We start from the raw sequence: 144,179 nt of genomic DNA, 5'->3' as shown, positions 1-144,179 counted from the left end.
TGCGCGGCGACGTGCACATTCAGGACATTGCGCGACCCGGCCGGGAGAAAATCTTCAGTCTTCTGCGCAAGCGCGCCCCGGACGGGAGAGGAATCCAGGAAGTGAACGTCGCGCTCAAGGAAGGTAAGTATGAAAAGGGAAGATGAGAATACCCCTTTAAGTTATTTTCTCTGGAGCTCTGGCGTGTGCTTCCTCTCCTCTCTCCGTCTCAACAGGAACAACCCAGCCTGGCAGGAAGCAGGACCAGCCCACTCCTACCAAGAGCAGAGGAACAGGTTGGTTAGCCAACCATAGCCATCCACATCCTTAACTAGTGGTAGATACAGCCAAACATACAAAAATACAATACATAGCAATACAATTGTCAGTGCTTCACATGAAAAGCCGAGATGGGACAACCTTTTTAATGGGAAATTCTAAATAAGTATTCACTAAAACAGACATGTGAATAGATGTGGCAGGTCCTCTTTAAGGTAAGTGATGGACTATGACAGGCACATCACGCTAAGGAAATGAGTTGTATGGCGTTATTACACAGGGGCCCTCCACTAGGCGCCCTTTTCCCCACCAATGTGACATGCCCTATTGACATCTAATTCATGTCTGTCATCCCTCCTACATAATTCTTTCCCTATCAATCTCAGTCTCTCCCTGACAGAATGACAGAACACATCCTTATGGTTTAATTAAAGCAGATGCAAGAGTCTATTAAGATGCTGCTCATCGATACTTGAAGAATAGGAATTTTTATCTTTCAATACGTGGTTATATCCAGTGCTTCCAAATGCTGAGCCGCAGAGTTGATTCATGGGCTTTGATTCCAGTAAATAAGCACTTATTGACTATGTGTGGGCTCCCTCTACTGGATGTCCACTGATACTGCACTCAGGCGGTTGCACATTTTCTGTTCCCTTGGACAGAGATGATTTAAAGTCGGCAGCATTTTACCATTGTTCTTTATTGACTTTGTAGGAATCTATGGTTGGCTCTGTATTCTACAAATCTTGAGCACCCCCTGGCTTCCAGAAGAAGTCCTGACAGCCATGCATATGCTTGTCCCTGACATATTAACCTTTCAGCATAATGTCTTTGATCCAAACATTTCCTCCCATAGGCTAATAGGAGGGTTTTATGTTATTGAAGCGTAAAAGAGTAAATTACAGCTGGATGATTTAGGAGGGCCGATCAACGTATTAAGCAAACCACACAAAAAAAAAAATTGGAGTTGAAGGGAAAAATTGGGATTTTAAATGTTGTTATCTGATGTAGAATGGGTTTAGGCACGCACTGAATATTGCAGGAACTGAAAAAAGCAGTAAAGCCTATTGTATTATTTCAGCATAATGCAGAAAATCTATTTATTCACTTTATTTTTGGATAAGAAAAGAAAACTTGACACGTAAATCAGATAATGCGTGTGTTCATTTCAGCAATCCAAGAATAATGTATGCTACTGAACTGTTATGGCAGTGGGCATGGAACCATTGTGTCAACCAAAAGATTTAGCTTTGGGCTACTGCTAAGGTCATTATTCTGGTAGTCCCCTGGTTTTCACCCTTTATCCCCTGTACAGAGATCTGGACTTCACTTCAGGGGAACCACCAGGCCACTACCTCCTGGCATAGTCTTTGTGTAACTGACAGCTGACCCACAGGGAGTACGAGCAATCTGGTCAACAGTCCAAGGTCAGGGCAGGCAGTGAAAGGTCAATACGGATAACAGGCACAGGTCATGTCAGGAAGCAGAGGGTTAGAATCCAGTAAATGGGCAGAAAATCAGTACACAGGCAGCCAACAGAAACAGCACACCTTCGTAGGACACTAGCAAGCTAGGCAGCGTATTGCTGAGGCAGCATCAAATGGAGGAAGGTGCCTTAAAGGGGTTATCCACCTCTTTAGACTTATGATCTATCCTTTTGATAGGTCATAAGCATCTGATCAGCCAGTGACATCATTACTATAGGTCATGTGGCCTAGGCGCAGCTCAAGTCAATTGAAGTGAATGGGGCTAAGCTGCACCCAGGCCACATAACCTATAGTCATGACGTCACTGGCCTACGGAAAGTAACAAGAAGGCCGCAGCATTACTGCGAGCTCCACTACCTTCTCAAACAGCTGATTGGCAGTAGCCGGACCCTCACCGCTCAGATGCTAATGACCTATCCAAAGGATAAATCATCAGTCTGAAAAAAAAAAAAAAAGAGTATAATCACTTTAAGTACCCAAAGGTGACCAGCCACTGGCTGGTGTGAATTAGGGTGCACACTGGTTCTTCAAGAGCCGGAAGCTGGACTTGTGCGCGAGAAGCTAGCTGTGGCCTCCTAGGAAGCACAAACATGTGACTCTAGTGGCAAGGTCTGCCGCAACAGAGAAAGGCCGATGGATCTGGGTCGCCGGAGCAGGAGAAGAAGGCTGAGTGGATCAGAACAGGCCATCGATATAACAGCGTATGTTTTTGGGACACACTTGGATATTTTTCAGACACTGCAAGACAATCAATGCGGGTATAAGAAGCAAGAAACAAAACCCAAGGTACAAGGTCTATAGTGCAAAGAATGAAAATGTGTAATGTTCATAAATATAGAAGGAGCTGAAATACATAATAGCAGAGCATAAAGTAGAAAAAAATCAAGTCTATATAATGTTTCAAAGAAGGGAGCTATAAATAGTAAGTATAGAGTCTGAACAGAAACAAACCTTGATAGGTATATTAACAGGACCATGCCGCCTAAGGCTAGTTTCACACATGCAGCAGAGCAATCCAGCTAAGAAAAAGCTTGCTGGAGTTCTCTGGATCCGGCCTAGACGATACTGCTGTTCACCGCCAGAGCCTACTTACTATTCTGCGAATCGGCAGGAATCAGGCCGCTTCGCAGCATTTATGCTTGGATTCTGCTGGACAAAAACTGTTGTGCGGAGAGATATCTGTCCAGCCAATTTCATGGGTTTCTAGAAGTATGTCTTCCTCCTAGCACAGATAGTGGAAGCAGCTTGTATCAAGATGTTTTGTTTTTCTCTTCATTACCCTTTCTTTACTAGTGTGTGGGAGGTAGTGCCTATAGTTTCAACCTGGCACTTAAAACCATAATTCCCTGGTAAAACATACCAGAAGCATGCTTCAAGGCAAAGCCCTCCTCTAACTTCAGTCTAATAGGCCTGCAGCTTCATATAGATGCAATAAGCCCACTGCACTGTACAGTGTCTTCTGCGCATGTGCAGGGTCATGGGCAAACATACTCATGGTGGCCACTAGCTTTCAAAGTCCCCTGTTCAGGCCTGATGTTAATGGAATGCACAAAACTACATTTGACTGCTTTTGTTTTGCATGGTTAGCATGGTTATCCTCTTTAGGCAAGTCCCAGAATAAAGGGAATGTCTCATGTAAGTAATGTTATCCTCAGTAACTAGATTTCAGTTATTATTGTTGTCATTATTTTTTATATCTTCCCTAGATGCTGCCGTATTGAAGACACACCACCGTCCTGTATTGTCTGTATTTACAGTACAGAAGGATATGTGTACTTTATTGCAACCGAAATGAATAGGAGTTAATTAACAGATAAATATACATTATTACAGTCTTCAGGAAGAAATAAAGTACAGCTCCTCCTAATAGAGACCAGAGAGACTGACAGGTCAGCTGCTTACAGAGCCCTATCTGTATGTATACCGTATAGCTGTTACAGCAGTGAATGTGGAACCACTGTGTCAACCAAAAGATTTGGTTTTGGGCAACTTCTAGGGGCGATATCCTGACAATTCCATTTTTTCACCCATTAATCCCTGGACAGGGATCTGGACTGGCAAAACCATAGTCAGGGAAAGGCTGAGGTCAGGGCAGGCAGGGAACAAGCAATCTGATAAACAATCTGAGGTCAGGCCAGGCAGATAATGGTCAATACAGAGGTCAGGCACAGGTCAGGCCAGGAAGCATAGGGTCAGAATCCAGTAAACATTCAAAAAGTCAGTACATGGGCAGACAACAGACACAGCACACCTTCACAGGACACTAGAAAGTTAGGAAACCTATTGCCACAAGCATGCTCTCATAGGGGAAAGCTGGAAGGAGCACAAGCTCCCCATGGGCAGAAGTGTGAGGCCTGATAGGGAGAACAAATCAATGACTCTGGCAGCTGGTCCCGTTGCAGGAGAGCAGAGGAAACAAGCAGGTTCAGACCACTGGAGCAGGAGCGGGAAGGTGAATGGATAAGCACCCATGCCTGTACAGGAGAGTGGGACAGCTGCAGGCAGAAGCCGTCCATATAACAATATTACTATCCTGCCTTATCTAGGCTTCCAGCAGAACAATAGAGCTGTCACCCAACCTCAAATTATATTATGACTGTGCTCATTCTTTCTCAATCGACACTGCAAAGCTGACAAGTGATCTACAGAAAACAGTATCAACCGACTGTCTTACCTCTAGTGGTCAGTGCGAATAATGCAATATTTGATTTTGTACGTGGGTATTGTTAGTTATTAGGTATCTTTTCATATATTTCATATATTTGTGTGATATGATGGCTTCTCCTTGTTATGTCACAGTCATCTACAACCTTGAGAGCAAGGATCACTTGTCAATGCCTTACTATCTCCCTCTAACACGTGATATGAGACAAACTCTGGATCAAGAGATTGGCTTTGGTGGTATGGTAGCACTGTAGGACTTGGTTTCCTTGGGTCCACCTGAGGAATTAATTTATCCTAGTTTATTCTAATCTTTGTTATCACAGGATGACATATCATCTATAGGTTTCAATGGGCTATTTATTAAATCAACTGGTTCCAAAATCAGCTCCTAATGAGATCCTCTTCTGCAGGCTTTTGGGATCCATTATTATACGTAAGCCTGAGCCTACCAGAGGATTCTCTGAAGTATGTACCCTGGCCATTTCAACCCTATTTTTGGATTAGATAAAGTTATATAGAATCATATAATGGTGATTGAATTGTACAAGTTTACTCAAGGTAAAGTTCCTCATGTAAAATATGTAATTGAGTTTGCTGAAGGCATATTGTCAGTATATGAAGATCATACAGATCAGTGGTATCAATCTAGCCTTCATTGGGAAGCATATTGTCTGCTTCTGACCCTGGCTCAGTGGGTGAGAAAAAAGTTTAGCTTTGACAGATAGCAAAGGTTCTTGAAGCACCTTTTCCAAGCTTACAGGCTGTCAGCAATTTCGTTTAACAAGAAGAGACAAGAACACATTTTAAGATTTTCTCATATTTTTCTTCTAAAAATGGGCAGTAAAACTGTCTGGAATGTATCACTGATATGAGTAGAAGAATGAAAAGTTCAGATCTATTCATTCCGTCTGCGTTTAAAAACGTGCACCTCATTAGGGATTTGATTTTGTGTAAAACTAGGAAGAATAACCTGTTCAATTTGAAAATATTTTTGTGCTTACAATTTGAATTAACAAAAAGACTCATTTGTGTCAGGGCTGGGTCAAGCGGAAGTGGAACAGCACTTGATTGAGGATCTTATGCACATAAGCCTATGTAAAATTCACTTGTCTTGGTCCATGTGCTACCATTTTGGGATCATATTTCTGACCAGTCTTTCATATGATGTTCTACATGATGGATACTTTATTTCCTGCTTTTTAGTGATGATATCCACCAGTAAGTCCAATAGTGGCTAGCATGGACAATGTTCTGTGATGGGGATCTACAGGTAGTATATTGAAGCGATTATCACATGACTATTGTAAAAAATGAAAATCAGACGTCATGACAATTTAATACATGACAATTTATTTCCAACAAAGCTAGAACCAGCCTTGTATCTCACATGGATCCAAAGATCTGCCCATTTATTGCTCTTCTAGATTTATATATCAAGCTTGCAGCTCAAGGGGGGGTATCTATTCTGATGCAGCTCAGGGGGATTGTCTTTTCTGCTGGAGCTCTACCCCTATCACAGCTCAGGAGGCAGTTGAAGGATGAAACTGAGCATGTGTGGCCATCTCTGTGAGCAGGACTAACAAAAAAGAAAAAGCAAAGAGCAGGTGGTGCTATACAGATACATTTTTTTGAACTCACTGACTAACTGACAACCCCTTTAGTTACAAATTAAGCCTTCCCATGCTAAAAATGAAATAAGATTTCTTATTTAATTGCTTGATGGTGTTGTGAGGAAGAATTACTTCCTGCAGAATTTGGGGAACCGCGATGGGGATCAACATCTTCCCTACATATGCAAATGTGTGATTTGGCTTGAACATTGTCATATTTATTCCAGTTGGTGTTCACCAAACACTGCTTAGTTTGGTGGCACTATATCAATGACATACTAGATTTGTAATATGGAGTGACAGTAATCCATTGCAATGTATTGGAGAAGCAATCTAATGATTGCTTTTTATAGCCACCTAGGGTGAGTCTGGCCAGTTTTCTGTCATGTATGTTATCTGCCTGGCCTTTGCTTGTCTTACTATGACATCTGTCTCCCAACTTTGCACTGCATCCTGGTATCTAATGCCAACATCACATCAGCTGTTTGTACTGGAGACCACTCCTGTGGGTGTAACCTGGGGCATCCCTTGCAGGGAAGTCCAGATCCTTGTATAGGGGTTAGAGTTTAAATACCAGGGAATTCTGTTGCTACACAGTGGGGGTCATTTATCAAATATTGGTCTTTGATACCCCTTGTGCTGGTGGAAGATGTGCTTAATTTAAGACAAGGCATAGAGCCATATGCTTTTCTTTGTTCTTCTATTGAGAAAAGTTGTATAAAAGAGTCAAGTTCTGAGTATGAACCAATTGACAGCAGTGACACATTAACTGCAAGCTCTTGTGACTCCGATTGTGACACTCACATACCACAAATAATCTAGAGAGGGCAGTAAAGTTTAGCCGACAGTATTAAGGAATGCATGGCAAGTACCAGCAGTGATGTGCCAAGGCCATCTACAAGCCACATGGCACAAAGCTTTAGTTGCAGTACGGGTGAACAGAGCAGTGAATCTGTGTATAGAACTTCCAGTGCTGAGGTCCAAAGTCAGCATGAAGCACAATCTGTCCCATCTGCTATAAATCCAGTACAGTTTCCCTCTTATAACATGCCAAACATTTCACCATTTACAGTACATGCTGGCATTAATCTGCAAACTAAAAAATTTTCCTCACTTGCTTTTAAAAAAAATTTTTATTGCTCAGGAACTTTTAGAGCAAATTGTACATTATTTGATATGGCAAACAATCCAAAAAATAATTTTATGTAAAACCCAAATTTCGGAAGCCAGCGAATGTGCCAGGAATAAAAAAATATATATTTGCCCTAATGTTCAACATGGGAATCACCAAAAAAGCTGAGCTGACATCCTACTACAATCCATCTACACATCCCATACATCATATGTCAATTTTTACATCTAAGATGGCCAGGTCATGTTACTAAATTCTGATTAGATTTCAGCATTTTAACAATAACTCCCTTTGTTGCAGAGACAATCATTTTAGTCTACCTTCTTTCAACATCTTGGACTGTCCCTCAGGTACTAGCTATTATGCTCCCTTGCTAGCTTGAATATTAGTTTAGGCAATTTGTTGTGGCGTGTATGCAATTATGCCCTTAACCTGGTCTCTCCACAGCAATAGGAGGGAGGGGGTCAGCATAAACGGCAGCTTTGGGTATTTGATGCCAGGCTACTAGGACGGACCACAAGCACAGCCCAAGGATGGCCTGACTTTCACCAAGGGGGTGTGTAGTACCCCTGACCTGGGGGTATTACAATTGTAAAGGGTTTGTAATGCAATGCAATTTAATGTCAAGCTATACACTAGCGAATGAGGTATGTTTGGCAGTGTTTGGCAATAGTAATGTGACTTACCATTTTATTCCTCCCCTCTTTGTACGAGTCGGCTTGTCTGACTTCCTGCCAAGGAAGGTGCAGAGATAGTTAGAGAGGAAGTGGGAAAGTAGAACATGAGAGAGGGAGCCTATGATCTAGCTCTCACTCATCCAGGCCATGAGGACCATAAAGGCAGCTCAAATAAGAGGAACATTGCTCCAGAGAGCCTGCAGGGTGCTGCTATTTGCACCCAGTAAAAAAAGTGTCACGCTTCGGTGTGGGAGGGATACACCACACCGAGCATAAGAGGGAAGGGGGAAACAGGGAATCAGGCCTGAGAACTAGGGAAGGAAGAAGGACACCTCCTAGTAAAACCCTAGCCAAGATCCTGACTGACTACCAGTATGAACAGACCCCAGAGGTAGGTGTGTTCATACCCAAGAATACCTAGAATACCTAGAGGTTTTACGTATCGTAGATTCGCTAACAGGGATGTTAGCATATGCCAGAGACTTTTGTAAGTCTTTAGCTGACACTCTAGGATTCTTCTTCACCTCATTGAGCAGTCTGCGCTGTGCTCTTGCAGTCATCTTTACAGGATGGCCACTCCTAGGGAGAGTAGCAGCAGTGCTGAACTTTCTCCATTTATAGACAATTTGTCTTACCGTGGACTGATGAACAGCAAGGCTTTTGGAGATACTTTTATAACCCTTTCCAGCTTTATGCAAGTCAATAATTCTTAATCGTAGGTCTTCTGAGAGCTCTTTTGTGCAAGGCATCATTCACATCAGGCAATGCTGGTGTGTGTTTTTAATAGGGCAGGGCAGCTGTAACCAACACCTCCAATCTCATCTCATTGATGGGACTCCAGTTGGCTGACACCTCACTCTAATTAGCTCTTGGAGATGTCATTAGTCTAGGGGTTCACATACTTTTTCCACCTGCACTGTGAATGTTTACATGCTGTGTTCAATAAAAACATGGTAACATTTAATTTATTTGTGTGTTATTAGTTCAAGCAGATGTGATTGTCTATTTTTGTGACTTAGATGAAGATCAGATCACATTTTATGACCAATTTGTGCAGAAATACATATCATTCCAAAGGGTTCACATACCTTTTCTTGCTACTGTATCTTCAAAGGAGCTAAGGAAGTACCAGGAACTCTGCCAAGAACCACACACCAGCAATCCACAACTGAATCTGAAGCTGAAGCTATAAACCGAACAGTAAATGGAGTAAGCAAGCACTAACACTATGGCATCAATTATATATGTTTATTATTATAGGTATAAAATATAAGATAAAAAAAGTATGATATAGGATAAAAAAGGAACTGCAATTGGTTGACCAATCCTAGAATAGTAGCAGCATGTATACAGGAAACCGCAGGGTAAATTAATAGCAACAATATAATAATTAGATATTACAATAGCAGCATACGGATATAATCAAGATAAAGTCAATAGTGATCAATAGGATGGTAAAAATGAGTGACGTAAAAATAATGTGTAGAAAAACTATGAAATAAAAAAAAAAATCCAAAAATTATTTTTGGTGAGAAGTGTCCAACAAAAATGCGTAAAGTTTATGACTCTCTTGGTCATTAAAGGGATTCTGTCACCAGGTTTTGGCCTATAGAGATACGGACATGCACGGCTAGATCGCCGCTAGCATGTTCGCAATATATCTGTCCTATAGGGCTGTGTGGTTTTAATTTCTTTAAAAAAGGATTTTATAGATATGTAAATGAGCCTTGAATGTGTCCAAGGGGCTGCACTAACCTTACTTGTGCCCAGCCGTGCCCAGCCACGCCCGCCTGTGAAGAAGCCCAGCACCGCCTATGTCCTCCGAATCTCCTCCTTTCATCAACGATAGATAGCCGTAATCTCGCGATGCGCAGTGCCAGTATAGTGTTCCTTCCCTGTGCTGGCATCAGCCTCAGGGAAAGAACTGGGCATGCGTGATCTCGCGCATCGCGAGATTACGGCTATCTATCGTTGATGAAAGGAGGAGATTCGGAGGACATAGGCGGTGCTGGGCTCCTTCACAGGTGGGCATGGCTGGGCACAAGTAAGGTTAGTGCAGCCCCTTGGACACATTCAAGACTCATTTACATATCTATAAAATCCTTTTTTAAAGAAATTAAAACCACACAGCCCTATAGGACAAATATATTGCGGACATGCTAGCAGCGATCTAGCCGTGCATGTCCGCAGCTCTATAGGCCAAAACCTGGTGACAGAATCCCTTTAATATCCAAAATCTTCTAATAGCGTGCAATAGGTGAGACACTCCAAAAATAGTAGGACAAAAATAGTGTGTCAAACTTAGGACTCTTGATAATTAGCTGTGCGCCAATAGATGCTGGGGTTTTGCTTCCTTCCGTATCTGTTAGATACAACCGCTTATAACAGATCGTCCCAATGAGTGTTGGATATATGAAACCTGTAACGCCTTGTTTCACAATATAAGTTCATTTAAATAATCGATGTCGCAATTCATCCAGTATATTCCAAATATAGCTAATGGTGGAGTGTCGCAGTGATAATGGATACAAACGATCTGTGCCGTCTCACTTGATAGTGCGCTTGTGTGAGAAATATATCATAGACACAGCAACTTCATCTAAATGTTCCAATTGTCTCAGATATTGAGAAAAATCACTCTTACCTCCTGTTAGTCATATCAGAAGGGACTGTTGGTGGGATATCCCGGGAGGTGAGCTGAAGACGCCGCAATGCCTCACTCCTCGTGTCCTCCGTCGACCGCACCAAGTATCGCGATACTGCAGGTGGAGCTTTCGCTTGGTAAGCACAATCGCCTTAGTAGTGAGTGAGTTCAATATTCGGATGTGTTCAATATTCGGATGATATGAACTTTAAGATTGCATGGCCATGCATGTAGAGTTCTTTATAACGGAGGTATTTATCGAAGTGTCCAATATACCAGACGCGTTTCGAGATGATTCCACATCCCTTCCTCAGTGGTCATACCTGGCACTTCAAACCTCCTTTTTAAATCCTTTAGGGTCCTCCATAAACTGTGGTATGTTGTGCATTTTCCTACGTATACAATATTATCTAATGACATTATAATCAAAATGAACGCTCATCTCATTGCCTTTAAGAATAACACCAGCCTGAACCAAAGTTATATTATGTGGCTGAGGAAGCCAAGATGAGTTCATGGCAAGTTCAGTCTATATAAAAAAAATAATAATTGTGAACATAGATGGACATTGTATTTAAAAGTTATTACTAAAGATATGAGACCATCTGGTAAGGAGTATGCCAACTCCCTAAAACATATCTGTCTGGAGAGAACATGGTTACTTGATAAGGACTCATGTCCTTGGAGCACACCTGCTGTATGAGGTTCAATTTATATATTCATAATTATATTACATATATCTTTGCATGGTATATTTAGTTTACAACATATGTTAATCAATAATTCATATAATGTGTTATCTATCGATTTATATATATGTTATACCATGTATTTACCATTTAGAAGGTATTGTAGAAGATACAAAAACAAGTAAGTTTAAGTTAATTGGATTCCAAACAATAGTTATTCATGGATGTAGATAAATGAAATATACAAGTTCCGATGCCAAGCGTCAAAGCCTCTCAACCTATATTTCAAAAAGATAGGAGAAGACAGTCAACTCCAACAAGTCCAGGATATAGGTAATTAAAAGTGTATGGAAAAGACCTTCCTCAGTGATTTATATGGAAAGGTCAAAGAGGTCCTGAGAACGTATTATTAGATATTTAATTTTAATGCTGAAAAGTTGTGATGTTCACCTACAGTACCGCAGTGCCATCTGGAGGCAGATGGGCAACATTATATTATTTCATTATTTGTCCTATACCATTTTAGGAGTTGAGATAACGTCATGAGGTTATTAGCATGCGAATACACCCACCCTACCTGATTGGGAATCCATAATCTAAAGGGGATGATTCTTAGATAAGGGGGGGAATAATTACTCGTGTGCGGAGTAGCATGAGGATGGATTAGCAAGAGAAAAAAAAAGAGCTAGAGAAAAGATCCATATATCCATTGATCCATCCATTCATTCAATCAAAAAGAAAACTTTACCAGAAGAAACTTGGATTATTCTTTTTGGATTACTAGGAAAGTTCCTCAGAACTGGTCACATCTGAACTCTGTCTACCTTGACCCGGTAACGTATATTCTGTTTACTACTCGTGATATTAATAGGATATTTCTCTCGGTATATAGCCAAGAGTTCCCATACTGTGGGAATATATAGTGTTAGGTGCCTCCATAATGCTGATTATTCTCTTAGCAAAGATGCATATTGTTAATGGAAGATCTGACATTATTTGAAAAGAGGACTAAAACCCTTGGAAAGTTATTTTCCTTAGTCTGATTACCGAGCTGAATATTTTATCATATTAATATCATATATTTTTGATTGGTCATAGGAAAACAGAGTCAAGGGATAACAGTTATTTTCCTGTAAATCCGTGTTTTATTGTTATAACCTGTTTGATAACAGAAGATCCTAAGTTTCTCTTGGTATATGAGTCCGTTTGTTAAAAGTATGACACTGGTTGTCATGAATCAATAAATCATACTGTGCTGATCAGATAGGGGTGTGTTCACACCACCGTGTGGTACATTTTGGATGTTACGTTGTAACTTCATCATTTGTTTTGCAGTTGTATTGTTTTTATATTCTTTGTTTTTATAATAAACTATTATATATTTTTGCATACAATTGTTCCTTTGTTTCACTGCTTGCACAAATCAAATTAAGATACTTGATAAAAAGAACTTAGAGGCGTTTTTTTATGTCCGCCTGAAGGATAATATATTTTTATATTTTTTTTATCCTCTCTTTTATATGAAGATTCTTTTTCATATAGAAGATATATGACAGGTAACTGGATTAAAAACCAAGATTGGATTGTGATTACCAACTTTTGCTTTGATGTGATTTTGTTGCGTTTTTTCTCCTTTAGATTCGTTTTTTTGTGTAATCAATAGATAACACTGCGGTATATAACTGTATGTAGTAAAAATTCGATATGATATTTAGAACCACACAGATACCATATAATCGGTATACAATTAAAATAGTATAGAATATTGTTAAGATGTAATTAAAAAAGAATAAACAATATAAAATAGACAATCGAAAATCAATATGGGTAATTTGACTAAATCTCTTGAAACAATGGACTGAATGGAAACCGAACAGCATAGTGGGAGAAGCAACTATAAATAAGGAAGGTTAAATGACCACATTAGCAACACCTGAGGCAAGTGGTGTGGCCATTACCAGAAACAACACAGACACCTATTGATCCACAGGGAAAACCTGTCAGATCAAACCACGGGTTGCCAGTCTCACCGATCTCCTGCCACCTGTCACAGGAATGTCCGTGACAGAAAGACGTTCTTAGTTCTATAATCTCTGCCTGGTTTCTTCCCATGATTTTTTCACTTCACTGAAATCCAGGGAGCAATGGCCTGAGGGAGTACACTGTGACACATGTCATCAGAACCACTACTACTTACATCTTCTTCACTGGATTCTCAGGGGCTTGCTGCATATACAGTTGTGTTCAAAATTATTCAACCCCCACTGAAATTGAGTGTTTTGGCCAGTTTGACAATGATTTTGATCATTTCAGTCATCTTGTTTACAATTAAATCAAAGAGGCACTTGTAAGTCAGACAAATATAACATAACATTTATAATGAAATAACCACAAATGTCTTTTCTGTGCTCACATCATTATCAGTTTTATTCAACCCCCAAGTGACATTCAATCTTAGTACTTAGTACAACATCCTTTTCCAGTTATAACAGCTTTTAAATGTGAAGCATAGCTTGACACAAGTGTCTTTTAGCGATCTACGGGTATCTTCGCCCATTCTTCATGGGCAAAAGCCTCCAGTTCAGTCACATTCTTAGGCTTGCGCGCTGCAACTGCTTTCTTTAAGTCCCACCAGAGGTTCTCAATCGGATTTAAGTCTGGTGACTGCGATGGCCACTTCAAAATGTTCCAGCCTTTAATCTGCAACCATGCTCTAGTGGACTTGGAGGTATGCTTGGGATCATTGTCCTGTTGAAAGGTCCAACGTCTCCCAAGCCTCAGGTTTGTGATGGACTGCATCACATTTTCATCCAATATCTCCTGGTACGGAAGAGAATTCATTGTACCTTGCACACGCTGAAGCTTCCCTGTACCTGTAGAAGCAAAACAGCCCCAAAGCATGATTAACCCCCGCCATGCTTCACAGTAGGCAAGGTGTTCTTTTATACATAGGCCTTGTTCTTCCTCCTCCAAACATAGCGTTGATCCATGGGCCCAAACAGTTCTAATTTTGTTTCATCAGTCCACAGAACACTATCCCAAAACTTTTGTGGTTTGTCCACATGACTTTTAGCATACTGCAGTCGACTCTTCTTATTCTTTGGAGACAGCAAGGGGGTGCGCCTGGGAGTTCTGGCATGGAGGCCTTCATTACGCAGTGTGCGCCTTATTGTCTGAGCTGAAACTTCAGTACCCACATCTGACAAATCTTTTTTCAGTTCCACAGCAGTCACACGGGGACTTTTCTCCACTTTGCGCTTCAGGTAGCACACAGCAGTCGAAGTCAGCATCTTCTTTCTGCCACGACCAGGTAGCGTTTCAACAGTGCCCTTTGCCTTGAATTTGCGAATGATGCTTCCTATGGTGTCTCTTGGTATGTTTAGCATCTTTGCAATCTTCTTATAGCCATTGCCCTTCCTGTGAAGAGAAATCACCTCTTCTCTTGTCTTCCTGGACCATTCTCTTGACTTCACCATGTTTGTAAACACACCAGTAAATGTCTAGAAGGAGCTGAGTATCACAGTCCTTTTAAATCTGCCTAATTGGTGCTTATTATGCTTGATTGCTGCTCCTTGACATCCACAGGTGTTTTCAATACCTGATCGAAACCACTTGAATGAACCTCTGTTCTTAAGAGTGGTAGTCTTTAAGGGGTTGAATAATTGTGTCAATGAAGAAATCACTAAAAAAAATTTAATACTGTATTACAAAAACAATTGGTGTCATTTTAGTTGCATTTGGTTCTTTAAAAAGTCCTTGTAAGATTTCATTCTGAACACAATTACAAATGTACACTAAATTCCCTAAAACCCTTTACAGCATTGGGGGTTGAATAATTTTGAACACAACTGTAAGTTTTGCGAAAGTGGTACCAGCTACACTTATATATTTAGGGTGTACAAACAATAAGTTAGATCCACCTGATTAGGACAAGGCTATCATCTGTATGTGGACAACTACTATACAAGTATTCCACTGTTCAGACACTTGGATGAGAGGGGTACTCTGTCCTGTAGGACAATTAGATAAAAACAAGAGGGGATTCCCAGAGCCACTTGTCAATAATAACCTAAAGAAAGAAGAGTCAGCATCTCTGTCCAGCTGAGAATTGCTGGCTGCAAAATAAAAATATAAATATTTTCTTAGCACAATTCATGACAATTTCATAATTCCAGTATGACTTAGTCAAAGGAATATACATGATGAAAATTTACTATGTTTCATTGAATATAATAAGTGCATGGGGGCAGTAGAATTCAATGACCAAATGATGAAACCATACCTGGCACTACGGAAATCCAAGAACAAGTGTCTCTGTATTTCCTGTAATTAGCAATATACAATTCCTATGTGGTATGCAAAAAATCTGGAAATCAGGGTGCTTTCTCCAGTTTTCAAGAGGAAATGGCATCACTGCCGTACCCAACAGATGATATCCCTGTGAGCTCTGGATTCGTGCCAGTCAGTAGACTGAGCGAAAGACATTTCCTTGACACCATTCCTCATACCCCAAGCAAAACTTAGCCATAGAAGAGGTGCAAGGTTTGTACAAAGCATGGAATTTGAAGAGACACCAGATATTTTTGTCCCCATTGTCCATCAAATCCTGGACTCTGTATAAAAAATTGCTTCAGAGAATATCACATGCCATTACATTATTAGCCTCAATGTCATATGTCTTCCCAAAATTTTAATCCATTACCATAAAATAAAACCTTTTCCTACATTACATTTCCTGCAATCATAATAAATACAGTCAGGTCCATAGATATTGGGACATCAACACAATTTTAACATTTTTGGCTCTATACACCACCACAATGGATTTGAAATGAAACAAACAAGATGTGCTTTAACTGCAGACTGTCAGCTTTAATTTGAGGGTATTTACATCCAAATCAGGTGAACGGTGTAGGAATTACAACAGTTTGCATATGTGCCTCCCACTTGTTAAGGGACCAAAAGTAATGGGACAGAATAATAATCATAACTCAAACTTTCACTTTTTAATACTTGGTTGCAAATCCTTTGCAGTCAATTACAGCCTGAAGTCTGGAACGCATAGACATCACCAGACGCTGGATTTCATCCCTGGTGATGCTCTGCCAGGCCTCTACTGCAACTGTCTTCAGTTCCTGCTTGTTCTTGGGGCATTTTCCCTTCAGTTTTGTCTTCAGCAAGTGAAATGCTCATTCGGATTCAGGTCAGGTGATTGACTTGGCCATTGCATAAAATTCCACTTATTTCCCTTAAAAAACGATTTTTGTTGCTTTTGCAGTATGCTTTGGGTCATTGTCCATCTGCACTGTGAAGTGCCGTCCAATGAGTTCTGAAGCATTTGGCTGAATATGAGCAGATAATATTGCCTGAAACACTTCAGAATTCATCCTGCTGATTTTGTCAGCAGTCACATCATCAATAAATACAAGAGAACCAGTTCCATTGGCAGTCATACATGCCCACGCCATTGCCACTACCACCACCATGCTTCACTGATGAGGTGGTATGCTTAGGATTATGAGCAGTTCCTTCTCCATACTCTTCTCTTCCCATCACTCTGGTACAAGTTGATCTTGGTCTCATCTGTCCATAGGATGTTGTTCCAGAATTGTGAAGGCTTTTTTAGATGTCGTTTGGCAAACTCTAATCTGGCCTTCCTGTTTTTGAGGCTCACCAATGGTTTACATCTTGTGGTGAACCCCCTGTATTCACTCTGGTGAAGTCTTCTCTTGATTGTTGACTTTGACACACATACACCTACCTCCTGGAGAGTGTTCTTGATCTGGCCAACTGTTGTGAAGGGTGTTTTCTTCACCAGGGAAATAATTCTTCGGTCATCCACCACAGTTGTTTTCCGTGGTCTTCCGGGTCTTTTGGTGTTGCTGAGCTCACCGGTGCGTTCCTTCTTTTTAAGAATGTTCCAAACAGTTGTTTTGGCCGCGCCTAATGTTTTTGCTATCTCTCTGATGGGTTTGTTTTGTTTTTTCAGCCTAATGATGGCTTGCTTCACTGATAGTGACAGCTCTTTGGATCTCATCTTGAGAGTTGACAGCAACAGATTCCAAATAAAAATAGCACACTTGAAATGAACTCTGGACCTTTTATCTGCTCATTGTAAGTGGGATAATGAGGGAATAACACACACCTGGCCATGGAACAGCTGAGAAGCCAATTGTCCCATTACTTTTGGTCCCTTAATAAGTGGGAGGCACATATGCAAATTGTAATTCCTGCACCGTTCACCTGATTTGGATGTAAATTCCATCAAATTAAAGCTGACAGTCTGCAGTTAAAGCACATCTTGTTTGTTTCATTTCAAATCCATTGTGGTGGTGTATAGAGCCAAAAATGTTAGAATTGTGTTGATGTCCCAATATTTATGGACCTGACTGTATATCTTTCTTCCACAAGGAAGGGTGGGTATGGTGTCTACTTATACCTTACGTATTTTGAGGTGCTTTAAATTTTTTGGCAGTTCACAACATCTATTCTGGCAGTACAGTGCCATAAACCCAACAATAGAAAAATAGGCTTTCAAATTCTAGAATTCAAATTCTAAAGTGCACTCCAGTCTTGCTGTGAGCCCAAATAGGATGCAAAAAGCACATATTGAGTATCACTGAAAATTGCAGAAGTATATGAACATGTGGTAAACTGTGTTTTTTCAAGGCAACATGTTGAATGTAAAAAATAGGCCATACCATTCCATTCATTTGGTAGGTGGTAGGTAAAGAGTGGAGGGAGGAGGTCACATCATAGACATAAACAGGTCTTGCGCAGCACTGCTTTCTTACGTCCCCTCTTGTGTGTGTCTCATTTGTGTATGTCCCCCATCAATCACTCCTCTTGTCTAGAGTCCGAGAGATTATTCTTGCAGAGTTTCCAGTGACAGAGCCCAATGGAGAATTCTCTGGTTGCAAAGTTCAAGCCCAGCGCTGATGTGATGGAGTGATACCTGCTGCCAGTTCTCATAATACATGAAGTGGGTGGGCTGCAGAGGGTGAGTACGTGACCATACTGCTATCACTGCAGAGGGTCTTGCATGTCAGTGTACCAAGTAACAACTTATAGGGGTTGTCCAGTTTCCTATATCGATGACCTATCCAGGCACCCCCCCCCCCCCATCGATTAGCTCTAAGAAGAGAACGTAGCACTCCTGAGAACATTGCCTTCTCTTCACCGTTTACCTGCTCGCTGTCGACATCACAGCAGCGAGCAGGTGTAATTATAGCTCCTCTGTTCCATTCACTTCAAGCAAACTATCACCGCTCCTTTAGCGCTGCTATGCTGATGATGAGCAAGTAAACAGCTGATCAGCAGGGGTGTTGGGAGTCGGACCTCCGCCGATCTGATATTGATGACCTGTCCTGAGGATAGGCCATCAATATAGGAAACTGGACAGCCCCTTTAAGAACACATATCAGGATATACACAAACCTCACAGGGCAGCACCTGAAATCCAGGACATTTGGGAGGTATGGTGTTATGGAGATCTCTTCCCCAACTGCTATAAGCCGCTAAGGTGATATCCAGGGATTTATGTATAGATGTGCCCAATTTTTTACAGCATGATGATACAGAGCCTCCACTGTACCCTTATTTATATCGATTAAGGGCTCATGCACACAACCGTATGTATTTTGCGGTCCGCAAAAAACGTATCCGCAAAAAATATGTATGACGTCCGTGTGCATTCCGTATTTTGCAGAACGGAACAGCTGGCCCCTAATAGAACAGTCCTATCCTTGTCTGTAACACGGACAATAATAGGACATGTTCTATTTTTTGGCGGAACGGAAATACGGACATACAGAAATGGAATGTACACGGAGTAACTTCTGTTTTTTTTTTGGGGACCCATTGAAATGAATGGTTCCGCATACGGTCCGCAAAAAAAAATGGATCGAACACGGAAAGAAAATGCGTTCGTGTGCATGAACCCTAATAGTAGTAGTTGGGTCTGACAGTGTTCATAGTGTTGGTTGTGATGCACCCTTGCTACGGTATGTGTTTTGTGATGCCCCATCAAAAATATCAAACTACAAAGCCTTGGTTATAGTCTGTAACTATAGAGACACATACGTGTGCACAGGAGCCGTAGACACAAATTGCAGGAAATGTTAAATCAATACCTTATTTATTCATTTATTTTATTTTAGATGCATTATACCAATTTAAAAATAAGTTCTGAACAGTATACAGTATATTCCCTTTAAGAGGCAATAAACAGATGTGTCAAGCGTTAACGTGACACGCATCCTGGTAAATACACAGTTCAAGCAAATTTAAAATGACACTTAGGCTTCATGCAGACGGCCGTTGTGTGTTTTGCGGTCCGCAAACCGCGGATCCACAAAACACGAATGGCGTCCATGTGCGTTCCGCAATTTGCGGAACGGCACGGACAGCCTTTAATATAACTGCCTATTCTTGTCCGCAAAGCGCGGACAAGAATAGGACAGGTTACATTTTTTTTTGCGAACCACGGAACGGAGCAACGGATGCGGACAGCACACTGAGTGCTGTCCGCATCTTTTGCGGCCCCATTGAAGTGAATGCTCGGATGCGGACCAAAACAACGGCCGAGTGTATGAGGCCTTAGTGCAAGAAAAGCTTTGAAAAAGTCCATGTTCCATGCACTGTGCATTTGACGTGTTAAGTTTCAAGTTAATATTTGCTACGTCTGTGAGACAGTCACACTGTACCTTGCGTCTTGCACTGTTCCCTCTAAATCAGAACATTGTGCCTGTCTGATATACTGAATAATACGAAATTTTATATGATTAAGACAGACTCTTAGTATAATTGACAATTTAATAGAAAAAAATAAATAATAATCTAGACGGTGCAATATTGGCTAAATAGATATAAAACAGATATAAATAAATATAGATACATCATTACTATACTGCATCCCAAAATACAGTTGTATGAAATTATAATATGGATAATACAGTACATAATATGGAAATATCAGTGGGGTACCTTCAATAAAGGCAGACCAGTGCAGAGGTGGGCCACACTGATCTCCTCTTGTTCTTCCGTTAAGAGGTAAAAACACTGTATTTTCATGCAGCTGCCACTAGGGGGAGCTAAGCGCAAAGGCATTATTATATCTTCCATTGCACTTAACTTTGTCTGAACTCCTATGCACTGAGCTCCCCCTAGTGGTAGCTGCAGACAGACAGCTTTGTGATATGTGAAGTGAAGCTGGAGAATTTATTAGTGTATTTATGCCAGTTGTCTGGTGTAAATACATTGAGTGCCATATTTTCGAAGCACCTGTTCCGTTTTTCTCTGACACAGAAGTTGGACAAAGTGGGTGAGGCCAACGGCAACTTTTTTTATTACAATTTTTTAATGAAAATTTCTTTAGCTTAATAACAAATTACATGTAAATTTGTCAGAAATCTGGGACATTGTGCTTTCCTCCTTTCCTATTTCATCTACTAAACTAAGTTTTCAGCAAATGAAGTTGGGGGATTGGTGTCCTCAATGCTGAGAAACAGAGGCAGATAGTTGTCCAATATGCAATACCATCAGTGAGGTGTCCTATTGGCTCCAAATATATTCTGCAACAGGACAATGACCCCAAACATACAGCCAGTGTGAAGAAGAACAAGGAGTCCTGGAAGTGATGATATGGCCCCCACAGAGCCCTGATCTCAACATCGAGTCTGTCTAGGATTACATTAAGAGACAGAAGGATCCAAGTAAGCCTACATCCACAGAAGATCTGTTGTTAATTCTCCTAGATGTACTGTACAGGACAACCTCCCTGCTTAATTCCTCATTTCCTATTTCATTTGCTATACTAATCTGGGATTACATAAAGAGACAGAAGGATCTGAGCAAGCCTACATCCTACATCCACTGAAGATTCTCCTAGATATACTGTACAGAACAACCTCCCTGCTGAGTTTCTTCAAAAACTGTGTGCAAGTGTACCTAGAAGAACTGATGCTGTTTTGAAGGCAAAGGCCGGTCATACCAAATATCAATTTGTCTTTTTTTGTCTTGTTTTCTTTATTCACTTTGCATTTGTTAATTAATAAAAAAATAAACTATTAACACTTCTATTTTTGAAAGGATTGTTACTTAGCAGTATTTTTTCCATTCATTGTTCCCTAATTTTTCTGTCCAGTCTAATTTAAAGGGATTGTCTGGTGTGTCGCTAGGATATGTCACCAACGTCTGATCGCAAACCTTCCCCCACCAATGACTATAATAAAGTGGCTGCAGGGCTAGGAAATCAGTGGGAATGACAATAGATGGACCCAGCTGTTCAGACATCTGTGCCAGATTCTATGCATAAGTACATGTTTATTTTCGGAGATGTAACACAGACGTGTCGATTCAGAGGTGGTCTGCTAGATGGACCCCCACCATTAATTTCATGGGAGCACATTCAGTGGTTATCATTACTTCTATTGATTTAAATGATGAGATATGAAAATATGAGGAGAATTTATCTATGACTTTGCTTCAGGAAGTTGGAGTAAAAAAAAGTAGCAAATGTTTGCACAAACCAAATTTTCACTAAAATTTGAAACTCCTTGCCTTTTAAGGGGGGTCAGGTGCCAATAAGTTTCCTTCAGACGTATCATTGTAAAAGTGTGCCTCTTAAAAGGGTTTTCAGACCCGATCAGCAGTTTGGTAAGGCACCCGCAGTACTGTGAGTGCCGCAGCCTTCCCGCAGCTTTCCCTAAGCCATGTGATGTCACATTCATCGGACACATGGCCTAGGTGGAACTCAGTCCCATCTACATATTGCTTTCTCATGGAACATTGATTCACAGTCTCCAGACACAGCTGATCTCCTTAAGGAGAGGCAATGCCTCCCCTAAGATGGCATCCAGAGATAAGCTAAGTTCTCTAAATTTGGATTCGGCTGCTTTGATGAATTTTCCCCAAAAATTTGCTTTGAGATGAATTACTTCGTCAAGAGGCGCATTTTTTGTAAGTAGCGGGTGCAATGACAGGGAGCATCATTGTACCCCTCAGATGCCACGTTCATCGCTGATCGCGGCATCTGAGATCCATATTAAAGAATTTTAGTGTTTGCTAATTATAAATAAATCATTCTTACCTCTTATCTATCTGATCACGAAGAGGCTGCCGCGGCCATCTTGCTTGAAGATCCAGCATGAAATCTAACAAGGCGCGTGATGACGTCATACATCACTGTGCACAAGATTTCTTGTGGGATCTTCGCGCTCAAATGGATAAGGTAAGTATAATTTTATTTTTACCACCATTTCAGGGAAAATCGATTCGTTACCATGAAGCACGAGGAAATTTGGCTTTGCGGTGAATCTAATGTTTCCTGAAATTCTTATCGAAGTCCACTTCGTGAACTTCGATTCGCTCAACACTACTGGCATCGTCTATGATTTCTTGTCAATGTAATGTTACCTTGAAAAAAATAAAAGTAATGATTATTTCAGTGCTTCACCTCTTGATCCCAAATCTTTTTAGCCCAACTCATTGACGGGATTGATGTAGTCTAGTAGTTTTGAGATCTTTCATACAGTAACTATAAAGATAAGCAGCAAGTGACTGTTATGTTACCTGCTATTTACCTCCGGAGCTTATACAAATATATACAGTATATATACATGTACAGTACAGACCAAAAGTTTGGACACACCTTCTTATTCAAAGAGTTTTCTTTATTTTCATGACTATGAAGGCATCAAAACTATGAATTAACACATGTTGAATTATATACATAACAAACAAGTGTGAAACAACTGAAAATATGTCATATTCTAGGTTCTTCAAAGTAGCCACCTTTTGCTTTGATTACTGCTTTGCACACTCTTGGCATTCTCTTGATGAGCTTCAAGAGGTAGTCCCCTGAAATGGTCTTCCAACAGTCTTGAAAGAGTTCCCAGAGATGCTTAGCACTTGTTGGCCCTTTTGCCTTCACTCTGCGGTCCAGCTCACCCCAAACCATCTCGATTGGGTTCAGGTCCGGTGACTGTGGAGGCCAGGTCATCTGGCGCAGCAACCCATCACTCTCCTTCATGGTCAAATAGCCCTTACTTTCAAAGTTTTCCCAATTTTTCGGCTGACTGACTGACCTTCATTTCTTAAAGTAATGATGGCCACTCGTTTTTCTTTACTTAGCTGCTTTTTTCTTGCCATAATACAAATTCTAACAGTCTATTCAGTAGGACTATCAGCTGTGTATCCACCTGACTTCTCCTCAACGCAACTGATGGTCCCAACCCCATTTATAAGGCAAGAAATCCCACTTATTAAACCTGACAGGGCACACCTGTGAAGTGAAAACCATTTCAGGGGACTACCTCTTGAAGCTCATCAAGAGAATGCCAAGAGTGTGCAAAGCAGTAATCAAAGCAAAAGGTGGCTACTTTGAAGAACCTAGAATATGACATATTTTCAGTTGTTTCACACTTGTTATGTATATAATTCCACATGTGTTAATTCATAGTTTTGATGCCTTCAGTGTGAATCTACAATTTTCATAGTCATGAAAATAAAGAAAACTCTTTGAATGAGAAGGTGTGTCCAAACTTTTGGTCTGTACTGTATGTATATGTTTGTAACATATTTTTTGCCTATTGTTTTTTTGTCCCCATTCACACACTTGTAGGAAGCAGAAATATATGGTTCTAACTTTTTACGTATTGAATGGCTTATTCCATTCTGCAGGCAGAGGCAGCCCATTAAAGAAGTCCCATCTCAGAAAGCGATGGCATATTGGTAGTATATACCCTCACTTTCTGATTGGTGTGGTTCCGGCTGCTGGACCCCCTGGTGGTCTGGAGAATAAAGGGCCCACAGTTCTGGTTTACAACTACAGTCGCTTCTCAGTTTTACATGGCATATTGTGCACATAAGCATCCACAAGTGAATTAGGCTGGAGCTTCCCTGTGCAAGGAGCGCTGCCTATCAGAAAGTGATGCCATAGCTTAGAAAAGTGTGATCATTTGAGATAGGAAAATCCCTTTGTTCATGTGTCACCAATATAAATATTATTGCACTTATTTGCAAAACATTTCCCTAATTAACAGCAATAATTATAATTTCTTGCATTTATTTTACAAAAGAATATTACTATTCGAGTGTGTGGTTTTTTTTGGCTTTTAGAGGTACTTTTGTATATTCTGTAGCATAATTGTTTCAAAAATACAAATAATACACCCAGTAAAAAACATTAACTACAATAAAGCACAACGGAAAAGAAAGTCTAGAGTAGTTATCGATGTGATGTGGATTCTTAATCTGGAAGCAATACAAAATACATTGGATTCTCTTCATGAGTGACAAGAGAATGCGACCACCCCGCCTCTTCTCATTTTTACTGGTGTCTGTTTTGGTTCGACTGTTTTCCCGACTGGAAACCGCATTAATGGTCCCATTCATGTCAATGTCTTCTTCTTCAAGATCCTGTAGGTAAAATGGATACATCAAACATTATTAGTATTGTTACTACTATTATTAGTATTATTATTACTAGCAGTAGGAATAGTTGTAGTACTACTAATTAGTGATAAGCGGCAAGGGTCATATTAGAATTTGTGATATTTCACAAATATTTTGTAGAATAATCATCGAATATTCGCGAATTCGAATATTTGTTATATTCTACATTCTTTTCTTTTTACTCGAAAATCGGCAAGGTAATGATCGCGTAATATGCGAATATTACGCAATCAATACAGGTGTGGGTCAAAAACAAGTATATAGCACTATAGAATATAGTGCTATATATTGGTTTTTCGAATATTTTTTCCATCTGAACACATGATTCCTCCCTGCTTCTTGCTTGTGGGCCAATAAGTCATTGGCCCACAAGCAACTTAAGCAGGGAGGAATCATGACGTCAGATGGAAAAAAGAACAAATATTCTAAAAAAACCGAATATATAGCACTATATTCTAAATATTTGTGAATTCTCAAAGTGGCGATATTTGAGATAAAAATAAACTTTTCGAATATTCGCTCTCAACACTACTACTAATGTATGGACACCAAATACACCCATGTTCAATTTCTTACATTTACATTTTTAGGAATCTCTTAGTTCAATGACCTCGACAGCTACAATGATTTGTAGATTTTCGACAACATTTACCATGTTAAACCTATTTCCCACTGCCAGCAGTAGTTCTGGTAGGTTGTGCCGGAAGTTACCGGAATGTCTGCCAGCCCCATTGACTATAATGGGGTCTGGTGGAGATCTCGCCGCTACCATGCAAACATGCCAGGATTCAGCAGGCCAAAAAAACACTGCCAGGTTTTTGAGTTGATCTCAAATCTTATAGATGCTCCTAGTTAATAATATCTATCTTGGTGACAGATTCCCTTAAAACAATAGAGTCGTCCTATGGGTCCCATGGCTGCAAGGTGATGAATGGATGGTGTTCTTAGTTTGAGGCTCTGTTCTGGGGCATTCGTAAAATAGGCACCCATACAACAGTTTCCTAAAAGATCTCCTTTAGGATGGGCCTCCAAGAGCAACATGAGCTCCACTAACAATACCAGCAGTCGGGTAGACTAGGGCTTGTACAAATGTGTGCTGTGTGTCTTTATTTTTGCTCTTGGCTCAACCTATTCAAGATGTGTGGTGTGAGATGAAAAAACAACATATTTTGTGATACTGTATCACGAGATGTCTATCCTACATGTCTATGTGTAGCCACCTAGTGTTTGTAATGAGAATTGCAGGATGTTAAAGGGAACCCGTCCCCATGAAAATGCAAAAATAGCCACAGGTACCATGTTATCGAGCTGGAGGAGCTGAGCAGATTGCTATATAGTTTTATGGGAAAAGATTAAGTAAAACTGGTAATTAATACAAATTCCTGCTCATTCTGGGCTTTGAAGTCCAGGAGACGGTCCTATCAGTGACTGACAGCCGTCCCTCTTTGACTGTGTATACACAGATAGCTGTCAATCACTGATAGGACCGCCTCCTGGACTTCAAAGCCTTGAATGGGCAGAGATTTAAAAGTATAAATTACAGGTTTTACTGAACCTTTGCTCCATAAAATGCCTTTAGCTCAAACACTATGTTCAACGTGATAGGTTCCCTTTGCTTGCATGTTACGATGTTATATTGAATTTATTTTGTAAGAAATTGGAAGTCCATAACCAAATCTGATAAAAGAAAAGGGTGGACACATCTACATGCTAGCATTATTTTGATACTGTATGGAGATATTATTTAGATATTGTATGGGGGAATTATTTTGGTACATAAATTGCAGCATTCTTTCAAATATTATTTGGTATTCTAAAACAGTACTGCTTTGGAAGTTGTCTTTTGATGGATGAATTTTCCATGGATTAACGGCCAAAAAGTCGTCAGTGTCCAGGCTGCATCTGTTACGCCTTGTTTTCAATGGGAGGCAGTGCTGCCATTCATGCAGTTTAAAGCCGCAACCACCCCGAGAAAAGTCATGTTCTTTTTTGCCTCGGTGTCTGGACGGACGCCACTGGCAAATGTCCATTCGCAGTTTCACTCCATTCAATGGGGCTAAACTGAGAATGGGTCCAGAGCATCCGTTGCTCATGTTGCCGATCACCCAATGAATGGGTGAAAAGTTAATTCATTGGCCCTAGCCTGTTGCTCATGTCAGGGTGCCTGCCTGGGTGAAAATGGGGATATGTCCCGGTTCAGCTCTGAACCCGGACAACCCTTTTAAGGCATTTGGCTGATCCCATTGACTTCTCATAGGTTTATCGGTCTATTCACACCATCAAAAACAGAAAACCAGCAGAATGGAATGCAGTAGTGTGAACAGAGCCTAACGAACGATGTCTCATTTATAAGGATTTCATGTGGGCATCTACTTACACAAATGGTATTATTCCAGTACATTCTACATACATCCATTAGTTTAATGATATTAGCAATAAATATGAGAACTTTTTAATTGTCTGGTTATCAGATAACTGCATTTTTTATTACTGATTTACTGTATTTTTTTTTAACAAAAGTAATAACTGTAAAAAAAATATGTCCTTGCAAGAAGTTTTTACATTCTAGAGAAAGGAAAGGTCTCGATAAGGCAAAGAGATTTCAGTATGAAATATAAATAAGGAACATCTAAGGAATTAGACAATAAAGAACATCACACAGTCCGACGAGGCTGAGTACGGTGCCTGTCGTGGTTCGCACTGTGCAGTTACTTATTCGAGAGGCAGCAAATGAGCAATTATATTTAAAAGACTCCCGGTAAGATGTTGATCTTTACCCTTGCTCCGGATATATTAATTAAGCTTATATAACGCCTATTGCAAAGGAATGAAGCATAAAAGTAACAGAATGGTCAGCAGGGAGGAAACTTAGGGTACTTTCACACTAGTGTTATTCTTTTCCGGTATTAAAATCCGGTAAAGGGTCTTAATACCGGAGAAAAACACATCAGTTTTGTCCTAATGCATTCTAAAAGGAAAGCAATCTGTTCAGTATGCATCATGGTGTCTTGCGTTCCGTCCCTTGGACGGTATTTGACCGCTGCGGTATTTTTTCCGGACAAAATCTCAGAACAATACTGCTCTTGCTGGATCCGGCATTAATTTCCATAGAGATGTATTAATGTAGGATACCAAGTGTTCCAGAAATTGCCACATCGCCGGATCCGGTTTTCCAGTCTGCGCATGCGCCGGGATATAGGAGGAGCGGGTTTTCTCTTTTGATCTTTGAAAAAAATTAAAATACCAGATCCGTTACTCCGGATTATACTGGATGAGACGGATCCGGTATTTCACCGCATCCGTCTAACGGTTTTGGAAAAAACAGCTTTCCGTTTGTATACGGATTGCCGGATCCGGTAGGCAGTTCCGTTGCCGGAACTGCCTGCCGGATTCTAACAACGCTAGTGTGAAAGTACCCTTAGTTCTGTGTCAAAAAAGACCGCTCGATAGCAGATCGATGGCAAAAAAATTCTGCCAGTTCCCGTTCCGGCAGCATTCCGTTTTGTGACCAGACACAAAAACTGAAAAAAACTGAAAACAATGTAAGTCAATGGTGACGGATCCCGATTTTTTTGGAGCCTAAAAAAAACGGATCCGTCACCCATTGACTTTCCGTTTTTTTGTTTTGTTTTGATTTCACACAACTGCATCCTAATAGAGCGGATGCATCCTGATGTGCAAAATCAAAATGGATCCGTTTAATTCCAGTAGTGAGATCCTCTGCCGGATCTCAATACCGGAATTAACAATGCAAGTGTGAAAGTAGCCTTATCTGCTCCCTACCGCTCCGTTCCGGATGCTTTGGTCCCTGCTTCTCAATTTCTGGAATGGACCGTAATCTCATGTGCTACTGTTGCCAGTGTCTGGCCGTGATGGTGACATGTTCCCCAAGACAGAACCGGAGGCAGAACTGAGCAGCGTGGAGAAGATAAGTATGCTTTTGTTCCCACATCCAGTGGGAGGGGAACGCCCAAAAGCTCTTTCAAAAAGATCCAGTCACCTTTCTCGACATGCCTGTAAATACTTGTATTCCCCATTATTTTATAGTTCTGGAGAATATTTTCTTAAAACTGTGCATTGTGTTGTTCCTTTTTTATTCATCCTAGAAATGTATGACTAAATTGACAACTGGGTGTTACCATTTGGAGTGGGTCCCCAAATAGTCTGCCACTGTCCAGTCATTATGGACCCACCTATCTAACGAAAGGTATCATTTATAAATTTTTATGAGTTTTAATGAATTATTTCCCATAAAACTATATATAAATTTGCTCAGCTCCTCCTGCTCTATAACCTGCTGCCTGCAGATTGCACTGCATTTTCATGGTGACAGGTTCCCTTTAAAGCCCTGACTTTTAAGTCATGAACAGTTCGCTTACTAATTGTAATAAAAGTGTACCGAGGTTCCAAAACACCCTTAATTGCACTTCACACTGATGAACAGATGGGATTTTATTCTGCCTATCAATCTATCCAGGGACTGTGCCTATAAGAAATTAGCGGGGCATGAGAGCTGCAAGAGCCAAAGCTTTAGTGGGGAGTGTGCTGGGTGTACTTGACGCTGGACTAAGATTTAGCTGAAATGTCACATGTCCTCAAGCTCTGCTATACTGCTTCTGTAGTTTCCAGGCAATGTAAAGAGCTACAGGTTGTGGACCACCACTCTAGAGTAAATTGAGGTGCAGAGTGGGGGGTCTCCAACCCAGTGGCATAACTAGAGTGTTATGGGCCCCAGGGCAAACTTTGGATAGGGAGTTCCCCTCCCCCACGTTATGACCGGTTGCACCCTCTGTGACCGCGATTGTTACACCCCTGGTCCCTCATCCTGCAATAATGCCCCCTGTAATGTCCCCCACTGCCCCCAGTAGTGTCCCCCACTGCCCCTAGTAGTGTCCCCCACTTCCCCGGTAATGTCCTCCCTTCCCCTAGTAATGTCCCCCACTGCCCCCAGTAGTGCCCCCCGTAGTGTCCCCCACTGCCCCCTAGAAGTGTCCCCCACAGCCTCTAGTAGTTCCCCCCACAGCCCCTAGTAGTTCCCCTCACAGCCCCTAGTAGTGTCCCCCACTGCCCCCATGAAGTGTCCCCCACAGCCCCTAGTAGTGTCTCCCACTGCCCCCAGTAGTGCCCCCCTCTGCCCCCAGTAATGCCCCCCACAGCCCCCAGTAGTGTCCCCCACTGCCCCCAGTAGTGTCCCCCACTGCCCCCAGTAGTGCCCCCCACTGCCCCCAGTAGTGCCCCCCACTGCCCTAGTAGTGGCCCCACAGCCCCTAGTAGTGTCCCCTACTTCCCCCAGTAGTGCCCCCCACTGTGCCCAGTAGTGCCCCCCACAGCCCTCAGTATTCACTCACATGTAACCCAGTGCCCAGTATTGTCACTGTACTTCATGCCGAGCCCCATCAGAGCACTCAGTTCACCTGCATCATGCACTCCATGCCTCAAGCATCAGGCCCCAGCGCTGCCATAATTAGTCACAAATTAAGCAGGTGGGCGTGACCCAACTAACATCAGTTAGGCTCCGCCCACCTGCTTAATTTGACACTAGTTTTAGTAGGGCAGCGCCAGGGCATGATGCTGGAGGCCTGGAGTACATGATGCAGTGAACTGAGTGCACTGACGGGGCCCGGCAGGAAATACAGTGCCAATGCCGGGCTCCGTTACATCCTCCCCCCGATCGTTACGCCCCTGCTCCAACCTGGAGCATGGGGGGACAGTCAATGGTTTCTAACCAGCTGGAGAACTACAGATTAGAGACTACAGGTGTAAAGTAAGTAGGTGTGAACAAGGCCCTACTGTCATACTGGTTTAAAGAGAGAAAAGACAGAAGCACAGGAATGGACGTATGTCTTAGAGTTTGTGTACTGAGTACTTACCTTTATGATGTTCTTTTGGTCCAGTCGATGAAGGGTGCAAAAGTGTGCGATTGCATATTCCAGAAGGGCTCCAAATATAAAACTGAAGCAAATGCCAAGGTAGACATCTATTGCCTTTATAAAGCAGTTTGCATTGGGCAGAGAGGTCCTGGCGCCCATCATAAGTGTTGTCATGGTAAGGACTGTTGTGACACCTGCAAAAATTCATCATAGCAGAGACATAACATTATGTATGGTTGCATTTGGGTATGAAAGGTGCAAAGTAGAAATGAGCAAAGTACAACACAATCTACAATCACAAGAAGTGCACAAACCATCCGTGTAAACCTTAATGGAGCTGTTGTGCACTCCTTAGCCTTGAAAAGTCGTGGAATTATAGAAATCACAGGATCAATAGACATGTTCATAATATGCAAATGTATAAAAATGGAAACAAAGGGGGTCATTTATTAAGATCGGCGTTTTAGACGCCGGTCTTAATAAAGCCCCAGCACTGGCGGAGGATTGCCGAAGTTATGAGGAGGCGCAGGCCTCTTCATAACTTTGGCACATCCAGCTCCAGTTCTAAATGTAACATAACTTCCTTGCATTTTCTACGCCTAAGGCCTCATGCACACGGCCGTTGTTTTGGTCCGCATCCGAGCTGCCGTTTTGGCGACTCGGATGCAGACCCATTCACTTCAATGGGGCCCCAAAAGATGCGGACAGCACATGGAGTGCCGTTGCTCCGTTCCTTGGGCCCGCAAAAAAAAAATGCAACATGTCCTATTCTTGTCCGCGCCTTGCGAACAAGAATAGGCAGTTATTTGTAAAGGCTGTCCGTGCTGTTCCGCAAATTGCGGAACGCGCACGGACGCCATCCGTGTTTTACAGATCCGTGATTTGCGGACCACAAAACACACCACGGTCGTGTGCATGCGGCCTAAAATAGGTGTAGAAAATTATGAATGAGACGAACCTGCCATGAGCGGGGAGAAGTAGCAGATATATATAGGAAGTATTTCATGTAACATAGGCGTATTTCAGGTTAATAAATGACCCCCAAAATATTTTAAACATCTTGATTTATTCATTATCGAGTACTTTCAGGATCACAGACTAAGGGTCCATTCACACGTCCGCAAAATGGGTCCGCATCCGTTCTGCAATTTTGCGGATTGGGTGCAGATCCATTCATTTTCAATGGGGCCGGAATGTGCTGTCTGCATCGGCATTTTCGGATCCGCACTTCCTTATCCGTGCTTCCGTTTCCGCCCAAAAAATAGAACATGTCCTATTCTTGTCCGCAATTGCGTACAAGATTAAGCATTTTCTATTATAGTGCCGGCGATGTGCTGTCCGCAAATTGCGGAATGCACATTGCCAGTGTCCGTGTTTTGCGGATCCGCAGAACACTTACGGACGTGTAAATGGACCCTTTGATTCAGGATGGGCGCCTGCAGGGTCACCCTGGACCTCCCTCTGTCAGCACTCCGTCATTCACTTCTTCTAAGGTCATGGAATCATTAGAAGACAAGAAGGCTCTTATTAAAGGGAAATGGACAATGCGTACAAACAATGGGGTTATGATAGAAAATATTACATAAAATACACAGACGTATAAATACAGTGCAAAATAACAGTATGGAAGATAAAAGGGATAGAAAGACGTTATGCAACGGTTAAGTCCAGTTGCCTGGGGAAGCAGAAATATCAATCTGTTCATCAAGCTAGTGATCCCCAAAGAAATTACTGTTCGCTATCCTCCATTTGGGCCTTTTAATTAGTATGAATTAAATGTTTTATCGAGATACCGATTTGTAAATTAGTCTGTGATCCCCTTGGTATAAGTCTTGTATAATTAGCATTGACCATAGACACCTGGTCGTGTGATATTTTTTTGGTCTTCAGATCTTAGGGGTTATTGGCAGGCTTTTTGACCACTGGTGTGGATAAAAATCAGTGGCTTTCCGATGCACTAGAAGTCTTCTCAGAAAAGACTTTGGTCCAAATGAGATATATTCCTTCATTCAAAGCAGCATTCAAATAACCCACCAAAATCTATAAAGAACAAATAACTTTGTGGTGGGAGGTCCAGTCTTTAGAAAATGATATAAAACATCAGTTAGTTCCCAGAGGCCTGAGGATAACTCTAACTCCGGCAAGGAGATGCAGAAACGCGGCATTGACGAGTAAATGGGAATGGGAAGACAAGGCAACTAAGAGCTCCTTGCACTTTATTCTTTTATTATTGGAGGAGAAAAATAATCTGGGCACTCTGGGAACTAAATTGAAGGAGCAGATTGAGTTAACCCAGACCTTTAAACAAGAATCTGATTTTTCAAATAAGGAACTGCAACTTAAAAACACTTTAGATAAATTTCAGTTCCACTTAAAGGAACGGAGACGTCATCAATTCAATATGAACCTCCAAGATTTTAAAGACAATTGTGTCTATACCACTATTGATCGGGGCACATCTTACACTAAAACACACGAGTCAGAGATTACATCAAGTGACACTGAGGCCTCAGAGAGTGACAAGGAGGAGGAACAGAGTAATCGAGGGAGGGGGAGAACACGTCAGAGAGGCAGAGGCAAACGGGGGGGCGTGATACGAGTAGCCAGTATAATTTTTTAGAACCAGGTGGACCCTATCAACTGTGGAACCGCAACCCACAAAAAACAAACATTCACATACCCCAACACACCTCAAGACAACAAAGTCAAATAGTCAACCTCTCCAACAAACATCTACAACCATTTGAAATGGGGATCCTCAATAGAGGCCTCTCCTTTGTCCCTACCTCCAGCTTCAATCTATTCAATTAGATCAAAGATATGAATCTTTTTGTAAAAAAAACTAAGATGGCACAAATACTTTTCCTTAAAAGCTAAACGAGAAAGTAAAGAATTGGGCATCTCACCTGAGGTTTTACAAGATGTCCAGTTACTGTACAACTTAAGTGAGAGTAGGCCCCAAAAGGGCAAAAGCCCTTTTACCGCCCTGAAGAATAAAAGTGTTAAGATGCCGCCCCTGAGTGACCCTACTTGTATAGATGTTTTTGTTACGCAGGTCTCTTAAGATCTAGAAGACCTGACAATAAGGAGGCCCAACTTCAATTGTACTAAATCTGAATTCAAAGCCCTTCAGAGTCTATAAAAAGATCAAGGAATAAAAATTAAGCCCTCCGATAAGGGGGCAATATTTTTATTATGGAGTCCTCAAAATGTGTTTGGACTTGTTGACTGATAGAAACACATATGAGAAACTCGTATGTGATCCCACTTCAGTTTATCAGAAAAAACTATATGAGATCTTATGCACAGCCAAATCAGAGGAACTAATATCGGAAGAGGAGTTTGAGTTTATGTATAAAAAACAACGCACTGTGGCGACGTTTTACAGCCTGCCAAAAATCCACAAGGGGACAAGTCCTTTAAAGGACGCTCTATTGTATCAGGCATAAATAGTTTAAGCCCAAATGTGGGTATTTATGTTGATCACATCTTAGCACCATTTGTAAAAACTTTACCTTCATACCGTATGTTAGAGACATTAGTGACCTCCTTGGACGTCTTGAAGGGGTGTCGATGGAGGAGGGTATGGCACTTGCATCCATTGATGTAGAGGCACTATACTCCTCCATCCCCCATCGCCTGGTATTGAAGGCTGTTGAATTTTTTCTTGCTATGAGGGGTTGTCAATATCAAGCCCATAACAGATTGGTGTTACAGTTACTGGAATTTACTTTGACATCCAACTACTTTGTGTTTGGTGGTTCCTTCTACCACCAGCTCAGGGGCATGGCGATAGGGAGTTCATGTGCATCAAAAAGGTGATTGCAGAGACACCCCAAGTCACCTACCGTAGAGGGTGCAGCCTACATGACCGTCTGGTGCATAGTCACTTCAGCGAGGCACCGGCAGGCGCAGGGACTTGGCTCTAGCGCACAGTAGGGTGCTTTCGCTGCAGTGGCTGTGTAGCTTGCACATTTATCGCCCAGGGGCGTTTTTTTTTACGAGTAGGATCACGAGTAAAAAGTATACCATCCGACACTTTATAAATTGTCGAACTAAAAGCATCATTTACAGGGCGACTTGTGTGTGCGGTTTGGAATACATAGGAAAAACCACCCGGGAGTTCCGTAGGCGAGTGGCAGAGCATCTGGGGGATTTGAGACATCAGAGAGATACCCCTTTGGCCAAACACATTCTGATGGAACATGGTGGAGCTTACTCGAACTTGAGGTTTATGGGGATTGAGATGGTCCCTCCATTGAAGAGGGGAGGAGACTGGGATAAGAGAGTACTTCAAAGAGAAACATGGTGGATCTTTGAACTTAAAACACTACATCCAAAGGGTCTAAATGAACAAAGGTTATTTGGCTGCTATATACAGTCAGGTCCATAAATATTGGGACATCAAAACAATTGTAACATTTTTGGCTCTATACACCACCACAATGGATTTGAAATGAAACGAACAAGATGTGCTTTAACTGCAGACTGTCAGCTTTAATTTGAGGGTATTTGTATCCAAATCAGGTGAACGGTGTAGGAATTACAACAGTTTGCATATGTGCCTCCCACTTGTTAAGGAACCAAAAGTAATGGGGCAATTGGCTTCTCAGCTGTTCCATGGCCAGGTGTGTGTTATTCCCTCATTATCCCAATTACAATGAGCAGATAAAAGGTCCAAAGTTCATTTCAAGTGTGCTATTTGCATTTGGAATCTGTTGCTGTCAACTCTCAAGATGAGATCCAAAGAGCTGTCACTATCAGTGAAGCAAGCCATCATTAGGCTGAAAAAACAAAACAAACCCATCAGAGAGATAGCAAAAACATTAGGTGTGGCCAAAACAACTGTTTGGAACATTCTTAAAAAGAAGGAACGCACCGGTGAGCTAAGCAACACCAAAAGACCCGGAAGACCACGGAAAACAACTGTGGTGGATGAGTGAAGAATTCTTTCCCTGGTGAAGAAAACACCTTCCACAACAGTTGGCCAGTTCAAGAACTCTCTCCAGGAGGTAGGTGTATCGGTGTCAAAGTCAACAATCAAGAGAAGACTTCACCAGAGTGAATATCGAGGGTTCACCACAAGATGTAAACCATTGGTGAGCCTCAAAAACAGGAAGGCCAGATTAGAGTTTGCCAAACAACATCTAAAAAAGCCTTCACAGTTCTGGAACAACATCCTATGGACAGATGAGACCAAGATCAACTTGTACCAGAGTGATGGGAAGAGAAGTGTATGGAGAAGGAAAGGAACTGCTCATGATCCTAAGCATACCACCTCATCAGTGAAGCATGGTGGTGGTAGTGTCATGGCATGGGGATTTATGGCTGCCAATGGAACTGGTTCTCTTGTATTTATTGATGATGTGACTGCTGACAAAAGCAGCAGGATGAATTCTGAAGTGTTTCAGGCAATATTATCTGCTCATATTCAGCCAAATGCTTTAGAACTCATCGGACGGCACTTCACAGTGCAGATGGACAATGACCCAAAGCATACTGCAAAAGCAACCAAATAGTTTTTTAAGGGAAAGAAGCAGAATGTTATGCAATGGCCAAGTCAATCACCGGACCTGAATCCGATTGAGCATGTATTTCACTTGCTGAAGACAAAACTGAAGGGAAAATGCCCCAAGAACAAGCAGGAACTGAACACAGTTGCAGTAGAGGCCTGGCAGAGCATCACCAGGGATGAAAGCCAGCGTCTGGTGATGTCTATGCGTTCCAGACTTCAGGCTGTAATTGACTGCAAAGGATTTGCAACCAAGTATTAAAAAGTGAAAGTTTGATTTTTATTCTGTTCCATTACTTTTGGTCCCTTAACAAGTGGGAGGCACATATGCAAACTGTTGTAATTCCTACACCGTTCACCTGATTTGGATGTAAATACCCTCAAATTAAAGCTGACAGTCTGCAGTTAAAGCACATCTTGTTCGTTTCATTTCAAATCCATTGTGGTGGTGTATAGAGCCAAAAATTTTAGAATTGTGTTGATGTCCCAATATTTATGGACCTGACTGTATGTTGTTGTATACGATTGTAAGCTCTAAGTATCAGGTTGCACATGTAAATTTCTTTACAGGGTCAGCTTATACAGAATACATGTGATCCAAGGTGGTATCCAATTGCCACATCTGGGGTCAGGAAGTAATTCCCCCTCCTGTGTGTTAGAATTCTCGGGTGTGTACTTCACCCTCCTTTGTACTATTGGGTCCGGTGGTTCTCATCTCAGCACAACAAGGCCATTCTCCCCAGCAAATTCTGTGGTCTCCACCAGGCGCTAAGCTGAGAGTCACTGTGATCATTAATTGTAGGAAGTGTCAGAAATAATTATATAAGCTGTAACAATGTATAGCTTATATAAAGGTAAAAAACTAACAGGTAAAGCACTAGAGGTGAACATAATAGCTAGAGGGTATGTACTGTATCTTCTTTCTTCAAAATTGCATGTATAAATAATTAAATAGGTGTAGCCTGCAAATCAGATATAACTCTGCCACTGTGGTCTCATAATGTTAACTCCTGCCCCAAATGAAATTGCAAGATTATCTCTAACATTTTGTGCTCATTTCTGCACATGCTACTGGGATAAAACAAGTAAAAAGAAAAATATTGCCCCAATGCAAAATTAGAAAGGGGGTTTGATCAACAATGGTCAATATCAGAAAGCATACTGAAAACCATTGAATTTTGTTTGTTTATATAAAGACTGATGTGATACTATATGTTTACCAAAATAAAACCGTACAGTAAAGCTACATTAACACGATCGTATGAATGAGTCTGCATCCGCTCCGCAAAATTTCAATGGGGTCGCAAAAGATGTGGACAGCACACGGTGTGCTGTCCGCATCCGTAGTTCCGTTCTGCGGCCCTCCAAAAAATATAGAGTATATACTATTCTTGTTTTGTAGACATCAATAGGCATTTTCTATGACAGCGGCGGCCATGTACAGTCCGCAAATTGCGGAACGCACAGAAGCCGGTATACATGTTTTGCAGATCCACAATTTGCGGATCTTCAACACAATACTGTCATGTGAATGTAGCCTTAGGCTACTTTCACATCTGCATTTTTGCTGGATCCGTCAGGGGATAATCAAAAACGCATCCGGTCAATAATACAACCGTTTGCATCTGTTCAGAACAGATCCGGTTGTATTATGTCCAAAATTAACAAGACGAATCCGGCACTAAACCATTGTAAGTCAATAGGTGCAGGATCAGGTTTTTTTCGTGTCCGAAAAAACGGATCCGGCACCATTGACTTACATTGTGTTTCATGCCAGATTAATCTTGATCAGTATCCCATGTAGCATCCGTATCCATTTAGGAGCAGGAGAACGGAAAGGACGGATTCGGCACATAACTGAGCCAAACGGAGCCCTTAGGACCCCATAGACTATAATGGGGCCCGTTAGGTTTCTGCTCAGAAGATGATTTTGGAGCGGAGACAAAAGTAGTGCAGGCAGGACATTTGTCTCCGCTTCAAAATCATGTTCTGAGCGGTAACATAACGGACCCCATTATAGTCTATGGGGTCCTAAGGACTCTGTTTGGCTCAGTTATCTGCCTTCTCCGTCCTTTCCCTTCTCCTGCTCCTAAACGGAGAACGGAAAGGCTGAGCAGTGATGTGAACAAAGCCTAAGGGATGAAGCTCTGTTTCTTTGTTGCAGTTATCTGTATGACCATCCCAAAGGACCATACCATAAATTGCTGGTTGCCTGAAGCTGCCACTAGGTGGAGCCAACTGCATAAAGTTCTTATTCAAATGCATATACAGATGGCTGCTATGCTCCCCCTATTGGTAGCTGCAGGCAGTCAGAACTGTAACTGTGTAAAGTTACATCTTAAAAGGAAATAGAACAGAATTTTGTATGGATGATCACTGTAGCAATCTGTAACTTGACACATACATTACTGTGTTAAATACACGGTTGCAGCAAACCTTAACTTGACATTTAACACAATAAAAGCCATTGAAAGTGAAGGTAATGTGCTTATTGTGTCAAGTTGTGCCAAGTTAATGACTTCATCTGTACGTAAGTATTTCTCTCACTACTGCCCTGAGTATGAATAAAATGTTTACTTACCTATACAAATTCTGGCTGGTACTGAAGACTGACTGATCCAAAAGGAGACCCAGGAGAGCACAACTAAAAGAATAGATGGTACATAGGTCTCCAGAATAAAGTATAAGATATTTCTCTTGAGATCAAAATGGAAAACCAGCTTTGGATATCTTCCTGTATAAAACAGATGAATATGCGTTAACACAGTAGCTACTGTTTTGAATAAACCTGATTGAAAGGCTTCTAAATTGGTTATGATGATCAGACAGGAATACATATTATATTGCCATAAATTATTAACTATAAGTTAAGGTCGAGATAATTATGTTTTTGGGTGACTATTATATATTTTTTGTTTTCCCACTAAGAACCAATATAGCTGCACTTCCTGTTGGATTCAATTTATTTCCATGATATACAGTATGATACCATTTACTGTATTTGGATACAGTATAGAATATTTATCAAGACATGGAAAGCACTCTACACAACAGGGTAAATACACAAAACCATTTACAGTATTTGGACCCTGAATCCACAGTTTATCTGAATGCTGTGCGCATCTTCTATCCAGGGGCGGACTGGCCATAGACCTAGAGGGAAATATCCCCATGGGCCGATGCCCCGGGAGCAACCCAAGCTGCTGGCCAGGTGCATAATGATCTAATGCTCTCATCATTAAAGAATGTAGGATTGTAGGATTGCAGGTGCCTCCTGAATAGGACATTGATACAGTTGAACACTGCGGCAAGAGCAGCAGTATTTTTGTGCTCCATTGTGGTATTTGGTTCTGCAGGGGCAGTATTTTGTACTGCATTATGGGGTTGCTGGCCCTGCCAACTTATGTTGTCCTTTCTGTTGTTTTGGCCCTGATTACTTGTGCTGTCCCACATTGTGTCATTTAGACCCACCTACAACATGGGGCCACTTTATTTTATTTTAATTTTTTTTATTTTCCAGTCTGCCCCTTTCTACTGTTTAAACAACATTTATCTGCATCCTGAATCCACTGTGTATCTGAATGCTGCCTGAAATCATCTTCTATCTAAACAACACCATTTATCTGGACCCTGAATCCACTGTGTATCTGAATGCTGCCTGTAATCATCTTCTATCTAAACAACACCATTTATCTGGACCCTGAATCCACTGTGTATCTGATTGCTGCCTGTAATTATCTTCTATCTATACTACACCATTTTTTTGGACCCTGAATCCACTGTTTATCTGAATGCTGCCTGCAATCATCTACTATCTATATAACACTATTTATTTGGACCATGTACCCACTGTTTATCTAAATTCAGCCTGTAATCATCTACTATCTATACTACACCATTTATCTGGTCTCTGAATCCACTGTTTATATGAATGCTGCCTGCAATCATCTACTATCTATATAAAACCATTTATTTGGACCATGTACCCACTGTTTATCTAAATTCAGCCTGTAATCATCTACTATCTATACTACACCATTTATCTGGACTCTGAATCCACTGTTTATATGAATGCTGCCTGTAAGCACCTTCTATCTATATAACACCATTTATCTGGACCCTAAATCCAATGTTTAGCTGAATTCAGCCTGTAAGCATCTTCTATCTATTGAGCACCATTTATTTGGACCCTGTACCCACCGTTTATCTGAATGCTGCCTGTAAGCATCTTCTATCAGTACAACAACATTTATCTGATCCTTAATCCACTATTTATCCTAATGCTGCCTGTAATCATTTCCCATCTACAGTCATGTGAAAAAATTAGGACACCCTTTGAAAGCATGTGGTTTTTTGTAACATTTTTAATAAATGGTTATTTCATCTCCGTTTCAACAATACAGAGAGATTAAAGTAATCCAACTAAACAAAGAAAACTGAAGAAAAGTCTTTTCAAGATCTTCTGTAAATGTCATTCTACAAAAATGCCTATTCTAACTGAGGAAAAAGATAGGACACCCTCACATGTATTCCCTCTTAAATTGGCTCAGATCTCACACCAGGTGCACATAATTAGTAGATCGTTACTCTGCATGTTGAATGAGGCTTGCCCTATTTAAACCTCAGACATTTAGTTTGGTGTGCTCCTGACTGTTGAAGTGAGAGTGAGCACCATGGTGAGAGCAAAAGAGCTGTCAGAGGACTTCAGAAAAAAGATTGTAGCAGCCTATGAGTCTGGGAAGGGATTTAAAAAGATCTCAAAAGATTTTGAAATCAGCCATTCCACTGTCCGGAAGATAGTCTACAAGTGGAGGGCTTTCAAAACAACTGCCAACATGCCCAGGACTTGCCCCAGAACTTGCCCCAGCAAGTTCACCCCAAGAGCAGACCGCAAGATGCTAAAAGAGGTCTCCAAAAACCCTAAAGTGTCATCTCGAGAACTACAGCAGGCTCTGGCTACTGTTGATGTAGAAGTACATGCCTCTACAATCAGAAAGAGACTGTACAAGTTTAACTTGCATGGGAGGTGTGCAAGGAGGAAACCTTTGCTTTCCAAGAGAAACATCGAGGCCAGACTGACATTTGCCAGAGATAAAGTTGACAAAGACCAGGACTTCTGGAATAATGTTCTTTGGACAGATGAGTCCAAAATTGAATTATTTGGACACAACAGCAGAGGACATGTTTGGCGTAAACCAAACACAGCATTCCAAGAAAAGAACCTCATACCAACTGTGAAGCATGGAGGTGGAAGTGTCATGGTTTGGGGCTGCTTTGCTGCAGCAGGACCTGGTCAGCTCACCATCATAGAATCCACGATGAATTCTACTGTGTATCAGAAGGTGCTTGAAGAACATGTGAGACCATCAGTTAGAAAATTAAAGCTGAAGCGGAACTGGACCATGCAACATGACAATGACCCAAAACATACTAGTAAATCAACCAAAGATTGGCTGAAAAAGAAGAAATGGAGAGTCCTGGAATGGCCAAGTCAAAGTCCAGATTTGAATCCCATTGAGATGCTGTGGGGTGACTTGAAAAGGGCTGTACGTGCAAGAAACCCCTCAAACATCTCACAGCTGAAAAAGTTCTGCATTGAGGAGTGGGGTAAAATTTCCTCAGACCGATGTCGAAGACTGGTAGATGGCTACAAGAACCGTCTCACTGCAGTTATTTCAGCCAAAGGAGGTAACACTCGCTATTAGGGGCAAGGGTGTCCTATCTTTTTCCTCAGTTAGAATAGGCATTTTTGTAGAATGACATTTACAGAAGATCTTGAAAAGACTTTTCTTCAGTTTTCTTTGTTTAGTTGGATTACTTTAATCTCTCTGTATTGTTGAAACGGAGATGAAATAACCATTTATTAAAAATGTTACAAAAAACCACATGCTTTCAAAGGGTGTCCTAATTTTTTCACATGACTGTATAAAACACCATTTATCTGGACCCTAAATCCACCATTTATGCATGATGCATGTAATCATTTCTAGCTATATAACACCGTTTATCTTGACTCTAAATCCACTGTGTATCTGAATGCAGCCTGTAATCATCGTCTATCTATACTACACCAGTTGCCTGATCCTGAATCCACTATTTAAATGCTGCCTGTAATCATCTTATAGCTATACAACACCATTTATCTGGTCCCTGAATCCACTATTTATCTAAATGCTGCTTGTCAAAATATTCTATCTATACTACACCATTTATCTGGCTCTGAATCCACTGTGTATATGAATACTGCCTGTAATCATCTACTATCTATATAACTCAATTTATCTGAACCCTGTACCCACTGTTTATCTGAATTATATCTATAATCATCCTCTATCTATAAAACACCATTTATCTGGACACTAGATCCACCATTTATCTGAATGCTGTATGTAATCATATTCTATCTATACAACACCATTTATCTGGTCCCTGAATCCACTGTTTATCTAAATGGTGTCTGTAATCATCTTCTATCTACACTGACAAGCAAAAAGGTAAGAATATTTTGAACTTCGGACATTATATATCTCACCATCCACTACAGCTTTGAATGTGAGACTACCATCATTTTATAGACAATCATCTTGGCTATCTCATACATAAATCGGACTTGCAACTATTTAGCATTTGATTAGTTATGCAGATTCTTGTCATGTAACTGCATTGTTACCGTTTTGCTCCTGGTGGTGGAACAATCTTTTTCTTCTTGTATACTACAAATTACAACTAGGGATGAGCGAACCCGAACTGTATAGTTCGGGTTCGTACCGAATTTTGGGGTGTCCGTGACACGGACCCGAACCCGAACATTTTCGTAAAAGTCCGGGTTTGGGTTCGGTGTTCGGCGCTTTCTTGGCGCTTTTTGAAAGGCTGCAAAGCAGCCAATCAACAAGCGTCATACTACTTGCCCCAAGAGGCCATCACAGCCTTGCCTACTATTGGCATGGCTGTGATTGGCCAGTGCAGCATGTGACCCAGCCTCTATATAAGCTTGGGTCACGTAGCGCTGCACGTCACTCTGCTGATTCAAGCATAGGGAGAGGTTGCTGCTGCGACGTTAGGGCGAGATTAGGCAGATTAACTCCTCCAAAAGACTTCATTCTGTGATCGATCTCCAGCTGTGGATCATTGAAGTGCTAATATCGAATTGCTCACTTTTTTTAGGCTGCCCAGAGCGTTTTTAGATCACTTTTTTCTGGGGTGATCGGCGGCCATTTTGTGGCTTGTGGTGCGCCAGCACAAACTATCACCAAGTGCTTTTAACCATCAATAGTGTGGTTATTTTTTGCTATATCCTACATCAGCTGCAGGCTGAGCCTGTGTCACCCAAGTGCATTTAACCATCAACAGTGTGGTTAATTTTTGGCCATATACTACATCAGGTGCAGGCTGAGCCTGTGTCACCCAAGTGCATTTAACCATCAATAGTGTGGTTATTTTTTGGCCATATACTACATCAGGGGCAAGTTGAGCCTGTCACCCAGCGCCTAAAAAATAGACCTGACATTTCTATTCAACCAAATCTGTACTGTTTGAGATGGTCAAGTTATTTGTAGTGACCGTAAAAGCACAGTTTTTGTTCTGGGGTGAAAAACTATTCCCAAATTTGACATTCTCAAAATAAGTAGTTTATGCTATATGAGGCCTACTTGAAATCTATCCCAAAAAGGATATCTTAGATTCAAGGTGCTGATAGTGTCATTCAGAAAAACTTAACACACACGCTACCGTGCAGATACAAGTCTAATTCTGTGATTAAACGGATACCTGTCACACAGCGCAAAAAAAAATAGGCCTCACATTTCTATTCAACCAAATCTGTACTGTTTGAGCTGGTCAAGTTATTTGTAGTGACCGTAAAAGCACAGTTTTTGTTCTGGGGTGAAAAACTATTCCCAAATTTGCAATTCTCAAAATTGTGGTGAACGGGAACAATGAGGAAAACATCTAATAAGGGACGCGGACGTGGACATGGTCGTGGGGGTGTTAGTGGACCCTCTGGTGCTGGGAGAGGACGTGGCCGTTCTGCCACAGCCACACGTCCTAGTGAACCAACTACCTGAGGTCCCAGTAGCCAGCAGAATTTACAGCGATATTTGGTGGGGCCCAATGCCGTTCTAAGGATGCTAAGGCCTGAGCAGGTACAGGCATTAGTCAATTGGGTGGCTGACAGTGGATCCAGCACGTTCACATTATCTCCCACCCAGTCTTCTGCAGAAAGCGCACAGATGGCGCATGAAAACCAAGCCCATCGGTCTGTCACATCACCCCCATGCATATCAGGGAAACTGTCTGAGCCTCAAGTTATGCAGCAGTCTCTTATGCTGTTTGAAGACTCTGCTGCCAGGGTTTCCCAAGGGCATCCACGTAGCCCTTCCCCAGGGGTGGAAGAGATAGAATGCACTAACGCACAACCACTTATTTTTCATGATGATGAGGACATGGGAATACCACCTCAGCACGTCTCTGATGATGACGAAACACAGGTGCCAACTGCTGCGTCTTTCTGCAGTGTGCAGACTGAACAGGAGGTCAGGGATCAAGACTGGGTGGAAGACGATGCAGGGGACGATGAGGTCCTAGACCCCACATGGAATGAAGGTCGTGCCACTGACTTTCACAGTTCGGAGGAAGAGGCAGTGGTGAGACCGAGCCAACAGCGTAGCAAAAGAGGGAGCAGTTGGCAAAATCAGAACACCCGCCGCCAAGAGACTCCGCCTGCTACTGACCGCCGCCATCTGGGACCAAGCACCCCAAAGGCAGCTTCAAGGAGTTCCCTGGCATGGCACTTCTTCAAACAATGTGCTGACGACAAGACCAGAGTGGTTTGCACGCTGTGCCATCAGAGCCTGAAGCGAGGAATTAACGTTCTGAACCTTAGCACAACCTGCATGACCAGGCACCTGCATGCAAAGCATGAACTGCAGTGGAGTAAACACCTTAAAAACAAGGAACTCACTCAGGCTCCCCCTGCTACCTCTTCTGCTGCTGCCGCCGCCGCCTCAGCCTCTTCTGCTGCTGCCGCCGCCTCGGCCTCTTCCTCCGCCTCTGGAGGAACGTTGGCACCTGCCGCCCAGCAAACATGGGATGTACCACCAACACCACCACCTGCGTCACCAAGCATCTCAACCATGTCACACGGCAGCGTTCAGCTCTCCATCTAACAAACATTTGAGAGAAAGCGTAAATTCCCACCTAGCCACCCTCGATCCCTGGCCCTGAATGCCAGCATTTCTAAACTACTGGCCTATGAAATGCTGTCATTTAGGCTGGTGGAGACAGACAGCTTCAAACAGCTCATGTCGCTTGCTGTCCCACAGTATGTTGTTCCCAGCCGCCACTACTTCTCCAAGAGAGCCGTGCCTTCTCTGTACAACCAAGTGTCCGATAAAATCAAGTGTGCACTGCGCAACGCCATCTGTGGCAAGGTCCACCTAACCACAGATACGTGGACCAGTAAGCACGGCCAGGGACGCTATATCTCCCTAACTGCACACTGGGTAAATGTAGTGGCGGCTGGGCCCCAGGCGGAGAGCTGTTTGGCGCACGTCCTTCCGCCGCCAAGGATCGCAGGGCAACATTCTTTGCCTCCTGTCTCCTCCTCCTCCTCCTACTCAGCTTCCTCCTCCTCTTCTTCCACCTGCTCATCCAGTCAGCCACACACCTTCACCACCAACTTCAGCACAGCCCGGGGTAAACGTCAGCAGGCCGTTCTGAAACTCATATGTTTGGGGGACAGGCCCCACACTGCACAGGAGTTGTGGCGGGGTATAAAACAACAGACCGACGAGTGGTTGCTGCCGGTGAGCCTCAAGCCCGGCTTGGTGGTGTGCGATAATGGGCGAAATCTCGTTGCAGCTCTGGGACTAGCCGGTTTGACGCACATCCCTTGCCTGGCGCATGTGCTGAATTTGGTGGTGCAGAAATTCATTCGCAACTACCCCGACATGTCAGAGCTGCTGCATAAAGTGCGGGCCGTCTGTTCGCGCTTCCGGCTCTCACACCCTGCTGCTGCACGCCTGTCTGCGCTACAGCGTAACTTCGGCCTTCCTGCTCACCGCCTCATATGCGATGTGCCCACCAGGTGGAACTCCACCTTGCACATGCTGGACAGACTGTGCGAGCAGCAGCAGGCCATAGTGGAGTTTCAGCTGCTGCACTGCGGAACAGCACCACTTCACCACCAATGACTGGGCCTCCATGCGAGACCTGTGTGCCCTGTTGCGCTGTTTCGAGTACTCCACCAACATGGCCAGTGGCGATGACGCCGTTATCAGCGTTACAATACCACTTCTATGTCTCCTTGAGAAAACACTTAGGGCGATGATGGAAGAGGAGGTGGCCCAGGAGGAAGAGGAGGAAGAGGGGTCATTTTTAGCACTTTCAGGCCAGTCTCTTCGAAGTGACTCAGAGGGAGGTTTTTTGCAACACCAGAGGCCAGGTACAAATGTGGCCAGACAGGGCCCACTACTGGAGGACGAGGAGGATGAGGATGAGGAGGAGGTGGAGGAGGATGAGGATGAAGCATGTTCACAGCGGGGTGGCACCCAAAGCAGCTCGGGCCCATCACTGGTGCGTGGCTGGGGGGAAACACAGGACGATGACGATACGCCTCCCACAGAGGACAGCTTGTCCTTACCTCTGGGCAGCCTGGCACACATGAGCGACTACATGCTGCAGTGCCTGCGCAACGACAGCAGAGTTGCCCACATTTTAACGTGTGCGGACTACTGGGTTGCCACCCTGCTGGATCCCCGGTACAAAGACAATGTGCCCACCTTACTTCCTACACTGGAGCGTGATAGGAAGATGCGCGAGTACAAGCGCACGTTGGTAGATGCGCTACTGAGAGCATTCCCAAATGTCACAGGGGAACCAGTGGAAGCCCAAGGCGAAGGCAGAGGAGGAGCAAGAGGTCGCCAACGCAGCTGTCTCACGGCCAGCTCCTCTGAGGGCAGGGTTAGCATGGCAGAGATGTGGAAAAGTTTTGTCACCACGCCACAGCTAACTGCACCACCACCTGATACGGAACGTGTTAGCAGGAGGCAACATTTCACTAACATGGTGGAACAGTACCTGTGCACACCCCTCCACGTACTGACTGATGGTTCGGCCCTATTCAACTTCTGGGTCTCCAAATTGTCCCTGTGGCCAGAGCTAGCCTTTTATGCCTTGGAGGTGCTGGCCTGCCCGGCGGCCAGCGTTTTGTCTGAACGTGTATTCAGCACGGCAGGGGGCGTCATTACAGACAAACGCAGCCGCCTGTCTACAGCCAATGTGGACAAGCTGACGTTCATAAAAATGAACCAGGCATGGATCCCACAGGACCTGTCCATCCCTTGTGCAGATTAGATATTAACTACCTCCCCTTAACAATATATTATTCTACTCCAGGGCACTTCCTCATTCAATACTATTTTTATTTTCATTTTACCATTATATTGCGGGGCAACCCAAAGTTGAATGAACCTCTCCTCTGTCTGGGTGCCGGGGCCTAAATGTGTGACAGTGGCCTGTTCCAGTGGTGGGTGACGTGAAGCCTGATTCTCTGCTATGACATGAAGACTGATTCTGTGCTGACATAAGGCCAGATTCTCTGTTACGGGACCTCTCTCCTCTGCCTGGGTGCCTGGGCCTAAATATGTGACAGTGGCCTGTTCCAGTGGTGGGTGACGTGAAGCCTGATTCTCTGCTATGACATGAAGACTGATTCTGCGCTGACATAAGGCCAGATTCTCTGTTACAGGACCTCTCTCCTCTGCTTGGGTGCCGGGGCCTAAATGTGTGACAGTGGCCTGTTCCAGTGGTGGGTGACGTGAAGCCTGATTCTCTGCTATGACATGAAGACAGATTCTGTGCTGACATAAGGCCAGATTCTCTGTTACGGGACCTCTCTCCTCTGCTTGAGTGCCGGGGCCTAAATGTGTGACAGTGGCCTGTTCCAGTGGTGGGTGACGTGAAGCCTGATTCTCTGCTATGATATGAAGACTGATTCTGCGCTGACATGAAGCCAGATTCTCTGCTATGGCATGAAGAGACTGATTCTCTGCTGACATTAAGCCAGATTCTTTGCTATGGCATGAAGAGACTGATTCTCTGCTGACGTGAAGCCAGATTCTCTGCTATGGGACGTCTGTCCAATTGATATTGGTTAATTTTTATTTTTTTTATTTTTATTTTAATTCATTTCCCTATCCACATTTGTTTGCAGGGGATTTGCCTACATGTTGCTGCCTTTTTCAGCCCTCTAGCTCTTTCCTGGGCTGTTTTACAGCCTTTTTAGTGCCCAAAAGTTCGGGTCCCCATTGACTTCAATGGGGTTCGGGTTCGGGACGAAGTTCGGGTCGGGTTCGGATCCCGAACCCGAACATTCCCGGGAAGTTCGGCCGAACTTCTCGAACCCGAACATCCAGGTGTTCGTTCAACTCTAATTACAACCTGTTCTCACATTCCCTAATAGCTCAGTGTGTTATTAGGTTGATTCCCAAGCGAAAGGTCACTGCTTTGAATTGAGGAGCAGCCATGAAAAAAAAAATTCCCAAGAAAAGAGAAACAGCATCATCATCATCCAGCACATTGATAACTGTATCTCGGCCAAGAAAATTGCCAAACTGCATCATGTGAGTGATATGACAGTTGGAAGAATACAAAATAAAATCCATGCATCCATTCTAAAGCCAAGAGGCAGATGTCCAGGCAAAATATCAGAGTCAACAAGTCGGCTCATCACAAGGTCTATCAGTTCTGACGCAACAAGAAAGGTAGTGGAGGTGGCTCGTATGCTTCATAATAGCTAGATCACAGACGTCCATGACATGTATTACACTAGTCTGGAATGGTGGCTCGAAAAAGGTGAAGAAGCCTTGACTGCAATATTGTCATAAGAAGTGTCAGCTCGAGTTTGCACAAAAGTACGAACAGTGGACAGTAGAAGATTGGAAACGGGCAATTTGGAGCGATAAGACGAAAGTCAATAGACTGGGCTCTGATGTGTGCAAATGGGTCTGGAAGAAAGAAGGGAAAAGGGGGCTAACAGATGGAGAAATTGAAGGAACCATTAAGTTGTGTGGAGGAAGCCTGATGATATGGGGTTGTTTCACAGCCAAAAGCGTTGGATACTTGACCAGAATCAAGGGTGGTCTCAATGCTGAGCTATATGTAAGGATCCTACAAGCCGAGTTACTTTGTACACTCGAGTACTATGGGTATGAAAAGGACAACATAGTGTTCCAGTAGGACAACGACCCAAAGCATACGTCGATATTGGTGAAGAAATGGTTCAATGACAATGAAATACAGGTACTGGATTGGCCACCACAGTCCCCAGACCTCAACCAAATCGAACGCTTGTGGATAGAGTTGAAGAAAAAGCTGTATTCATACCCAAATGAGTCGACCAGTATACTGTACACCAACAGTGGGAACGCGTAGAAGAATCCTGGGAACAGATTTTGGTCGGGACATGCTTAAATCTAATCGAGAGCATGCCCAAAAGAATTCCGGCAGTGTTGAAAGCCAAGAGGTGAATTTACAAATAAAAATTAAAAGTTTGTATTTTAGGAGCAAAACAGTAACAATGCAGTTTCATGACAAGAATCTGCATAACTAGTCATATGCTAAATAGTTGAAAGTCCAATCTATGTATGAGATAGCCAAGATGATTGTCTATAAAATGATGATAGTCTCACGTTCAAAGCTGTAGTGGATGGTGAGATATGGAGCCTAAAATCAGAAGTTCAAAACATTGTAACCCTTTTGCTCGTCAGCGTATATAACACCATTTATCTGAAGCCTGAATCCACTGTGTATTTCAATGCTGCCTGTAATCATCTTCTATCTATAAAAAAAACACCATTTATCTGGACCCTGAATCCATCCAATTATCTGGATGCTGTAAACATCTGTGTATTTATTATCTACACTATCTGGATGCTATATGGCACACTGTATCTGTAATCGGTATGCACATCATATTTCTTTATATAAATAGTATATAAAATATATAATGCAGTGATTTGGGATTTGTGGACTTTTTATCAGGATGTTCTTACATTAGAGCAGAATAACTGTTCCATTCTCTATAATTGTGGCCATTATGTTGTTGTCCTTGTATACCTATAGCTAAAAAACATAATTGACAACGTTTATCTGCTGCTCTATATGATTTAGTAATAGATGGTCATTTCATGTCTTTTTTACCTTTTTGTACAGCCTCTCATAGCCTGCTCTAGTTATGTGATGGCAGAGAAGGCCTGTTAACGTATATATAATGGGAGCACAGGGGCGGCGGGGACAGGCTTCCTCTCCGCATGTTGTCAGCCAGTTTATTTAATTACTTGCTCGCCTGATTTTAATCACCATTAAATGAACAATCCCCTCCCTTCCTCTTCACTGTCTAGTTGCTCAGTGGCCACAGATGGAAGGATCTGTAAAACCTTATTTCTGATGCGCCAAAATAAACTTGCCTATTGAACCTGTCTTAATACGCTGCAAGACAGACCAGTTAAAAAGTATTATTTTCTCTGAGTGCATTTGAAGCGGTCTCCTATGCTGGAAGCAACAGTAGTGAAGCAGATGCGGGTTATGTAAGTCATCATATATTTTAACCCAATGCAAGTGAAATCTGCAGAGCACTACATTGCATTTCTTTTTATTTAGCGCCCCTTTTCGGATTCCCAAAAACCTATGAGATATTTGACATTTCTTGTAACAGCTCAGCCAAGCACAGAGGAGAACGTCATGTATGTATATAAGTGAATGAGTATTATTACCTAAAAGGTGCAGCCCATGACTCACTTTATACAGTAAGACATTTAACCATTTAACCCCTTACCAACTCAGCCAGTTTTGGCCTTTTATGATGCAGCAATTTTTATTAACACTTTTCGGTGGGTGAATGAAAAATACAGCAAATCTGCAATAGTTTTTTTCCCTATGGCATTCACTGTGCAGTATAAATTACGTTAAAGGGGTTGTCCGGGCTTTTTCATATTGATGACCTATCCTCAGGATAGGTCATCAATATCAAATCGGCAGGGGTCCGACACCCGGCACCCCCGCCGATCAGCTGTATGAGGAGATTGCGCACAGTGTTGCGCATGCTGTCTCCCTCCTCTCTTCCTGCTGTATGTCTATGGGAAAGCAGCAGCGGACAGGAAGACAGAAGGGAGATGGAACGTCCACACTGCGCGCCGTGTACTCGTATAGCGGATTGGCGCGGGTGCTGGGTGTCGGACCCCTGCCGATCTGATATTGATAACTTCTCCTCAGGATAGGGCATCAATATGAAAAAGCCCGGACAACCCCTTTAACTGTATTCAGTGTGTTGATACAATTATAGCAATTCTAAATGTTTTTTTTTTTTTTGTATTTTACCACTTTGGGAGACTAACAGAAATAAAAATTAAAAAAATTACCATGATTTGTGTTTGTATCACCATATTCTAATATCCATAACTTGAAATGTTTCTGCTGACAGCACAATGTGAGGGTTTGTTTGTATGTGGGATGAGCTGTAGATTTTATTGTTTTCATTTTGGCTACAGTCAGGGCCGGATTAAGGTTGGAGGAGGCCCCTGGGTGAAAAATTTGGTGGGTGCCCCCATAATTTTAACTGCAAGGTTGTGACTGTTAATGGCCGCAATGCGATTTTAACTGCAAAATGTGTATGTGTATCGTGCCTCCCTGATTTATCTCCACATTTCATCAGACCTGTCAATCCTCATGTCACCAGTACTGTACATGATGGGTACAGAACATGGCATTCAGTGATACCCTATATCAATGGATTATTCTACAGCTGTACAATAAATGCAATGTGGGCACCAAATGTGCGGCGAGAGGCGCACAATTCAAGCAGATTTTGGGGAAGATTTATCTAAACTGTTGTAAAGGAATACCGACTTAGTTGCTCGTAGCAACCAATCAGATTCCACCTTTTATTTTTTAGATCTTCGTTGGAAAATGAAAGGTGGAATCTGATTGGTTGCTATCGGCAACTAAGCCAGTTTTGATAAATCAGGGCCCTAGTTTCATAAAGCTATGTTGTTGCCCATAACAACCAATCAAAGTGCAGCTTTCATTTTCTCAGGCACAGAATACAAAATAAAAGCTTCTCTGTGATTGGTTGCTATGGGCAACAGACAGTTTTTTCCTTCTGACTGTTTCATAAATCTGCCCAATGTTAAACAGTCATTATTAGGCCTCGTGCACAAGACGCACTAATGCGTGTTTTTGGCGTATCTGTGTGGCCATTCCGCAAATCATAGAACAAGTCCTGTTCTGGTCCACATCAATGTGGAAAGTGTCCATATTTCGAAGACCTGTTGTTTGTGGACTGAAATATGGACATGATCATGTGCATGAAGCCTTAGGGGCCTTTGACACTTTTTTTTTTTAGCTAAATTTTTACACAGACAGCTGCACCAACATTCCAATAAAATCCCACCTGCTGCCACGTGGTTGCTGCCTCCCATTCATCTCAATGGGGAGCAGCACTTAGGATGATGGAGTGACGGCTTATAGCCACAGCCGCGCCAAGAAGGGATATGTCCCTTCTTGGCACGGTGGCACAATCTCCAGCACTGCCTCCAATTGAGACAAAAGGGAGGCAGTAACCAGGGGGCAGCAGGTGGGACATCAGCAGGGATGTCACATAGAAACATAGAATGTGTCGGCAGATAAGAACCATTTGGCCCATCTAGTCTGCCCAATATACTGAATACTATGGATAGCCCCTGGCCCTATCTTATATGAAGGATGGCCTTATGCCTATCCCATGCATGCTTAAACTCCTTCACTGTATTTGCAGCTACCACTTCTGCAGGAAGGCTATTCCATGCATCCACTACTCTCTCAGTAAAGTAATACTTCCTGATATTACTTTTAAACCTTTGTCCCTCTAATTTAAAACTATGTCCTCTTGTAGCAGTTTTTCTTCTTTTAAATATTCTCTCCTCTTTTACCGTGTTGATTCCCTTTATGTATTTAAAAGTTTCCATCATATCCCCTCTGTCTCGTCTTTCTTCCAAGCTATACATGTTAAGGTCCTTTAACCTTTCCTGGTAAGTTTTATCCTGCAATCCATGTACCAGTTTAGTAGCTCTTCTCTGAACTCTCTCCAAAGTATCAATATCCTTCTGGAGATATGGTCTCCAGTACTGCACACAATACTCCAGATGAGGTCTCACTAGTGCTCTGTAGAGCGGCATGAGCACCTATCTCTTTCTACTGGTAATTCCTCTCCCTATACACCCAATCATTCTGCTAGCATTTCCTGCTGCTCTATGTCATTGTCTGCCTACCTTTAAGTCTTCTGAAATAGTGACCCCTAAATCCCTTTCCTCAGATACTGAGGTTAGTACTGTATCACTGATTTTATATTCTGCTCTTGGGTTTTTACGCCCCAGGTGCATTATCTTGCACTTATCAACATTAAATTTTAGTTGCCAAATTTCTGACCATTCCTCTAGTTTTCCTAAATCCTTTTCCATTTGGTGTATCCCTCCAGGAACATCAACCCTGTTACAAATCTTTGTGTCATCAGCAAAAAGACACACCTTACCATCGAGGCCTTCTGAAATTTCGCTGATAAAGATATTATGGGTCCCAGAACAGATCCCTGAGGTACTCCACTGGTAACAAGACCATGGTCTGAATATACTCCATTGACTACAACCCTCTGTTGTCTGTCCCTCAGCCACTGCCTAATCCATTCAACAATATGGGAGTCTCCAAGCCCAAAGACTGCAATTTATTGATAAGCCTTCTATGTGGGACAGTATCAAAAGCCTTACTAAAGTCTAGATAAGCAGTGTCTACTGCACCTCCGCCATCTATTATTTTAGTCACCCAATCAAAAAAATCAATAAGATTAGTTTGACATGATCTCCCTGAAGTAAACCCATGCTGTTTTTCATCTTTCAATCCATGGGATTTTAGATGTTCCACAATCCTCTCCTTAAGTATGGTTTCCATTAATTTCCCCACTATTGATGTCAGGCTTACTGGCCTATAGTTGCCCCATTCCTTCCTACTACCTTTTTTGTGAATGGGCACAACATTTGCTAATTTCCAATCTTCTGGGACGACTCCTGTCTCCAGTGATTGGTCACAGTGCATAGATAATAAACACAGTGATGTCACAGTACAGGGATAATGAACACAGTGATGTCACCGTACAGGATAATAAACACAGCAATGTCACAGCACAGGGATAATAAATACAGTGATGTCACAGTACAGGATAATACACACAGTGATGTCACAGTACAGGACAATACACACAGTGATGTCACAGTACAGGGATAATACACACAGTGATGTCACAGTACAGGGATAATAAACACAGCGATGTCACAGTACAGGGATAATAAACACAGCGATGTCACAGTACAGGGATAATAAACACAGCGATGTCACAGTACAGGGATAATAAACACAGTGATGTCACAGTACAGGGATAATAAATACAGTGATGTCACAGTACAGGATAATACACATAGTGATGTCACAGTACAGGATAATACACACAGTGATGTCACAGTACAGGGTAATATACACAGTGATGTCACAGCACAGGGATAATACACACAGTGATGTCACAATACAGGGATAATAAACACAGTGATGTCACAGTACAGGGAAAATAAACACAGTGATGTCACAGTACAGGGAAAATAAACACAGTGATGCCACAGTACAGGGGTAATACACATACTAAGGGCTCATGCACACGACCGTATGCCCTCCGAGACATACGGTCCATGAGCGGGCCATATATCCAGGAGCGGCATACATCGTGTGCACGGGAGCGCACAGAATTATAGGTTACTATGATGCTGTGCGCATCGGGCCGCCCACGGGGCTATTGTCCAGCGGACGGCCCGATGCGCACAGCATCATAGTAACCTATGATGCTGTGCGCTCCCATGCGCACGATGTATGCCGCTCCTGGACATATGGCCCGCTCACGGACTGTATGTCTCGGAGGGCATACGGTTGTGTGCATGAGCCCTAAAACATATAAAACACAAGGTGACCCACCGTGTGAACCGTTCCCAGATTAGCAACTACACTGGATAGAAATACACTCACCAGCAGTGGCGTAACTACACTGCGTGCAGAATTATTAGGCAAATGAGTATTTTGACCACATCATCCTCTTTATGCATGTTGTCTTACTCCAAGCTGTATAGGCTCGAAAGCCTACTACCAATTAAGCATATTAGGTGATGTGCATCTCTGTAATGAGAAGGGGTGTGGTCTAATGACATCAACACCCTATATTAGGTGTGCATAATTATTAGGCAACTTCCTTTCCTTTGGCAAAATGGGTCAAAAGAAGGACTTGACAGGCTCAGAAAAGTCAAAAATAGTGAGATATCTTGCAGAGGGATGCAGCACTCTTAAAATTGCAAAGCTTCTGAAGCGTGATCATCGAACAATCAAGCGTTTCATTCAAAATAGTCAACAGGGTCGCAAGAAGCGTGTGGAAAAACCAAGGCGCAAAATAACTGCCCATGAACTGAGAAAAGTCAAGCGTGCAGCTGCCAAGATGCCACTTGCCACCAGTTTGACCATATTTCAGAGCTGCAACATCACTGGAGTGCCCAAAAGCACAAGGTGTGCAATACTCAGAGACATGGCCAAGGTAAGAAAGGCTGAAAGACGACCACCACTGAACAAGACACACAAGCTGAAACGTCAAGACTGGGCCAAGAAATATCTCAAGACTGATTTTTCTAAGGTTTTATGGACTGATGAAATGAGAGTGAGTCTTGATGGGCCAGATGGATGGGCCCGTGGCTGGATTGGTAAAGGGCAGAGAGCTCCAGTCCGACTCAGACGCCAGCAAGGTGGAGGTGGAGTACTGGTTTGGGCTGGTATGATCAAAGATGAGCTTGTGGGGCCTTTTCGGGTTGAGGATGGAGTCAAGCTCAACTCCCAGTCCTACTGCCAGTTTCTGGAAGACACCTTCTTCAAGCAGTGGTACAGGAAGAAGTCTGCATCCTTCAAGAAAAACATGTTTTTTATGCAGGACAATGCTCCATCACACGCGTCCAAGTACTCCACAGCGTGGCTGGCAAGAAAGGGTATAAAAGAAGAAAATCTAATGACATGGCCTCCTTGTTCACCTGATCTGAACCCCATTGAGAACCTGTGGTCCATCATCAAATGTGAGATTTACAAGGAGGGAAAACAGTACACCTCTCTGAACAGTGTCTGGGAGGCTGTGGTTGCTGCTGCACGCAATGTTGATGGTGAACAGATCAAAACAGTGACAGAATCCATGGATGGCAGGCTTTTGAGTGTCCTTGCAAAGAAAGGTGGCTATATTGGTCACTGATTTGTTTTTGTTTTGTTTTTGAATGTCAGAAATGTATATTTGTGAATGTTGAGATGTTATATTGGTTTCACTGGTAAAAATAAATAATTGAAATGGGTATATATTTGTTTTTTGTTAAGTTGCCTAATAATTATGCACAGTAATAGTCACCTGCACACACAGATATCCCCCTAAAATAGCTAAAACTAAAAACAAACTAAAAACTACTTCCAAAAATATTCAGCTTTGATATTAATGAGTTTTTTGGGTTCATTGAGAACATGGTTGTTGTTCAATAATAAAATTAATCCTCAAAAATACAACTTGCCTAATAATTCTGCACTCCCTGTAGAACTGATTGGGTCCCACAGCAAATTTTTGAACAGGCCCCCCCCCCACCAACTTCTTCACAACCCCCAACTCACATGCAACCCCACACCCGTGGCCAATCAAGATCGAGCTCTCAGGAGAGGCCCGACAGCTGTTCTATCCGTTTTGTACAGTGTAAAATGATGTCATTGTATAATACTGTTAAGGGGGCTCTGACAATAAAATGCTTTAGTCCTCCTCCTGAGGGGGCCCCTTGTGAGTTTCAGGCCCAAAAGCACCGGCTTCCCCTATAGCTATGCCCCTGCTCATCAGATTGAGTTGTGCAAAGATTAGCACAACTCAGTTATACCTCATAATACCTCATACCACTCGGCATTCCTATAGACCTGGAACACGAGCGGCCCTGGGGGGTGGCGTGTTGCAAGTCTATCACCGGAGACTGTAGCTACCACCTCACCCGTTACTCCACACAGAAGCCAGAGCACAGATTCAAGGAAACAATAGAAGGTGAGGTCAAGAGCGATGTCTTCCAAAATGATACAAGTAGGCATGAATATTTATATTTTTATATGCATGCCTATTTGTGTAATTTATTCTCTGATCCATGCCATGTTTTATAGATCGCTTATACCTTGTTTTACTTTTTGCATGGTATGGTGATATGTCTGCCATTTTGTTGCATCTGATGAAGGAGGGAGACCGCCTTCAAAACGTGTTGTATGTGGCGATTTTATGTAATTTTTAACAATAAATGTTCTTTTGGAAGACAGCGCTTTGGACCTTACCTTCTTTTGTTTTCTTTGATCTAATAAAAACTGTGAAAATAGTTTTTTCAGTAAAGATAACATCCATTGATATAATAATAATAAAAATAATAACTCCTGAGTGGGAGCAGTTTTTAAAGACCTGACCTCTGGCACACATATATACACCCGGTGTCAGGAAGGGGTTAATGAATACTGTGCACGGACCAACAAAAAAAGTAACCACTCTAACCACACATCCTATAATGACGAGGATGCTTAGATTTTTTTTCACAGCCCATAGATACACTAAGCTCATGTTTACTCTATAGCTTATCCATCTTGTGTGCACCGCTATTCCCTGGACAGGTGCACCGGGATGGCAGTGCCCTAGGCTGTTAAAGCTTACATCTTTCACAGGATATTTGATGGGTTTGATGATGTGTGAATCACACTGCTGCTCCTACCAGTTTCATATACGGCTTCAGACACAGAAGTGTAGTGGTCTTCTACTGTATACTGCGCCAAGCGGAGGGTATTAAGACCTCGCACTGAGTCATTTCCTCTCGTCCAGTAGAACATGACGTCATTTATGTTATAGCCCCCTGTGGAGATGATAATGTCACATAGACATAAGCCAAGTAAAATATTATTTCATCGAATTTTCATTGCTCAAACACAGAAAAACAAGTTCCTTACCGTTCCATAAATTTTATTAAACGGGTTTTCTGAGATTCTGATATTCATGACCTTTCCTCAGAATAGGTCATCAAAATCAGATTGGCAGAGGTGCGACACCCAGAACCCCGCCGATCAGTTGGCTGCGGAGGCAGTGGCGTTCCTGTGAGCACCGCTGCCTCCTCGCAGATTACCAAGCACAGCTCCGTCCATCGTATAGTGGCTGTGCTTGGTATCGCAACTCAGCCCCATTTACTTCAATGGGATTAAGCTGCGCCTAGTCCATGTGACCAATGAACGTGATGTCACAGGCCTAGAAAGAGGCCATGGTACTCTGGCCTCTCCAAACAGCAGATCGGTGGGGGCTCCGGTGACGAGAGGGCTAGGTCATCAATATCAGAATCTCAGAAAATCTTTTTAAAGACTCCAATTTCTTACAAAATTAATACATTATCACATAGTAGCAAAATCCTCAACAAACTCATATCACAACCACTAGGTGGCCATATATAGACAGATATAGCATAAACATCATGCTTTTACCCCAAAGTTGGTCAACTCATGATACTCATCTTAGCCAAGAGCAAAGGTAAGTAAGGACATGTCTGTGTGAAACCCTAGGATTCAAATAAACTCTAAAAAGTGTATAACATATCAAAGTTTAGCATTAGCACCTCTATGGTTCGGTTTCCATGTGTTTTTTTGCTATTCTTATCATTACAATTGCAGCCAGATATGCATTATAGAATAGGAATTTATCAATTCTCAAGGAATCATTGCCTTTGTACAATGACTTTGTGATGGATTTATAGCAAAATGTAGTTACTGTATTGTGGAATTCCTTCTTTCCCATTTGATATCAGTGGGAAAATGTCCTTATGAAATGCACATAGCTTTTAAAGAAATATATATTTTTTTTTAAATGTCACTATGGGTATGTTCACACACAATTTTGAAAATATGCCTACATAATTCACTGCGGAATTTGCATGTGTTTTTTCCTAAAGCATTTTTTAGTGTTTTCTGTGCTGTTTTTCACTTTTTTAACCAATGAGTGTTTACTTCAATACAAAACTGAATTTTCAGCTTGTGGTTTTTGTGTGGGTCTGTGCCAAAAAACATGAAAAAATAAACAGAAACACATTTTTTGGAGCTGATTTTGAGGTGAAGACAGACCAAAATCCACAGCAAAAGACTCTATCAGAGCTGGTCCTTTTTTTGAGGGTGGGGGGAATCTTGCTCTGTTGAGGTGGCCAGTAAGGAATTTCTGTCATCTCTTTCCACTCATTTATACCTACTAGCAGGTCTGCTATTCAGAAATTCTGAATATAATATGATATCATTGTGATTACAATAATTGAATGGAAGATATCTCACAGCTCTCCAGTTGCAGTGTGCAGGTTTGCTTATCCATAGGGTACTTTGTCAAATCCATACTGCATGCAACCGTCGTCGTTATCCTGCAGGAAAAAAACAATTCCCATAAGTTATCAGATAAAAAGACAACTCAAAGGTCGTGTATAAAAACTAGTGCAATCACAGTCCATGGCAATGGTGACAAGCTGTCTGCTTCTGTTCTGTCTTCTTACACGTTCACACAGTGTGCAGTCTGACATTCAGCATAAACCATTCCTGTCTTCCTAATAAGAGGGCTGTTCTTTGTAGTCTAACTTGTTTATTGGTCAACAGGTCGTACATATGTGATTGATTGATTATATATGATTGATTGATTGATTGGTAAAACAGGATTGTTTGGTAAATCTACAAGAATGCAAATAACATGTATAAGTATTAAGCATAGCGTGGCATGTACTATAACATTACATTAACAATGAAGCACATGGTAAAATGACTTCCCGTACATAAGATTGCATGGATAGCTAACAGTAATAACAACTCCCCGAGTAACAATTACAACTATCTGAACAGCTCTGCAACACACAATATCACTGAAACAAAGGTAGATCTCTCACCAGATATGCTTTTACAAGGATGATGGAGTTTGAGAAGGAGATATGCAAAGGGACAGCTCTGCTGATGTGTCCTGTAGACTGGAGACTTCTTTCCCAGGATGCTTTGCACTCCCACAATGCAGTGCACCACCCACAATGCAGTAGTATTGTAACAGGCAAACAAAGTGTAATACAATTTAAGACCGCTAGATGGTGCTAAAACCACACTAAACACTTTAGAATTACCCTGACCCTGGCAGATTGAACTAGAATCATTTTCTAACCTTGCTGGGCAGAACAGCTTCCATACAGTATATAATGGTGGAATTACAGCTCAAATCTGATTGGTTGCTGTGGAATTGTCCAGTATGGAGAAACCATTTTTATTATGATGTCCACAATCTTTAATGTTTAGATTAGATTGTTCCATTCACATTGGAGCATTGGCTTTAATGGGGGCAGGTCACATGAAATGCTAATGTGAAAACAAATTTGCCCCTCTGGGCATCTAAAAGGGGACATATATAGTTTTTATAATACCATAGCATGCTATAATATACCGTATACTTTGTGGTTCTTTAGAAGAGTATTAGGCCTCAAAATGCATTAGGCTGGTTACATGAAGTAGGGCCATACCTTAAGGCATAAAGTACTGTTCCGTTTGGATAAATCCTTATGAGACGATTTTCTACAGTGATATCATGAAGAAATGACTTTTTGGAGTCCACTATAAATGTGTCAGGGACCCACAACAGTTCCACCAGACGACCATCTAAACTTAAACTCTTGTTGCCTTCGAAGCAGAGCCGTTCATCAGTCCAGCGCTGTCTCAGGAATATGGTGGCTGTGTAATCCTAGAAAATGTAAAAAAAAAATTTAAAAAAATTATCCGCATGTAAGTGTTCTAATAACATTCCATCCAAGTTTTTATTCAACCAATTTGATTTGGGCCTGAAAAGATTCTACCCAAATCAAAAGTTCTTCAATTGGCCTGAAAATTTGTGTAAAAAACTCTAAGGTTCTCCTTGGACTCTCTCCTTCTCTCTCTCCTCCCTTTATCTCCTCCCCCCTCAAAAAGTCACCCAAATCAAATCACCAAAAACTTGGGTTTGGATCCACTTCAAATTTTTACAAAATTGTGGTTGAATTAATTTAGAATCAATTCGATCATCTCTAGTTCTAATACCGAACACGTTTGTATCACAGTCAATAAATGTAGATAATCTGCTGGATATTATATGATTGAGCATGTATATGCTGTTACTGAGGGTTTTCCCCCTAAAAGACAGGACCACCTTTAGAAATTTCAGAGCACCGTACACTTAGATGATCTCTGCCTTTCCACATTAAACTTTGAAAGGTACTTAGCTGAGACTATATAAATCCATATGCAGTAAGCATTACCCTAGTGGCAGCTATTGGCAGCCAACATTTTTAATTTTCTTGGAAAAAAATGTTTTCTAAAATATTTTGTAGTATACATTTGATAAATTATAATTATGCATATAGCTGTAAGGCAGCTTCTCCTACACAGTGAGCAGGCGGAAGGCCCCTGTTTGCCCAGACCCCTGAATGTATCTTCTCTACTGTCCCGATGGCCTTGCTAATAATAACAAATAGCCTAATAGAATAAAGTGATAGCCAAAGTCTGGTAATTATATTTTCTACAGGGATGCTGACATTGTTCTGACAGCCTCCATTTGTACCGCCACACGTGTGCTACCAGGGAACTGGACAGATAACCTGTCTTCTCCCTACACCAGACTAGGATATAGCTGAGCCTTACTGTCCATTAGATCATCATACGCGCTTTCTCAGTGAGTTGGACTGATATCTGTATTCTCTTTTTTATTTGCTTTAGCTGCCAAGTTAATGGTAGCTCTTGTTTCTATTCACCTGCCCCCTGTCACCTGATGAGTCTGAAGAAACAATTTCAGACGAAACGCGTTGAAACAATTGTTTTCCACCTAACAGGATCTACACACCATTCCGTTAGGTAGGGACGTCCAGGGCTTTGTACTTAAGGACAGGTTCCAGATGGGGCCACCCTTGTCAGGGTGATGACTCCATATTACAAGGTCATCTAGGGTACTATAGACCTGACAGGGCATTCTAGGGAAAGAATCGTATATATATATATTTCTGGGCCCCACCATATGTCTGATGGTTCACTTTCCGCAAACTGAAAATCACAAATGGTTTCATCATACTGGTAAGACTGATCCATTTTTAGCGGTGCTTTTTATACTGTCTGCAGGTTACTGTGTTACGCATGAGTTGGCGCATTTGTGTTGATGGAGTTTGTGTCTGGTGTGCACACCACTTCTAATTGTTTTTTTTGTTTTTTTACAAGTATATCATTAAAAGCTGTGTTATAACTTTTATATGATACTACCTTTCTATAATTTCTGTTGAATTCATATAGGTAGTCCGTTGGGGGTGGTTCACCTCTACGGTTTACAGCATTTTTATATATATTTACTTATTGAGATTTTTCTAGACTTCCATGTACACTTTTGCTTACATTCAAATTATACAAATGATTGTATTATTACATAAAAACAGGCATAAGATCCAGTTCAGGTGGAACAACGGTCCAGAATGGGTGTTTATGACCTAGAAAATTTCAACTTTTCCATTCCAAGAAGAATGACAGCTGACTACTTACCATGTTAATTTCAGATATTGTATCAATGCTGGCAATGTCCAAACTCATTCCCACTGTCACAGGCCCATCTGTATGGAATGAATCACAATGAGAATTAGACAGGATCATGTAGATGAACAGCTGCCGGCATCTCTCCAGTAGTAAGTGACCAATCACAGGGGTGAAGACATGAGAAATGTGAAAAATGACAACCTCTTTCTAACAAAGCTAGAACCAGTCCTGTACCTCACATGGATACAGGGATCTCCCCGTTTATTGCTCCAAATGCACTGCTAGATGTATTTCAAGCTAGCGGCTCATGGGTGTGTGTCTTTTCTGCTGCAGCTCTCTTCCTATCACAGCTCAGGCGGTGTGTACTTTTTACTTTTAACAGTCAATACTTTTGTTGAGCGGATCGAAGCCAAACAAATTGAATTTGATCTGAATTTCTATTAGGGTGCTTTAATGCCATGTGGCAGATCAGGTGGTGAGGTTGCTAGTGTTCACTTATTGACAACTGTGTCTCATCCTCATCATGAACCTCTTAAAACACTAATTGCCATTGACTTTTTGGCAACTGTGTCTCATCATCATCCACCTTGTGAAACACTAACTGCCGTTCCCCACCGTCATCTTCTTCTGACTGTGGAGGCTCAAGAGTTTGGGAATCAGTGCACAAGATCTCCTCATGTCCCTCTTCAAGCGAGCTTGGCGAGAGACCCAAATCAAGGAATGGCGCTGAAAAGAGCTCCTCGGAATATCCGAGTGTGGGATGTCACGGATGGTGTACAGGAAACAAGACAATACCATATAAACAATGTCTCTCTGGATCCACAACTAAGGAACAAAGGAAGACCCCTGCAATAGACCTGCCGCTCTCCCTCACTGCTCAGCCTATGCGAACACCCCAAAGGTGGATGGCCGCATATCCACGTTCCTCAGCTATCTATTACCTGAAGACCCTACAATAGTGAAGGGACACGACCACTGGCTCCCTACACTGACACGGAGGGAGTCAGGGTCACCTGGATCCAGAAAAGACAAAATCATAAATACATAAACAGCACTTATCTTGCAGACGACTGAGGACTGGGAACTGGGAACTGGGAACAGCATGCACACACACTCCAGGAAGTAGTATCAGCCGCACACTACTGCATTATGGGGAGGAACTTAAAGGGTAGCAATCAGTCCAACTGCATGACAGCTGAGATAGACTAACGAGATGAGAAACTAAACCAAAACAAAGAAATTCAAGGAGGAGGATCTGAGAAGCTCCTGTGAGCGCTTCTCAGCTGTCTGGCTGTGACAGTACCCCTCCCTCTAGGAGTGGACTCCGGACACTCAGAGCCCACCTTCTCAGGATGGGACCTATGGAAAGCCCTGATGAGACGAGAGGCCTTAATGTCCGTCACTGGGACCCACATCCTCTCCTCAGGACCATAACCCTCCCAATGAACGAGGTACTGGAGGGAACTGCGGACAAGACGAGAATCCACAATCCTAGAGACCTGAAATTCAAGATTTCCATCAACCATAATCGGAGGAGGAGGCAAAGGCGAGGGTACAATAGGTTGAACATAAGGTTTCAATAAGGACTTATGAAAAACATTATGGATCTTCCAAGTCTGAGGAAGATCAAGACGGTAGGCAACAGGATTGATGACAGACAGGATCTTGTAAGGCCCAATAAACCTAGGACCCAACTTCCAGGAGGGAACCTTCAATTTGATATTCTTGGTAGACAACCACACCAGATCACCAACATTCAGGTCTGGACCAGGCACACGTCTCTTATCCGCCACACGCTTATATCTCTCACTCATGCTCTTTAGATTATCCTGAATCTTTTGCCAAATAGATGACAAAGACGAGGAGAATCTGTCCTCATCAGGCAAACCAGAAGAGCCCTCTCCCGAGAAAGTCCCAAACTGCGGATGGAACCCATATGCACCAAAAAATGGTGACTTATCAGAGGACTCCTGACGACGGTTATTTAAAGCAAACTCAGCAAGGGACAAAAAAGAACACCAATCCTCCTGATTCTCCGCCACAAAACAGCGCAGATATGTCTCCAGATTCTGATTGACGCGCTCTGTCTGGCCATTCGACTGCAGATGGAAAGCAGAAGAGAATGACAACCGAACCCCCAAGCGAGAACAGAAAGCCTTCCAGAATCTGGAAACAAACTGCGTGCCCCTATCAGAGACTATGTCTGAAGGAATCCCCCGCAATTTGACAATGTGGTCAATAAATGCCTGCGCCAGCATCTTAGCATTGGGCAAACCAGGAAAAGGGATAAAATGCACCATTTTGCTAAAACGGTCCACCACCACCAGAATCACAGACTTCCCCGAGGAACGAGGCAAGTCCGTTATGAAGTCCATGGACAGATGTGTCCAAGGACGGGAAGGAATGGGCAAAGGAAGGAGAGGACCTGATGGCCGTGAATGAGGGACCTTGGCACGAGTGCAAGTCTCGCAAGCTGCCACAAAACCCTCAACCGACTTACGAAGCGCAGGCCACCAGAATCTCCGAGCGATGAAATCCAGTGTGGCTCTTGCCCCCGGGTGCCCAGCAAGGACCGTGTCGTGGTGTTCTTTAAAAATCTTGTGTCTCAAAGCGAGAGGCACAAACAACCTCCCAGGAGGACAAAGATCAGGAGCTTCTGACTGGGCTGCCTGCACCTCTGCCTCCAATTCAGGAAAAAGAGCAGAGACCACCACACCTTCAGCCAAAATGGGACCCGGGTCTTCAAAATTCCCACCTCCCGGAAAACAACGTGACAGGGCATCTGCCTTCACATTCTTAACCCCAGGGCGGAACGTAACAACAAAATTAAACCTTGAAAAGAACAAAGACCATCTGGCCTGTCTCGGGTTCAGACGCTTGGCTGACTCCAAGTAGGCCAGATTTTTATGGTCAGTAAACACGGTAATAGGGTGTCTGGCTCCCTCTAGCCAATGGCGCCATTCCTCAAAAGCCAACTTGATGGCCAACAATTCCCTATCTCCCACATCATAATTTCTCTCTGCGGAGAAAAGTTTCTTTGAGAAAAAGGCACACGGTTGCCATTTGGCAGGAGAGGAACCCTGAGACAAGACCGCACCCACCCCTACCTCAGAAGCATCAACCTCAACTATGAAGGGTAACGAAATATCAGGTTGTACTAGGATGGGAGCGGAAGCAAAAAACTCTCCTTGATATTAGAAAAGGCCTTACGCGCCTCTACCGACCAGGAAGAAAAATCTACCCCCTTTCTGGTCATATCAGTGAGTGGTTTAACAACAGAGGAATAATTCAAAATAAATTTCCTGTAATAATTGGCAAAGCCTAAAAAACGCATCAGCGCCTTCTGATTCTCAGGAAGCTCCCACTCAAGCACAGCGCGGACCTTCTCGGGGTCCATGCGAAAACCAGAAGCGGAGACAAGAAACCCCAGAAATTGGATTTCTGGAACCGCAAACACACATTTTTCCAGTTTCGCGTATAATTTATTCTCCCGCAGGATGAGCAAGACCTGACGTAAGTGTTCCTTATGAGTCTTGAAATCAGGAGAAAAAATCAAAATGTCATCCAAATACACTAATACAAATTTTCCCATTAAATGATAAAAAATGCTGTTGACGAAATGCTGAAAAACGGCTGGGGCATTCATCAAACCAAAAGGCATAACCAAATTCTCAAAATGGCCCTCAGGGGTATTGAAAGCCGTCTTCCATTCGTCTCCTTCTCTGACCCTAACCAGGTTGTATGCCCCTCTTAGGTCTAATTTGGAAAAGACTTTAGCCCCAACAACCTGGTTAAACAGGTCCGGGATCAGACGAAGCGGATAAGGGTCACGAATAGTGATACTGTTCAGCTCCCTGAAATCCAGACAAGGTCTTAAAGAACCATCTTTTTTCTTAACAAAGAAAAAACCAGCGGCAACAGGTGACTTCGAGGGTCGTATGTGTCCTTTTCTCAGACTCTCAGAGATATAAGCCCGCATAGCGACCCTCTCAGGTTGGGAGAGATTGTATAAAAGAGATTTAGGCAGCTTGGCGCCTGGGATGAGATTAATAGGGCAATCATACTCCCTGTGCGGAGGTAAACCCTGAACTCCACTCTCAGAGAAGACATCCAAAAATTCAGAGAGGAAAGGTGGTACAGTCTTAGTAGAAACCTCAGAAACAGATGTTATGAGGCAATTCTCTCTGCAAAAGTTACTCCAACCATTTATTTGCCTCGCTTGCCAATCAATGGTGGGGTTATGTTTAGTGAGCCAGGGTAGCCCCAACACTAGAGGAGTAGGCAAACCGCTAAGGACGAAACATGACACATCCTCAACATGAGCATCACTCACAATTAAACGGATATTGTGAACTATGCCCTTTAATGATTTCTGAGAAAGTGGAGCTGAATCAATAGCAAAAACAGGAATATCCTTTCCCAAAGTGCAAATTGATTATCAATGAGGTTGACAGCTGCTCCACTATCCACAAAAATCTCACAAAAAATGCTCTTGCTCTCTAGCGCCACCCTAGCAGGCAGGACAAAACGGGAACTACAAGCAAAAGGAAAACCTTCAATTTCCGCCTCAACCCTGCCAATAGTAACAGACGGAACATTTTTAAAAGATTTTTTCCTTTTTGTCTCTTTATTACTCCCAGAAAACTGCCTGAATCTCCTAGAGGGACAAACATTTGCCAGATGATTTATACCTCCACAACAAAAACAAACCCTCCCCTGCGGACTGAATCTTCTATTGTCAGAGGCAATCAACCCCAGCTGCATGGACTCCTGCTCAGAAGGGGCTGACAGCGACTGAGACCCCTGTGCACAGAATGAGACCGCTGCACTGTCCCGGGACTGAGTATGACAGGAAGGAGAGATCTCTCCTCTCTCTCTAAGACGCCTGTCAATACGAACAGCCTGAGACATAGCAGAATCCAAGGAGGTAGGTCTTTCATGAAAGGCAAATGCATCTTTCAATCCCTCTGAAAGACCATAGCAAAATTGACTTCGGAGTGCAGCATCATTCCAACCCGTATCTGCTGCCCATCTCCGAAATTCTGAACAGTATATCTCTGCGGATTGTTTACCCTGGCATAACAGACGTAGTCTAGACTCAGCCAGAGCAATACGATCCGGATCATCATATATCTGACCCAGGGCTAAAAAGAATTCATCCACTGAACGAAGGGGCCGTGCCCCCTCCGGCAGCGAAAAGGCCCAGGACTGAGCGTTACCCCTGAGCAGCGATATAATGATCCCCACCCTCCGTTCTTCATCACCAGAAGAATGGGGAAGAAGGCGAAAATGGAGTTTGCAAGCCTCTCTAAAACGCACAAAATTCTCACTACCCCCGGAGAACGTATCCGGGAGCGAGATCTTAGGCTCAGCACAAACTCCATGAACACAAGCTGAACCGGTCACTTGAAACTGAGAAAAAGTCTTACGGAGATCAGCTACCTCCAAAGAAAGACCCTGAAGGCGTTCAGCCAAAAGTGAAACCGGATCCATGCTTGAGACGGTTTTGGCGGCTGATAATGTCACGGATGGTGTACAGGAAACAAGACAATACCATATAAACAATGTCTCTCTGGATCCACAACTAAGGAACAAAGGGAGACCCCTGCAATAGACCTGCCGCTCTCCCTCACTGCTCAGCCTATGCGAACACCCCAAAGGTGGATGGCCGCATATCCACGTTCCTCGGCTATCTATTACCTGAAGACCCTACAATAGTGAAGGGACACGACCACCGGCTCCCTACACTGACACGGAGGGAGTCAGGGTCACCTGGATCCAGAAAAGACAAAATCATAAATACATAAACAGCACTTATCTTGCAGACGACTGAGGACTGGGAACAGCATGCACACACACTCCAGGAAGTAGTATCAGCCGCACACTACTGCATTATGGGGAGGAACTTAAAGGGTAGCAATCAGTCCAACTGCATGACAGCTGAGATAGACTAACGAGATGAGAAACTAAACCAAAACAAAGAAATTCAAGGAGGAGGATCTGAGAAGCTCCTGTGAGCGCTTCTCAGCTGTCTGGCTGTGACATGGGATCACTTGTTTGCCAAACTCTCTCAATGGTGGGAGGAAGGAGGATCAGGGTGAGGATTCTGTTGACCAGACTCTTGGCTACTGAGACTGGACTTTGTGGAAGACAGGGTGGTGCTTAACCGACTGGAAGCATTATCTGCTACAATCCAACCGACCACCTGGTCGCACTGATGTGACTTCGAGAGTGGTGTCCTGCGCCGCCCTGCAATCTGGGACCTGAAGCTAGGTATCGGGGAAGAGTGTGTTTCTTGTGCTCTGGCATAGGCACAGTTTCACCGCCCCCAGGGCTACGGCCTCTGCGTGCACCATCAGCATAACTGCCACTGCCCCGTCCCTTACTGCTCGCCTTGCGCATATTAAATGGTATATATGCTTGCAAGTATGTCACACGTACAGTAGCGCAGGTTTTGTAAGTGTATGCGCAAATAAATTAGACTGAATGTCACTGATATTTAGGATGCACAAACGTTATACAGGAGATGTAGCGCAGGTTATGTCGCTGTCACCAGTGGCAAAAAAATTAGACTGAATGTCACAGATATTTAGGTAATGTCTAGTGTTGAGCACGAATATTCGAAAAGCTAATTTTTATCTCGAATATCGCCACTTCGAGAATTCGTGAATATTTAGAATATAGTGCTATATATTCGTTATATCGAATAGTCATAATTTTTTCCATCTGAACACGTGATTCCTCCCAGCTTCATGCTAGTGGGCCAATGAGCCATTGGCCCACAAGCAATTAGCAGGGAGGAATCATGTGTTCAGATGGCAAAAATGATGATTATTCTAAAAACGAATATATAGCACTAATCACAAATTCGAATATGACCCCTGCCGCTCATCACTAGTAATGTTGCTGTCAACAGCGGCCAAACAATTGCGCTGAATGTCACAGATATTTAGGATGCGCTAATGTAACACAACAGATGTAGCAGAGGCTGTGTCACTGTCAGCAGCGGCCAAACAATTGCACACAATTAAGCGCAGGTTGCGCTAATAATATATATTGCAGCCAGATAAAACAATAGTCCTTAACCACCTCCGGACCGCCTAACGCAGGATCGCGTTCCGGAGGTGGCAGCCCTGCGCAGAGTCACGCATATATGCGTCATCTCGCGATGGCCGAGATTTCCTGTGAACGCGCGCACACAGGCGCGCGCGCTCACAGGAACGGAAGGTAAGAGAGTTGATCTCCAGCCTGCCAGCGGCGATCGTTCGCTGGCAGGCTGGAGATGTGTTTTTTTTAACCCCTAACAGGTATATTAGACGCTGTTTTGATAACAGCGTCTAATATACCTGCTACCTGCTCCTCTGGTGGTCCCCTTTGTTTGGATCGACCACCAGAGGACACAGGTAGCTCAGTAAAGTACCACCAAGCACCACTACACTACACTACACCCCCCCCCCCGTCACTTATTAACCCCTTATTAGCCCCTGATCACCCCTGATCACCCCATATAGACTCCCTGATCACCCCCCTGTCATTGATTACCCCCCTGTCATTGATCACCCCCCTGTAAAGCTCCATTCAGATGTCCGCATGATTTTTACGGATCCACTGATAGATGGATCGGATCCGCAAAACGCATCCGGACGTCTGAATGAAGCCTTACAGGGGCGTGATGAATGACTGTGGTGATCACCCCATATAGACTCCCTGATCACCCCCCTGTCATTGATTACCCCCCTGTCATTGATTACCCCCCTGTAAAGCTCCATTCAGACGTCCGCATGATTTTTACGGATCCACTGATAGATGGATCGGATCCGCAAAACGCATCCGGACGTCTGAATGAAGCCTTACAGGGGCATGATCAATGACTGTGGTGATCACCCCATATAGACTCCCTGATCACCCCCCTGTAAAGCTCCATTCAGATGTCCGCATGATTTTTACGGATGCACTGATAGATGGATCCGATCCGCAAAACGCATCCGGGACGTCTGAATGAAGCCTTACAGGGGCGTGATCAATGACTGTGGTGATCACCCCATATAGACTCCCTGATCACCCCCCTGTAAAGCTCCATTCAGATGTCCGCATGATTTTTACGGATGCACTGATAGATGGATCGGATCCGCAAAACGCATCCGGACGTCTGAATGAAGCCTTACAGGGGCGTGATCAATGACTGTGGTGATCAACCCATATAGACTCCCTGATCACCCCCCTGTCATTGATTACCCCCCTGTCATTGATTACCCCCCTGTAAAGCTCCATTCAGATGTCCGCATGATTTGTACGGATGCACTGATAGATGGATCCGATCCGCAAAACGCATCCGGACGTCTGAATGAAGCCTTACAGGGGCATGATCAATGACTGTGGTGATCACCCCATATAGACTCCCTGATCACCCCCCTGTAAAGCTCCATTCAGATGTCCGCATGATTTTTACGGATGCACTGATAGATGGATCGGATCCGCAAAACGCATCCGGACGTCTGAATGAAGCCTTACAGGGGCGTGATCAATGACTGTGGTGATCAACCCATATAGACTCCCTGATCACCCCCCTGTCATTGATTACCCCCCTGTCATTGATTACCCCCCTGTAAAGCTCCATTCAGATGTCCGCATGATTTTTACGGATGCACTGATAGATGGATCGGATCCGCAAAACGCATACGGACGTCTGAATGAAGCCTTACAGGGGCATGATCAATGACTGTGGTGATCACCGCATGTAGACTCCCTGATCACCCCCCTGTCATTGATTACCCCCCTGTCATTGATTACCCCCCTGTAAAGCTCCATTCAGACGTCCGCATGATTTTTACGGATCCACTGATAGATGGATCGGATCCGCAAAACGCATACGGACGTCTGAATGAAGCCTTACACGGGCGTGATCAATGACTGTGGTTATCACCCCATATAGACTCCCTGATCACCCCCCTGTCATTGATCACACCCCTGTCATTGATCACCCCCCTGTCATTGATCACCCCCCTGTCATTGATCACACCCCTGTCATTGATCACCCCCCCTGTCATTGATCACCCCTCTGTAAGGCTCCATTCAGACATTTTTTTGGCCCAAGTTAGCGGAATTTTTTTATTTTTTTCTTACAAAGTCTCATATTCCACTAACTTGTGTCAAAAAATAAAATCTCACATGAACTCACCATACCCCTCACGGAAACCAAATGCGTAAAATTTTTTAGACATTTATATTCCAGACTTCTTCTCACGCTTTAGGGCCCCTAGAATGCCAGGGCAGTATAAATACCCCACATGTGACCCCATTTCGGAAAGAAGACACCCCCAGGTATTCCGTGAGGGGCATATTGAGTCCATGAAAGATTGAAATTTTTGTCCCAAGTTAGCGGAACGGGAGACTTTGTGAGAAAAAAATTAAAAATATCAATTTCCGCTAACTTGTGCCAAAAAAAAAAAATTTCTATGAACTCGCCATGCCCCTCATTGAATACCTTGGGGTGTCTTCTTTCCAAAATGGGGTCACATGTGGGGTATTTATACTGCCCTGGCATTCTAGGGGCCCCAAAGCGTGAGAAGAAGTCTGGTATCCAAATGTCTAAAAATGCCCTCCTAAAAGGAATTTGGGCACCTTTGCGCATCTAGGCTGCAAAAAAGTGTCACACATCTGGTATCGCCGTACTCAGGAGAAGGTGGGGAATGTGTTTTGGGGTGTCATTTTACATATACCCATGCTGGGTGAGAGAAATATCTTGGTCAAATGCCAACTTTGTATAAAAAAATGGGAAAAGTTGTCTTTTGCCAAGATATTTCTCTCACCCAGCAAGGGTATATGTAAAATGACACCCCAAAACACATTCCCCACCTTCTCCTGAGTACGGCAATACCAGATGTGTGACACTTTTTTGCAGCCTAGGTGGGCAAAGGGGCCCATATTCCAAAGAGTACCTTTAGGATTTCACAGGTCATTTACCTACTTACCACACATTAGGGCCCCTGGAAAATGCCAGGGCAGTATAACTACCCCACAAGTGACCCCATTTTGGAAAGAAGACACCCCAAGGTATTCCGTGAGGGGCATGGCAAGTTCCTAGAATTTTTTTATTTTTTGTCACAAGTTAGTGGAAAATGATGATTTTTTTTTTTTTTTTTTTTTTCATACAAAGTCTCATATTCCACTAACTTGTGACAAAAAATAAAAATTTTCATGAACTCACTATGCCCATCAGCGAATACCTTGGGGTCTCTTCTTTCCAAAATGGGGTCACTTGTGGGGTAGTTATACTGCCCTAGCATTCTAGGGGCCCAAATGTGTGGTAAGGAGTTTGAAATCAAATTCTGTAAAAAATGACGAGTGAAATCCGAAAGGTGCTCTTTGGAATATGGGCCCCTTTGCCCACCTAGGCTGCAAAAAAGTGTCACACATCTGGTATCTCCGTAATCGGGAGAAGTTGGGGAATGTGTTTTGGGGTGTCATTTTATATATACCCATGCTGGGTGAGAGAAATATCTTGGCAAAAGACAACTTTTCCCATTTTTTTATACAAAGTTGGCATTTGACCAAGATATTTATCTCACCCAGCATGGGTATATGTAAAAAGACACCCCAAAACACATTCCTCAACTTCTCCTGAGTACGGGGATACCAGATGTGTGACACTTTTTTGCAGCCTAGGTGGGCAAAGGGGCCCATATTCCAAAGAGTACCTTTAGGATTTCACAGGTCATTTACCTACTTACCACACATTAGGGCCCCTGGAAAATGCCAGGGCAGTATAACTACCCCACAAGTGACCCCATTTTGGAAAGAAGACACCCCAAGGTATTCCGTGAGGGGCATGGCAAGTTCCTAGAATTTTTTATTTTTTGTCACAAGTTAGTGGAAAATGATGATTTTTTTTTTTTTTTTTTTTTTCATACAAAGTCTCATATTCCACTAACTTGTGACAAAAAATAAAAAATTTCATGAACTCACTATGCCCATCAGCGAATACCTTGGGGTCTCTTCTTTCCAAAATGGGGTCACTTGTGGGGTAGTTATACTGCCCTGGCATTCTAGGGGCCCAAATGTGTGGTAAGGAGTTTGAAATCAAATTCTGTAAAAAATGACGAGTGAAATCCGAAAGGTGCTCTTTGGAATATGGGCCCCTTTGCCCACCTAGGCTGCAAAAAAGTGTCACACATCTGGTATCTCCGTAATCGGGAGAAGTTGGGGAATGTGTTTTGGGGTGTCATTTTACATATACCCATGCTGGGTGAGAGAAATATCTTGGCAAAAGACAACTTTTCCCATTTTTTTATACAAAGTTGGCATTTGACCAAGATATTTATCTCACCCAGCATGGGTATATGTAAAAAGACACCCCAAAACACATTCCTCAACTTCTCCTGAGTACGGGGATACCAGATGTGTGACACTTTTTTGCAGCCTAGGTGGGCAAAGGGGCCCACATTCCAAAGAGCACCTTTCGGATTTCACTCGTCATTTTTTACAGAATTTGATTTCAAACTCCTTACCACACATTTGGGCCCCTAGAATGCCAGGGCAGTATAACTACCCCACAAGTGACCCCATTTTGGAAAGAAGAGACCCCAAGGTATTCGCTGATGGGCATAGTGAGTTCATGGAAGTTTTTATTTTTTGTCACAAGTTAGTGGAATATGAGACTTTGTATGAAAAAAAAAAAAAAAAAAAAAATCATCATTTTCCACTAACTTGTGACAAAAAATAAAAAATTCTAGGAACTCGCCATGCCCCTCACGGAATACCTTTGGGTCTCTTCTTTCCAAAATGGGGTCACTTGTGGGGTAGTTATACTGCCCTGGCATTCTAGGGGCCCAAATGTGTGGTAAGGAGTTTGAAATCAAATTCTGAAAAAAATGACCTGTCAAATCCGAAAGGTGCTCTTTGGAATGTGGGCCCCTTTGCCCACCTAGGCTGCAAAAAAGTGTCACACATCTGGTATCTCCGTACTCAGGAGAAGGTGGGGAATGTGTTTTGGGGTGTCATTTTTTATATACCCATGCTGGGTGAGATAAATATCTTGGTCAAATGCCAACTTTGTATAAAAAAATGGGAAAAGTTGTCTTTTGCCAAGATATTTCTCTCACCCAGCAAGGGTATATGTAAAATGACACCCCAAAACACATTCCCCACCTTCTCCTGAGTACGGAGATACCAGATGTGTGACACTTTTTTGCAGCCTAGGTGGGCAAAGGGGCCCATATTCCAAAGAGCACCTTTCGGATTTGACAGGTCATTTTTTTCAGAATTTGATTTCAAACTCCTTACCACACATTTGGGCCCCTAGAATGCCAGGGCAGTATAACTACCCCACAAGTGACCCCATTTTGGAAAGAAGAGACCCAAAGGTATTTCGTGATGGGCATAGTGAGTTCATAGAAGTTTTTATTTTTTGTCACAAGTTAGTGGAATATGAGACTTTGTAAGAAAAAAAAAAAAAAAAAAAAATCATCATTTTCCGCTAACTTGTGACAAAAAATAAAAAGTTCTATGAACTCACTATGCCCATCAGCGAATACCTTAGGGTGTGTACTTTCCGAAATGGGGTCATTTGTGGGGTGTTTGTACTGTCTGGCCATTGTAGAACCTCAGGAAACATGACAGGTGCTCAGAAAGTCAGAGCTGCTTCAAAAAGCGGAAATTCACATTTTTGTACCATAGTTTGTAAACGCTATAACTTTTACCCAAACCATTTTTTTTTTACCCAAACATTTTTTTTTTATCAAAGACATGTAGAACTATAAATTTAGAGCAAAATTTCTATATGGATCTCGTTTTTTTTGCAAAATTTTACAACTGAAAGTGAAAAATGTCATTTTTTTGCAAAAAAAATCGTTAAATTTCGATTAATAACAAAAAAAGTAAAAATGTCAGCAGCAATGAAATACCACCAAATGAAAGCTCTATTAGTGAGAAGAAAAGGAGGTAAAATTCATTTGGGTGGTAAGTTGCATGACCGAGCAATAAACGGTGAAAGTAGTGTAGGTCAGAAGTGTAAAAAGTGGCCTGGTCTTTCAGGGTGTTTAAGCACTGGGGGCTGAGGTGGTTAAAAGGACTTTTGGGTCTCTAACCCCTTTCAACACTAAACAATTCCTGTCCCTACACTATCTGTCCCTTCTGCTGCAGCTCTCCCTGACTAATAATGAGCCGAACACGCGCCATCGGGTACTATATAGCACCCGATGACGCGTTTCGGCCAGCCAATCACTGTAATGCCAGTAACCAAAATGGCTACGGCATTACAGTGAGGGCAGTACTTCCCCGCACGTTTATTGGCTGTGTCGCGATGCTCAAGTGAAAATGGTGTTTGGCCGAGCATGCTCGCCCAACACTAAGGCCTCTTGCACATGACCGTATGTATTTTGTGATCTGCAAAAAACGGATCCGCAAAAAATATGGATGACATCCGTGTGCATTCCATATTTTGCGGAACGGAACAGCTTGGCCTTCATAGAACAGTCCTATCCTTCTCTGTAAAGCGGACAATAATAGGACATGTTCTATTTTTTTGCGGAACGGAAATACAGACATACGGAAACGGAATGCACACAGAGTAACTTCTGTTTTTTTTGCGGACCCATTGAAGTGAATGGTTCTACATACGGTCTGCAAAGAAAACAGAATGGACACGGAAAGAAAATACATTCATGTGCAAGAGGCCTAACTAACGCTTTCAAAATTTGGTCTGTATAAAGTTAAATGGTTTCAGATTTAGGCCTCCTGCACACGACCGTATGGCCTTTTCAGTGTTTTGCGGTCCGTTTTTCACGGATCCGTTGTTCCGTTTTTTGTTTCCGTTGCGTTTCCGTTTCTGTTCCGTTTTTCCGTTCCGTTTTTCCATATGGCATATACAGTATACAGTAATAACATAGATAAAATTGGGCTGGGCATAACATTTTCAATAGATGGTTCCGCAAAAAACTGAACGGAAAATAAAGACATACGGATGCATTTCCGTATGTGTTCCGTTTTTTTGCGGACCCATTGACTTGAATGGAGCCACAGAACGTGATTTGCGGGCAATAATAGGACATGTTCTATCTTTAAACGGAACGGAAAAACGGAAGTATGGAAACGGAATGCATACGGAGTACATTCCGTTTTTTTTTGCGGAACCATTGAAATGAATGGTTCCGTATATACGGACCGTATATGGAACCCAAAAAATGGCCAGTAAACGGGGGGGGGGGGGACGGTCGTGTGCAGGAGGCCTTAGAATGAAAAATATGAAGTAAAACTACATAGTTTATGAGAAAATTTAAAATTCATCACAGAACTACCTGATCTATCTAAGGACCATTTTTCTCAAAGAAGTGGTCTTTTAAGGAGGTTGTAGGAGGAAGCTCCATCATTCATGTACTGAGGCGTCCGGTCTATAGCATGTCCTAAATCACCAAGACCCACCTTGCACTGACTCGGACTGTCTTTTCAAGGACGTTCTTACATATAGATCTTTTTCTTCATGTTCTTATCTGGGGCGTGCGTGCCAAACAAGTGGAGTGCATCCTGTGATTGTCCTAGCAGCACGCAGCGTTCACACATGCCATCTTGCCAGCAGAAGAGCAGCTGTGCCTGTCATCTGGCTTCCGATACTATTTTTTTCTTAATTCACAGAACACTGGATAGAAAAATGTTTTAAGCTGTGTCCGTCTTACTTATTGCATAAATGCTTCAAGAATGCAGAACATGAGAGGAAATACTGTCATACTAGTCCGATTATTAAAGGGTTCGTCCCATCTGCCCTATTAAAACCATAGATGAGGTTCCCCTCTCATTCAGATATATGCTTTACTGAGGCGAAATGGGCTATAAACACAACAGCCATAAGATGTTCTATGGGAGAGTTTTTGTAGACATGCTGTGGGATCTGTGCAGAGGTCATAGTGCAGGGAAGAGGAGTAGATAGGATGTGACTTCACCTATCGTGAATGGTGTATCCTCTGTTATCTATACAAAGGTGTTTTCTGTCATTGTAAGGGTCCATTCACACATCCGTGTGTGTTTTGCAGATCCACGGAGCCGCAAAACACGGACACCGGCAATATGCGTTCCGCATTTTGCGGACCGCACATCGCCGGCGCTATAATAGAATATGCTTAATCTTGTCCGCAATTGCGGACAAGAATAGGACATGTTCTATTTTTTTTCGGGAACGATAATGCGGACCCGGAAGTGCGGGTCCGCATTTCCGGATCCGGCCAGCACATCGTGCGGCCCCATAGAAATGAATGGGTCCGCAATTCCGTTCCGCAAAGTGCGGAACAGAATTGCGGACGTGTGAATGGACCCTAATCCTGTCTGTGATAATGAGATGACTGCTGAAAACTAATCTGTACAGAACAGAGAAATCTCAGCTTATTTTGAGGCTTAGTAGCCAGTGCAAAAACGGCAGCATTTTAGGATTTTTTTTTAAAATAGATAATATGGAAAATCAAAAACAGCATCACCAAAATTCTTCAAGATATGTGGGTTGTCCAAGTTATTATTATTGATGACCTATCCTCAGGATAGGTCATCAATATCAGATCTGCGGGGGTCCGACACCCAGCACCTTTGCCGATCAGCTGTATGAAGAGAAGGTGCACACCGTGTTTACCTCTTTGCCGTCACATCTGCATTAACTTCTATGGGACGGCTTGACCCTATACACCCTTCTCCAAACTGTTCAGTTGGTACTCCATATTGCCAAGGCATCTAGGAACCCAGATTTTCACATCCATCATACTCTAATTGGAAGCAAGGTTTTCCCACTGTTCGGGTCTCCAGGTTCCTGACCAATCAGTCCAGTCCTCACAGCTCTCTGGTCAGACATTTAAAATCTATTATCTTAGATATATTTTCATGAGTGTAAAATAATCCACAAAAATTATCAGTTAAGTAAAGTTAATTAAATGTTTCTCATCCTGTAGATTTTCCCTTTTGAACTTATGAGTGACTTATCTGTCAAATCTTAAAAAGTGTGGGGAATCTCCCAGGAGGCACATTTTAGGCCACATTTATTAACTAAACTAAGTGGAAATTTCCAGATTTAGAACAGGAATCTATTCTAGAGAGGTCAAGTTTGCGGGATACTTTTCTGTGGGCCACCCTGTATAATGCTTTTCATATCAAGCTTAAAGTCTGCTGCTTAAAGAGAGTCCGTCACCAGTGACCTCCCTATCCAACTGTTTGCATAGGCACATAGCTGTGGTTCTCCTGATTAAAGCAATGTTTTTCTTTTGTTGATTCAGGCATTCATTCCTGAGTTCTGACACTTTTTCTTAAAAATGTAAATGAATCCTTTGGTGCAATGAGGGCATCACCATTGGTCTTGTTGCACCAAAGCTCCACACATTTTTATGGCCTGCCCCTCCTCGTCTGCTTTGATTGACAGAGTTAGGCAGTGGCAAAGCAGTGAAGGAGGGATTGTCCACAGAAAGGAGTGGAGCTTGGGTGCAACAAGAGCAATGGTGATACCATCCTTGCACCAAAGGCCTGATATGCATATGAAGAAAAAGTATCATAACTTGGGAACGGAGTCTAAAATCAACAAAAGAAATAGTGTTTTAATCAGGTAAACCACAGCTATGTGTCTATGTAAACAATTTGATAGGGAGCTTGCTGGTGACCTCACCCATTCATCGAGTTAAATGATAAACTTCTATCACCACTAGGGGGAGCTGAGAAGCCTACTGAATATACATATATTATTTAATGGCAGATGAAAAGAACAGTCTTTATTGAGCTCCCCCTAGAGGTGGCTTTAGGCAGTATGGATTTTTATTGCTAAAAGAGTTGGTCACTTTATCATTATTTTCCCAAATATGATGGAAACAGCATTAAAAGTGACTAACTAATAAATTAGGAAATTACTATTTAGAAGATCAGCATTGATGAGTCATCCAACATGTAAATTAAGCATCCATTGAATAGTACGGCACAGGGGAAGTGAAAGTAGTGCATGTGCAGTGCGATGTGCTGTGTTTTTTTCGATGGGAGCTGCTGATGAATGTGTTCCCTCCATTGGTGGCCATGTTCTGGATAGGGGCGATGTGCCTAACTTGAAGAAGACTTGTACTTAACAAGTGGGTGGCACCTTACAAATGTAGACATCAGCCACGATTAAGGCTGCAGCAAACGATTATTTTAGCAATCGAGTATTCTACCAATTATTTTCACGAATAATCGATTACTCAAATAAGAAAAAATGTATTATTAGACTGTTTTCCTTTATAAAAACTCATCAGATGAAGCAGCATAGGATAGGTCATCAATATCAGATCGGCAGGGGTCCGACACCCGGCACCTCACCCTTCCTCCTTAAACTAACCAAGCTGAGTAAAGTATTAAGCTAATCAATACTAATGGATCAGGTACAAAGCAGTTGCATAGCAACCATCCTAAACACTACTAATAGACAGGAAAAGATGAGACAGCAGGCAAATCCCTGCTGCTCGTAACACATACAGAATATAATAATTGCATCATATGAATTTTGCCCTTTTACGGCTAGATAATATATGGATAATGCAAGAGAATTTGTATATTAGATTAGATTACCAAATATACAGTGGAAACCATTTTATTGGCTACGGGAGAAAAAACTGTTTGAATAACATTTTTTATAATCTTGTTTAAATGTAAACTTTCCTTTCAACCCAATCTCCAAAGAGGGAATATATATATAAACGAGCTCTGTGTTTTTCACAAGGAAATAACAAATTATCTATCTTCTGCCTAATTTTACATTAGAATTTTACAGCCACTACAGCAAAACAAAATCATCAATCTGCACTAAAATGACTGCATTGTTAAACAGCAACAACTTAGATGAAATGAAATTAAAGCCTGGGCTTCAGTGAAAAAAGCAAAAACTTTATTGTCTTTTCGTTTATTGTAAATTTATTTAACAATGAAGAGAATTTACACTTCATAAGTGACACACTGCTCCATTTATCTCCATTTTATTGCAGCACCCAGTAAAGTGCTCTTAATTCTACTGCAGAATGTTTACAATTAATTCAAGTTTTCTTCAATGGATTCTTATTTTCGCTTGAAAGTTACTCAACTCAAAATATTTAAAGGGTTAAAACATTACTTGATATAAGCAAATCGATTCGGCACTAATAAAAATCGCAGAAAATAATGCACTAACACAATAGATGGAAGCATTATATGTAGACTAAGCCCTCATTCTGATATGATAAAATCCGCCTACCGGCGCCAAAGTGGACTGTTTTTCAATGAATTGGAAAAAAAAAAAAAAACAGACACCATAGTGTGTTATTAAACGGGCTGTATGATACTAACGGCAACCATGTGTTTACCGTAGCCATATACAGTACAGACCAAAAGTTTGGACACACCTTCTCATTCAAAGAGTTTTCTTTATTTTCATGACTATGAAAATTGTAGATTCACACTGAAGGCATCAAAACTATGAATTAACACATGTGGAATTATATACATAACAAACAAGTGTGAAACAACTGAAAATATGTCATATGCTAGGTTCTAAGTAGCCACCTTTTGCGTTGATAACTGCTTTGCACACTCTTGGCATTCTCTTGATGAGCTTCAAGAGGTAGACCCCTGAAATGTTTTTCACTTCACAGGTGTGCCCTGTCAGGTTTAATAAGTGGGATTTCTTGCCTTATAAATGGGGTTGGGACCATTTAAGAAATGAAGGTCAGTCAGTCAGCCGAAAAATTGGGAAAATTTTAAAAGTAAGGGCTATTTGACCATGAAGGAGAGTGATGGGGTGCTGCGCCAGATGACCTGGCCTCCACAGTCACCGGACCTGAACCCAATCGAGATGGTTTGGGGTGAGCTGGACCGCAGAGTGAAGGCAAAAGGGCCAACAAGTGCTAAGCATCTCTGGGAACTCCTTCAAGACTGTTGGAAGACCATTTCAGGGGACTACCTTTTGAAGCTCATCAAGAGAATGCCAAGAGTGTGCAAAGCAGTAATCAAAGCAAAAGGTGGCTACTTTGAAGAACCTAGAATATGACATATTTTCAGTTGTTTCACACTTGTTTGTTATGTATATAATTCCACATGTGTTAATTCATAGTTTTGATGCCTTCATAGTCATGAAAATAAAGAAAACTCTTTGAATGAGAAGGTGTGTCCAAACTTTTGGTCTGTACTGTATGTCGCTGTCCCTTTGACATTACTAATGCGGCCTTGGCATTAAAGAGCTTATAGTGGTTGGATACAGTCTTAGGAGACCTCTGAGTGTCATACATGGCTTTTCAGAGCCATTGGGGCACTTTTAATTTGGACCTTTTGACCTTTATCGAATCAGACCCAAACCAAATTCGGGTTCACTCATCTTTATTCATTAGGAATTTTCTCTTGATTAGTTTGGGTGTCCAGATCACTAGGGCTACTGGCTCATGGGCTGAACAAACCAATTTTGCTGTTGCTTAGCAAAAGATACCACAGACAGCAGGTATGACCATCCCGTAATCTTCTTCAATCATTTGCTATATAAAGAAAAGGCCAATGTCACAGATTCATTATTGCCAGCAGCACCTCCAGGTAGGGTTGTTGCGGGTATCGAAATTTCAATACCTAATCGATACTTTTGTCCCGGTATCGATACGATACCGGGATTTCCATTTTCTCGATACTGGGCTGCGCTTCTGCGCAGTCTAGTATCTCTGAACATGAGGGCGCTGCTGTCGGCGCGCTCATATTCTCTCAGCAGCACGGGGAGAAGGAAGCAGTCTCTCCCTCCCCCTGTGCCGCTGCCACCAATGAGAAGAGAGGGCGGAGGAGGGGCGAGCGCACTGCGCCACCAATGATATGACTTTTTCTACAAAGAGCGGCGCGCCGCTCCGTTCGCCTGCTGTGCCCCATTACTGTCTCCTCTCCTGCTCCACATGCTGATTACTATCAAAGCGATGGGGAGGAGACATCAGCTTCACTAGTGGGTGTTCCTTCTCCCTGCGCTGCGATTGGACAGCGCTACAGCCAGGAAAAAGGAGCGCCCACTAGAGAAGCTGATGTCTCCTCCCCATTACTCCGATAGTAATTATCATATGGAGCAGGAGAGGAGACAATAACGGGGCACTGCAGGCGAACGGAGCGGCGCCCAGGAATAATGGTGAGTGCAGGGACATCGCTGGGCGCCGCTCTGTGTAGCCTAATACTTAAAGTCTGGACCCAGGAAAAGTAGTCTTTAACACATAATACAGGAGGCGGGTGCCGGCAGCAGAATCACATTGCCGGCACCCTGCCCCTGACAGGGAGCTGCGATCAGCAGCAGTTAACCCCTTAGGTGCGGCACCTGAGGGGTTAACTGCCGCTGATCTGCCAGTAACCGCCTCCTGTATTAAGGGGTAATTATCATTGGTGGTGCAGTGTGCCCCCTCAACCCCCATCCCATTAAAATCATTGGTGGCACAGTGCACCGGCCCCTCTCAACCAACCAGTATTTAAATCATTGGTGGCAGTGGCCACAGGGTCCTCTCCCCTCCCCCTCATTGGTGGTGCAGTGGCAGCTTCTGATCGGAGCCCCAGCTGTGTAAGCCTGGGGCTCCGATCGGTTACCATGGCAGCCAGGACGCTACTGATGCCCTGGCTGCCATGGTAACATCCCTGATGCTGTGTGCACAAAGCACAGAGCAGCAGGGACAGTGTGAGGTCTTATTCACCCTGATAGAGCTCTATCAGGGTGAATAGGACAAGGGATGAAAGATCCCAGGTTCTGGCCCCTAAGGGGGGAAATAGTTATTAAATAAAAAGTGTAAAAAAAAAATTAAAAAAAAAAAAAGGAAAAAAAACCCCCACCAAAATATTAAGTATGAATCACCCCCTTTTCCCAATTTCACATATAAAATGTATAAATAATAAACATATTACATAACGCCACGTGAGAAAAGTCCAAACTATTAAAATATAAAAAAAATCTATGCGGTGAACGCCGGAACAAAAAAAATTAATAAAAACTGCGCGATTCGCCATTTTTTAAAATGCGGAATGCACGTGGCTTTTTTGGTTTATTTTTTTTGCATGGTATCGAATGGTATCGAGTATCGCAATACTTTTTCATGGTATCGAAACCAAATCAAAAATTTGATATCGCAACAACTCTACCTCCAGGCCCACCAGCCGAGAAATGACAATGGTTGGTTTAACTACAAATTACTACTTCACGTGTTACATGGCAAATTAGTCTTGCTTTACTTTCCATTACTCCCTTATCCAGTTCCCCGCATTCATTAATTAATTTTGAATTACTCATAATACTGCATTACTCATTGGAAGATTGGTAGGAATACCAGCCATTTCTATTTAGTAAGTAACATCACAAGTACAGATGCCCCCATCCTGAGATGTGTGGCGTGAGATTACAATGTTTTTAAGAAAACATGCTTTTGTGAGATCGTGTCATGGGATGTCTGTCCTATCCATGTCTATATGTGACCATCCAGTCGTCATGTAGTGAATTGCAACCTGTCAAGGGTTTTGCTAGCATGTGACAATACTGTATTGCATTGGTTTCATGAAAAGTTGAAGTCCTTAACCAAATTCAAGGAGGACAGGTCTGTATTATTACTGTATGTTGAATACAAAAACCAAGCCATTCCTATAGTCCTAAAAAATTCAAGAATAACCTTAGCTGGAGCAGATCTTTTGCTCACAATAGAAGAACCATATTTCCTCTTACTCTGCACGGGACAAGGCAAGTGACAACCATGCTGAACACAATTGACGCTCAAGACGCTTTTCAGAGCCATTGGAGCACTTTCGATTTGGACCTTTTGACCTTTATTAACTCAGACCCGAACCAAATTCGGGTTCACTCATCTTTATTCATTAGGAATTTTCTCTTGATTGGGTGTGCAGATAGCTAGGGCTACCGGGTCATGGGCTGAGTGGCACAAAGATTGCTTCAGCTCCGTGATTTAGATACAGAGCTTGGGTGGGAAACTAAATCTTTGCCCCAGATTAAGGGAAGCTTATCGAGCTGTTGCTTAGCAAAAGATACCACAGACAGCAGGTATGACCATCCTGTGGAGACCTTCTTCAATCATCTGCTATATCAAGAAAAGGCCAATGTCACAGATTCATTATTGCCAGCAGCACCTCCAGGCCCACCAGCCGAGAAATGACAATGATTGGTTTAACTACAAATATTTTTTCATTTGGATCAGGAGGTTGAACAAGTTTTACTACTTCATGTGTTACTTGGCAAATTTGTCACAGCTCTGCCCAGGTACTTGCCTATCTAAAAGTAACATGGTCTTTGTTTTACCCATTAAATCAAATTTAGGTTTTATCCTTTGAATCTAATCAGTATCTTATTCACATAAAAAGCATACCTCAGTTTACATCTCACCAATGATGGTTGCTGCTTCAGAATAGGCTGACAAAGTAGTAACTTGTCCAAGAACACATAAGAGTGCGATAACCCACAATGCCTGAGCGAGCAGTCGGTGCACGTGCAGGGGGTACTTGCAAAATGTTTTGTTCATTTAAGTAATGTCATTTTATTTTTTGTATTCTTAGGATGGTAAAGTATAGGAGTGACAGAGTTAACTTGTGACAGCCCCTGGAGGAAGCTGAGATGTGGACTGTTAGCTCCACCCCTATCTCAGTCTAGAGGACTTTTCAGAGGAAGTGAGCAGTTGTTTTCCTCACTCCTCAGGCTAGGCCTGAATCTACGGAGACTAACCATCTCTGAATGATCTAACAAGGCTGAACCATGTTTACACTGATACTCCGAAAGAGAGAGAAAGGAAATTCTGTAATGGCCAAGAAAAATAAGCAGTAAGGCACACACTGCTATCAAAAGCTACAGACTTTACTGCTGTGAGTGGAATACTGCTAAGACATTCTAAAATCTTGGCATAAGTGATTTTAAATACTACGACACAATCCACACCTAGATACGCCCTGGTCAGTCATTTCCCTGAATCCGTACGCCACAATACTGTATTACAGTGTCTTACCAATAGCATTATTCTGGAGAGGAAGAGTGAAGTACATTGAATCTAAACCCATCTGGGGAATATTTAAACTGTACATTCTTGGAACCATGTTCTGAGATGGTTTGAAATACTACAACCTCCATTTTGCAATACAGTAAAGAGAGATGTTTATTCTGTTAAATCTGACTTGGTTACTAGCTCCTACACCATACACCAGCCATTGCATACCCTACACGCCCTGCCTTGCACCCATACAAATGTTAACGCAAAGGGTGCCCCCAAACTACCATCAGACAGGAGTCCTAACATTGGGGAGTGCCCCAAGGAAAGAAAGGTTGCCCCTCCTTTTACTACATGGCCCAAGGGTGCCACTACCACTCCCATCCTGCTCTGCCTTATCTGGGGCTTGTTGTACAAGCAAGAAATCATAACAAAGAAGAATGGAGAGCAAACATGGTCAGAATAACTGCAAGTCAAAGCCAACATCCCAAAGAATACTTTTTTGAATAAGCAATGGGTTGAAGCTAGAAATGCTAAGCAGATGTGGTAAAAAAAAGTAAGGTCAGAAGCAATCAAAGACCACCAGAAAAAATAAGGGTATACATTCAGCATATGTTCTTTTGCCATACATCGGGGAGGCACGTATATGTTGACAGAACATTGTATCTATATAGTAAAATACATTATTCTTTAACGAGGGTCCACACAAAAAATGTGCACTGCATGGTATATTGGGGACCCATGGACAACATATGCCCATATGAATGGAATAGGTTGGAGGCTAACATCTGAAAATCAACACATGTACTGTATATCTCAGATGAACACCGCAATACCAGTGTGACTCTAAACTAAAAGGTACCCAGAACACTAATGATCCACAGTATTCAAGGCAAAGCAGATAGAAGAACAGGCCATAGAAAGCCTGAGACAATGCTGTAATGAGCACATACATCAAGGATCCAAAGTGTTACCACAAACCCTGCAGTGATGACAGAAATACATGAATTAGTGGACAAAGATATTCTTGATGTAGAGCAGAAATGATAACCTGGAAGAGCTCATGATTCTTGCTTTACTTCCCGTGTATCCAGTTCTCCACACTCATGAGTTAATCTTGAATTACTCATAATACTGCATTACTCAATGAAAGATTGGTAGTTCTATTTGGTAAGCAATATCTCAAGTACAGATGCCCCCATCCTGAGATGTGTGGAGTGAGATTAAAAGGTTTTTAAGAAAACATGATTTTATGAGATCGTGTCATTGGATGCCTGTCCTATCCATGTCTATACGTGACCACCCAGTCGTCGTGTCATGAATTGCAACAACAAGGTTTTGCTAGCATGTGACAATACTGTATTGAGAATTTGTCCTCAACCAAATTCGAGGAGGAGATGTCTGTATTATGTTGAATACAAAAACCAAGCCATACCTATAGTCCTAAAAATCCAAGAATGCCTTAGCTGGGGAAGGTCTTTTCCTCACACTAGGAGAACCATATTTCCTCTTACTCTACAAGGACAAGGGAAGTGACAACCATTCCAAACACAATTGATGCTCTAGGCATTAGTCACCACCACTGTCCAAGACAATGCAGCACGGGGGTCATTAATACTGTTAGCACTGCACTACACGGTCCCATTTATAGTTCCAGTTGTACAGTGTCGTTAATGCATTTAATCAGCGCAGCGAACATAAGGACCCATGACTGCGTAGTTAGCGAGTCTCTTTGAATAGATTCAATGACACAAAGATTGTCACCAGGCACATGACGAAACAGACAAATCTTCATGATCAGTAGTACCCTCACACAGTGCGCTGCATTTTAGTTTCTAGATGTATTTCCAGAGAATGCAATGCTTTACTGTGTCCAGAGCGGAGCACCAGCCATTGGAATATGTTATGTCAGTGCTGCCACATCTATTATCTATGAAGACTATTGTACGTGATAAGATGAGGCACATGGTGATGTGCCCTTCACAACATTAAAATAATACCTGTCTAAAGTAATCCTTCAAACAAGGTCGGGATTTCTACAGTGTATGCTTGTCATCTCTACATTTCATGCTTCCATAGAGAGGTAGAAGTATTGCCGGCTGCAAAAAAAATCTGTTATTTACCAGCGATACATAATGGGCATAAAACAACCGTTACATTATTCTAAAAGTGCAGAGAAATGAGGGGAAAAGGCCCACCCATGCTGTAGTAGATAAGTGAGAGGTGGCAGTGGAGTGTGGGTGTGTCACTGCTGCCGCACCGGTCATTAAAGGGATATTCCGGTTATATTAAAGGGGTTATCCAATGTCTAACACATTCCCCCCCTCCATTGCCCGGGCCCCTCCTCTAGATTATACTTACTCCGCTCCCCAGCACCCACGTCGCTCCTGATCCCCGCACGTCCGGCGCTGCATCTCACCCGGCGGGTGACGCTAGGAAGGCTCATCCCTATCGCAGTCTGCTATTAGCTGCTCTCCCTGTTGCCTGATGTTTTGATCCGCGCGAGGGGGAAGATGCAGTGGTCGCGCGGGGATCAGGAGTGACGCGGGTGCCGGAGAGCAGGTAAGTATAATCTACATAAAGGGCATTGGGAGGCATGTTTTAGACATTGGATAACCCCTTACGTTATCCTCTATCCATAGGATTGGGGAAAACTATTAGATTGGTGGGGGTGGTACTGCTAGGATCCCCACCGATCACAAGAACGGAGCCGAATACAGAGTGAAGTCCCCTGAAATTAACGAAGCAGACGGTAGACAATGTGCTCAGTCGCTCCATTTATTTCTATGGGGGATGGCTGAGTACGAGGGCCTGCTATCTCAGGGACTCCCATAGTAGTGAATGGAGCGGCTTTGTTGCTCAGTTTAGGGGCTTAATGCGGTACTTGGCTCATGTTTGTGGGGGTCCCAGCAGTAGGACCACTGCCAATCTAATAGTTATCCTCTATCTTGTGGATTGGAGATAACTTAATATGACCAAAATACCTCTTTAAGATAAAACTCCAAATAAGAAGTCATGTGGAGTTGTCTGGCAGGAATCATATAGACACCATGGCACATACAGCATGAGCAATATGATGTCTGTAACTGTGGCATCATGACCGGCAAGTATTATATAACCAGTACCACCATTAGTCAGGTGAGCCTACGGCTGGTATTACTGGGTGAGGGAGAACATCTACATGTCAGAATATACAGATGCTGTAAGATATCAGGAAGTGCTTCCAGTGACTTGAAAGAACGTGGCCAGGCTCTGGAATCTTACTTCCATATGTTCTCGACATTGTTTATTCGATTCTCAAATTGCTCAAGTAATTCCCAGATTTTGATTTGAGTTTCTGCACGACGGACAGAGGACTGCTATCAGTGAAAATCTTGTGTTTTTTCGGACTGCTATCAGTGAAAATCACTATTTACTGCATTCTGATTAATTAAATTCAATTCTAATATTTATTATAAAGTTTTTTCAATAAGATTCCCCCAAAATTTCCAGATATTACAAGCTTTAGGGAACTATCCTCAAAGGTGATATCTAGTCTGCTCGGAAATAAAATCCAGCAATATGGAAGTGTTTTGGGGATAGATATCATGGGGAACTTTATAAAAACCATTGTAAATCCTCATGCGTGCACTGCAAGTTCTAGAACAGCATGCAAAAAACGGAACACAGAAACAAAATACATTTGTGTGCAATTCCCATGTAGAGAATTTTCGTAGGCTGTTATGTTACAGGTTTACTGTGAATTTTCTGGAATTTCAGAAGGCAAAGGATGAAACGGGCTGCAAATGAGTTACAGGGGAATTCTGGCATGGACTTTCCGCACCATGGATTGATATCAGTGGAAACCAAAAATCTGCTATTCACAGCGAAGTGACATTCTGATTGTAAATCACTGAATTTGTGAATTAATATCATTGCAAAATAATTTCAATAAGATTCCTCCAAGTTTCCAGGTATTATAAGCTTTATTGTTAGAAAGGTAACACTTAGTCTCCTAGGGAAAAAATAATGAAATATGGAAAAGTTTTACAGATAGGTATACAAGTACAATATAGGAAGAACAAGTGCCCAATGCAGGTATTAGTTATTCCAATCCTAGATTAGAGGTTCAGAGTCTCTCTATTTAAGGAATGGTAAAGCACTTTACATAGGACTGCAGGTGACATCTACTGCATTATCTGTATTCAGATCACTGTGCTATCTGTGGTGTTACATAGGACTGCAGGTGAGGCTTTTATGACATATGCACAGGAGTCCAATAGATGCAGGTCCAACCACAGAAGTAAATGGACAAATCCTCACATGTGGAACCACCTCTTCATACACTGCAGTTGGAAAATGAAGCTCTATTCTCGAGATTACGCATCATTGGACTTTTATAGTATATCGACAGAAGAGCCAGGTGAGGAATACCCCTTTAATTGATTGTCACTTGGTATTGTAGGTTTACCCTGTGATTGCTACATAGGAAAGCTCACTTATCAACAGATTGCCCACCCTTCACCATGTATCGCCCACTTACCCAACTGCTCCGCTCAGCGACGACTGCAAAGGCTTAGAGGAAACATTGATTTCATCTCTAATGATAAATTCTTTCTGACTGAGAGAAAGAAGATCAATGTGAATTGCTGCCATGGACAGACAGAATGGCAACTGGTCCTGTCCAATTAACTCAGCTGATGGCTTTCCAATTAATATGCTTAACCTCAAGCATCTCTTGGATCAGACCAGTCACAAGGTTTAATTCTAGACTCCCTGTAGGACTGGAGCAATGGAGAGGTTGATTCTTGCCTGGTGTTCAGTGGGTTTCTCGTCTCTCCAGGCTCTAGCAAAGTCCTTGCAGCTTATGACAGGAACCCGTGCTGATCTGAGAGATCATTACGGTATATGAACGTCACACAGTCCCATAGTAGACCCAATAACTGGGCAGAAGGAAGTGGTCTGGGGAGTATAGAACCATGGGGGTCCCCAGTCGTTTCTTGGAGCACTGTTTTGAATAATTGAAATTGGGTTTTTGGTGGCCGCGTGCCCCCCAATAGGTGAGTATCCTTGAGAAGGATCCCACAAATCAGACAATTATGGGATAGACTTGAATTAGGAAGCTTGTTATTCCCTCCTGCCCTACTAACAGTATATCCTGCCTCGTTCTGTGGATGTCTTCTTATTTAAATACGTGTTAATAATTCATTAGAATATATATTGCTTTGACTGATGAAATCTGAACACATAACCAGAGGGCAATGAAAATAAGTAAATATAGAAAATAAATACCAAACTGTCTGATGCAGTTTGGCGCGATTTCTTGAAACCTCTCTAGGGGACAATATCTTGGAATGTTTTATCATCGCTGGAGATGATTATTCAAAATAATCAAATCAGTTTGAGGATAAATTTGCTTTATCCTGACTGCTTAGCCGTGACTCAGGAAGAAACTTACCAGAAGGACTGCAAATAGTAATAGAACATGAAAACACAAACATCTCCCATGCATTTCTACATCTAGGTGAAGTCCCTTCCGTGTTCTTATCCAAATAGACACCAACGGTACATATACAGCAGTCTAGGTGATTTCACAATGCATACAGTATATTGTGGAGATTTACTAAGCGCAGCAGAATTTAGTTTTAATTTGTACCAAAAAACTAATAGCGGCATCTGACAGTAATAATAAAGTGTAAAATCTAAAAAATATAAATAAAATCATACTTACCACATCCATTTGCTCACGACGAGCCGGCCGCCCCCAACTTGATTGAAGATTTAGTGCAAAATATTGCACGGCCAATGATGACATCATCACGTAAGCCGGCATGGTGACCGGACACGGGATTTCGTGCGAGAGCTGCGGCTGGCCCTTCGTGAGCAAATGGATGAGGCCAGTATGATTTTTTTTTTTTTTTTACCTCCATTCAAGGAAAATCGATTTGCCTCCACAAAGCACAAGAAAATTCAGCTTCGCTTTCCCTGAAATTCGGCTCGTGACTTAAAATGTGCCACCACATGCCAAAATTGCGCCACGAAAAATATGAGCAAGTTAAGCAAACCGATAAGTGGTGTAAGTTAGACCAAATTTTGTAAATTCAGTACGCACCAGATTTATCATTCACTTTGATTTATCTATTGTATCTTTAGACTGCCTGGTCTCAAGCAATAATTATTACATACAGTAGGATAAGTGAATCTCTAAACAACACCAACCACCCTTTGGTGGTGCAAATGACTAAATCTCCAAAATATCCCTTATGATTCCCACAAAATCACCAAAACATGAAAATAAAAACTTTATTTAATCAATGTTAAAATTGGGCTCAGTTCCCAAAATATATGCTGAGGAAAGGGTAAAAACCTGATTTCACAGTTACCTTTTTGGAGCTTTCTTGTTACATGCATATATATTACATTTGCAACATTGTACAAACCCGTTGTAACCTATTGTGAATATACTGCATATGCCACTCATTAAGGCCCGTTGAAGATGGCCATTCGATTACTCTCCATGGAGCACATTTTATCAATTCATGATGTCCTCATGGGGTTAGACCTCCTGAGGACCAGACTTTTAACCAGGATTTCAGTAACCAGTCCATTTGTGAAACACTTTGGGACTAGAGCACTCACAGTACATAGCCACCGGCATCCTTACAGCACTTCCTTCAGACTCTAAAGCCTGCGGCTCTTATTCTATTTCCTAGTGACACCTCTGAGGATTTCATTCTCCAGGACCTGTCTCTTTCTAACTCTCAAACGTCCTTGGCATCAGATTAAATATGCGTAGAATTGTATAGGAAAGAAGCCAGGTATGACCGCTGACAACCTGGGAAGGATGATTTTAAAGGATTCCCAAATAATGTGTTTTGGATGCCCATAGAAAAGCAAATGGCATGCAACTAATGTAAGACCCACAAAAGCCCACATGATAGACCTCATAAACATATTTTATGTTGATTTTAGACTTGTTCCATGATACCATTTTTAGGCTTCAAGTCTTTCCCCCGAACCCATTATCAGTGTTGGATTGGCGTTCTTTAGAAGCACCACAAGAAATGATATTGAAGGTCTACTTCTAACTGCATTGTAATCTTAGTGGTCATCATTGTACACACAGGACATATCCTCAGTAATGGCTGTACCAATTGACCAATTTCTGTCCAATCAGAACAATAGTTGGTGTGTGTAATTGGTCATCTGATCAACGATTTAATCAGAAAATCTGTCAGATAATCTGTAGGTCTAACAGGTTATTTGTGAATCATCCCATAAGAAATAGACCCTAATGGCAAGTGATTGGTTCCACAGTCAGTCAAATGGGATATGCTCCTGCTGAACTTTTGGGGACCCTTATCGTGGTAAAGCCTGGGCCCCATGGAGGATCCCCTTCTACTCTGGGACTGGGAGGTCAATGTGATCCTTCCTATAAAAACTAAGACCCAACATTGTCTAGTAACCATAAGAAAACCATTGCCTATATGAGATGTATGAAGAAACAAGTAAAAAAGGAAACAAAAGAAACCATCAGTTCTACCTAAATAGAACCAAAACCTAAGTTAAAGGGGTTGTCCGGGTTCAGAGCTGAACTCGGACATCCCTCCATTTTCACCCAGACAGCCCCCCTGACATGAGCATCGGAGCAGTACATGCTCCGATGCTCTCCTTTGCCCTGCGCTAAATTGTGCAGGGCAAAGGCATTTATAGGAGTTCCGGTGACGTATCGGGGCTCTCCATGGGGCTGACAGGAACACCGGTGACATCACCGGCACTGATGGGCGGGATTTAACTCTGCCCTAGCCAGTAAAACGGCTAGGGCAGAGCTAAAGCCCGCCCCTCAGAGCCGGTGACGTCATCGAACACACTGCCGGGCGGAAGTTACCGTCCGGCAGTGTGTTATTGAAAACAAAAAAGCCTGTGCCCTGCGCGATTTAGCGCAGGGCTCGGGAGCGCATCAGAGCATGAGATGCTCCAATGCTAGCCTCAGGGGGGCTGTCTGGGTGAAAATAAGGGTATGTCCGGGTTCAGCTCTAAACCCGGACAACCCCTTTAATAACAAGTTTGCATTAATGGCTACAGAAAAAAACACGGCGTACAGCTTAGACAAATATGGGTACATTATACTCAGTTGCACATATGCCAACTTCCTAAAAAAATCCCTTAGAATTTCTGTGCATTATGTCAAAAAATATGGATGAGAAGTCACATTAAAATATTTAACAGTTTTCAAAGCAGCACCTTGATCTGAATACCTTTGTAATTAGGCATTTTGTATGACCACTAAGTTATTCAATAAAATCTATCTGTATAGTACCGCCTGCTGTTTGCTTTTTTTTTTACTTCTTTGTTCACCTCAGTGAGGTGGACACACGTGCTCAGTTCCATCCTTCCTTCATCTGCTGTCAGCTGCAGTAGAAAGGACAAACTCCCTGAGAAAAGACACACCTCCTGAGCTGCCAGCTTAAAAAATAAATCTAGCACAGCAATGAATGGGGAGACCCTTGGATCCATATGAGGTATAGGGCTGGTTCTAGCTTTGAAGCTAGAAAGAAATTGTCATGTACTGCATGATGTCTTATTAATCATACACTGCGTGCAGAATTATTAGGCAAATTAGTATTTTGACCACATCATCCTCTTTATGCATGTTGTCTTACTCCAAGCTGTATAGGCTCGAAAGCCTACTACCAATTAAGCATATTAGGTGATGTGCATCTCTGTTATGAGAAGGGGTGTGGGCTAATGACATCAACACCCTATATTAGGTGTGCATAATTATTAGGCAACTTCCTTTCCTTTGGCAAAATGGGTCAAAAGAAGGACTTGACAGGCTCAGAAAAGTCAAAAATAGTGAGATATCTTGCAGAGGGATGCAGCACTCTTAAAATTGCAAAGCTTCTGAAGCGTGATCATCGAACAATCAAGCGTTTCATTCAAAATAGTCAACAGGGTCGCAAGAAGCGTGTGGAAAAACCAAGGCGCAAAATAACTGCCCATGAACTGAGAAAAGTCAAGCGTGCAGCTGCCAAGATGCCACTTGCCACCAGTTTGGCCATATTTCAGAGCTGCAACATCACTGGAGTGCCCAAAAGCACAAGGTGTGCAATACTCAGAGACATGGCCAAGGTAAGAAAGGCTGAAAGACGACCACCACTGAACAAGACACACAAGCTGAAACGTCAAGACTGGGCCAAGAAATATCTCAAGACTGATTTTTCTAAGGTTTTATGGACTGATAAAATAAGAGTTAGTCTTGATGGGCCAGATGGATGGGCCCGTGGCTGGATTGGTAAAGGGCAGAGAGCTCCAGTCCGACTCAGACGCCAGCAAGGTGGAGGTGGAGTACTGGTTTGGGCTGGTATCATCAAAGATGAGCTTGTGGGGCCTTTTCGGGTTGAGGATGGAGTCAAGCTCAACTCCCAGTCCTACTGCCAGTTTCTGGAAGACACCTTCTTCAAGCAGTGGTACAGGAAGAAGTCAGCATCCTTCAAGAAAAACATGATTTTCATGCAGGACAATGCTCCATCACACGCGTCCAAGTACTCCACAGCGTGGCTGGCAAGAAAGGGTATAAAAGAAGAAAATCTAATGACATGGCCTCCTTGTTCACCTGATCTGAACCCCATTGAGAACCTGCGGTCCATCATCAAATGTGAGATTTACAAGGAGGGAAAACAGTACACCTCTCTGAACAGTGTCTGGGAGGCTGTGGTTGCTGCTGCACGCAATGTTGATGGTGAACAGATCAAAACACTGACAGAATCCATGGATGGCAGGCTTTTGAGTGTCCTTGCAAAGAAAGGTGGCTATATTGGTCACTGATTTGTTTTTGTTTTGTTTTTGAATGTCAGAAATGTATATTTGTGAATGTTGAGATGTTATATTGGTTTGACTGGTAAAAATAAATAATTGAAATGGGTATATATATATTTTTTTTTAAGTTGCCTAATAATTATGCACAGTAATAGTCACCTGCACACGCAGATATCCCCCTAAAATAGCTAAAACTAAAAACAAACTAAAAACTACTTCCAAAAATATTCAGCTTTGATATTAATGAGTTTTTTGGGTTCATTGAGAACATGGTTGTTGTTCAATAATAAAATTAATCCTCAAAAATACAACTTGCCTAATAATTCTGCACTCCCTGTATTGTCTACTATGACATACTAATTCAAGGTGTCATCACTGTTGCAGGCCTTCCCAATGATGAATGCAAAGGTGAAAGTCCTATAACTCAAGTCAACTACAGCACCAATCGAAACCACTAAAAATAATATGTTCTGGTGACATATCATACATATGGGTAATAAGAAGAAGGAAGGAGCTTAAAAAGTTCACAAAATAACCACAAGCTTCCCTATGCCTCAGATAATACAACACTAAAGGGGCTGTCTGGCCAGTAGCATTTTAGAATTTTTTTTAAAAAGCCATACTCGCCTCTTGGGTCCCATATAGCTCCTGTCTTGACGTTTCCTCTGTCTTCTCCCCACCCCCTCTCCACTTCCTGATCCCTCTCCACGCAGGAAATAAGACTGCTCATGTGATCACTGGCCGCAGCATTGACCAGTGATTATAGAGGAAGCAGAGACTGGTGGGGTACCCAGGTAGCATCGGAATGGGAGTGGCAAGAGCTTAGTGAGATGAATATGATTTCTTTTATTTTTATAAGCCATTCTGAACTCAGCCAGACAACCCCTTTAAAGGGATGGTCCCATGAGTATGATCGATCTGACCATCAACACTACTCTTCTACAAGGAACGAGAAGAACAAGCACCTATCCCACCTCCAAGCCCTGGATCAGTATTTGTGATGGCATGGTTCAGCAATAGGAAAGGAAATGTTTATAGCCCTATAGGAATGACTTTTAGTAGGATTCATTATTGACTTATTAACACAGATATCATTTATTTTATAGGACTTAAAGGCTATGTACACCTTCGGACACAATTTTTGTTTATGATTGCATGTTACTCATTTTTGACTAAAAATCATATTTTCAATTGGCCTTTATTAAAAATATTGAGCCTTTCTGTCACAAAGGTGACTGGCACATTCACTTTTCTAATAAACCTTATGTCTAAACAACTAAGAGGACACAAACACTAATTTAAGCCACATTCTTATCAGTAAGATAAGGATCGATAATAATAAGTGTTCATAAGGTCAGAAAGCAGAGATAAGGAGTCCGTCAGCTCTCCAACTGACAGAAAAGAGAGAAAATCCACAGACTGCTCCTACAGCATCTCAGCTCTGTACAGAAAAAAGGATTCTATATTTTAATAAAGACCAATTGAAAATATTTTAGATCAAAATGAGTACAATGCAATAATAAATAAAAAATGCCCCCAAAGGTGTACATAGCCTTTAAAATCATCACCGTATGATGCACATTATATCAAGTACAGGTGTTGTAAACCTTAACTTGACACTTTATGTATTCAATACAAGGCTGCAGCAAACTTTTAACTGATACTTACCCCAACAAAAACCATTGAAAATGGAATAGTAAAGTTTGCAGCAACTGGGGATTTAACACATTTAGGGGGTCATTTATTAAGACCGGCGTTTTAGACGATGTATCCCCCGAAGTTATCCATCCACCGGTCTAAATCTACGCTAAACTCCTTGCTGGTGCAGATAAAAAAAAAATTCTACCCCGAAAACAGGCATAGAAAATAGTAAATGAGAAAACCATTAAATTCAGTTAACATAAAAGACCCAAGAATCAGCATAAAATCAAATACAATGTATAAGACGTGTTCTTCCATTTACGTACACATAACAGTACTCACTATCAAAGAAGGGGCGCAGATATTTGTTATATCCTTTCATGAGCTTCTGGATTGTAGGGGGAAGGATCTCTCCCTCCTTTCCTTCTGCATTAACGGTGGGAATGTAAAATACGCTGGTGGAAATAATAAGAAATAAAGTATAACTATCTTAATACTTTGAAATGACAATGACTGATACAGTCACATTAAAATGTATTGTACATTTGAATATATATGTCTCAAGTAAATATAGTCCGTGAATAATTCAGGTGTCTTAAGTGCTTTTTGACCCCATAGTGACAAAACTAATTTTATCTTTAAATGGGTTATCCTGCAAATAATATTGATGACCTATCCTCGGGATAGGTCATCAATATCAGATTAGTGGGGGTCCGACACCCAGGAACCCCGCAAATCAGTTAGAAGAGCACCACAGGCTCTTCCTAAGCCATATGACATCACCAAACATTGGTCACGTGGCCAAGTTGCAGCTCAGCCCCATTGAAGTGAACGGGGCTGAGCCACAATGCCAAGCTCAGCTACTGTACTGCTGGGAGTCTGGTGAGCGCAGCGGCTCCCTAAAGCAGCCGATTGGCAGGGGTATCGGTACTCTGAGCCAGCCGGTATGATAATGAAAACCTATCTTGAGGATAAGTTATTATTACCATTTCCTGGATAATCCCTTTAAAGGCTTCTGATAGAGCGTCAGGTCATGCATGAGCATTGATTCTTTCTCTATGGGAGCGGTGGATATGGCCGAGCGGTGTACTCGGCTACCTTCTACGCTCCCATAGAGAATGAGTAGAATGTCGGTGAGCATGCACGACCTGCCATTCCATCAGAACGTCGGAACAGGACCCCCGTTCTCAGGATTAGTGGGGGTAACAGCGGTGAGACCCCCCAACGATTAACTAATTTTGCAGATAGCTTATAAACTTGCCACAACCCCTTTAAAGATAATGTCCCTGTTTTACATTCTGTGCTAATTGATTTCTCAGGGGGATGATGTCGGGGAAAGAAGGATCAGACAAGTTGAATTTCAAAGCACAATCCTTTCACTCTGGGAGGAGATCAGCTGCTGCAAGAGGTGTCTGGCGGTGGATTCTCCTCTCTTTCTATTAAAAACACATGAATGCTTGGCTGAACTAAGCATACCTGTGTAAGGAGTAGCTGTAGGAATGTTTATCCATATGTTAAAGGTGTATGAGCATCTTTTAATAGCTGTTGGCCAAAGCTAGCCCTTTGGATTATGCAAAATTACTCATTATAAAATTATGACTAATGTTCAGATTTATGTGAATTTTTTTTTTTTTTATATTTACCTGCAAATTGTGAAAAATAGTTTTTTGAAAACCAAAATAAAATATACTTTGCATAGGCATATCTATAGAAGGTGCAGAGGTAGCTGCCACACTAGGCTATTGTGCCTGAGGAGACCAAAAGACCCTTCTGCTACATAGGTAGACACCAGTGTTATAGCTAGTGTTGAGCGAATCAAAGTATCTGAAGTGGACTTTGATCCAAATTTCAGAGGAAACTCTATTGATCACGAAGCCGAATTTCCTCGTGCATCATGGTAATTGATCAATTTTCACTGAAATGAAGGTAAAAAAAATAAAAGCATACTCGACTCATCCATGCCGTCACGGCTATCATGATTGAAGAACCCGCGGTGATGTATGACGTCACCACGCCGGCCAGCGTTATGATGGCATCATGTGTTACCACACCTGCTCCCTGCTACTGTCTTTATTGGGCTAACAAAATGTCATCTTATGTATGGTTGTCCAGGTTCTATAAACTGTGCATTCCGAATCTGCAACTGTCATGTAATAAGCCAAGTTCACCAGCATTTATTTATTGCTTCGGAGCCAAAGCCTGGGATCCAGCTGTATCCAGGTAGGACCACCGTGACACACATAAAGAGACATTCAGGTCGCACTACACCACTCAGCAATTCCACCACCTGGGACACGATATATAGAGGGCCCCTTGGGGAGTCCGCCTGTCGCACATGCACCATGCATGATTTTGCGTTGGATCTCCAAACATGATGGCTACGTCGGCCTCTTCAATTTCAAATGGATGAGTTGACTATTTTTTTAACTGATTAACCCCTGAAAGCCTTCATTTTTTATCTCAGATGCCGCGATCAGTGATGAATGGGGCATCTAAGGGGTTCAATGATGGGGGGGGCGACATAATTGCTGTTCCCCGTCATTGCACCCACTACTTACAAAGAAACATCTTCTTACCTATAAAATACATTTACTGTACATTTACAGGAACAAGTAAAATAAACTACTTTACCTGCATAAAACTGATAGCAGTGCCAATTCCAGGCAATACATTTTTAGGTCTGAAATGGCAGCAGAGGCAGCGGTACGTCCTGCAATGACAAAGGAAAACCATCATTATGTGACATCAAGATCCAGGTGGTCAATTATAACAAACAAAGAAATCCCTCAAAAGAGTTACTACGCAACTATTGACCAAAATTTTTAATTATTAACGGCCACTAGGACCACGCGTATTTTTGCAACTCCTCTGACTAATTGTATAAAACTCAATTTTATTATGTTTCTTTTAAAACCAACATATTGCTTGGGAACATAAAGTGGGGAGATTAAAACTTTCAGGAGTGACAGTCACACTATAAGTAGCCAGTGATTCTGTGTACAGCTTTTGTCCAACCTCGGACTTGCCCCCTAGTAGCTACTCACACAGCATTAAAGCATTCTTGCTGCAATCTTGTTGGAAGCTAAGATCGCAGGCATGCGCGGATCCAGTGGTTAGTGGAAACGGAGGAAAAGTTCTTGCGCATGCGCACATCACCACTGTGAAGCCGGAGGACGCAGGTTAATTACGCATGTGGGCGCACTGGCAATGACATCACCATTAGGACCGGGCTGGCTGACGGGAGGGGAAGGAGATGACGTCAACAGCCCGGTCATATAGTATACACCCTCAGTCTAAGTGACGGGGTACCCACCTATTGGTGGGACGCTGGTGGAACGCACATCTATCGGCAGCATCCCCTCCCCTGAAATAAAATGATTGGACATCAAAATAAACCGGAAGGTTTAAAAAGCCCTGACCCCGCCCCCAACATTCACCTGATAGTTTCCCCTGAAGACGCCGACAGGCTCGGCGAAACATGTATGGATTCAGGTTGTTAGGTTTTAGACAGGAGTTAGACAGGGAATCCTATATGGGTCTCAAAATAAGAGACTCTACATAAATGATTTATAAAAATATGTAGGCAAGTCCGAGGTTGGACAAAAGCTGTACACAGAATCACTGGCTACTTATAGTGTGACTGTCACTCCTGAAAGTTTTAATCTCCCCACTTTATGTTCCCAAGCAATATGTTGGTTTTAAAAGAAACATAATAAAATTGAGTTTTATACAATTAGTCAGAGGAGTTGCAAAAATACGCGTGGTCCTAGTGGCCGTTAATAATTAAAAATCAAGATCCAGGTCACACTGATCTACTGGGTTTGGAGCACAGTTGGAATGGGCGATGCTTGACCCAAGGATAGAGAAGAACGAACGTCATAAAATTTGTTTTGGGTCAATTTGTCTGAATCAACCAAGGAATTCAATCCTGATACAAATGGATTCTGAAAATCACTGAAAAAAATACAAAACATCCTGCACAATATAATAATGAATATGAGAATGTGCATGGCTACATTTATAAAATCACAGAAAATAATGCACTAAGCAAACACAACATATGGACTAAGGGTACTTTCACCCTAGCATTAGAAGAATCCGGCAAACGGATATCATTTGTTTCCGGATCCGGATGCGGATCCCTCTGACAAATGCATTGAAATACTGGATCCGTCTCTCTTGTGTCATCCAGTAAAAAACGGATCTGGTATTACTTATTTTCACATTTTTAAAGGTCTGCGCATGTGCAGACCGGAAAACCGGATCCGTCAATGCTGCAATTTCCTGAACACTTGGTACCGAATCCGGCATTAATACATTTCAATGGAAAGCAATGCCGGATCCGCATTCCATCAAGTGTCCTGGAATTTTGGCCAGAGAAAATACCACAGCATTTTTATTTTTGAGGACTTTGTCCCAGTTAGTTAGGCCTATGGCCTCTCTTAGTTGGCTAAATTTAGCTTTTTTGAAGTTTGGTATTTTTGTTCCTCCCTGAAGAAACACTCTTTTGAATGATAATTAGAAGGTTATTACTACTTTTGTTCGGTCAGGTCTATTGGTTAATACTAAGTCCAGTATGGCCGTCCCTCTAGTCGGGTCCTGAACCAGTTGGGAAAGGTAATTGTCTTTGGTTATTGCCAAGAACCTGTTCCCTTTATGAGATCTACAGCTTTCAGTTTCCCAGTCTATATCTGGGTAGTTGAAGTCCCCCATAATAACGACCTCTTTATAATCTGCCGCCTTGTCTATCTCGTTTAGTAGTAGATTTTTTTGTGGACACTGGTATATTAGGTGGTTTATGATAAACTACTATTAATAATTTATTATTGTTTTTGCCTCCATGTATTTCTACCCACAGTGACTCCACATGTTCCTCACTGTCATAGTCCTCCTCACACGTCACTAATTCCAGTTCTCCAGTTTTATTAGTCAGGCTTCTGGCATTAGAATACATACATTTAAGAGGTTTATGTATATTTTTTTACCCTACACCTTTCCTTCTGAACTGTTCTAGTCCCTCCTGTGGCGAAACCAACCTCTTCACTGGGATTTGGAGGGGCCTGGCTAATAGCCTCTTGCCCCAGGATTATGGGCCCTCTCATCAGTCAGGCCTCATTTGTTCACAAAGACTTGGACTAACTTGAACCCTGGTCTAATTCGTGCCATTTTGGGATGTTAAATGTCTATGTGTATTGAAAAGGGTGGGACATTGTATACGTTGACTAGGGAGGTCTGTTCCATTGTCTCTCTGTGTGTACTGGCAATGTCCTTTGTCCTGAGAGATAATTGAATTACTTCTCGGTTGTCTCCAGGACAGAGGATATTGTGTATTCGCCTGCCTGTGATGATTGCATCAACCCAGTGTGAGGTAATTCTATCGCGGGCAGAGGGGAGGATTTTCTGTGGGAGTGTCTGAGTGTATTGTACGTGGTTATTGGCTGTTTTTACAAAACCCTGTGGGTGGTAACCTTGTTGGTAGATGTGTATAAATCAATGCTTGTGTTAAAATAAAGAGAGTTCCTGTTTTTATACCTTCATGAAATTTTGGCTCATGTTTGGGGGATGGGATAACTACACTCTTGGGGATTGCTATATCATAATACTCCCCTGAGTATAAGCTCTTGTAAGAGCTTGTTCCTGGTTCCTGTCTCTGCATTTAGGAGAGGTTCACCCACTGGAGCTTGGAACCTTGTCGTAGGTCCAGGGTGGGTAGGAGACGGCGAGACCTCCACCAAGCTTCGGCGGTTCGTGGGGTCTGCAGTGCTGATGGTGCCAAGTGGAGTGCTTGGAGTCCTCTGGAAGCACTAGGAGCAGCTATCGACGGAGGTACCCGGTCGGGGTGCTAGGCGTACCGTTACATTGGTGGCAGTGGTGGGATGGCGTCCTAGTGTGAGGAGAAGCAGCTCGGAGACACCGTTCGTGGAGTATATTGAGGGCAACGCAAGTATCCGTACAGCGCCCCTGGCTGTAGGCTGAGGAAGATCACCCGGATTACAGGGATGCCGAGCGGAAAGGCGTATGGCACCAGGCCCTGGAGGACGTGCAGCGTCGGAGGGTTGAGAGTCTTCCCAGTGAGTAGCAGAGATTGCGAATGCGATTGGCGCTGCGACTACCTCTACCCGGAGAGCAACCATTGATGGAGTGGGTGTCAGAGCTTGAGACACTGGTATGGCAAGAAACCTGGCTGGATGACGCTTACCAAGCACTATGGTGGGACAGAGTACGACAGTCTCCATGGATGGAGGAGTACGCCAAGCCCGAAGGTGAGGAATATAATTGCCCTGGTTTATTGTGGGAGTCTTTTGAAGACATTGACTTCGGGAGCACAGAAGAGTCTAGATTTTGGGACATTACTGACTACAGGTGGGACTTGCACAATTGGCCTACAACTAGTGGGGTGAGGGCATATCTGACCTTTCTGGTCCAAAGGGAGTGGGAACTGGAGCAAGATTATCAACAGTTGTTTCGCTCCATTCAAGCCCAGCGCAAGATACAAGACAGTTGGATACCAGGCCCAGACCTTCAGCCCTACCCCTGGCAAGTCACAGCTGAGGTATCCCCTACTTCCTCACCAACTGTGGAGGTAGGGGACTTCATAGACTGGTACTGGGAGGAACCCCAGTCGGCAGGTGGAGATGGGACCGTAGTCACTCCACCGTCCCAACAGGGTGGCTGGGCAGGCGGCCCAGATCCCCAACTGCCACTGGGAGTACAGGGAGAGGAGATTGTCGGTCCCTTATCTCTGCAACAACCAGAATTACTGGTAGTGGAGACAGTCGGTCTCACTACCCAGCGGCAGTATACTCTACAGGGAGAGGAGACAGTTGGTCTCTCTCCCCAGCGGCAGATGGGGTATCCAGAAGAGGGGGTAAGTGATAGCCCCCCTCCACAGCTCTCTCCCAGCCCAATACTGAGGGTAGTGGGTAAGGCTTTAAACCCCACTGACCCCTCTCCAGCAGAAGAGCTGGCATCAGAGCAGAGCGCCGCTGGCCTCTGCCCTAACCGTTCATTTACTACCCAGCAGGAGTTGGCACCATGCACCCCAGCTGAAGTGCTGGCATCAGGGCAGAGTGCCGCTGGCCTCTGCATTCCCTATCCTATTCTTCAGAGCCGGACTTCCCACAGGCTACCCCAGCGGAAGAGCTGGCATCTGGGCAGAGCGCAGTCGGCCTCTGCCCACCAAGTACTTACAGCTCCAAGCTAGAGAACCACAAGGAAGCAAGGAGTCGCAGATGCCCACTCAACAGCTGGGGACATACAAAACAGAGCCAGGCCCCAAAATTCAACAGGTCCAGTATTGGGTTGTGCTTGGACTGCCAGACTAACTCAGGTACTAACCGTGAGGTCAGGTATCTGGTTAGTCTTCCCTGGGAGGGGGAGATGTGTGGCAAACCAACCTCGCCACTTGGTTTTGGAGGGGCCTGGCTACTAGCCTCTTGCCCCAGGATTATGGGCCCTCTCATCAGCCAGGCTTCATTTGTTCACAAAGGACTTGGACTAACTTGAACCCTGGTCTAATTCGTGCCATTTTGGGATGTTAAATGTCTATGTGTATTGAAAAGGGTGGGACATTGTATACGTTGAGTAGGGAGGTCTGTTCCATTGTCTCTCTGTGTGTACTGGCGATGTCCATTGTCCTGAGAGATAATTGAATTACTTCTCGGTTGTCTCCAGGACAGAGGATATTGTCTATTCGCCTGCCTGTGATGATTGCATCAACCCAGTGTGAGGTAATTCTATCGCGGGCAGAGGGGAGGATTTTCTGTGGGAGTGTCTGAGTGTATTGTACGTGGTTATTGGCTGTTTTTACAAAACCCTGTGGGTGGTAACCTTGTTGGTAGATGTGTATAAATCAATGCTTGTGTTAAAATAAAGAAAGTTCCTGTTTTTATACCTTCATGAAGTTTTGGCTCATGTTTGGGGGATGGGATAACTACATTCTTGGGGATTGCTATATCATAATACTCCCCTGAGTATAAGCTCTTGTAAGAGCTTGTTCCTGGTTCCTGTCTCTGCATTTAGGAGAGGTTCACCCACTGGAGCCTGGAGCCTTGTCGTAGGTCCAGGGTGGGTAGGAGACGGCGAGACCTCCACCAAGCTTCGGCGGTTTGTGGGGTCTGCAGTGCTGACGGTGTCAAGTGGAGTGCTTGGAGTCCTCTGGAAGCACTAGGAGCATCTATCGACGGAGGTACCTGGTCGGGGTGCTAGGCGTTCCGTTACACCTCCTTCCATTCCTACCCCAGTCCCACTACCTTGCCCCCGGTCTCTATCTGCACTATCTTCCCATCCTATAACATAATTACCCTCCCCCCCAGTCCCTAGTTTAAACACTCCTCCAACCTTCTAGCCATCTTTCCCCCCAACACAGCTGCCCTTTCCCCATTGAGGTGCAGCCCATCCCTACGATAGAGCCTGTAGTCAACAGAGAAGTCGGCCCAGTACTCCAGGAACCCAAACCCCTCCTTACTACACTAGTTCTTGAGCCACTTGTTAACCTCCCTAATCTCCTGCTGCCTTTCTTGTGTGGCTCGTGGTACCGGTAGTATTTCTACTTAGCTCTTGACCTAAATCCCTAAAATCATTTTTAAGGACGCTCCACCTACCTCTAACTTTGTCATTGGTTCCGATATGGATCATGACCGCTGGATCTTCTCCAGCCCCTACCAGTAATCTGTCAACTCGAGCACCAGGAAGACAACACACAGTTCGATGATCCCAGTCTTTGTGACAGATCGCCCTATCTGTACCCCTAATAATTGAATCTCCCACTACCAGCACCTGTCTGGCCTGCCCTGCTCTCCTGGTCCCCTGCTCACTGGAGCTGACATTCCCCTGACTGGCAGAGAAAGTGTCCGGCTGCAGCAGTGCTCTCCCTGAACTGGCATCCCCCTCATCTGCCAACTGTGCAAACTTGTTGGGGCGTGTCAGATCAGGGCTAGCCTCCTTGGCACTCTTCCCTCTACCCCCGCTTTCTAACTGTTACCCAGCTAACTACCTCACATAGCCTCCTCGCTACAACCCTCCCACAAGTCTACCCCATAGAGTGCTTGCTCAGTGAGCAGCAAACTCTTTTCCAAATTGGCAACGCTTCTCAGTGTTGAAATTCGCCCATTTAGATACTCGATGTGTGATTCCAAACAGGCAATTTACTTGCATTTTGAATAAAGATATGCACCCTCAAACAGCTGTTCCACGACTGAATACATTAGACAAGATGTGCACTGGACTGCGCTGTCAATAATGGAACACATACTAAGTAGGGATTACGCAAGAAAAGAGAAAAATACAATATAGTACAGTGATAAGAATCTAACCTACTGTAGTCCCCTCCTAAAGTCCCTGAATCTGAAGTCACGTAATCTAAAGTCACACACTTAATACAAACACACACTGGAACTCAAACACGCGAATGCTCACAAACTCGCATTATTTGCCTGCTTGTACAAATGCAGCTCTCAAACCAGCCTGCTTTTTTCCCCTCTGGATTCAAATTTTGTTTTGATATACAGTATGTGTGTGTTGCCTTTCCCTGTTTGTCATTAGGCCTGAGGGAGATTCCTGTACGTACTTCCCTTTGGAGGAACAGGTAGACTCAGTCCTGACATTAGTTCCAGGGTCCTATAGGGTGAGATAGGATTCTAGGTATACAGTGTATGAACTTGCCTACCCTTGGGGCCTGTTCATACTGGTAGTCTGTCAGGACTGGAGTTAGGGTTTTCTCTAGAAGGAGTCCATCTTCCTTCCCTAGTTTCCAGGCCTTATTCCGGTATCCCCTTTCCCTCCTACGCTCAGTGTGGTGTTTTCCTCCCACACAATTTTTGCAGATGACACTAAACTGTGTAAAGTAATTAACACTGAAGAGGCCAGTATACTGCTACAGAGGGATCTGGATAGATTAGAGGCTTGGGCCGAGAAGTGGCAGACAAGGTTTAACACTGACAAATCTAAGGTTATACACATGGGAAGGAATAATGCAAGTCACCCGTACATACTAAATAGTAAAACACTGGGTAACACTGACATGGAAAAGGACCTAGGAATGTTGGTGAACAGCAAACTAAGCAGTAAAACCAGTGTCAGGCAGCTGCTGCCAAGGCTAATAAGATAATAGTTTGCATCAAAAGGGGCATAGATGCCCGTGATGAGAACATACTCCTACCACTTTACAAATCACTAGTCAGACCACACATGGAGTACTGTGTACACTTCTGGGCTCCTGTGAACAAGGCAGACATAGCAGAGCTGGAGAGGGTTCAGAGGAGGCAACTAAAGTAATAACTGGAATGGGGCAACTACAGTACCCTGAAAGATTATCAACATTAGTCTTTTTCACTTTAGAAAAAAGACGACTGAGGGGAGATCTAATTACTATGTATAAATATATCAGGGGTCAGTACAGAGATCTATCCCATCATCTATTTATCCCCAGGACGGTGACGAGGGGACACCCTCTGCGTCTGGAGGAAAGAAGGCTTGTACACAAACATAGAAGAGGATTCTTTACGGTAAGAGCAGTGAGACTATGGAACTCTCTGCCTGAGGAGGTGGTGATGGTGAGTACAATAAAGGAATTCAAGAGGGGCCTGGACGTATTTCTGGAGCGTAATAATATTACAGGCTATAGCTACTAGAGAGGGGTCGTTGATCCAGGGAGTTATTATGATTGCCTGAATGGAGTCGGGAAGGAATTTTTTTTTTTTTGCCTTCCTCTGGATCAACTTGCAGGATAACAGGCCGAACTGGATGGACAAATGTCTTTTTTCGGCCTTATGTACTATGTTACTACGTTACACGGGCGTGACATTATAAACAGACAGAAACCATAATTTTTGTTTGTTTCAGTACAGCCATGGATCCTATTGCTGCACTGGCCAGACAGCTGCATGGGCTGTCTTTGGAGGTAGCTGACCTCTGTACGACCGTCTGGCAGATCCAGAGACCACAGGCTGCTGGTCCTAGTGGTGGTGGGGGTTACCAGGCCTGTCTAGAGCCTAAAGTTGCCCTCTGGGGAAAGTGATAATTTCATTTTGTTTAGGGAGGTACGCAAATTGTACGTCCACACTCATCTGGGGATAAGAATCAGAGAGTTGGTGTGGCTATTTCTTTGCCTAAGGGGGACGCTCAGTCATGGGCTTTTTCTCTGCTGACTGGATCGCAGTCTCTGGGACTCATCTATGATGACCCGGATCAGATCTCCCTGGCCGAGACCAAGCTAGGTGGCCTTCGTCAGCGTTCTGCTGAGATCTATTGCTCTGAGTTTAGGAGGTGGGCTACGGATACTTAGTGGAACGATCCGGCTCTCCGTAGTCAGTTTTGTCAGGGATTATCAGAGAGGCTAAATGACGCTTTGGCCTTTCATGAGAATCCTGAGTCTCTGGAGGCTGCTATTTCTCTTGCAGTACGCATTGATAGACGCCTCAGAGAGATATCTAGGGGCCCCCACTCTCAGCACGTACTATCACATAACATATCGTCTTCCTCTGACACTTTGGGTGAAGATACTCCTGGGTTTATGTCTGAAGACGAACCCATGCAGTTAGGGGAGCTACTCCTGGATCCACTTTTAAGCATCCTGGTCGTAGTAAGGGAGTGTGTTTTTTCTGCGGACAGAATGGACATTTTATCGTATGTCCATGCATGCTGTCTCATCTGTCTCTTGGAGGGGTGGGAGGAGAATCAGAAAATGTGCATTTGTCTTTGCCTGGTAGTACCCGATTTCTCCTGACTGCTGAGGTGGCGATAGAGTTTAAGACTGTGGGGATTTAGGTGTTTATCGACAGTGGGGCAGGGGTGAATCTAATTGATTCTCAGTTCGTCCATATGCACAGGTTGTCTCCAAGTGCATTAAAGAAAAACATTTCCATTTTTGCTATTGATTCTACACCTATAACTCATTAGTGTTTATCTCAGATGCATGACACGTATTAAGAGTGGGTGACTTTCATCAGCGTGTTTTGTGTTGGAGGGTCTGCCTGCTCCGTTGGTTCTGGGTTTACCGTGGTTAAGCAAGCACAATCCAATCATCGATTGGCAAGCTAGACAGATTCTGGATTGGGGTGATTATTGCATTGACAATTGTCTGAATACATCTTTTTCTGCTTTATCCAGTAAAACATTACCTCTTTTACATCTTTTGCCGATGTATTTTCTGAAAGTGGATGCCAGGATTTACCTCCACATCGGGAATATGATTGTCCCATCAACCTTATTCCCGGAGCTAAATTGCCAAAATCTATGTTGTATAACCTTTCTGGACCTGAAAGAACGGCCATGAGAGAGTATATTACTGAGGGTTTGGCTAAAAGACCTTCCAAGTCTCCAGTGGCAGCAGGGTTTTTCTTTGTTAAAAAAAAAAAAAGGACGGAGGTCTTCGGCCATGTCTAGATTTCCATGAGCTCAATCGGATTACTGTCCGTGATCCTTACCTCCTTCCTTTGATTCCTGATTTGTTTAACTAGATTGTTGATGCTAAAGTGTTCTCCAAGTTGGACTTAAGGGGGGCATATAATCTGGTCAGGATCAAGGAAGGGGATAAATGGAAGATGGCTTTTAATATCCCTTTTGGGTTGACCAATGCTCCCGTGGTTTTCCAGCATTTTGTGAATGACATTTTTCAGCACCTGGTGGGGAGATTTGTTGTTGTGTATTTGGATGACATACTGATTTATTCTCCAAAAGTGGAGACTCATCAGGATCACGTTAGACATGTGTTACAGATCCTAAGAGATAATAAATTATATGCAAAATTAGAGAAGTGTGTTTTTGCTGTACACGAGATGCAATTCTTGGGCTACCTGCTGTCATCTTCAGGTTTTCGAATGGATCCAGAGAAAGTCTGTGCTGTATTTGAATGGGGTCGACCCGAAAATCTGGAGGCTCTTTTGGGGTTCACCAACTATTACCGAAAATGTATTCTGAACTATTCGACAGTGGAGAAACCCTTAACTGACATGACTAAGAAAGGGGTGGATGTCTTAGTGTGGTCTGATTCAGCATTGCAAGCCTTTTCTGCGGTTAAGGAGTGCTTCGCTTCTGCCCCTATATTGGTGCAGATGGATGTTTCACAACCTTTCATTGTGGAAGTTGACGTGTCCAAGGTGGGGGTAGGAGCAGTCTGATCACAGGGGCCCGTCACGTGGTAAATGGCATTTTTTCTCTAAAAAACTCTCTGCCGCATAGAGAAATTATGATGTGGGTAACAGGGGGTTGGAAGGGGCGATTCATCCGATCACTTTGTTCACAGATCACAAAAATCTGGCTTACCTGGAGTCGGCTAAACGACTGAACCTGAGGCAGGCCAGATGGTCTTTGTTGTTCACCAGATTCAATTCCATTGTCTCTTATCGTCCTGGGGTTAAGAACGTCAAGGCAGATGCCTTGTCACGTAGTTTTCCTGGAGGTAGTGATTTTGAAAATCCAAGTTGGATACTGTCAGAAGGGGTGGTGATATCCACTCTATACTCTGACCTAGAGGTGAAGGTGTCAGAGGCTCAGGGAGACGCAACAGAGTTTCGCCCCTCTGGGAAATTGTTTATTCCATCAGAATTGTGTCATAAGGTGTTTAAGGAACATCACTGTACAGTTATTACGGGACACCCTGGGAGTAGATCCACTACCGAACTCATCTCTCGTAGATTCTGCTGGCCGGGGTTGTGCAAGTGTGTTGAGGACTATGTTTCGGCCTGCAGTATCTGTGCACGCGCTAAGGTGACAAATACTCGACCTTCTGGATCTCTACTTCCGTTGCCCATCCCGTCCAGGCCACTTGTCTCTTGATTTTATTACTGTTTTGCCTAATTCGTCTGGAAAGACAGTTATTCGGGTGGTAGTTGATCATTTTAGTAAAATGATGCACTTTATAGAATTGCCTGGCCTACCTAATGCAAAAGCACTTGCGCTAGTGTTTGTTGACATTGTGAAACTTCATGGCATTCCCTCTGACGTGGTTTCGGATCGTGGGACTCAGTTTGTGTCCAGATTCTGGAAGGCGTTCTGTAATCAGCTGGGGGTACAACTGTCATTTTCTTCTGCTTTTAATCCTCAGACGAATGGACAAACAGAGCGCACTAATTAGAGTCAGGAGACTTACTTAAGATGTTTTGTCTCTGAGAACCAGGAGGAATGGTCCTTGTTTTTGTCTTTGGTAGAGTTTGCCATAACCAATCATAGACAGGAGTCCACTGGTAAGTCACCATTTTTTGGGGCATATGGGTTTCACCCACAATTTGGCACATTCTCTGGTTTGGATACTTCCGGTATCCATGAGTAGGAACGTTTTTTGTCATCATTGTCTTCTATATGGCGGAAAATTCTAAATAACTTGATGTATATGGGCAACAAGTATAAACGTGTGGCTGACAGGAAACGTATGAATAGTCCGGACCTAAGTGTGGGTGAATATGTGTGGCTGTCCACAAGAAAAATTAAGTTGAAGGTTCCTTCTTGGAATTTGGATCCTGTCACACACGAGCGTGACAGGAGTAAAAAACAAAAATGCAAAAACTGAAACTCGACCTGTCTTCAAGGGGTTGAAAGGGTTTTCCAGTGTGTAGCTATTGAGGGCCTATACTCAGGATAGTTTATCAATATCAGATTGGTGGGAGACAGAAGCAGGAAGCTCTCAACTCAACCGCCATTCACTTGAATTTGATCTGAGCATCGGTCATCAATATCTGCAGACTGGAAAGTCGCATTCAAGCCTCATACTAGGCACCACTCAGATTTGTCCAGTTTCTTTAAAGATGTTTGCCAGGCAAAAAAAATAAAATTAAAAGGGGAGCAGAATGGCTTTAAAGGTAAAGAAAATTAATACCTTTCCAATCCTCAACCATTCTCTACTTCTTCATCCCTATGGATGGACACAGAAATGTGACCACTCAGCTAATCACTAACTGAGGCATGTCACCACTGCAGCGGTAACATTTCCTGTGTTGCGAGGGACCAAGAATTAGAGACTAGCAGGGGACCTGGGGAGTATAAGAACAAGAGTGGCAGGTGATCGGTAAGGACAGTAATATTTTTTATTTTCATTCTTTTGCCATTCTGCCCCTTTTTTTAAGCTCTGGAAAATAATACAATATGTATCCACATACCATAACCTGAATCTGAAATTACAAATATAGCAACCTATGATTTATATACAACTACCCCCAGCCATAAATGAATCATGGTCTTTACTAGAAGGTGATGACTTTCTTTCTAACCCGTAACCAAGGAATGGAAAGTAAACCAGAAATACGAATTCTTTGTTTATTTTTTTATTTATCTATTTGTTTTTTGTCCTCCCCCCTCCCCCCCCCTTCCGGTGGATATAGGGTGGGGGGATATGGGTTTGGGAAGGGTGGGAAATAAGGAATAAAGGTTTAAAGGTAATATAAGTAATGTGCTATTTACTGTAATGTACTGGATAGGTCAAGTATCTCCATGTAGGGGGTGTTTTAGTGGCAGGGGAACGAATACCCTACTACTTCTATCGGTGCAATTGTATTAAGCACTCTTACTTCCTCTTGGCTGATGCCTGATGTTTTTATTATGTAATTGTTAAATGTATTACTATTGCTCCTTTTTATAAAAATAAAAAAAAAAGAAATACGAATTCTGTTTCATAAGCATGTAAGCAATGGCCAGTGGATGGAAAAGAAGAGAAGCAGATTTTCTAAATTTGTAATATTTCCTAAATATAAAAAGCCTCCAGCAACACCGCCAAAAGGAATATTATCCCAGGAACACAAAAAACTTACTGTAAATTAATAATAATCCTTAGCCCTAACCACACTCATAGAAACATAGAATGTGTCGGCAGATAAGAACCATTTGTCCCATCTAGTCTGCCCAATATACTGTATACTATGAATAGCCCTTGGTCCTATCTTATATGAAGGATGGCCTTATGCTTATCCCATGCATGCTTAAACTCCACTGTATTTGCAGCTACCACTTCTGCAGGAAGGCTATTCCATGCATCCACTACTCTCTCAGTAAAGTAATTGTGACGGTAACGTACACTACACACAGGGGGGAGGATAGTGACCACTGTGCTCCACCCTCACCCCTGGCCCCGTCTACTTGCCTCGCAAGTCCTAATGACAGGGGACAACTAGACGGCAGTCCCTAACTTAGGATACGTGCTGGGAAGACAGACAAGACAAATAACGGAACGTGAACAGACCAGGTCAATACCTAGAGAGCTACGCAGTACTAAGGAATGAGCAGAGAATAGTCAGGAAAAGCCGAGGTCAAATACCAGGAGAGAAACGAAGTACAACAGGAGTCCGCAAAGAATCGTCAGGTGGAAGCCGGGGTCAGGATACCAGGAGAGATGCGCAGTACAGGAGGAGCAGGCAGAGAATCGTCAGGGAACACAGGATCAGGTAAGTATGCAGGAACAAAACAATCACCAGATACCTAAAATTAACAGGCAACCTGTGGCCAGCAGGCTGCCTGTATTTATAGTGGGGAGTGAGGGTCATGTGACGTGGCCAGCATCACCAGACCGACCAGTCGAGCACCGAGTGATCAGTTCGGCGCTCAAGGCAGACCTAGGAGCAGGGAGCCTCCCAGCTAGCAAAGCTGCCCTGGGAATAAGGTCAAACACAGATCCTCGCTCCCGAAGCTAAGCAGCAGGTCTGCGGCTGATGGGAGACCAAGTGTGCCTTCGGCACCCCGTTACAGTAATACTTCCTGATATTACTTTTAAACCTTCTAATTCCCTCTAATTTAAAACGATGTCCTCTTGTAGCAGTTTTTCTTCTTTTAAATCTTTTATTCTCTCCTCTTTTACCTTGTTGATTCCCTTTATGCATTTAAAAGTTTCTATCATATCCCCTCTGTTTCGTCTTTCTTCCAAGTTATACATGTTAAAGTCCTATAATCTGCATTCTGCTAGCATTTCCTGCTGCTCTATGACATTGTCTGCCTACCTTTAAGTCTTCTGAAATAATGACCCCTAAATCCCTTTCCTCAGATACTGAGGTTAGGACTGTATCACTGATTTTATATTCTGCTCTTGGGTGTCTACTAGACCTCCGCCATCTATTATTTTGGTCACCCAATCAAAAAAATCAATAAGATTAGTTTGACATGATCTCCCTGAAGTAAACCCATTCTGTTTTTCATCTTTCAATCCATGGGATTTTAGATGTTCCACAATCCTCTTCTTAAGTATGGTTTCCATTAATTTCCCCACTATTGATGTCAGGCTTACTGGCCTATAGTTGCCCCATTCCTCCCTACTACCTTTCTTGTGAATGGTCACAACATTTGCTAATTTCCAATCTTTTGGGACGACTCCTGTTACCAGTGATTGGTTAAATAGATCTGTTAATGGTTTTGCTGGTGCCTTTGCATATGTATCCTGACTCCCTCATACACATACATGTTCTCTTTAGGCGATTGTATTTGCATTGTCAATAGGATGGAGTTGTAAGCCACTGCCAGACAATTCTAGTGGAGGCTTCTCTCCTGGTGGAACAAAAAGATCAGGTGAAAATATTCACCTGTCACGGATGGTGTACAGGAAACAAGACAATACCATATAAACAATGTCTCTCTGGATCCACAACTAAGGAACAAAGGGAGACCCCTGCAATAGACCTGCCGCTCTCCCTCACTGCTCAGCCTATGCGAACACCCCAAAGGTGGATGGCCGCATATCCACGTTCCTTGGCTATCTATTACCTGAAGACCCTACAATAGTGAAGGGACACGACCACCGGCTCCCTACACTGACACGGAGGGAGTCAGGGTCACCTGGATCCAGAAAAGACAAAATCATAAATACATAAACAGCACTTATCTTGCAGACGACTGACGACTGGGAACTGGGAACAGCATGCACACACACTCCAGGAAGTTGTATCAGCCGCACACTACTGCATTATGGGGAGGAACTTAAAGGGTAGCAATCAGTCCAACTGCATGACAGCTGAGATAGACTAACGAGATGAGAAACTAAACCAAAACAAAGAAATTCACGGAGGAGGATCTGAGAAGCTCCTGTGAGCGCTTCTCAGCTGTCTGGCTGTGACATCACCTCACCTGATACTTCTCTCCCTCGACAGATGATGTTGAGGGATAGAAGGATTGGGTGAGATGATTATTTTCACCACATGTAAAAAAATCTAAAGGTAAAAACTGGGCACTCACTGACAATGGAGAAAGATTAAGAGCAATACATTTATTTCAACACTGAAAATAAGGTAAAATATAATATAATATAATACTTCAAAAGAGGGTCTCTAAAGTGCAATAAAAAACAAACGCTAGCAGCATAGAATACTCCCCAAAAAATCGATAAAATCAATAAATCGATAGATATAAAATAAAATAGATTATTACTTGAAGCAGTTCAAAAGTCTGTGCAAAGTAAATGAATTAACAGAAGATAAACAGGGACCAAAGGCTGATTGCATCAGAACCATGTATCTGGGTACATAAGAATATTCAGAATATTCAAATCCTTTCGAAAGTTCTTTAAAGAATATCTTCAATGTTCAAGGATATTTGTGTGAGGAAATAGGTTCGTATGATTAGAAAAAGTTCACACGAGTTAGCAGCGTCCCGCTACTCTAGACATACAAATGGCATTCTAATTTCCAAATACTCTTTCAAAATAAATACCTTTTGCTTGTTTCCTTCTCATATAATATCGAAGACACTCTTAAATAGTATAGCATGCGATATATGTTATTTTCGTGAGAGATATATAACACACTTGAGTGCACTTGTTTAACTCACGATTTTGGCGTCCTCGCTACTTCTTTTTCCCACGCTTAGCTAGCACCACACTTTGACCTTGGTTCGTGTTCCGGTGCCGGTCCACTTAGGACCGAAGCTTTCTTGCACGTAGGTAGGTCTATATTAAGGAAGTAGGGAGGCTTCTTTCCAATGTTTTTTTTTTTAAATCGCAAAGAGTTCTTAATGAATGAGACCAGCAGTACTTGAAGAGTGGGTCTTCTTAATCTTTCATGGGGGATGGACCACTGAGGAAGGGACCTTAGTCCCGAAATGCGTTTGGTACATTTACCGCATAAAACATGAAAAAAAAAAACTATGGCTGAAAGATGTCAGGTTCACATAGTATAATAATCTTCTGCATACATTGTGTGTTAAAAAGTGCAATGTGCCTTCCATTGTAAGTAATTACTGCTAAATCGCATTCCCAAATAAGAGCATTTAATGCGCCCTGGGCCGTTCCGTCCGGCTCGGTGAGCTGGCATTATCCATTCCTAACGTACAGTATCACTTGGATGTAAATAAGCAAAACTATTCAGATTTACTTCATTTCACACCTGACTTAACAAGGAGGCGGATTCAAAATAGCTGGAGACATGGATGGAAAATCTGTGGGAGCGATATACTAGCTGTGGCTACAATCCCAACATCTCCATTAGTGTAGATACATAGGATCAACCATATCTATCAATAATGCTAAGGATATGTGCAGCGAGTCTTGGACGAGCCAGTGCAGAGGATAGGAGTGGTAGTGGCCCTGATAATGTGTTGTGTCACTGTGAACTGCCTCAGGCCATTGCTCCCTGGAGATCGGTGCAGTGGAAATTTAGTTTGAAGAATGAGGCCAGAAGGAAGTGTATAACAGTGCAAAATATAACGTATGGTACATCCAATAGCAGCAAATTTGAAGTGCAAATTCTGGCACCAGTTATGGAGGTAGCTGGCAACTGAATAGCAATAGCAGGCACTAGTAGATATAGGTGTCCACTGTAAGGTTCAGACCTGAATTGTTTCTGGCCTAGTGGTAGTTTGAGTGATGGTGTCTGAGGCATAATCCCTCACCTTGCAGAAGTGTTTGAAATGCAGGATTTTGCTGTTCACTCTGCTGTCTTGTTTCTCAAGTGTTTTCCTGAGGCAGGATTGAGTTGGTCTCTATGCAGAGTCTTTGCATGGAGCAGGAGCTCTGCATTTTGCTTCTTCTCCACTCTGTAGCTGAACTTAAACTACCCCTCCTGTTTCTGCTAACCATTGCTATTCATACCTCATGTGGTGGTATGTATGGTCAAAACACAAAATGCATAACATTTTATTACACAATAAAACAACAACTGCATTACAGCCTTGTGCTCCAATGAAATGCAATTCCATGCAGTCTTAGTTGATTGCGGCCCAGGTTTGGGTGTGATAATGGGGTCCAACGAAGGCCATAACAAACCATTGAGGTTCAGCAGAAGACACGGGCTCATCAATAAAAAAGAAAGCACACATGTTGCTAAAATATGTGCCAAAAATAAGCCAGAATTTAGTAAATTCTCTGCTACTTTTGCTTAGGCTTAGGAGAAATGCCAGTTCTAAGTAAATGTGCCCCAACTAATCTGAAGATACTTTTGGTCACTTTCCAGTCCACTAATCCAACCACTTTTATGGTTAATGCAATGTACAAATAACCGTTTCAGTTCCTGCATAGTGGTCCAGCCTGGCCCTGTCAATCAATAAGAGGGAGGGGCTGGCCGAGAAAGCAGGAGGAGCAAGGGTGCACAGGGTGGATTTGCCCCCGTCCTTGATGCATTTAACTACTCATTTGTAGAGATGAGCGAATTTTTCAAAAATTCGATTCGGCTGGTTCGCCGAATTTTCTGAAAAAAATCTGGTTCGAGCCGAATAAAAAAAAACGTCTATTTCCTGGCTGCAGAGAGCCTTTATAGTGGTGTAGAACACTGTGCCTTGCAGTAACACTCATAGGGAGTCTGCTTTGGCAGTGAAATAATACTGTGATTCCATATGACATGCAGATGACAGGCGTCGCTCTTAGAATCACTGCACACTTCACTTATTTGGGCAGTCACGGGGCCAAAACTGACCAAATAACTCAAGTATGAACTCTGCCTTACAGGTCGATGTTAGCGTCAAGAAGAAGCGCACTCCTTTTACACCGTCATCAGCTGATTCCACATAGATGTCTGCAGAACCAGTTCTATTAAACGCTTATACAAGTAGAGCCCCCCGACAGTGTGCTGTCCCAGCATTTATTTCTTCCATTTAGATAAATGGCTGTTTGTGTTATTATATCATTACCATGTTATGTAATGCTGCCACCCTGTGGTCACTCTTCTTATGTTTCCTGAAATGTATTATGTAAATTCCATTGCCTTTGCTCTCTGTTCTACTCCTCCCTTTCTGTGACATCACATCCTGTGCTCTGCTCGTGTTTCTTCCTTTCCTGCTGCAGACTCAGAGCTGGTGAGAGCATTTCGTTTTGACCTCTAATTTCCTCCATGTGCTTTGCTCAACGTAAATTACCAAAGCATCTCCATTGTATTCTCCTCACTGGATTTTCACATACAAATGGTACCACGACCTAGGGATATTAGTGAGTTCAGCTATCTACCATTGCTTGTACAGAGATTACCACTCACAACCAGTCAGAGACTTCTCTAACGTGCATCTGTGGCAGAATAGACAAAGTGAAGAGGGTGTCAGCAGTAAGTTTGTAACGGCAAATATTTTTTTCTTTTTGCCACTAATACACGCCACAAAAGGCTTTAGAACATATAACTGCAACGCTGAACGGCAAATATATTTTTCTTTTGCCACTAATATACGACAAAAAGGGCTGTAATTTTAGCACTTCACCACACAACGGCTAATAAGCCCTTTTTTCCCACTAATACAAGCCAAAAAATGCTTTAGATCATATAACTGCACCGCACAAGGGCAAATAAGACGTAGAAATATTTCCTTGTAATAAACCCTGTTAATGGCTGTATCAAACAGCACTTGCACCCCAATAACAAGAACGGTTTGCTGGAATTACAGAGCTGTATAATGGCAATTTGGATCCCCAGTCAGTGCAGCAAGTGTAATAGGATTGTTCCTATTACCTAGGGTGTGAACTCCCCTACTGAACCCTGTGGAATGATTCCTCCCTATCCTTTCCCTACACCTTAAATAATCTTTCCCTGCATTTGTAAAAAAAAATTTTAGCACAATGAAGTCTTTTCTAGCACTGTCCCTGGCGCCTGCTGACTTCTCTCCCTGCACTAAGTACACTGGAAAATGGCAGAATCCAAGATGGCTGAGGCTATTTACAGTATAGGGCTGTGACATCACAGGGCTGGCTGGCTGCATGCATGGCATTATGGGTGATCCCACCTTCCCAGAGTTCCTTGCTCTATGTCCTCACACGTGCAGCAGTCATTTTAGGAAAAAATGTGATTTGTTACCACAAAGCGTGAGGAAATTCAGATTCTGTGCGAATCGAATTTTTCCTGAAATTCGGATCGAATTCCACCTCGTCAACTTCGATTCGCTCATCTCTACTCATTTGCATATGGATTACAAGTACTTTTTCTCCAGAATGAAGCAACAGATTAATAACTGAAATGTGTCATTACATTCAACTGAGCTAGCCCTACAAGGCATTGTGCCTGGCCTATCAGTGAATTTCATGGTGACAGACTCCCTTTAAGAGCCCATTCACACGACCATATTTCTTTTCCACATCCGTTCCACAATTTTGAATAGGGGTTTCTGAGATCTGTCTGTCTGCCTACAGGGATTCCACTAAGGGTCAGCACTAGGGAAAATACATCTGCTAAACATAAGTTACAGTATTAGGCTACTTTCACACTTGCGTTTACATTTTCCGGTATTGAGATCTGTCATTAGTAGTTTGTGTACAGTATGTGTCCTATGGATGAGTGGTGCATGTATAGTATGTGTCCTGTGTGTGAGTGGTGCATGTACAGTATGTGTCCTATGTATGAGTGGTGCATGTAAAGTATGTGTCCTATGTGGGAGTGGTGCATGTACAGTATGTGTCCTATGTGGGAGTGGTGCATGTACAGTATGTGTCCTATGTGGGAGTGGTGCATATAGAACATGTGTCCTATGTGGTAGTGGTACATATAGAACATGTGTCCTATGTGGGAGTGGTGCATATACAACATGTGTCCTATGTGGTAGTGGTACATATAGAACATGTGTCCTATGTGGGAGTGGTGCATATACAACATGTGTCCTATGTGGTAGTGGTACATATAGAACATGTGTCCTATGTGGGAGTGGTGCATATACAACATGTGTCCTATGTGGGAGTGGTGCATATACACCATGTGTCCTATGTGGGAGTGGTGCATATACACCATGTGTCCTATGTGGGAGTGGTGCATGTACAGTATGTGTCCTATGTGGAAGTGGTGCATATACAACATGTGTCTTATGTGGGAGTGGTGCATGTACCGTATGTGTCCTATGTGTGACTGGTGTATGTACCGTATGTGTCCTATGTGTGAGTTGTGCATGTACAGTGTGTGTCCTATGTGTGAGTGGTGCATGTACAGTATGTGTCCTATGTGTGAGTGGTGCATATACAACATGAGTCCTATGTGTGAGTGGTGCAGGTGCAGCTTGTGTCCTATGTGTTAATGGTGCATGTATAGCATGTGTCCTATGCTTAAGTGGTATGTGTGCAACATGTGTCCTACGTATGAGTGGTGGGTGCGCAGCATGTGTCCTATGTGTGAGGCAGATACACAGTTGGGGCCATTGGGACACCTACCAGTGCATCTTCTCAAATCAGGAATGCCATAGCAGAAACTGCACTGATAAAGCCATTGACTAGAGGGGGCTTAATGACCTGTAATTCACAGGTCCTGCACCCAGAGAAAAGTTTTGGATGCTAGTAATAACTCAAAGCAGAGGAAAGAGAGGAGCCTGGAAGGCTCTCCAAAAACATCCCCTCTCGCCTCCAGCATCACCTGTGCTCTTGCTAGCCTGAGAAGGGTAGAATTGGAAAGTGTTGCTTCCAGTCAGGAAATGCGGTTTCAGGGGGAATGCTATTGCTGCTGCCAGTGGTGGAGAGGTAGGAATATTGATAATGTAGATACAATTAGGAGAAGGGTGGTTTGGGTTATAATGCTGCTGCCAATGTGGATGGATGGGAAGGAAAAAATGCTGCTTCTAGTGCAGGAATGGTGCAAAGTGAAGGATGCTGCCGCTAGTGGAGAAGGAGTGAGAACAGGGACAATGCTGCTGCCACTGAGGGGAGAGTGGTAAGGAGGACAATCCTGCTGCCAGCGTTTGTGTGTGTGTGTGTGTGTGTGTAGGGAGGGGTGACCCTGAGGATAGGTCTTTAATTGTATACCAATGTACAGCCCCTTTAAGACTATGAGCTTACAGTACAAACTCTCAGAGAGGGCACAAATGATTGGCTGCACACAGTATATTGGGGCACAGAGCTTGACAGAGCAGATCAATCTCTATACTCCTCAGGCGGTTGTCAGTGGTGACAGGATAGTGGGATGAAGGTCTCTTTACTCAGGCCACAGTGCATCTTACAGTAAACTTGTCAGGGTCATATCTCACAGTCCTCAGTAAACACTCAATATACATTTTCAGGGCACAACAGGCTGGCAGAGCCACAATCTCTGGATACTACTTCCTAAGAGTATCTTGCTCTGGCCTACCATGCTGTGGTCATCAGGCCAAAAGTGGTCAACAAACACTTGCTTTACTCAGTGGAGTCTCCTTACCAGAGTGAACACTCACTCAAGAGGTCAAGTCAGCAGTATCAGTCCAGAGCAGGTTCACATCATAGTAGGTGTTCCTTCTTCAGCTCTCAGGGTGTCTTCCTCTCTGTCGGTCCAGCTCCAATCATGGAATCTCAACACTGAGCCCTATAGGCAGATATGCTTTGGCTCAGAAGAACTCTACTATAGACACTCTAGCTGACTGACACAAGGTGGTCTAGCTCCTCCCGGTAATGACCTGTGACCTGGCCCCACCTCAGGTACAATCCCTGAGGGGCAAGAATGACCTCTGCTGGGCAATATATGTACAGTATATACCACTACAGTCTACAGTACATCTCAAATACAGTGTCTGAAATCAAATATATGTTAGACTTCACATGCAATCCCACTGTCCAGCACAACTTACGATATGTACAATAACATATCACATCATACATGTCTGCAAAATATAATATGATGGCCACCAGTTACAATTTAAGGATACGGTTAGTGGGAGGCGGTAAGTGCTCCGACAGTCCTTACCAGTATACTACCTTACAATTTCAAGTGAATGGGACTGAGCAGCAGTACCAGGTACAGGCAGAATACAATGTACAGCTCTGTGCTTTATAATATTTTCCAAGCACTGCGACCCCTTCAAACAGATGATCGGTGGGGTTGCCAAGATTCAAATCCCCACCAATCTGAAATTGATAGCCTATCCTGAATATCGGCTATCAATATGCTCGAGCCAGAATACTTCTTTAAAGAGTATCTGTCGTTAATAAGGGGGCATAATCAGTATTAGTTTATGATACACTCTCTTGGGACATTCAGGTTACTGATATCTTCAACTTTTTTCGTGCCTCTTTGAATATTTTTTCAGTGACCTCTACTTTGAAGTGAATTAGTCTAAAGGTTCGACTTCTGTGTAAATGATTTTAAAGGCTGGCACAATCTAAACTCTGGCCGATCAGATTAAGTGTAGCCTAACATGGTAGATCATATGGTTAACTAAAATCTGTAAAAAAAGAAAAAAAATCGGAAGGAGACATGGGCACCTGTCACGAACCAGCAGAGGTGAACCCACTGTGTCACGTGTCCCACCTCCTCTAAGGGCGTTGTCTAAGTGTACCCCTCGATTCTTCACAGTACCCCTGATGGTGGGATAGACTTTCCTGTCCTGAGGGGAACACCAGGTCGCTACCCCTTAAGGAGGGAAGGCACACGAGGCAGCTGGTCCAGGCGGACCAGGAGGTACCTGAGTAGGTACCAAAAGTACAAGCTTAGTCAGGCAGGCGGGGTCGTTAGCAGGAGCAATAGTGCAGGACCAAAGGATTAGGCAGAGGCGTAGACAGACAGGCAAAATGTCAGGGCAGGCGGCACAGGAACAGATCAGGCAATCTGGGTCGGCAACAGGAGAGTCAAGGCAAGCAGGCAGGGATCAGATGAGTAGCAGAATCCAGGAACAAGGTATAAGTCAGGAGCACACATGAGTATCAGGAGCTTAGCAAACACAAGGACCTTGAAACTGAGGCATCTGGGAAGGGGCTGAGCCACTTAAGTACCTGCAGGAGAGCCTGGGTTGGTCAGCGAGGTCACATGACCCAACCCATGCAGCCCAGGGAGTGATGCACACCCTAGGGCAGTGTAACACGAAACCAGCAGCAAGCATGCTGTGGCTAGGGCTGAGTGGAAACTGTGGAGTGGAATCCTCAGCACCACAGCACGTACAACGACAGAGCCCAGGACTGCAGCGGTGGACGGAAGGATCACCGCTGAGCACGGAGCCCAGGACCACGGCGGTAAGCAGGGGAACAGCGGCGTACTGCAGCCACCGTTACAGCACCTAATTGACTCCTGACTCAATTACACAATACTCATAATCTCTTAAATTATATTAAATGTAATGATGTTGAATAGAAAATTATATATTAAAAGGGGTTTTCCAACCCCATAAATTTTTTCTGCAAACAGCAGACAATGGTGTAAAATAACAAAAAGAGTAATACTCGGGTTGCCCAAACCCTGCCGCTGCCATATAACCTTTCACTGGTCCCCTGGTGTTCTCTGTTTTTGCCTTAAACCCAACCAGGGCAAAATCTACATAGAGTTAGTATGTTCTTCCCATCTCTGGATGGTTTCCTCCCATACTCCAAAAACATATGTTTTTGTTAGATTCCAGCTGAATTGTACAGTAAAAAAATATCATTGCACTGCTCGAACGAAGACCAAATATTGATCTGTACACATAAGTTCAAAAAAACATTTTAAAAAAAATTGACATGAGGTATTCTTCCTTTTTGACTTCTGCTGATCGTGATAGATTGCTTCTGCTGGAAGTAGTGACTATAACAGAGAACCATTAACTGGCACAGTGGCATTGTCATCCAATTACAGTACCTCATCCCAACTTTTTTTCAACTAAACTTTTGGAAACATTTTAAGAAACTGAATAACTAGAGTATTGTTAGGGTCCATTAACACGTCCGTATGTGTTTTGCGGATCCGCAAAACACGGACACCGGCAATGTGCGTTACGCATTTTTCGGACCGCACATCGCCGGCACTCTCATAGAAACTGCCTTTTTTTGTCCGCAATTGCAGACAAGAATAGGACATGTTCTATTTTTTTGCGGAACGGGAGTGTGGATCCGCAAATACGGATGCGGACAGCACATTCCAGCCCCATTAAAAATGAATGGGTCCGCACCTGTTCTGCAAAATTGCGGAACTGATGCGGACCCATTTTGCGGACGTGTGAATGGACCCTTAGTATAAAAATAGTATTGAAAAAAACAGGGCACACTAGAACAATGCAGCCAGGTGAATTTTAACTTTCCGTCATTTGTCTGCAGTCTACGGACCACAAATAAATCACATATGGTATGTCAAGCTGCTGCCTGTTTTCTTTCTCCCCATTTTTCCAGCTGTCATGCTTGATTTGCAGATTTTTTACAATTCTAAGGCAAGATGCACACGACCGTATGTGTTTTGCGGTCCGCAAATTGCAGATCCGCAAAAAAAAAAAACTGATGACGTCCGAATCGCATCTGTTTTTTTTTTGCGGATCCATTGTAACAATGCCTATCCTTGTCCGCAAAACAGACAAGAATAGGACATGTTCTATTTTTTTGCGGGGCTACGGAATGGAGCAACGGATGCGGACAGCAAACAGAGTGCTGTCCACATCTTTTGAGGCTCCATTGAAGTGAATGGGTCCGCACCCGAGCCGCAAAAAAATGTTCATGTGCATGTAGCCTAATGGGGATATTTCTGTTCATTACATATTCAGAAATTGGTGACTATCCAGTTATTTAGGCTTCCTTCACAGGTAGATTTTTGTGGCAGCTATCTGGCATGAAAAATGTGCATTTTTACAAGATTTATTTTTGTCTGATTACACATTTTTTGCTTGCACTTTTTCCATGTTTTTTTTTACCCTTTTAACCCCTTAAGGACTCAGCCCTATTTCACCTTAAGGACTTGGCCATTTTTTGCAAATCTGACCAGTGTCACTTTAAGTGCTGATAACTTTAAAACGCTTTGACTTATCCAGGCCGTTCTGAGATAGTTTTTTCGTCACATATTGTACTTCATGACACTGCTAAAATTGGGTCAAAAAAGTAAATTTTTTTGCATAAAAAAATACCATATTTACCAAAAATTTTGAAAAATTTGCAAATTTCAAAGTTTCAGTTTCTCTACTTCTGTAATACATAGTAATACCCCCAAAAATTGTGATGACTTTACATTCCCCATATGTCTACTTCATGTTTGTAGCATTTTGGGATTGATATTTTATTTTTTGGGGATGTTACAAGGCTTAGAAGTTTAGAAGCAAATCTTGAAATTTTTCAGAAATTTACAAAAACCAAATTTTTAGGGACCAGTTCAGGTCTGAAGTCACTTTGCGAGGCTTACATAATAGAAACCGCCCAAAAATGACCCCATTCTATAAACTACACCCCTCAAGGTATTCAAAACTGATTTTACAAACTTCGTTAACCCTTTAGGTATTGCACAAGAGTTATTGGCAAATGGGGATGAAATTTGAGAATTTCATTTTTTTGCCTAATTTTCCATTTTAACCCATTTTTTCCACTAACAAAGCAAGGGTTAACAGCTAAACAAGACTGTATCTTTATTGCCCTGACTCTGCCGTTTACAGAAACACCCCATATGTGGCCGTAAACTACTGTACGGCCACACAGCGGGGCGTAGAGTGAAAGGTGCGCCGTTTGGTTTTTGGAGGGCTGATTTTGCTGGACTGTTTTTTTGACACCATGTCCCATTTGAAGCCCCCTGATGCACCCCTAGAGTAGAAACTCCATAAAAGTGACCCCATCTAAGAAACTACACCCCTCAAGGTATTCAAAACTGATTTTACAAACTTTGTTAACCCTTTAGGTGTTGCACAAGAGTTATTGGCAAATGGGGATGAAATTTGAGAATTTCATTTTTTTGCCTAATTTTCCATTTTAACCCATTTTTTCCACTAACAAAGCAAGGGTTAACAGCCAAACAAGACTGTATCTTTATTGCCCTGACTCTGCCGTTTACAGAAACACCCCATATGTGGCCGTAAACTACTGTACGGGCACACAGTAGGGCGTAGAGGGAAAGGTGCGCCGTATGGTTTTTGGAAGCCAGATTTTGCTGGACTGTTTTTTTGACACCATGTCCCATTTGAAGCCCCCCTGATGCACCCCTAGAGTAGAAACTCCATAAAAGTGACCCCATCTAAGAAACTACACCCCTCAAGGTATTTAAAACTGATTTTACAAACTTTGTTAACCCTTTAGGTGTTGCACAAGATTTAATGGAAAATAGAGATACAATTAAAAAATTTCACTTTTTTGGCAGATTTTCCATTTTAATATTTTTTTTCCAGTTACAAAGCAAGGGTTAACAGCCAAACAAAACTCAATATTTATGGCCCTGATTCTGTCGTTTACAGAAACACCCCATATGTGTTCGTAAACCGCTGTACGGGCACACGGCAGGGCGCAGAAGGAAAGGAATGCCATACGGTTTTTGGAAGGCAGATTTTGCTGGACTGGTTTTTTTGACACCATGTCCCATTTGAAGCCCCCCTGATGCACCCCTAGAGTAGAAACTCCATAAAAGTGACCCCATCAAAGAAACTACACCCCTCAATGTATTCAAAACTGATTTTACAAACTTTGTTAACCCTTTAGGTGTTGCACAAGATTTAATGGAAAATAGAGATACAATTTCAAAATTTCACTTTTTTGGCAGATTTTCCATTTTAATATTTTTTTTCCAGTTACAAAGCAAGGGTTAACAGCCAAACAAAACTAATTATTTATGGCCCTGATTCTGTAGTTTACAGAAACACCCCATATGTGTTCATAAACCGCTGTACGGGCACACGGCAGGGCGCAGAAGGAAAGGAATGCCATACGGTTTTTGGAAGGCAGATTTTGCTGGACTGGTTTTTTTGACACCATGTCCCATTTGAAGCCCCCCTGATGCACCCCTAGAGTAGAAACTCCAAAAAAGTTACCCCATTTTAGAAAGTACGGAATAGGGTGGCAGTTTTGTTGGTACTAGTTTAGGGTACATATGATTTTTGGTTGCTCTATATTACACTTTTTGTGCGGCAAGGTAACAAGAAATAGTTTTTTTGGCACATTTATTTTTTTTTTTGTTATTTACAACATTCATCTGACAGGTTAGATCATGTGGTAATTTTATAGAGCAGATTGTCGCGGACGCGGCGATACCTAATATGTATACAATTATTTTTATTTATGTAAGTTTTATACAATAACTTCATTTTTAAAACCAAAAAAAGTTTTAGTGTCTCCATAGTCTAAGAGCCATAGTTTTTTCAGTTTTTGGGCGATTATCTTGAGTAGGGTCTCATTTTTTGCGGGATGAGATGACGGTTTGATTGGCACTATTTTGGGGTGCATATGACTTTTTGATCGCTTGCTATTACACTTTTTGTGACGTAAGATGACAAAAAATGGCTTTTTTTACACCGTTTTTTTTTTTTTTTTTTTTACGGTGGTCACCTGAGGGGTTAGATCATGTGATATTTTTATAGAGCCGGTCGATACGGACGCGGCGATACCTAATATGTATAATTTATTTTTATTTATGTAAGTTTTACACAATGATTTCATTTTTGAAACAAAAAAAATCATGTTTTAGTGTTTCTTTAGTCTGAGAGCCATAGTTTTTCAGTTTTTGGGCGATTATCTTGGGTAGGGTATGATTTTTGCGGGATGAGATGACGGTTTGATTGGTACTATATTGGCGTACATGTGACTTTTTTGATCACTTTTATTACCTTTTTTGGGAAGTAAGGTGGGCAAAATTTCAATTTTCTCATAGTTTTTATTTTTTTATTTTTATGGTGTTCACCGTGCGGGGAAAGTAACATGACCGTTTTATAGATCAGGTCTTTACGGACGCGGCGATACCTAATATGTGTAGTGTATTTTATTTTTTTAATTTTTATTCAGTGATGAATGTTTTTTTTTTAATCTTAACTTTTTTCACTTTTTTTTTCTTTTTTTTTGACCCAGACCCACTTGGTTCTTGAAGATCCAGTGGGTCTGATGTCTGTATAATACAGTACAGTACAATATATATTGTTCTGTACTGTATTTTACTTACACTGAACAGATCTATGCTTTTAGCACAGATCTGTTCAGCACCATGGACAGCAGGACGCCTGAGCAGGCGTCCTGTTGCCATGGGAACCTTCCCCGTCTGCCACAACTTCGCAGACAGGGAAGGGTAAGCACAGGGCTGAGGGGGGCTGTCGGGGGGCTCTCTCCCTCTCCATCGGGGGGCTGCAAAGGCACAGCAGCCCCCCGATGGTGAGGGAGGGAGCTCCCTGACCGATGACAGTTAACTTTTTCCATACAGCGGTCCGTACGGACCGCGGTATGGAAAGGGTTAACGGCTGACATCTGCACAGATGTCAGCCGTTTATACCAGGGTGCCAGCAATGTGCTGGCACCCTGGTATACCCACTAGAAGCCAACGATCATTCGCCCGCCTCCCGCAACGCCCCCACCGCATGCGACACCCCCCCGCACCACCCGCCGGCATCAAATCGTGCAGGGGTGCAGGGGGGGGGTGAAAAATATTGATTTTAGGCACTCAAAAGTTTCTGATCCCCGCGTTCAGGGACCGCGGGGATCAGAAACTGCAAAAAGCGCAGCAAACCGCAGGTCTGAATTGACCTGCGGTTTGCTGCGATCGCCGACACGGGGGGGTCACATGACCCCCCCTGGCGTTGTCACAGGATGCCGGCTGAATGATTTCAGCCGAAATCCCGTTCTGATTAACCCCTGGGGCGCCGAATACTGATTTCAAGTTAGGACGTACCGGTACACCCTGAGTCCTTAAGGACTCGGGAAATAGGGCGTATCGATACGCCCTGCGTCCTTAAGGGGTTAAGCAGTCTATGGAAAACATCTGATAAAAAAACAAAAACACACAGAGCATTTTGGGAAGCACACTATGGACCCAAAAAATACAATGCAAGTGTCACATACTTACCCATCTGCCCTGGTTTTGACCTCTTTCTGTCTAACTACTCTTTACCCCATAAGGTTTAGGCCCCTGCATATAGTCAAGTCAGGGACCGTCACCAAGTTGTTGGCTGCCAGTTAGGGCGGACCATGCAAGTAGGTAGAGACGGTGGAGTGGATGAAGTACAGGGTTGCATTGTTCCCTACCCTACGTTACAGCAACTAGAGAAAAAATATGTTGGGTTTGTTTGATATATAAAACTGCATTTCAAATACAATATTAGGAGATTCTGAGTTAATAGAGGGAGGTCAACCATTCATGACCGTGGTAGAAAATTAAACTGTTAAGCTCCTCTCACAAGGGGCTGATGTCAGGCCAATAATAAGTGCCCATTGACAATGGACAAGTCAAATGGCGCTCGTTTATAGAGCTTTTCAAAAACATTGGTGCAAAGGAAAATGGGGACAATGATTATTACGATCATTCATTTCCAATTGACTTTGTATATTTTTGGCACAACACTCCCTGTTCACATAGAGCGATGCCAACAAATGAGAATTTTAGCTGCTGCATGAAAGATTCGATCAATGACAAAGTTACATTGGTTTGGTCTAAATTTTCTGAATATTTGGGTCAATTCCGAATCCAAATTTTTGGCAATTCAATTTGGGCGATTTTCTTAAAAGGGTGTCAGCCATTTTTCCGATAGAAGACAGGAGAGATAAAGAAGGGTGATCAAATGACTGCAGACGTGTGTTTATGTATACACACCAGCAGGCAGGGGCTTAGCTATAGGGGAAGCAGCTGCTTTGGGGCCCAGACCCACAAGGGGCCCCTTCAGGAGGAGGACTAAAAGATTTTATTGTCAGGGCCCTTCAACAGTATTAAACAATGACATTATGTACAGTGACACTGTACAAAACGGAAGGAGCGGCTGCCGGGCCTGGTCTGAGAACTCAGTCTTGACTAGCCACAGGAGTGCGGGTTGCACATGAGTTGGGGGCTGTGAAGAAGTTGCTGGGATGGGGGAGCTCATTCACAAATTTGCTGTGGGGCCCGGTCAGTTGTAGTTACGCCACTGCGGCAGGCATTTGTTGCCAAAAGGGAACATTTTTCAGAAAAAAAAAAAAGAAAAAAAACACATGAAAAAATCTACGGCATGTTTTCATACAGGCAATTTGTTACCACCAGCCGCTATGCGTTTACTCATAGCTATATATGGCGCTGTTGCATACAGTCCTAGGAGAACCTAGAATGTCATACACAACTTTTCGAGGTAATCGGAGCACGTTTGATTTGGGTCGCATTTATTTGGACCCAAATTGAATCTCCCGACCAATTCGGCAGAATGGACAACACCTTTAAATACTCATAATGGTATGCTATAGGCAGAGGGAGATGTAAAGTTGGTTCATTAATTAAAAAAAGAAAAATTAACAAAAATAAAGCACTATACTGTAGCAATTTCATTTGGATGAGTTTACTGCCATTTAGCTTCCATTCTTCTTACATTCAGCATATGTGACTGTTTGGTACAAATTGCTTCCATTACTGTCTATGAGCGGAGGATTATCGCGCTGATGATGCAGGGCACATCTGGATGGCAGGCAGCCAGTCGTAGTAAGCAGCTGCAAACCCAGGCTCTGCGAGGAGTCTTTTCTAATAAAGCCTTATTTTATGTCACAATTTTTATATCGTGCAGTAAATTAAAATGATGGTTTTACTGTGAAATTACCATTTTTTTCCCTCTATTAGTAGACAGCTCCATTACACAGAAGATGCTGCGGTGGGAAATATCAGGGTGGGCAACGGGCAGTTCAGGCTAGTCCTGTATCCTTTTCTATAGGCCATGTAATCACATAAAAATGGGAAGAGAAAATATCCAGATGATAACATGACACCTACTCTGCTGCCAGGAGACACAATCCGATACCAAAGTTGCCATTTCATAGACAGCACCATGATAGCGTCCCGCCCTGCTGTAGACATGACATGCAAGACATGCAGATGTGTCCTTCCCTTTAGTTTGCTATATCTCAAGATGAGAGCACAGAGATAGAGAGAAACATGGGTTCCCGATATTCTATAGGGAGATATCCATTCTATCCTTGTGGCCACCCAGTGGTTGTGATGTGAGTTGCATCCTCTTGTGAGTTTTGCTTGCATGTCGTGATTCTGTGCGGAATTTGTTTTGCGAGAAGTTGGAGTCCTCAACCAAATTTTCCAAAATTAAAGATAGACACATCTGTACATTGACTACATTTTTCTATCTACTCTATATGACACCCTTCCTAATTATTAGGCTTAGGTGTTTCAGCTGTACTCATTGCAAACAGGTCCGTAAATAAAGCACATAGCCATGCAATCTCCACCGACAAACACTGGAAATAGTATGAATCTATCTATCTCATATCTATCTCATATCTATCTATCTATCTATCTAGAAAAAAGAAAAAAAGATGAGCAGCACACAATTTGCAGAGGTGCAATCCCTTGGGTAGATCACGGACTTGATCCAGTAAGTTATATATGTAGAAGAATCCAAGGCAGCACACGAATAACGGTGAAAAAAGTGGTGTTTATTCCCACATGTGCAGACAGCAACGTTTCAGCTCTCTCAATGGAGCCTTTGTCAAGCCATGGCTTGACAAAGGCTCCATTGAGAGAGCTGAAACGTTGCTGTCTGCACATGTGGGAATAAACACCACTTTTTTCACCGTTATTCGTGTGCTGCCTTGGATTCTTCTACATATATATCTATCTATCTATCTATCTATCTATCTCATATCTATCTTATATCTATCTATCTCATATCTATATCTGTCTATCTATCTATCATCTATCTCATATCTATCTATCTATCTCATATCTATATCTGTCTATCTATCTTTCTCATATCTATCTTATATCTATCTATCTCATATCTATATCTGTCTATCTATCTATCATCTATCTCATATCTATCTATCTCATATCTATCTCATATCTATCTATCTATCTCATATCTATATCTGTCTATCTATCTTTCTCATATCTATCCATCTATCTATCCTTTCATCCTGAAAAGCAGATGAGGGACAAAAAAAAAATCACCAAGTTCTGCCCTTGCTGGTCCGGGGTGAGGTGATGTTAACCCACCCCCAAAAGTGGGTCACCTTTTATACTGGTTGCTATGAGGGGCCCTCATATTGTACGTCCCAACTGAGATCTCCAATATCTGTACTCCTAAAGTATAATTGGGGTTAATATTTTGTTTGCGTTCAGTCTCTTAATTAAGAAAGTATAACCTGCCAAGCTCTGTACATAAAGGATATCATCTCATTATAGGGTTGATGAATTTTGGAAGCCATCATCTCTCCACAGGAGTCCTGCTTAGCATCGCCTCCTGCCGTGTTTCTGATATTAACCCCTTAGTGACAAGCCTATTTTGGGCCTTAGGACTCTTTCAAACGGGCGTCGCGGGTGAGGGCCGCATGCGTTCAGGGTGAATTGCAGAAAACCCGCTCTAGTAGGCACGCAATTGCAGTCAGTTTTGTCTGTGATTGCGTTCCGATGTTCAGATTTTTGCATGCGTGTGCAATGTGTTTTTCACGCGCGTGAGAAAAAACTGAATGTGGTACCCAGACCCGAACTCGGACTTCTTCACTGAAGTTTGGGTTTGGGTTAGGTGTTCTGTAGATTTTATTATTTTCCATTCTAACATGGTTATAAAGGAAAATAATAGCATTCTTTAATACAGAATGCTAAATATAATGTCAATTGAGGGTTAAAAAAATCATAACTCACCTCATCCACTTGATCTCGCAGCCGGCATCGTCTGCTTTCTGCTTCTTTCAGGACCTGCAAAAGGACCTTCTATCTTCATTCAGCAGGACCTTCTGGCGGTGAGCGCGATGACGTCTGCGAAGGTCCTCTTGCAGGTCCTTCAAAAAGAACAAAGAAGACGATGCCGGCTGCGCGATCAAGTGGATGAGGCGAGTTATGTTTGTATTATTTTCTAACCCTCAAGTGACATTTCACTTTGCATTCTGTATTAAAGAATGCTATTATTTTCCATTATAACCATGTTATAATGGAAAATAATAAAGTAAATGGGGTCCCAGGTCGCTCATCCCTCATCTCCTTAGCAACTATGCGTGAAAATCGCATTGCATCCTCACTTGCGGACGCTATGCGATTTTCACGCAGCCCCATTCATTTCTATGGGGCCAGTGTTGCGTGAAAACCGCTGAATATAGAACATGCTGTGATTTTCACGCAACGCACAAGTGATGCGTGAAAAACATCACTCATGTACACAGCCCCATTGAAATGAATGGGTCAGGATTCAGTGCGGGTGCAATGCGTTCACCTCACGCATCGCACTCGCACGGAATTCTCTCCCGTGTGAAAGGGGCCTTACTGACCAAGCACTTTTCTTCCTTTTTTCATCGTCGCGTTCCAAGAGCTATAACTTTTTTATTTTTCCGTCTATATAGCTTTATGAGGACTTGTTTTTTGCGGGACAAATTGTAGTTTTTAATGGCGCCATTTTGGGGTACACATAACTTTCTGATTAACTTTTAACTCTTTCTGGGAGGGAGATGGGAAAAACAGCAATACTGCCACTGCGTTTTTACGTTATGAATTTTACGATGTTCTTTTTTCGGTATAAATAACATAATATCTTTATTCTATGGGTCAGTACGATTACAGTGATATCATATAATTTTTTTACGTTTTACTACTTTTTTGCTATAAAACCCCTTTTTTTCAAAGAAAAAAAGGTTTTTGCATTGCTACTTCTAGAGATCCATAACTTTTTTATTTTTCTTTATATGGAGTTGTGTGATGGCTTGATTTTTGGGGGACAACTTTTATTTTTCATTGGTAACATTTTGAAGTAAATGGCGCTTTTTGATCGCTTGTTATTATGTTTTTTCGGTGGCAACTAAGAATAAATTAGGATTTCTGTCTTTTTGTTATACGGCGTTCACCGTAGGGGATAATTTATGTGATATTTATGTAATCCGGGTCGTTATGGATGCAGCAATACCAAACATATGGGGAAGATTTTGTTTTTGCAAATTTTTCCATTGAAAAGCATATTTTCTATGGAAAAAAAAGTGTAGTTTTTTAATGGGATTTTTTTATTGAATAAATTAGTTTTTTTTAAAACTTTTTTACCACTTAATAGTCCCACAAAGAGACTATAACAGACAGCTTTTTGATTGCTTTTTAAATGCAATGCACTATACCTATAGTGCATTGCATTTTAATGGCAATGCTATTCTGACATTGACCAGCAGGCTGAGCCAAAGGCGCAGCCTGCTGGTACTTACTCAAGCCTGTTCTGGGGCCTAGGTCAGACCCCAGGCAGCCTTTACACACATCGGCACCCCACGATCGCATTTGCGGGGTGCCGATGGGAGACAGAGGGAGTCTGCTCCCTGTTCAGCACTTTACATGTGGAGGGCGCCATTGCCCGCGGCATGTAAAGTGTTAAACAGCCCGGATCGGCACTCCTGCCAGTCCGGGCTGTTAGAGCATGGCCACGGCTTTCATGTGACAGCCGGGTCTCTGCTCCCCGCGGCGGCCCAGCCTAAGGCCTACGTTTTTTTACGGCATTAAATATAAAGGAAATGTTTTTAAGCAGTTCTCAAATATGAATCAAGTTGCCCCAAGGTTCTTCAATTTAGATGATTTAGATGCTACAATGTATGTAACTTTACAAAAAGCAACTAAAACACAAAATATAAACACTATCATTCACGGTCGTTTTTTTGTGTCTGTCCTTGCCTTGTGTGCCTGCGCCAAATTCATGAAATGACGAACTGTAAATAATATATTTGGCGTGTGTGCAATATGGTTTACACCTACCTGTTTAAATACACCAGGGGGCTGCCTGGCTGTGACTATTTTGCAACATTTCACAAATAGTAAAAGTAGTCTTAGGGCTCTTTCACACTTGCGTTGTTCTTTTCCGGCATAGAGTTCCGTCGTCGGGGCTCTATGCCGGAAAAATCCTGATCAGGATTATCCCAATGCATTCTGAATGGAGAGAAATCCGTTCAGGATGCATCAGGATGTCTTCAGTTCAGAACCGGAAAGTATTTTGGCCGGAGAAAATACCGCAGCATGCTGCGCTTTTTGCTCCGGCCAAAAATCCTGAACACTTGCCGCAAGGCCGGATCCGGAATTAATGCCCATTGAAAGGCATTAATCCGAATCCGGCCTTAAGCTAAACGTCGTTTTGGCGCATTGCCGGATCCGACGTTTAGATTTTTCTGAATGGTTACCATGGCTCCCAGGACACTAAAGTCCTGTTTGCCATGGTAAAGTGTAGTGGGGAGCGGGGGAGCAGTATACTTACCGTCCGTGCGGCTCCCGGGGCGCTTCAGAGTGACGTCAGGGCGCCCCACGGGCATGGATGACGTGATCGCATGGATCATGTGATCCATGCGCATGGGGCGCTCTGACGTCATTCTGGAGCGCCCCGGGATCCGCACGGACTGTAAGTATACTGCTCCCCCGCTCCCCACTACTACTATGGCAGCCAGGACTTTAATAGCGTCCTGGCTGCCATAGTAACACTGAAAGCATTTTGAAGACGAATCCGTCTTCAAATGCTTTCAGTTCACTTGCGGTGTTACTGATCCGGCGGGCACCTCCGGCAAATGGAGTACACGACGGATCCACACGACGGATCCGGACAACGCAAGTGTGAAAGAGCCCTAAAACAAGTGTAAACCCATTCATGTGTCAAACATATAAGACTGTGAAAAGTGGAGTCAAGTGGCGTACCGAGGCTAAGGTCACAAGATGAACTAGAAAAGAAAAAAAAACAGTGTGCGACATTTCATGCAAAAAATATACAACAAAAAAGAACAGTAACAGTAAATGTCCCCCTGTATATCCTGGAGGCCATTATCAACAGTTGGTCTAAGGTTTGGCCCAGTTCACACTTCAGTTATTTGGTCAGTTATTTTCCAACAGTTATCATGAGCCAAAACCAGGAGTGAAGCCTCCTCAGAGATAAGGTATAATGGAAAGATCTGCATCTGTTCTGTGTTTTTGACCTGCACATGGTTTTGGCTCACAATAACTGATGGAAATAACTGACCAAATAACTAGACATACGAGATCCTGTAGTCGGTCATCCAGCAGCTCTTCCTCCCAATTTCACCATATAAATATTGGGACATGGACACAATTCTAACATTTTTGGCTCTATACATCACCACAATGGATTTGAAATGAAACTAACAAGCTATGCTTTATCTGCAGACTGTCAGCTTTAATTTGAAGGTATTTACATCCAAATCAGGTGAACGGTGTAGGAATTACAACAGTTTGCATATGTGCCTCCCACTTGTTACGGGACCAAAAGTAATGGGACAGAATAATAATTAGAAATCAAACTTTCACTTTTTAATACTTGGTTGCCAATCCTTTGCAGTCAATTACAGCCTGAAGTCTGGAACGCATAGACATCACCAGATGCTGGGTTTCATCCCTGGTGATGCTCTGCCAGGCCTCTACTGCAACTGTCTTCAGTTCCTGCTTGTTCTTGGGGCATTTTCCCTTCAGTTTTGTCTTCAGCAAGTGAAATGCATGCTCAATCGGATTCGGGTCAGGTGATTGACTTGGCCATTGCATAACATTCCACTTCTTTCCTTTAAAAAACTCTATGGTTAATTTTGCAGTATGCTTTGGGTCATTGTCCATCTGCACTGTGAAGCGCCGGCCAATGAGTTCTGAAGCATTTAGCTGAATATGAGCAGATAATATTACCCGAAACACTTCAGAATTCATCCTGCTGCTTTTGTCAGCAGTCACATCATCAATAAATACAAGAGAACCAGTTCTATTGGCAGCCATACATGCCCACGCCATGACACTACCACCACCATGCTTCACTGATGAGGTGGTATGCTTAGGATCATGAGCAGTTCCTTTCCTTCTCCATACTCTTCTCTTCCCATCACTCTGGTACAAGTTGATCTTGGTCTCATCTGTCAATAGGATGTTGTTCCAGAACTGTGAAGGCTTTTTTAGATGTCGTTTAGCAAACTCTAATCTGGCTTTCCTGTTTTTGAGGCTCACCAATGGTTTACATCTTGTGGTGAACCCTCTGTATTCACTCTGGTGAAGTCTTCTCTGGATTGTTGACTTTGACACACATACACCTACCTCCTGGAGAGTGTTCTTGATCTGGCCAACTGTTGTGAAGGGTGTTTTGGTGTTAATGAGCTCACCAATGCGTTCCTTCTTTTTAAAAATGTTCCAAACAGTTGTTTTGGCCATGCCTAATGTTTTTGCTATCTCTCTGATGGATTTGTTGTGTTTTTTCAGCCTAATGATGGCTTGCTTCACTGATAGTGACAGCTCTTTGGATCTCATCGTGAGAGTTGACAGCAACAGATTCCAAATGCAAATAGCAGATTTGAAATGAACTCTGGACCTTTTATCTGCGCATTGCAATTGGGATAATGAGGGAATAACACACACCTGTCCATGGAACAGCTGAGAAGCCAATTGTCCCATTACTTTTGGTCCCTTAACAAGTGGGAGGCACATATGCAAACTGTTGTAATTCCTACACCGTTCACCTGATTTAGATGTAAATACCCTCAAATTAAAGCTGACAGTCTGCAGTTAAAGCACATCTTGTTTGTTTCATTTCAAATCCATTGTGGTGGTGTATAGAGCCAAAAAGGTTAGAATTGTGTTGATGTCCCAATATTTATGGACCTGACTGAATGTTTATTTCAATGGGGACAGGGAAATAAACCACTACAGGTAGCTGGTTATCTTCTATGGGAAAAAACAATCGGACATGTTGAAATTCAACACTCTGATCCTTCTTTCACCCAACTTTTGCCCTTGGGGAAGACTCTGAAGACCCACTATTAGGCCCCTTTCACACGAGCGAGTATTCCGCGCGGATGCGATGCGGGAGGTGAACGCATTGCACCCGCACTGAATACCGACCCATTCATTTCTATGGGGCTGTGCACACGAGCGGTGATTTTCACGCATCACTTTTGTGCTCCTCTTTGTGCGTTTTTCACGTAACGCAGGCCCCATAGAAATGGATGGGGTTGCGTGAAAATCGTAAGCATCCGCAAGCAAGTGCGGATGCGGTGCGATTTTCACGCACGGTTGCTAGGAGACGATCGGGATGGAGACCCGATCATTATTATTTTCCCTTATAACATGGTTATAAGGGAAAATAATAGCATTCTGAATACAGAATGCATAGTAAAACAGCGCTGGAGGGGTTAAAAAAAAATAAAAAAATCATTTAACTCACCTTAATCCACTTGCTCGCGTAGCCGGCATCTCCGTCTGTCTCTTTTACTGTATAGGACCTGTGGTGAGCATTAACTATAGTTCAAGGACCTGGGATGACGTCACTCCGGTCATCACATGGTACGTCACATGATCTTTTACCATGGTGATTCACCATGGTAAAAGATCATGTGACGTACCATGTGATGACCGGAGTGACGTCACCACAGGTCCTTCAACAAAGGAGACACAAGGAGATGCCGGGCTACGCGATCAAGTGGATTAAGGTGAGTTAAATGATTTTTTATTTATTTTTTAACCCCTCCAGCGCTGTTTTACTAAGCATTCTGTATTCAGAATGCTATTATTTTCCCTTATAACGATGTTATAAGGGAAAATAATACTATTTACAGAACACCGATCCCAAGCCCGAACTTCTGCAATCACCCAACACACAAACATTTTACTTGTCTGTTGGGAGATCGGCAGCACCATTACATGGGCCACTTATCTGGAACAAGCGTTCTTACGGTACATGCACAGGACAGTTATGTGTTTTGCGGATCCGCAAAACACGGGTGGCATCCGTGTGCATTATGCAATCTGCGGAACGGCACGAACAGCCATTAATATAACTGCCTATTCTTGTCCGCAAAACTGACAAGAATAGGAGAGGTTATATTTTTTTTTTGCGGACCACGGAACGGAGCAACGGATGCGGACAGCACACGGAGTGCTGTCTGCATCTTTTGCGGCCCCATTGAAGTGAATGGGTCCGCCTCCGAGCCGCAAAAACTGCGGCTCGGATGTGGACCAAAACAATGGTCGTGTGCATGTAACCTTTGGTAGATTAAAAAGAGTCCTTACTCGTCAGATCAGTTTTCTGGCAATGAGGCAAATCAATAAGAGGAATTCCCCATTTACACAATCTGGACTGATTTGCATCTAATTGGACAGAAATTGGTCAGATATCTGACACATGTATGCCCCCTCTTTTAGCATAAATCTCCTTGTAAATGAAACAGATTTTAATCTATTCCATGGACCATGTATACACATCAATCCAATTGATTTGACATAACGATCATCATCCACAATATCATCATTATTAGGTCTATGGGACAAAAAAAAACAACATAATTTCTGACAAATTGGAATCTGAAGTTTTATCTTTGATGCGCAAAAACATTTCTTCGCTGCTGCAATAGGTGATTGGTCAGGAAAATGGGCAAAAATCTGTTTAAATTAACCCAGCTACGCCTCTAGGAAACCATACATTCAGTTTGTTGATGCAGCAGAGCTGAGTGTGCCATTACCATAAGTCAGAGGTTTATCGTAGGTAAATCCAGAGTATTACCGCAGTCTTATTGGGAGACAAACATATAAAGGCAAATGCAAAAATGCTGATTTCCTAGATCTGTATCTGACGTGTTTACATTTTTTTTGGAATGACGTATTTATAATAACTATGACCTTAGTTTTATGGCCGGCCGACCGATGCAGCAGTGCTCAGTTTTTCGCCATAAGTTTTTGAGTTCGTCAAACCATTGAGTAAATTAAACTACATGGCAAGCTGCACTCACGACCTTTGACAAACTCAGCTCTGCTACCTCCTAACTAATGAAAGAAGTAGTGCAAATGACCGTAATTCCACCATCAGCCATCACTTATGCTTCGTGCAGCAAAATTCCCGAGTCGCTGTCAGTTCCCGTTACATTTTTATTCCGCTTAAATTGCTGGCATTTCAAGACTTTTTCGGAGACGTCACATTAGACAAATTTATCTGCTTTTGGGCTCTCTCTTCTGGAGTTCATTACGTTCTTTGCTGACCATCTGCCGCGTCTTTACGCAGATTAGCACGTATAGACTTATCAAAGGCACTAAAAGTCTGTTGTAAAATGAAATCCGTCCTGATTGCGCCGCTATCCCAGCCTGACCTAATACTCTCCGCTATGTGCCGAGCACATGCCATACAGATCTCACACATAGGACTTCAGATATTCTTACCTAGGAGTTGTTATTGCGCATGGTGTCCTTGCAGGAGGAGATGCTGGTAAAGTGAGGATTCCCAGGTGCGAGAAGTTGCTCCAGCCCTTGTGCACAGCGAGGGTCGGCGGTCGGGATCACAGCATGTTGGCGGTAGAGATGTGAACAGCAGCCAAGCTCTGGAGGTTTGCAGCTGCAGCAGATAAGAGGGTAGGCTTATGTCAGAGGAAACAGGCGGCAGTACAATAGGAACTGAAGGGTGAAAGAAGGGGGGGGAGGTTCTGCATCCTTATCATGGGGGAGATGACCCAGTACATTGCATCTCTAATTTACTGTAGGCTTTCATTCGTTTTTTTTTTTGTTTTTTTTACTTCGCGTGCATAAGGCGAGATCCGTGACGACTGTGGGATATTTTATTTCGGGGGAGAAAAGATAATGAAATGATGAGATTTTATTTTATAGATTCAGGTTAAGAATTCCTTATGCCCTCATGAACGTATTTTCTTTCCGTCTCTGTTCTTTTTTTTTTTTTACAGACCGTATGCAAAACCATTCATTTCAATGGGTCCGCGAAAAAAAAAAACTGTGTGCATTCCGTTTCCGTATGTCCGTATTTCCGTTCTGCAAAAAAATAGAACATGTCCTATTATTGTCCTTGGACAAGGATAGGACTGCTCTATTAGGGGCCAGCTGTTCCCTTCTGCAAAATACGGAATGCATACGGATGTCACCCGTATTTTTTGCGGACCGCAAAATACATACGGTCGTGTTCATGAGCCCTAAGGCTGAGTTCACACTTCAGTTATTTCAATCACTTAGGGCTCATGCACACAACCGTATGTATTCTGCGGTCCGCAAAAAAACGGATCCGCAAAAAATAGGGATGACGTCCGTGTGCGTTCTGTATTTACTGCACAAGAGGTCAATTTCCACATGGAAGAAAAAAGCTAAGTTTACATGAGATTTGTCTAATCTAATTCACTTTGCAGCTACTGTATTACGCTGTGTTTTTTCCTCACGAAATCAGTGCAAAAAAAACGCACATAATTCGCACCGTGTGCAGGTAGCCTAAAAGTTCATGGAAGCCCCATTTAGGGCTCATGCAGATGAGCGTACTGGCTCAGCCCCCGTATTGCGGACGTGCGCTGGCCATGTGCCCTCCTGCTGCTGATGTGGACCCATTGAGTAGAATGGATCCACAATCTGCAAGATATGACTGAATATAGGACTTCACCTATCTTTTGTGGTATTTTGCGGATCCTGGACATATTCAAGTCAATGGGTCCACATCCGCAGCAGGAGGGCACATGGCCAGCGCACGTGCATTGCGGACTGCTATTTGCGGTCCGTAGGATGAGCACAGGGCCCTTACGCTCGTGGGCATGAGCCCTAGGCCCCTTTCACACGGGCGAGTATTCCGCGCGGATGCGATGCGTGAGGTGAACGCATTGCACCCGCACTGAAAACCGACCCATTCATTTCTATGGGGCTGTTCACATGAGGGGTGATTTTCACGCATCACTTGTGCGTTGCGTGAAAATCGCAGCATGCTCTATATTCTGCGTTTTTCACGCAACGCAGGCCCCATAGCAGTGAATAGGGCTGCGTGAAAATCGCAAGCATCCGCAAGCAAATGCGGATGCGGTGCGATTTTCACGCATGGTTGCTAGGTGACAGTCTAGTATTCACTGTATTATTTTCCCTTATAACATGGTGATGGACCATGTGATTGGAGCATGTGATCTGACGTCACCAAAGGTCCTTTAGCCCATAGCTCATCATTAAAGAAGTAAAGAAGAGACCGGGAACTACGCGAACAAGAGGAGAAGGTGAGTTAATTTTTATTATTTTTTAACCCTCAATTGATCACCTACAATGCATTCTGTATTCAGAATGCTATTATTTTCCCTTATAACCATGTTATAAGGGAAAATAATACAATCTACACAACCCCGATCCCAAGCCCGAACTTCTGTGAAGAAGTTCGGGTTTGGGTACCAAACATGTGTGATTTTTCTCACGCGAGTGCAAAACGCATTACAATGTTTTGCACTCGCGCGGAAAAATCGCGGGTGTTCCCGCAACGCACCCGCACATTTTCCCGCAACGCCCGTCTGAAAGAGCCCTTACTCTATATGCATGGAACGCAGATTCTGGTCTGATTTCATGTAGAATTTGGCATGAAATCTGCACTGAAATCTATATTATATCTGACTAGATAACATTTTTATTAATTCAGCCCCAATATATACAGTGCACATGGAGCAAAGGCTAATTATTAAGTCTTTGTCAACTGTAAATAGAGTTTAATGAATTGACCTAAAAGAAATACCTAGTTTTAGATTGAGAAGTGGGTGGATCCTACTCATTTAAAGGCAAGAATGATAAGACTTTATGACTTTAGGAATATAATCACATTTTGCTGTTATATATAAAATAGTAAAAAACACAGGGTAGAACATTAAAAAGGTCTTGCAGTTACCACTAGACAGTAAACTTGAAAGAATTATTCCACAAATGAAAAAATAAAAATATCTAAACTAATGCACGCCATTATTTTAACCATATCAGTGCAAAAGAAACTTTGCTCTTCAGTGTAACTTTCACCCTTTTTACTGTTTTCTTCCCCACATAGAAAATAGTGATTCCACTAATACAAAATGAATAACACAGGGGTGGACATACTGTACCACCTGTACTGCCGGTTCAGTTGCACAGAGGCCCAGCGTGGGGAGTGAAGCGCTGTACAGCGTCAGGACGTACAGCGCGCACTATGACCTGACGCTGCACGCAGTCAGGTGAAAATGCAGCGCGGGGCAGAGGAGACCAGCGAGTGGGGACTGCAGGAGAGGACACCGGACATGGAGGGCAGCAGCGGAGCAGGAGAGATAAGTTTATTTACTTATTTTGAGTCAGATCCAAGGTCTGATGGGGCCTGATCATCTCATATGGGGGTCTGGGCATCTGATATGTGGGCCTGAGCATCTGATATTGGAGCCTGAGCATATGATTTTGGGGGCCTGAGCATATGATATGGGGGCCTGAACATCGATATGAGGGTCTGAGCATCTCATATGGGGGTCAGAGCATCTGATATGGGGGTCTGAGCATCTGATATGGGGGCCTGAGCATCTGATATGGGGGCCTGAGCATCTGATATGGGGGCCTGAGCATCGATATGGGTGCCTAAGAATTTGATATGGGGGCCTGAGCATCTCATATGGGGGTCTAAGCATCGATATGGGGGCCTAAGCATATGATATGGGGGCCTGAGCATCTGGCATGGGGGTCTAAGTATTGATATGTGGGACTGGGCATCTGATATGGGGGTCTGAGCATCTGACATTATTACTATTGGGGGCATTGTTAACACTGAGTACACTCTGGCAGATAATTATTTCTATTGGTGGGACTTTGGGGAGCACTATTACTGTGGGGGGCACCCTGGCACAGAATCATCTTAGCACTAGGATAGGTCATCAGTATAAAAAAAAGTGGACAACCCCTTTAAGGCGTAGAATAGATGTATTACACATATTATCTATAATACAGTCCTGATCAAAAGTTTAAGACCACTTGAAAAATGGCAAAAAAAAATCATATTTTACATTGTTGGATCTTAACAAGGTTCCAAGTAGAGCTTCAACATGCAACAAGAAGAAATGAGAGTGACACAAAACATTTTTTGAGCATTCAAATAATTGAAAATAACGATTAAACTGATCCAAATTTTAGGACCACATGCCTTTAAAAGGCCAAATCTGTGCAAAGATGTGGATTCATTGTCATTTTCTGTCAGGTAGTCACACGCTGTGATGGCAAAGGCAAAAAAACCTTTTTGAACGTGGTCGGGTTGCTGAACTGCATAAGCAGGGTCTC

General features: G+C 42.8%; 1 protein-coding gene across 1 annotated transcript; it reads right to left on the bottom strand.

The window, feature by feature from the left end:
- Positions 1–23,736: 23,736 nt before the first annotated feature.
- On the bottom strand, positions 23,737–140,460 carry LOC121003181 (gamma-aminobutyric acid type A receptor subunit pi). The gene is made up of 10 exons (XM_040434820.1): positions 140,322–140,460; positions 99,691–99,769; positions 97,402–97,514; positions 62,696–62,763; positions 60,664–60,881; positions 59,453–59,535; positions 57,865–58,002; positions 38,580–38,732; positions 30,487–30,680; positions 23,737–24,580 (listed from the first exon to the last, which is right to left on the bottom strand). The coding sequence occupies exons 2-10, from the start codon at positions 99,729–99,731 to the stop codon at positions 24,314–24,316; spliced, it is 1,275 nt and encodes a 424-aa protein (XP_040290754.1). The 5' UTR covers positions 99,732–99,769; positions 140,322–140,460; the 3' UTR covers positions 23,737–24,313.
- Between the last annotated feature and the right edge of the window lie 3,719 nt (positions 140,461–144,179).

This window comes from Bufo bufo, chromosome 6, assembly GCF_905171765.1.
Source record: "Bufo bufo chromosome 6, aBufBuf1.1, whole genome shotgun sequence".
Lineage (NCBI taxonomy): Eukaryota > Metazoa > Chordata > Amphibia > Anura > Bufonidae > Bufo > Bufo bufo.
Note: the sequence above shows the minus strand (reverse complement) of the source record. Positions and strands in the feature narration are given on the sequence as shown.

Coding starts and splice junctions, on each gene's coding strand:
- LOC121003181 (XM_040434820.1), bottom strand. CDS start 99,731: ATGTATTGCCTGGAATTGGCACTGCTATCAGTTTTATGCAG. Junction 97,515..99,690: donor CTGCTATCAGTTTTATGCAG/GTAAAGTAGTTT, acceptor TATTTCCACCAG/CGTATTTTACATTCCCACCG. Junction 62,764..97,401: donor TCTGCGCCCCTTCTTTGATA/GTGAGTACTGTT, acceptor CATTCCATACAG/ATGGGCCTGTGACAGTGGGA.